Source organism: Hippocampus bargibanti, linkage group LG03, assembly GCF_051943395.1.
Source record: "Hippocampus bargibanti isolate YZ-2025 linkage group LG03, ASM5194339v1, whole genome shotgun sequence".
Taxonomy (NCBI): Eukaryota; Metazoa; Chordata; class Actinopteri; order Syngnathiformes; family Syngnathidae; genus Hippocampus; species Hippocampus bargibanti.
Window position 1 is genome coordinate 10,436,252 of NC_142736.1, and position 144,179 is coordinate 10,580,430.

A 144,179-nucleotide genomic window follows, 5' to 3' on the forward strand; every position below is an offset into this window, starting at 1 on the left:
GGTACATTCAAAGTCCTCACCGCTGTTGTGAATTTGGTTAAAATATTGTTTTACTTTTTGTGGTAGGAACTTTTTACTCTCATTAACCACGCGCGCACGCGCACACACACACACACACACACACACGCACACACACAGTGAGTAAAAAGTATGTGTATCCAAGTGAAATGAAAATACACACCAAAAAAATCATTTTGGGTGAATTTGTGAGGACCTCTCTGAAACTTTAACAGATGCATATATTAACCATCTAGAAGCCTTTAGAATGAAAAACTTGTGAGGACCGGCCTAAAGGTCCTCACTTGTCAAAAATGTCCGCACTACGTATGGTATAAAATGTTAGTGGTCCTCACAAGACTAGTCATACAAACACACACACACACACACACACACACACACACACACACACACACACACACACACACACACACACACACACACACACACACACACAAACAAGGCAAGCATATGAATAGTATCGTATAGCATTTGAATGGGTTACTGATCAAACAGTAACCCACTTGATTCGACAGATTGGGTGCTGGTCGACGTCAGCGCTGGCAACCAATCAAGCTACAGCCATGTACAAAACCTGAGTCATTTGCCATTTTTTTTCTTTACATATTTTTTTACTGAGAAAAAAAAAGTGAACCACGGCGTAGTGGGGATCACTGTACTGTAGAAAACCATCATGCTGTGCGAATAAAACTTCAATCTAAAATGTTGACTAATCTCTTTATTGAATCGGAACCTTAAATGCTACAACCGAGTGGCATTGGAGGTTGATTTGTTATTTTAACATTAAAATGTGCACATTCTTCCTGCAAACATGACTTTCAAAATAAGAGTAATTCAGATGCACTTGAGCAGGTAGGAATTGCAGTTGGCCCCTCTGCCGCAGTCGCAGAGCTTCCCAATTCGCGGCCCGAACTTCATGGCACACCGGTCGCCCATTCCACACTAAAGGTAGAACATAGACGATAATAACACAGACAAAGAGATGCACAATCAACAAGTTTGTGTATTCTTGTAGCATATGAATGTGGAAACTGTATTACATGTCACCATTAGTCAATGAAACAAAAAATGTCCTCATCTGCTTGATTTGCAACCAAGTTCTGTCTGTAGTCGCATCAAGAGGATTGATATATTTTGTAGTTTTTACTTCTGTCTCAGCTAATTTAATAGCTGCAATCTAAGTTGTTCTGTATCCATGCTGAGAAAGTCTGTTTACTTTGTCTTTTAATTAGACAGGCAGTAGCTGGCTTGATTTAAATTTGCAACAATAGAATGATGAATTAAACATGGCCCTAAATGAGTGTTGACTGTCAGGCCGCTAAAATTGACTCAGGTTTTCATGACAGCAAACAAGGCTCATTAGTATAAGGGGATAATTTGCATAAAAGTGTCAATATACTACCTTACCAGAGGGATGTTGCCTCTCTTCTCTGTGGAAATCTGATTTTGTAACCTGCTGAGTAAAACATCCAATGCATCGACCTGCACAGTAAGATCAAAAGAACAGAACACAAAGGGACTTTAAGTGGAGGATGGGTCAAAAAAGGTCTGTAAATTAAAAAAAAGAGCACTTGCCATCAGTGCGACGCAATGTGTGGAATACAATTAAGATATAAAATAATTACCTCAAGTGTATTATGCAGAGCTGAAAACATTTTAAGTTTCTGAATTTCAATTAAAACTTGGCCATCACTCAATAGACCCAAATTACACATAGTGTGACCATTTGAAGGGATTAAGGGAGTCAATAAATGCAAAAATATTACCTTTACAGTAATTTGTATTTTTTTTATTTCGAAAACTATTACTGTCAGCAAAAGAAAGGTATGCACAGTACAGTTTAAGTATAATTTAAGTCCAGGTGTGTTAAGTACAGTAGTATAGAAAGTATAGAAAGGAAATATAAACAGAACATCTCCTATGTCTTGCGATTGGCTGCTAAGCAGTTCAAAACGGGGAGCACCGACATTTAAACAAACAAACGAACGAAAGAAAGAAAGAAAGAAAGAAAGAAAGAAAGAAAGAAAGAAAGAAAGAAAGAAAGAAAGAAAGAAAGAAAGAAAGAAAGAAAGAAAGAAAGAAAGAAAGAAAGAAAGAAAGAAAGAAAGAAAGAAAGAAAGAAAGAAAGAAAGAAAGAAAGAAAGAAAGAAAGAAAGAAAGAAAGAAAGAAAGAAAGAAAGAAAGAAAGAAAGAAAGAAAGAAAGAAAGAAAGAAAGAAAGAAAGAAAGAAAGAAAGAAAGAAAGAAAGAAAGAAAGAAAGAAAGAAAGAAAGAAAGAAAGAAAGAAAGAAAGAAAGAAAGAAAAAGGTGCACTGACCAAATCTCGGTCTGTTCCCGGTTCGCCTCTGTCTCCTTCAAGGTCCCCAACAGACACTTCCCGGGACATCTGTCCGCGACACAAAAGGACCAGCAGACTGACCACCAGCAGACCGCGGAAAACAGCGGAACTCGCCATGGTTGGGATGACGAAGGAATGCCAAAGTCGGAACGAGAGGGGAGGTGGGGCGAGTGGCGGAACACAAGACGTGAACCGGTCCACGTGTGAATGTCCCGCGTCGGATGATTTCTGCCTTCTTATACAGACTTTGTGGCCCCGCCCGAAAGCCCACTGCGGCAGGCTCAATGAAGTGTCCGTGCCTGGGGGGTTATCGCATTTGAAATGGCCTGGGACGGGGACGGGGGGGGGGGGGGGGGGCAATTAAGAGGAAAAACTGAATGTTTTGCATCTTATGCTGTCGTCATCATCATATTCATCGGATGTTCGTGGAAGACGAAGTTAGAATATTCGGCTCGGTAACGTTATTTACAGTACACAATATAGAGTGGGGCCTTGCCTTACGAATACAGTAATTCGAATTTACTGTAAAGGTAATATTTTTGCATTTATTGACTCCCTTAATCCCTTCAAATGGTCACACTCTGTGTAATTTGCGTCTATTGAGTGATGGCCAAGTTTTAATTGAAATTCAGAAACTTAAAAATGTTTTCAGCTCTGCATAATACACTTGAGGTAATTATTTTATATCTTAATTGTATTCCACACATTGCGTCGCACTGATGGCAAGTGGTCTTTTTTTTAATTTACAGACCTTTTTTTGACCCATCCTCCACTTAGTCCCTTTGTGTTCTGTTCTTTTGATCTTACTGTGCAGGTCGATGCATTGGATGTTTTACTCAGCAGGTTACAAAATCAGATTTCCACAGAGAAGAGAGGCAACATCCCTCTGGTAAGGTAGTATATTGACACTTTTATGCAAATTACCCCCTTATACTAACCAGCCTTGTTTTCTGTCATGAAAACCTGAGTCAATTTTAGCGGCCATGTTTAATTCATCATTCCATTGTTGCAAATTTAAATCAAGCTAGCTACTACCTGTCTAATTAAAAGACAAAGTAAACAGACTTTCTCAGCATCGATACAGACCAAATTAGATTGCTTTCCATATTAAATTAGCTGAGACAGAAGTAAAAACTACAAAATACGTATATCAATCCTCTTGATGTGAATACAGACAGAACTTGGTTGCAAATGAAGCAGACGAGGACAATTTTGGTTTCACTGACTAATGGTGAAAATTAATTGGTTCCCAGACAGAGTGTGTAAGACGAAAAGTGTGTATCCCAAAAATTAATTTCCCATAGGAAACCATTAAAATGAGATTAATCCATTCCCAGGTCTCCATAAAATATAATTTTCAACTAAATAAGCGCTAGTGCTTCACACAAGCAAAGGCACAAAACCTGCAAGCATTTAAAACACAGGAGTTAATGGCATTCCAAAGCAAAGCAGAGAATACAAAAGTAAATTAAAAATGATTAAAAAGAACATACATTGACAACATTAAAAACAATGAATAGAAACCTTAAAAACACAAACAAATAAGAGTTGTGTTAAATTCATACATACTGTCCTATATATATATATATATATATATATATATATATATATATATATATATATATATATATATATATATATATATATATAAAGTCAAACTCAAAGACAGCTTTATTGTCAAATATGCTAATATGCATGACATGCAGCACAGATGAAATTACTGTCCTCACGGACCCAGAATGCAAGGCACTTATAATGACTTTAACAAACTAAAAAAATATACTTGACCAACCACATTCCCTAATTACTTGTTTGCCAGGCCTCTGATTGGATAATTAATGGTTTACCATGTCCTAATCCACTTTCCGTCGGGTACAAAAAGAAGGGTTTTTAGGCTTAGAAATCAGTTCTTCTTCAACGAGATGGATACACACAGGACAGAAGGACATTATTGTGATGGATTGGCCTGGCAATTCACCGGACTTTAACTCGATTGAGAATTTATGGTCAATAATCAAGATTCGTCTGAATGAGAAAGATTGCACAACAAAAAAAACACAAATTTGTGCTATAATATAGACCTGGTACAGGGACCCTTTCATCATCAAAAACTGTCAAAATTTGGTCGATACCATGCCAAAATGCATGCTGAGGTAATAAAGAACAAGGGAGCACACACTTCTTACTAAAGTCAAAGTCAGCTTTATTGTCAAATATGGCAATATGCATGACATACAGCACAGATGAAATTACTGTCCTCCCGGACCCAGCATGCAAGGCACTTTAACAAACATAATAAACATGAAAACACCAATTATTATTATTATTATTATTATTATTATTATTATTATTATTATTATTATTATAACTTGTGTGACTTGAGACTTTGTGTCCAGTACTTGTAATGGACAGCAGGAGTCGCTGCGTCGTCAGGTTTGACTCGGATGAGGTCGCGGAACTCGGTTTCCTGAAACGCATACTTTTGGATTAGGAAGAACACACCCAGTGACACAAGTGAGGTTTGAAGAAAAAAAGTTTCAACTGTTAAGTGTGCGCTGGGGGAAAAAGAGGGCCGAAAGGTCCTTGTCGTTTTTTCTCGAGCTCTAACTCAGTTTTCTACCAAGAGTGTGGGAGCAAATCGAGTTTGAAGTGAAACCTCGGAGTACAGAAGGACAATTGTCAAGAGACGAGGATGTCAACTTCAGACGAGACAGACGGGCCGCGGCCGAGATATGGCTGTAAGTTGTCATTCTTGCTTTTTGGTGATGCCAGACTGGCGCCTTTTCCCCCTACGCTGCACGTTAGAAGCTCCTACTTCTAGTCTCCTTCGCTTCAAGAAACGATGACTCGAAGAACGTCTCTTTGATATATAAGAAGCGCTCACGCACAGCTCCTTGTAAATTTTGGCAACCTGGTATGAGCCACAGTCAGACTTCCGCCTTTTACCCTCTATAATCTATGCGATGAGAGACTAGCCAGAAAAAAAGACATTCACCTCCGATTTTAAACCGAAACCCAACATGTTAATTATGCTTGGCGTTGGAAAGAAGACGTTAACATTTTACCTGTAAGCATAAAACCAGCAAAAGACGTCAAGGAGGGAATTTGTGCACACGACTTTTCATCTGCTGTTTTTGAGAACAGAATCTATCTCCCGCTGTTATAGCCTGTGGCTCCATACAGGTCTACCTATGACAAGAGGATTAAAAGGGGCCTCTGTATTGCCCCCCCCCCCAACCCTCTTTTCACCACAAACTCTCCCCATAATTAGTAAACACCGCTGCGCTCTACCCTCACGAGAGTTGTTCCACAAACATTCACTGCATTGTTTTCCCCCCTTCTTTCGGATCCCCAGCGTGTTCAACAAACATAAAAGCATAGCCACAATATACAGAAAAGGCAGTCACGGATATGAGTATGTACTAAACAAGCCTTGTTTCCTTTGTGAATTCCCTCAGTCCAGGGAACTATAGAAAAGTCAAGCTATGTGGAAAATGCTTTTAGAGAATTATTCCATTCTGTATTGCAACCCAACAAACGCAATGGTTATTTTGTTTTTAATGAGCCTTTTCTTATGTTTTGCATGCCCCAGCTGTTCTGGATGGCATGGAGCGACTCACAGCGGAGGAGATGGATGAGAGGAGACAGCAGAACATGGCGTACGAGTATCTGTGTCATCTAGAAGAGGCAAAAAGGTTAGAAATAGAAGTCATATCCAGTGAGCAGCCGTGCAATTTGTCAATTAACAAATTGGGTTGATTTGGGATTGCACCATTGTCTTAATTTGAGAATTAAGTATGACTTAGAATGTCTTGTCCTATTGATCAGCTATTTTTCATAGACAGATCTGGTAGCTCCAAATTTCAGTAAAAGGTAGTGATCCACGGGGATCAACACATGAGACATTTATTACCTTAAATATTGAGTGCCAAGTACCAGGTTGGATCAGGCCGATTCATGCCATTCGGGCAGGTTGCAACTGGCTCGTAAGTTTCTTTCCATTATGAGGACAGCGCCATGAAAAATGCTTAACTTCGCTACGTGAAATGGATCCACCCAGGAAAATTGTGCCTTTCCATCCGTTTTCCTTGTCTATTCCCCATTTCTGCTAGAGTCGACACACAATTCGGTATTTCAGGTTTGTCTGTAACATGAGCCTCTTTTTTTTGTCAGATGTTCGTAACACAAGCCTCTTTTTTGGTTAGATAATAACAATATTCTCCCATATTATGAAATCAAGATGAAGACACATTTTTTTTGCTGTGTGATGAAGATATCAGAGGTATCCTTTGGATCAGGGGTTTTCAAACTTTTTTTCAGATCTGGCGAAGGGGGCCAGATTTGGTTTGTTAAAAATGTAGGGGACGGCAACCATGGCCGACGTTCTTTACATATAAGAACAATTAATTTAAAGGACAACCGCTTCTGGACAAGTTGTGTCCATAATTTACTACTGAGCGTATTTTACAAAGATTCAACGGCATATAGCTATATTTTATGTTTTAAGACTCACGCTGAATATTCAGGAAGTCTTGTTTTCGAGTTGATGACGATGCCTCACGTGACGTCACGTCTGGAACGCCCCTGACCGAGAAAGCGACACACAATGCATTTTGGGTACTTTGTTTGGTCTGAAAACTTCGTGTTGATCCGTGTTGATGGCGAAATTAGAAGGAAAACACATAAATAACGCAATGGTGTATCGTTGTGTGTTGCACCAAGACTACTATTTGATATTAGTTGACACAAATTCCCAGCAGACAAATCAGCCCATTTCCAACGGAGCTTAGGCGCCATCTTGTGCATTTTCTGGGACGCTACATTGGAGTCCTGATGGCTCGAATTGATACGGGAGTACTTCTTTAATCGACATTTATGCTTTCCTCTTCAGAACTATTTGAATCATATTCATAACTGGATGAGTAACAAGAAAGCATCTTCTCCGAATCAGAAGCCATGGTTTTGATTCTAGAGCAAGGCAAGACGTCCTGGCGTGATGTCACGAACAAGGGGGCGGGACCTTCTGAAACTCGGCATCTCCAAGGTCATTTTGAAGTAGTTTTGGGACACTCTAACTCATTTTTATTGGTGTTTTGCATTTGACTAAAAATATCATACTGCGTGTTTTGGGTATTTTAGATGCTATAAAACGTTTTTCTGATGTCAGTTAGGAAACCAAAAAATTGTGTCGGTTATCCTTTATATACATTTCAGTGAGCCATTGTGTTGTTGCATATTTCAGTGAAGAAATAGTCCAATTCCCACCCCTCCATGAGCTGTCGGCACTCACAGTCAGTTTTACTCCTTTCGTTGATTGTGGCCATTTTATAAAACTGGGGGGAGGCTCATTCAGTCAATTACTCATATACTAATTTGTTGTGCCTAATTGAGGGTCAAGGTAGCAGTACTTAGCACGCACAGATAACAGCGCTCCTGCCCAAAGTATTAATTCTACATGCGGGCCAGATGTTATTCATTTTATGACAGAGGCTGCGGGCCGGATGAAAATTGACCACGGGCCGCATTTCGCACCCGGGCCGGACTTTGGACATACCTACTGTATATTATACATCTTTGACACTGCAGGTGAGGTCTGCTCCTTTGTTGACCCACATGTATTTTCACTTGAGGGTGTTAACAGCTGAGTATGTTTTCTTTTAGTGCCGCAGGAGTAGAATATGGCCCCAACAGACTCACAGATTTATGAGGAAGGATTGTATGAAACAGGAAGTGACTAAGTCCCCCGTTGATTTTTGTATTGACCATTGTTGCCACAGAAACATGCCGTTGTCACAGCAACGGGTTCCGGTGTGAGTGCTGCAGTCTGCATAACTGCAAAAGATGAGGCTGACATTCAAAATAGTTAGACGGTAATATGTCAACATTCACTTGGCACATATCATCCAGTTTTCTTGTTCTCAAATTTTTGAGTGGTAAATACCATTGCCTTTTTATATGTGTCACATTCTCCAGAGAGGTGGCTCGTTGGTCCAGTGGTTAGTGTGTTTGGATTGGATTGGATATGCCTTTATTAGTCTCACAGTGGAGAAATTTACATTTCACAGCAGCAAACAATGAAGAGGTACCAGTTTCAATTCCAGCTCTGGCCTCCCTTTGGGGAGTTTGCATGCTTTCACTGGGACTACGTGGGTTTTCTCCGGGTACCTTGGTTTCCTCCTAAATTCCCAAAACATGCATGGGAGGTTGATTGAACATTAAAATTTTTCCCAAGGTCTGAGTATGAGCATAGATGGTTGTTTATCTCTGCGTGCCTCACGATTGGCTGCCAACTGGTTCAAGGTGTCTGAAGACAGTTGGGGTAGGCTTCAGCACCCCCCCCCCCCCCCCCCGCCCCAGCCGTTGTGAGGATAAGCAGGTTGTAAAACGGGTGGTTCGATGGATTCTGCAGAGATGAATGTTTTTAAAACGTCCTTGCAAGTTCTCCATGATATGGCTTTTCCACCACATACTTGCACGTGTCAGACCACGGTATGACACACTTTCTCCTCTGAAACTTTCCCATCACTTTGGAAGAGTTTGACTCCTCTTTAAATGTTCCCCCACTGTCTCACTGCATACAATGGAACATTTGAGTTCAAACGTCATCAGTCATACAGATTTAACCCTTTCCTGGCAGAAACGTGTATACACGTTTTCACAAAATGTTCTTTTTTTCTGCCGTCGACAAGTATACTCGTCTAAAACCTTACCTCCAAAAACCAGCTACATACGTATACACTTGTCGATTTTAAGCCTTTGTGAGCCATTCTACGTGTGAAAAGAGTATTCTCGCGACAGGATAGAGCTGTGGGAAAGGACATTGTGACGAGACTTGATCCCACAGCCGTTGTCGTAACAGTGTTGTGTTTGCATCCATATTTGCATTCATTTTTTGTAGCATTTTCAAGTGTTAGACGCCAAATATCTAGTTCAACGGATCATTGTGAATATGAACCTTCCCTCAGAAGCTTGAATACTTCTGATAAATCTGCCAGTTCATCGGACAATGACGATTTCTAGACAAGTGAGGAGGAGGAGGGGGGTGAGCAGAGAGCTTGGAGAAGCCCAGAGTTGTCAGAGGAGCGTATCCTTTCACAGGAAAACCTGGAATAACGATTGATGAAAACCCAGCAGAATTGAGGTTATTTGAATTCTTCAATCTTTTTATTGATAAAAGGATTATTGACTCTGTACTCACTCGTAGAGAGTAATCGTTTTGCTGAACAAACTGGGCAGGATTTACAAACTGTTTTCATAAGCAGCATCAATGATAACATATAGAACATAAATAAAAAAACGAGTCTAAAAATGGAAGGTTTTTCACAAAAAAAAAATATTGGGGGAGGGGTTAAAGATCAATCTTTTTTTTGGGGGGTTGCGCCCCTCACTGACATGCAATGGCATCCAAATATAAAAGTGCGTAGTTGTAATAATCAGTCAGTTTCAACAAAAAACACACAAGCCACACGAAATTCATTTCGTGCTCCATTAAAAAATATCTGATTTTATTTTTTTATTCAAGAAGAGGGAAAAAGAGAGAGAAGCCAGGTGAAGAAGAAGAAGAAGAAGAAGAAAGTTGGTTTAATCTGGAAGAGAGCGGATACATCGCGGTGTCGGCCAAGGAGGAGGCATGGAGAGGAGAGAGAGAGACGAACGCAATGGGAGAGCATTTATACGGCGCACAGTGTGTGACGCGATAGGATGTGACGTAATGTAGATGCGACATCATGTAAAGGAAGGCAGGATATGACGTATCAGGAAGTCCAAAACGTAGAAAGCAATGTTTAAACATGTTTGTATAGCGAATTACCCCAACAGGTGAATGAGCATATGAAATTGGTGGAGTTCGGTGTCTCCAACAAGATTAAGAAGCACTGCTTTAGACATTGCCCGTTTAAGGTTTTATCACCGTGACAAGTTGACTCTGACACACAGACATTTTTTTATGAAACTATTTTTTGTGCAGTTGTACATTTCAGTCTGACATTTTCTTTTGTGCATAGACTATTTTTTCGTATCTTTTTAGCCCCCAACCCCCACCCCTTTCAATTTTGCTGCTTTAGTTTGCAAATTTCCCCATTGTGGGACTATTAAAGGCTTTCTGGTTCTTCTGATTTAAATTTGGATTGGATTGGATTTGCCTTTATTAGTCTCGCAGTGGAGAAATTTACATTTTACAGCAGCAAAATTATGAAAGAAATGAAAATAGAAAGGCACAACAAGCTGCTGGAAAGCCAGCCGTCTTGAAGTCAAAAGAAAAAAAAACCTAAATAACAAATAACATGACAACACAAAGACACAAAGAGACATCCATTCTTAAGCACTGTCTGTACCCTCTTTGTTAAAGCAGGAATGGCGGTCGACATGATATTTTCAATTCCCGAATAAATTGTGCAGTCATTATTATCCATGACATGACAATGATAAATCAGGGAGCGGCAGCAAATTTACTAACTGGAATATCGCTTTTATATTGTGTTACATAACGTCCTTTTTAAAAAGAACATTCAACAGTACAGGTAAAGTAGACAGAAATTGGATTTGCCTTTATTAGTCTCACAATGGAGAAATGTACATTTCACAGCAGCAAAGTGATGAAAGGAATGAAAGTAGAAACAAGAAATACATGAGCTGCTGGAAAGGCAGCCACTCTCGCGGCGCCGTCTTGAAGTCAAAAGAACAAAAAAAAAAAAAAAAAAAAGAAAAAATAATATGACAACACAAAGACAACATGACAAAACAAAGACAGAGAGTCATTCATTCTTCAGGACTTGCTGTACCCTCTTTGTGATAACATGAAGCAGTTCTAGATGAAAGAGGAGAGGATCAAAGCGTCTTTCCACCAGTGGATCAGGGACATCATGGTGGAATGTGCACGTCGACTACAAGCTAAATGTTGAAAGCAAACACGCAGCTGTAGCATCCATTGACGAAAAGAGATTGTCTCACATCTCCTGTCCCACATAAATCTGCTTCAATTCCAAGCCGCAACACTTCCACATACGCATTGGCGCTCTGCGCTGACGCTCCTTTCTTCTTATCGCGGGCTCCTCAAGCCATGCATCCATCCAGCCGCAGACTGTCCAACAGCACCGACCTTTTCGCTGAACAAAGCGGGGCTGTGTAGATGCTGCCCATTACAGGTACAAAAAAGCACAATGGCCGCTTTGGTGTCCAGCGATGGCAGTCGAATGGCACCGATATTCCTCCCATTCAAAAACAGTACTGGCATATTCATGCTGCCGAAAAGGCGCAACCGCTCAGCACAGTCTCCTCCTTGATGAATGTCATGGTCAAAAATGCTGAAAACCAATCTGTATCCATTCCAAATGATGCACAACAACATAAAGTGACAATAGAAAAACACAAAACAAGACAAAAACAACAAAAAAAGCAAGGCTCATGCAAGGCTCATGACGGCTGCCTACTCGGGCGCCATCTTGGACTTCTGGACTTCTTGTTTTATTTGTAGGAATTATTCGAGTCAAACCGTTTTGAAATAGCGGTTTCATCTTGAATGTATAAACTTTGATTGTCATCAATTATAATGGTGGTGCTTGTTTACATATGACATGAATATGGAGCATTATTGAGAAGCTGAAGACTGATTTGAAGCCATCTTGGTGTTTACCATGTGAATATTGTATGCTTGATCTTGAAAGCCATCTTTCTCAGAAAGTAGTCTTTCCTGATTCCACAATGGCACCTTTTTTTCTCAAGTTAATACTCATTAATGTCGACGTGGTAGAAGGAACTCCTCCTATGAAGTCACACTTGATTCATTGGAATGACCTGCTCATATTGTGGCACCTGCCTGCTGTCAGCTGAATCGTGGTTGACCGCTTTTGGAATGAAGGGAATTTTTCTTGTGGCATGGCAGGGTGTGTGAGCACACTAACTTGTGCGCCCTATGGGCTGAAGGAAGTGCACCGTGGTACTTTCTTCATGCTTGCTTTCAGATATATCTCAAATTAATCTGTTTATGCTCTCTCTCTTTGCATACTTTGATTGTGTTTTTATGTCCTTCACTTCTATTCATGTTTATGACTACACCATTCCCATTTGCCTCTTTGAATTATTCAAATATTTTCACAACAAATGATTATGAAAGAAACAAATAATGATTGTTATCAAGGCCAGAGTATATAAATAATATTATGTTTGATTATGAGCAGAAGCAACAACAAGAAAAATAAGATAAGATAAAAAAACCTTTATTAGTCTCACAATGGAGAAATTCCCAATTCACAGCAGCAAAGTTATGAAATGACATAGAACAAGAACATGAACAAAATACAGGAGCTGCTCTTTTGATCGCTCTTCTCATAATTTTTCCACTCAGCTTGGTAATGTAGTTAGATGCGTCGTCAATGTTGGCTCGTGTCTGTTGCGGGTTGCACTTTTTGTATACACATAATGTAAATACTTAAAGGACAACCGCTGTCACTTTTTTGTTTCCTAACTGACATCAGAAAAACGTTTTATAGCATCTAAAATACCCAAAACACGCAGTCTGATATTTTTATTCAAATGCAAAAAATGACTTAAAGTGTCCAAAATCTGCAAAAAGTTGAGCTGCGAATTGGGCATTTTCAGAAAGTCCTGCCCCCAGTTCGTGACGTGACGCCAAGACGTCTTGCATTGCTGGAGAATCAAAACAATGGCTTCAGATTCGGAGAATATGCTTTCTTGTTACACCTCCAGTTATGAATATGATTCAAATAGTTCTGAAGAGGAAAGCATACATGTTCGCAATCAATTAAATAATTTATTCCGTGCCATTTTGAGGCAACATTGGGGGGAAATGTATCACCAAAAAAGAGGCAGAAAATGGCGACCAAGCTCCGTGTGAGGAATTAATCAGCCCGTTTCCACAGGCTGATAAATTCCTTACATGGAGCTTGGTCGCCCTCTTCTGGCTCTTTTTGGTGCAACATGACGTTTTCAGACCAAACAAGTACAGCAAAATATGTTGACTTGATGGAAGGACTGCTACAATGTGTCCTTTTTCTGTCAGGGGCGTTCCTTCAGTGACGTCACGTACGGACTCGTCACCAACTCAAAAACAAGACTTCCGGAATATTCAGCGCGAGTCTTAAAACGTAAAATATAGCTATATCCGGTGGAATCTTTGTAAAATACGCTGATTAGAAGTCATTCGAAGCCATTTTACAAATTATGGACACAACTTGTCCGGAGACGTCGGTTGTCCTTTTAGGCAAATGAGTGTTTTACCAGAATTGGTTTTACTCGTTATAGCAAAGCCATTTTCACACTGGGAGGATTAAGTATCGAATACAGTATGCTTTATAAACATTCGTTGAAACAGATAAGAAGAATTTCAACAAAAATCGCAGCGTTCCTCAAACACAAGGCAATGAATACTGTGTTTATATTTATTTTTGTTAATTTGTTTTAAGTAGTCAAACTTTCCCCTTTATTTAAAATGTTACCAATGGGTTGAAAGTGATCGTTCGTCCCTGGTCCATGGCTTCTCAGGGGGTTGATGGCAGAGGATGGTTAAATCAGCAGGAAGCCAGGTGTTGAACAGAATAAGTTCGTATAGCGAGTTACCCCAACAGTTACAAACCACACTTGTCTTCTCTTTTTCTTCATTTTTAAATGTGGCCAATTATATAGGATGCATACAATAGTGTATAGCTGCTTGGTAGTTATATGACATGGTGAACCATTATTTCATAGTGTTTCTGAAAGCTTTTTTTGTGCTATTTGCGCTTGAGAGGCGTTGTATAAATAGATGTATTGTTACAGGTTGTTTGCCATGGCAACTTCAAATGTGGGCCGCTCACGTCATTGGCACCAATGTAAATGAGAGAAATTTGTGGTTGCCAATGTTATTCATGTCGGCGTTTCGTTGTTATAGTGCTCTAGTTAAAATTCACACGGAAATATGAGTGTGGTTCAAGGCAATTTTGTTATTGGCTGGGTAAATATGCAGATAAACAACATTTTGGGCCCTCACACAAGCTAATGACAGAAAACACAAATTCGGCATGACAAAAAAGCAATACAATTACTCAATTTTTAGCATCACATACTGTCACAATCATGTAATCGAACTTGCATTATTGTGGGTGTAGTTTGCGGTGGTGTAGATAAGCACCACATCATACTACCGGTAATAGGTTTTCACATCACGCAGCCATCAAAAATTGCGCTGAAGCTTGAAATTTCCAGAGACTGGCTAGTAATCCAAGCCTTTCGTTTATTATTCAGATGGCTTTAGGTGGTGTTAAACTATACGGCATCAGACATCAAAGTGTTTTTTAATTTAATTTTCTCATTTAAGATAAGTATGGTACTGCATAATACTTTAAAACTACAAACTACAACCACTTCAACACATCCTTATCTGAATACCGAAAACACCAGCGTTTACTAATCTGAAATTTTCTAGTTTATTATTATTACCACTCTCGTATTCTTGTTTATATGTTAATTTTATGCCCAGTGCGTATGTTGCAAGAGAATGAAAATGTGGCTGAAGACTTGAAAAACAATATTTTATGCACATTGTATGCGTGGGGTTTCATCATTGATAGTTGTCAGTTACTTGTCGGTTACATTTTACACCAGATTGACTTAGTACAGTAGAAAACAGAACAACCCCCCCACCAGGAGAAAAAAAATCTAAGATGTAGGTGGAAGAGAAGACGGGATAAAAGTACTTTTCTTATCCAGCAACGGTCGTCACTGGATTTGCTTGTAATGAGGTGGCTACATTCATCGTGATATGAGGACTAATTTTGATTTAGACCAGATTTGATGATCAGACGTTCATCTCTGATGTGATGTCATTGTCTGTCAAATAGCAAGCATTTTTTCCTCTCTGTCTTAACTAAATGGAAACTAATGTGTTTTTCTGTCCATAGCCTGTTGTGCGTTGTGAGCATTTGCCATTAAAATGCAGGGCTCGAGACGAACTTGTTGCACTGGTTGCACTGGTGCAACCAACAATTTTCTTGAATGCCTCACCATAAAACCTAATTTAATCTTATTTTTTAAAAAGTGGTCTGTATTTTAGATAATTATGACTGGTAAGTGTTTACCAATCCGGTCAACAAAGTTCTTTATTTTCAGAACACTTCCACAATACATGGAATTTACTTGAATTATTTGCTGCCTTAGACTGGCATCCTTGGTGTAAAAACCGTATAACATCATTTTGTGCTAGCGTAAATCTAGTCTTGCATATTTAGGGCGGTGTTGCTCTCATCTGGGCGACTTTGGTCCATGAAGCAGCCTCGCCGACACACCCATAGTTAGATGACACAAGTTGGCCTGTGCTTGACATGAATGTGGCCGGACTGTCATTTTCATGCAGGGGTAATATTTAGTTACGGGCCTTTGTCCGTTGACACGAAGCCTCAGTGGATGATTTTTGAATATTTGAATGAGGAGCAGGCAGACAAAACGACGCTGCGTGCTGAATGGAATGTATTTCTTTAAGAAATATGATACCAATGTGTGATTTTCTCTCTGAGTCGTAGACATCAGTTGAAGGGATTTTAATCATCATAAAGTACTTTAACAGCATCCCTTCACTAGTATGAATTTTGAAAGAAAAGAAGTCACACTTTCATTCAGCACATGTATGATGTACACTTGTGTATTTCTCACGTGAACAGGTGAACAGTTGGCGGACGAGGCTGAGAGGGATGTTCTTTCAGTGTTCAATAAAGAAAAATAAATGAAGAAATAATAAATGCCAAAATATTTAGACAATGGAGAATCAGAGGAGGGCCTAAACCTTCACTTTCTCTGATTGGTTAAGGTGCATGTCGGATGATGAAACAAATTGAGGCTTTTTGAGTCGAGCCATACTCCTCCCCCCACCCTTGATCAGTTGGTTGAACAGGGAAAACTTATAACCTTTTTCAGTTACACCACAGTGACCACATTAGTCGCAGTCTAGAGCCTCGCCATGATGGCAACACCACATTTTCCAGAATGGACAAAATAATTCGAATCGAGATCTGTTTTGATGAAACGAAAGCACATTTGAAGATATTGCTTCATACTTGCCATTGCAACTTAAAGTGGAATATAAAGTTGAGGACTTGATGGATGGCCAGGAGCAAAACATAGTCAAGCAATTATTTCTAACGACTGCTTGAAGTTGGCATGGTTTCCTGAATTATAACACACCGTGGTTACTACTTATGTGAATTGTGTGCATGCATTGTGTTCATTAAAGAACAACCGACAACTTCGGACTTGCATCCATAATTTGCAAAATCACTTTAAATGATTTCTACTGAGCGCATTTTACAAAAACTCCACGGCATATAGCTATATTTTACGTTTTAAGACTCGCGATGAATATTCATGAAGTCTTGTTTTCGACTTGATGATGATGCCCCAAGTGACGTCACGAGGGAACGCCCCTGACCGAGAAAGCGAAACACAATGCATTTTGGGTACTTGTTTTCATCTGAATTGCGAAATTACAAGGAAAAATACATAAATAAAGCGCTGGTTAATCGTTGTGTGTCACAGGCAATTGCGGTAACACGCATAAAGAAGGTGTAAGTTTACACAAATTCCTAGCGGACAAATCGGCCCATTTCCAACGGACCTTGTGCGCCATGTTGTGCATTTTCTGGGCACGACATTGGACTCCAGACGGCTCTAATTGATACGGAAAGACTTCTTTAATTGATTGCAAACATTTATGCTTTCTTCTTTTGGACTATTTGAATCATATTCATAATTGGATGAGTAACAAGAAAGCATCTTCTCCAAATCCGAACTATCTGAAGCCATTGTTTTTATTCTGGAGCAAGGCAGTTTGTAAAGGAGTATCCTGGCGTGACGTCACGAACAAGGGGGCGGGACTTTCTGAATCTCCCCAGTTCCAAGGTCATTCTGTGGCAGTTTTGGGAAACTACGTCATTTTTATTGGTGTTTCGCATTTGGCTAAAAATATCAGCCTGCATGTTTTAAGTATTTTAGATGCTCTGAAACATTTTTCTGATGTCAGTTAGGAAACAGAAAAATGTTGTCGGTTGTGTGAGAGTAAGATCAAATCAAATCATTGGGGCCTTTTTTAAAATAAATTTGCTATTGTATCACACAAACCCATCTCAATGTTAGAATGAACTCAACTTTCACAGGTCACTTTGACAATAAACACAAACATTCTCTTTGATCCAACATGCAGACAGATTGTAAACGTTGTCTGGATTATACCTCTTTTCCAGGCAGACATGAATCCTAATTTACAAAAGGATATCAACTCTTAATCATCGCTCTCCAAAACATGCGATTGAATGATGATGCCATTTGGTCTGATGCAATAGCATCCTGATAGAATTTCTTTCCACATCATTTTTAAGGAAGCACCAAATTATCATTGCGAGCTTCCACTGCAATAGAAACCCAGTTCCCTCCCGTCCACAAGATCAAGTCATTTACTTGTAATTTCCTGTTTTTCAACAATGTCCAAATACTCTTGTGAATTGCTGCTGCTAAAGTGCATGTTATGAAACACCGGAGACCACCCTTTCTGCTGCTGTGAATGTGAAAGAAATAGTTTTTTTTGCTGTAATTAATGTATTTTAAATTTAAATACAGGCTACAAAGAAACTATTTACAATACAAAATAAGTAAATGAAAAACAAACAAATAAATAAACGTACAAATAAATGATCAAATACACATAAATGGATGAATAAATGAATAAACAAATACAATACAATACAATACAATACAATACAATACAATACAATACATATTGATTTATATCGGGCCTTAACAACAGCGGAAGCGGCAACAAAGGGCTTAACATAGGTAGATATCATATACAGGAAATATTCAGTCACAGAGTTAGGAGCACCTGGGAGTGAAAACAAAACCAATCTTGAGGAATCATGCTGAGTCCAATGCCAAAGAGTACAAGTAAATAATACAAGTGCAAATAAATAAATAATTAATAAACACATGAATGAATAAATGTATGAATGAATAAATAAAAAACAAATACTTGAAACAGCCCTATGCTATCGAAAATTAAAAACTGTATTTCCCAGCTTGTGAACTCAACACACTCCTGTGTATTAAAATGTGATTTCACGAATTGCAACAAAATGCTACAAAAAGTTGTCATACCAAAGATGATTCCTTTGTAATCCCAAATGCACGCTATTGTATATTTGTGTTCAACAAAATCATGTGACATCAAACACAAGCTGTAGCAAGTATCTGGCAATATTAGGTTCTGTTCACGACTGTCATTCATCCATTTTATAAAATGCTTCTCGTCAAGAGGATCACGGGCATGCTGGAGTCTATCCCAGCTGTCCTCGGGCAGTCGGCGTAATACACCTTGAACCAGTTGTCATTCAATCACAGGGCACACAACCATTCACACTCACAATCACACCAAGGGACAATTTAGACTCGTGTTCCATTAACCTGCCATGCATACTTTTGAAATGTGGGAGGAAACCGGAGTATCCGCAGAAACCCCATGCAGGTTCGGGGAGAACATGCAAACTCCCGACAGGAAGGCCGGAGCCAGAATCAAACCCTGCACCTCTGCACTGTGATGTGGACGTGCTAAAAAACATGACTGCGCCCAAGTCCGTTATGAAATCAGGCATCAGCCGCAATGTGTTAATGTACTATATAATTTTGGGCCACAATGACAGATCACCAATTGCAATGACAAATAAAAGTAAAATCAAGGAAAAAAAATCCCAATTTTAACAAGAACTAAAATAGTTCGGTTAAAGCTCATGAGAACTTTTGACTTTTGGTCTCAAGGCCTGCCAGGCTCAAAGACTGAGGATCCCTGCCCCCTTTCGTCAAGCGCAACAGTGGCCCCACTTCTTATATTTTTGGCTGTTGTGCAACCTGAGAAGGCTGAGAGTTACACTCCAGTCTTGAATGACAACTCAGGGAAAGTCATTGTGTTGGAGCCTGGTGGCGGAACTTGTCAGTCTGGTGAAACTGCTGTCTCAGCACCGTATCCCTGCTCCCCACGCACCCAGTTTTCCCCACTTCCACCCACCTGATTAGCAGGTCAACATGACTATAGCCCTCAGGCCCACTTAGGGTTCTGTTTTTACAGCTTTTCCCATTTGTTTCCTGCTGGTTGTTGTACTTAGATGGCCTTAGCAGCTAATAGAAACGGGTGAAAGACTGCTGACTCATATTTATGTGAGCAATGGCAGTGTTTGAAATAACGTCTGCCCGGATGCCCGAGGCGTGTAACTTTTACGCCAGGCGTACATCTTCCAGAACCTCTCTGCCCGGGTGGCCGACAACTTTTTCCAGGGAAAAAATCAAACATTTGCTTTATTCCGATTTCAAAGTATTCGTTCGGTTTGAAATTTCGGAATTTCGGTTCGTTTGGCAATTTTTAAATTCGCGCCCGGACTTTCCCAAGCGTTATCAGGTCGTGCATTTGCATATCATTTTCAAAAGTAGACGGACAGAAAACACAAGAAAAATGGATAAGTGGTTAGGAATCAAGCCAAAACCACAGCAAAAGTTGCCTGCCCTGGTGTCCGGCAACTCTTTGTCATGAGTTTCAGAAACTGACAATGGCACAGCAAACTTGTTTCAAAGGCAAACATCTTCAACTTGCATATTCTTTTTAATGAGGAAATACATAACACACTATGACAACTAGTGTGCCGTGATACTAGCGTGACGTAAACTAGTGTGACGTGAGAGATCGTCAGGTGTGCTTTGAGAAACTATCCAATGCCCCTTTTTCAAATTTAACGTTTTACAAAACATTTATTAATCATTTTCTGCCAATATTATGTCATTGTTCTGTGTCTGTGCTGAAAAGACTGGGAGGGTAATTTAATATTTGTCGGTGTGTCAACACGTCACTGATTGCCTCTTTCCTGCGAGATGGTTCGTGGAGTGCCGCAAAAAAATTCCAATGTAAAAAAACGTGACCTGGTTCAAAAAAGGTTGAAAAACACGGCCTTATTTTATGTATAATAAATGTGCTATGGTATTTTAATTAAAGAAATAAACTGTCATTTTATTTTCCTTTGTGATGGTCGTTGATGGCTTAATGGAATGGAGTGGCCATCTTTAGGAAGATTCCTTGTAAGCTTTGGCAGCTTTATCGTCAGAACTGGCTGCCTCACCATGACGAATGACACTATGAATCCCTGTACAACGTTTAAAGTTCTCGAACCATCCGTGGCTAGCCTTGAAATCATCAATGGATGACGAACTTCCAGGTTGCCTCTTGACGATATCCGAGTTAAGTTGCCGTGCTTTCTATACAATGATTTTACCTAGTTCCTCATTAATTGTGTTCTGTTTAGCTGGGTTGATAGCTTTTTGCATCAAGTGTACAGATGGCTTGTGCGGGTTATTTGTGGCGCCTCACTGATGGGATATTTTAACCTTGCAGTCTACACTCTGCCTTTGATCTATCAATACAATTTAAACAAGTCCAAATTTCACGATGTTTTCTATCCATTTTCTCACTCTCTCCGTTGTCTCCCTATTTATTTTTATTTGCAGTTCTGTGTTTCTGTACCCCACTGCTCACTCCTGCGTTCTTGACCAATCACGTGCAGCTTTAATCAATTTTTATTTTCAGCTCTGTTGCTGTAACCCCCCCCCCCCCCCCTCACTGCTGCATTCTTGACCAATCACATGCGGTTTTAACCGAAGACTGGGGGCGGTGAATAGAGGACAAAAAATAGTTGGCTGCCATTTCCTTGTTAGGAGAACAGGCTCGTTCGTGAACCACACATCATTGTGGCACTCCGTGTGTATCCTGAAAAATCGTTTGTATGCCAAGATTAAATTCTCGGGAATTTAAAATTCGTAAGCCGAAAAGTTCGTTAGCCAAGGCGTTTGTAAGCCGAGGTATCACTCGTGTGTGTATGTGAGAATGTGTGTGTGCGCATGTGTGTGTTCATAGTCATAATAGCCCTCTGAAGGAAACCATACATGCAATTGTGGTGCGTGAAAAAAATGACTTTGACAGCCCGCATTAAAACATGAATTATGTTTTAGGCTTAGGGCAGCATGGTTTAAGTTCTCCCTGAAAGTCTTAAATTCAGACATGAAGCCATTGTTTATCCTGAGGCTGGACAAAGGATGCTGCATAATAAGTTTTTTAACAAGCTCCTCGCTGACAGAACAGCCCAAAGAAGTACCCATGTAAAGTTAGTTGTCATCGTGTATGACAATTAAATTTAATGTAAAACATTGGTGGAATTTGCAAGTTTTAGCTTTGTGTTATATTTAAATAAATCCGATTGCAGATTCGTATGTGAAGATTTTGTTCTTGTCATTGTAATGGGGGCTTAAAATTTTAAACCATGTTACCCAGAGCAAAATGTCAGGTGTGATGTGTGATAGAAGAATGCCAGCTAAGATAAAAGTGGTGGTGTGGTGAGACCAGGCATGATGTTTGGACTGGAGACAACACCACTGAAGAAAAGACAATAAGCAGAGCTGGAGGTAGCAGATATGTTGATATATTGAGGTTGTCTTCAGGAGTGACCAGGTTGGATCAGATCAGGAATGAGCATATTTGAGGGACAACTCATATTAGAGGCTTTGGAGGGAAAGTCAGAGAGGCCACACTGAAATGGTTTGGACATGTCTAGAGGAGAGAGAGTGAATATATTGGGAGAAGGATTCTCAGCCTGGAACTGCCAGACAGGAGACCAAGAGGAAGACCAAAGAGGAGGTTAATGGATGTTGTGAAAGAGGACATGAAGGTAGCTGGTGTGAGAGAGGAGGATGCATAAAACAGGGTTAGATGGAGGACACCGATTCGCTGTGCCAACCCCCCCAAGGCAAAAGCCTTGAAGAAGAGAAGAAAGAAATTAATGAAAGTTACTAACAATGAACAAAAGAACCACTTGCTACTTAGCTGTTAATATGAAACCGTTTTTTTAGTTTTTTTAAATGAAATGTGTTGGTTGACATGTTGTGTCAGATCACGTAATGAAGTGTACTTTCATTTTTTGTTTGTTGGCCAATGCGCTCTCTGAACAATGGTGGGCCTCTTGCAACAAACAAAAGAACAGTAAACACTCAAACAGCCTTACAATAACCAATTTGCAAGGCTTGCCTGTCAATAAGGCCCTGTAAGTCGTTTAGAAAATCTAAATTATGAACCTGCCCTGTGTGTTATGTGAATAAGGCTGCCTGTATGCATGTGAAGTGCAAGGTCAATCTTGGTATCATGTCCATATAAACTGTGCTGTTGAACAGGACGCATTTCCACAGCAGTGGGTGGTGGGAGTGCTGATCTCTTCCCGGAGAGACAGTGGTCAGTCGCAGGCCTCTTCCTATGAGGTTGACCTGTGACTTCAGCACAACTCCAGTTTCCTACTGCTGGAGGGAAGGGAGACCTTTTCTTTTCTTTCCATGACGGTTATTTTGTGGATCCACTTTGTTTTAATGTTGAAGAAGATTTGGAGTATTTTGGCTCTTAAGTTTCCCCGCAGTTGTTATTTATTGAAACCTCTTCCAATACTGTTTTGACTGTATGTGTCATTTTTTATTACCCTTTGTGTATTTTGACCAAAGCATGTCAGAGACCTTTTATTAAGATACATTTTATTAAGATGTGTTCGCATTGAATGTGCAATAACAACAAATATGTCGCCGTTTATTGTCATGTGGTTTAGTTCAGTTTTAGTTTAATAGTAGATATACCAAAACAACGTTGGTCCCAGACCTGTTAAAAACTGCACTAAATACTATAGGTGCTATGCTACCTCAATTAAAACCAGTGGTGGACCGTCAGGGCCTCCAAGACCTTCTCTGCTGGCCAAGAAATATCTGAATCAAATAATTATACTTTGTCCATGAATTCTTATTAAATAATTTCAAATTGTCTTTCACCTTCCTTTCATTGCTTTCCCCCTGTTGTGCTGCTTCCAGGTGTGTGTTTTCGTATTTAAACATTTTACGAATCAGATTTCAGCCATCATTTGTTACCAGGGTCAGAAATATATCTGGACGGCTTCACAATCAGTTCTGCGGGCCCTGGATCATCAAATGTGTCAATCAAACTGTTGCTTTAACCAATCAAATTTGAAGTTGGCAAACCAAAATGTTTATGACCAACACCTGCTTGCAGGCACTGGGGAACAGTTTTCTCAAAACTATGATTGGCTAGTCACTACCCAAGTTTCTAAGTTTAGTTTGCAAACACTGCTCGTATCGCTAGCCGCTAGTGACAGTAGCATACTGGCCAGAGATAGCACACTGTATCGGTAGCGAGCTGCAGAAGCAAATATCTTTTCTCAACCCACAATGGCTGAAGGAGGAGAAGAAATGGATCTGGTTGCATATTTGCTGTTGATGTCATTTTCAAGACGGAAAAGATGTACATCATAAAGAAAGGCCGGACAGTTTTTTTTCACAGCTGTGGATTGATACAGACGTATCATGACTGATGGCCTGGGGTGCACATTTCACCGCTGTTCAAAACAGAAAAGAAAGCCATTTAACAGTACTGAAATGATACATTCTTGACAGGCAATCCTGGCAACACTTGAAAAGTTTAAATGACTGTGTTCTGTGTCTTTTTTGGGGGGGAGACATGCAAGCTACTTACAGTAATTAAAAGTTCGAACGCATTTTGGCTGCTTTCCACTTTTGTTCACAGTACCCATGAACTTTCAAAAATCCCAATTATAGCTGCTGTGTTAAATATTTTGTGGATGGGCGTGGCTGTTTTTGTGTGAGGCGGAAAGGGGTGTGTTTCCTGATAAAGAAGCCATTAGTCTTCATGGGGCGTTTCTTTGCACCACTGCATCGTGAAAGTGGTACTTTGTTCCTGTCTGGCAGGCCCAGCCCCGACACTACCGGATGGCCACCCCAACTTCAATAGAAAGTCTGTGTGGAGACCCTAAGTCCCAACATCCCAAGAGGGGAGTTGTTTCAGCTAAGAGGGTGTTGGTCTGTGCAGAGCAACAACTTGATGTGTAGGCCTGTGTATTAATAAGACCCAACTATCACAAATGATTTTCACATATCTCAGAAAAGTCATTTTGGATCACGACTAGACCAGAGGAGAGTACGTATGTCGCTATGGAGCGTGCACATTCAGCAGGTGGTAGGTGTGTCTGTCGAGAATAATTGTTACATGTCCCAGCCATGCCGTTTACTTGACAAAGACCTTTGTAATGGAAGATTGGGAATGTTTTCTTAGCTGTATGAAGGCAGCAAGACTGTGCCTATTTCCTGAAAGGCTCAGTGTGACCTCACTCTGCTTGACCTCACTCTTGAGTTTACTCACTGGCAAAGATAAGCTCAAGGATTTCCTAATCAGAGCTGAAATAAAACAGTTTTAATGTGAATAATATAAATGGAGAATCAGTCGGAAGGCCATTGTATGATTAATGAAATGCAAATTAGAAATTTATTGTTTTGATTTTTCTTAGTACTGTGATTGAGGAAAAAATTATATACAGTAAAGTCTCGTTATATAAATATTCTCGGGAGTCTGAAAAAAATATCAATATAACCGGACTATCGATATATCTGATCCTGCGCCGAACTGCATTAAAAGGGGGCAATAAATGGGGGATCTTTGATATGGCATGTAATTTTCTCCTTGAGTTCATGGATTGCGTATCTTGCATGCTTTTGTACTGAAGTGAAGTGAAAAATAAACGTATGCATTAAATAAAAACTTCATTTATTATTTTCATAACGCACTCTTGCAATCCTGACTCTGAGTAGCACTCGACATTGTTCTATACACACGAGAGAAACCACGAACGTCAGCATGTACATACTGTATGAAAAACAGTATGATTATTGCAAGCGATAAAGATACCTGAATACAACACAATTAAATACATGTATGGAAAACAAAAACTGCAACGTTGACATTAATTTCGTTGATAAAGTATTCTGCGGCACATCAAACTCTTTTGCGATGGAGCATTTGCTCCTTGTTGGATTCTCCTCGACAGCCACTATTGCCTTGTACTTCATTCCGAGGTCACAATTCTCACGTTTCCCCTCGGTTGAAATTGGTGTTGAACAATTGTATACTGTATAAGAAGACTAAAGTATGTTTCAGATGCGATTGCAACTCTGTGACACTGTGCAAGACAAAGCTGGTCACGTGACCAATGGTGTGACCAATACAGATATTGCTAATGGTGGTACTGTATAAAAACCCTGAAGCAAATATCGATTCAACTTAAGCTGCTTTTGTATCGATATAAGCAGAGCAAAATGGCTGGTGGGAGATGAAAAGGGCACCGTAGTAACCGGATTATCGTAATAACCCGGTATCGTACTCAACGGAACTAATTATACATGAAAGACGAGAAATTTGCCAGGAAATGAAAATAGTATCGTAATATGGAGTATTGGATTGTATTGGATTTGCCTTTATTTGTCTCGCAGTGGAGAAATTTACATTTCACAGCAGCAAAGTTATGAAAGAAATGAAAGTAGAAAAGCAAAACACAGGAGCTGCTGGAAAGGCAGCCACTCTCACGGCGCCGTCTTGAAGTCAAAAGAACAAAAAAAAAACTAAATAACAAATAACATGACAACACAAAGACACAGAGAGACATTCATTCTTAAGCACTTTCTGTACCCTCTTTGTTACATAAAGCAGTTCCAGATGAAAGAGGAGAGGATCAAAGCATCTCTTCACCAGTGGACATCATGGTGGAATGTGCACGTCGACTACAAGCTAAATGTTTAAAGCAAACACGCAGCTGTAGCATCCATTGACGAAAAGAGATTGTCTCACATCTCCTGTCCCCCATAAATCAGCTTCAATTCCATCCCGCGACAGTTGCATATACGCATTGGCGCTCTGCGCTGACACTCCTTCCTTCATATCGCGGACTCCTCAAGCCATGTATCCATCCAGCCGCAGACTGTCCAACAGCACTGACCTTCCACTGAACAAAGCGGGGCTGTGAAGATGCTGCCCATTACAGGCGCAAAAAAACACAATGGCCCCAGAGCTGTCCAGCGATGACAGTCGAATGGCACCGACATTCCTCCCTTTCAAAAACAGTACTGGCATATTCATGCTGCCGAAAAGGCGCAGCCGCTCAGCACAGTCTCCTCCTTGATGAATGTTGTGGTCAAAAATGCTGAAAAACAATCTGTATCCGTTCCACACGACGCACAACAACACAAAGTGACAAAAGAAAACACAAAAACAAGACAAAAAAAAAAAAAAAAAAGCAAGGCTCATCAGAGCACTTGCTGACGGCTGCCTACTCGGGCGCCATCTTGGACTCCTATGCATTACCGATATCGATATAACGAGACTTTACTGTACATTACCTTACTTTTCCTGTGCTCTATTTTAATGTCTTTTCTTCCTTGGTAATAATCTTATCTTTATAGTACATAGTATCATGCCTATATCCAGACGGCCTTTCATGCGCAGCCTACAGAGCAAACAATGGTAATCCCTCCTTGATGTCTGATAGTGGATGTGGCGTAATACTGTAGATGTCCAAGTCATCTAATTTTGCAAGTCTTTCCTTAATCATTCTTCAGATTTATTCAGACCACCATGTTCTTTTTTAGGAGAGTGCGTAGTTTGGTTCTTGAAAAAAATATTGACGAAGAATATAAATCTGAGTACATAACAAGAACAATACAGTACTTACAAGAATAAACATACTATGGACGAACAAGGCAAAACTCTCATGAATGTCAAAAAAAAATCAAGCACTTTGAGACAGTTGCTGATAGGTGTGGCTAATAATCCGACAACCAGTCATTGGTGTGGTTTGGCTTTTCAAGCAGACAGGTTACGAGCCTAGAGTCGAGACAGATGCGTGTCCTGAGGGAATGCGCAAACTCCAGCTAGAGACGGAGAAAACAAAGCAAATTAGATAGGTTCATGTTAGTTTTGCATAAGACATATAGTGTGGTAGTTTGTAAAGTAATTTCTTCCCTTTAATTTAAGATTGTTTGACATTTCAGCAACAACAAAAATAGACATTGAATTGATGAATGAAACATGCTAAATGTTTCGTCAACACTCCAGAAGGACTAGTTGACCTGAAGAGTCGCTGATAATTTTCTAAATATTTTTTTAATGATGGCCAACATGATGCATCTGCATTTTTCAAATTGATTACAGAGCTACATAACTGATTTCATCGTGCTTGTGAGAAGGAAAAATCTAGACATACAATACAAAGAAACACATTTCGTTCCATAGCTTGATCTATTAGGTGCACGGTTACCAGGTGGTTAAGACATGAGCTGCTGGAATTCAGTCCCAGCAAGGTGATCTGTGTAGCAAAGCTCAGCAGGTCTGCCCAATGGATGAAGACTGACACAGGGCAAGAATGTGGCTTCACAATATGACTCAAAAGAAATGAAATGTGACACATGAGGAATGCTGGGATCTCTAGGGAGGGTCAACTTGGTTGGGTTATTTGTGTTAAAGTGAAGGAGCCTTTTGAGTGGAATGAGCGATACATTTCAAGTAAAAGGCGTTTATTAGGTAACTTGGCTACAATAGAACAAACATGTGACACTGGCGTTCTTTTTTCCAGCTAAAATATGGCATTTAATAAAATGTGACATTTTGCTAGTTAACCATCATCGACAATCTCTCAGAAATGACCACCATTGATTTAATGTTGCTCTCCTTGCAGATGGATGGAGGCCTGTTTGGATGAGGAGTTACCGCCAACCACAGAGTTGGAGGAGGGTCTGCGGAATGGAGTTTATCTGGCCAAACTGGGCAACTTCTTCGCTCCACGCACCGTCTCTATTAAGAAGATCTATGACCGCGAGCAGACACGTTACAAGGTGCATATTGCAGAAAATTTAGTATTCATTATTATGTTTAAAAATAACAATACACGCCTGCCAGTAACGCTCTAAACACAGATAATAATCTACCGCACTGACAATTAAAGGCATCAGCTTTATTCGTATTGATCTACAAGGTAACTCAATGTGCATCACATAATTAAAAGTACCATGTTTTTTGGACCATGATGCACACTTAAAATCCTTTAGATTTTTCCAAAATTGACAATGTGCCTTGTGATTTGGTGTCCCTTATGTATGGATGTCGCCTTTTGGGTTCTCTGTCTTTAATTCAAAATCCTCCCTTGCGTGTTCTTATCTCATCACCATCAAATAATTAGAAGGTGGCCCATGTCATCAAATCAGAACTCGGACAACTTCCTGCTTTCATGTCAATGACCGACCCCACAAGAAATGTAGTTCTGCAAGCTAACACTGCGGTCAGAAACAGTACTAACTGAGCATTTCTGGTGGTGCGTTAACATTGTGACAATGTGCGAACATAAGACAAAAGACGCGGTCAGATTTCAATAGTTGCCTGGACAGAGCAACAAAAAACATTGATGAGTGCATTGGGTTGTTTACGGGCCATGACCTGCCAACTAAAATAGCGCTTAGATTAGTCAACATAATAACACAACTGAAGGTCACCAGATTAAAAAAACAAATGTGCAAACTTGTTTTTTAATTTGCCAGAGGATCCCCACCTCTTCTCCGCTTGTCCCAAGCTTGGAGTTGAACACCGAACAAAAGCATGCGAGACACGGGTCATTAACCGTGATTCCATGTCCCATTTGAACCTGGCTGAGTCGCATTAAATCTATCAAATAACCATGAAGTACAATTCCAATTGACTATTTCAAATACAATGATTAAAAAAAGTGGATATAAAAAAAAGTGCTCCTCATTACATTACCCGGAGTATCTTATCGTATGAGAGAGAGAGAGAGAGAGAGAGAGAGAGAGAGAGAGAGAGAGAGAGAGAGAGAGAGAGAGAGAGAGAGAGAGAGAGAGAGAGAGAGAGAGAGAGACAGAGAGACAGACAGACAGACAGACAGACAGACAGACAGACAGACAGACAGACAGACAGACAGATAGATAGATATCCAAATTTGGTCTATTTGAGATTCATTTCACAAGTGGGCCATCCCCAGGTTTATGTGTTCTTTTCCCGTATTGACTGATCGACAGTGATGAAAATGGCTTTCCCTCTTGGACATTGCAACAATACTGCCATTTTTGTTTTTTTTTGAAACCTGAATGTATCTGGTTCAATGGAGCCACCATTTTCTTTTCTGATAGTTGTTTTGACCCCAACTTTCCCCCCTGTCTCTCACAGGCAACAGGACTCCATTTCAGACACACCGATAATGTCATCCAGTGGCTCAATGCCATGTCAGAGAAAGGGCTACCAAAGGTCAGCTTTGCAAGATATTTTTGCTTTACCTATAACGATACTCTTTTCACCTCTATTTTATTCAAGACATATTTAGTTCATATTTAGTACATTCCAATGCACAGAGTTTTGATGGGATGTTATAATAAGTACAACAGTGAAAGCTTTGTGTTCAACATTGAAAACTGCTATGACAATCCTGTAGACAGGTGGCTTTAAGCCTTGGTAAGTGTTCCTTTGTGATTACATGATTAGTATTTTGTAGCTCCAATGACCAATAGCATACCTGCTACCGTTGAGCAAAATACCAAATCATTGTTCCTGATGTTTCAGATTTTCTACCCCGAAACGACAGACATATATGACAGGAAGAACATGCCACGCTGCATTTACTGTATCCATGCACTAAGGTACTACTCGGTTTCTGTATCCTCTCGCTGTTATTCTTTCTCAGTCATTTTTTGACACGGGCCACATTGTAATTATGGTTTCCTCTCGCAGGCCGTTATGAATTTTTGGAAGACATTAGAATGTTTAATCCCCTCCACATGTTACATATAGAGCACACAACAAATTAATGAAAAACTAGTTTTCAAATCTGAAGTCAAGAATAATGACTGTTATTGTGGTTTATATCCAAAAATATGATATTTTTGTTCGGATTTAACAAGCATCATGGAATTTCACAAGTTTGATTTGCTTTCGCGGGCCGAACAAGATGATGTGGCGGGCCGGATTTGGCCCCCGGGCCTTGACTTTGACACCTGTGTTTTACGCAATTATATGAAACATTTAGCCCACAAAGTACAATTGTGAGTTTAAACAAGAGTTTGTACTGAATGGAAACATAATTTGTTTGCATTATAACAACCTGTCTTAAATAAATACTGTATTGTTTTGTTTAGTACAACCAAAGCACACAACTCTGAACAATTACATTAGCGCTGCCACAGAAGGGTTATTCAGACTGGTCCAATACAGATAGCTAAAATACGTTGCCATGGTGAGCAGAATAAAAAACGATTCAGTCATGCAGTTGTTATTTTGATGTTCCATCTTTACTTTCTTCTTTTTCCAGCCTGTATCTGTTCAAGCTGGGCCTTGCACCGCAGATCCAGGATCTCTATGGGAAAGTAGATTTCACTGGTAAAACCTGCGAACCCGCTAACAAGTGTCTCTCTGTCTGTGATTCTGTGAACTAGGCCACATTGGCAATGTTAACACACATGTGTAGAATATATATATAGGGATGGAAAGCAGCGAGTAAGGCTTTAATGTTTTCCACTCAACTGGTGCGCAGGCGCTTCTGGAAATGTGAAAGTCATTAGTTATTGTGAGTGTGTTTTCCTGTGTGTGGAGTTACTGCTCCATTATGTCCCAAACCCAGCACGAAAGCCAGAATGCACATTATCACACAAAAGCCAGGGACAGTCTGTCTCCTTAGTGTCGTACCCCCCTATCCAGGCCCATGTGATTTTGCTTCTCTCTTAAAGGACAACCGACGTCTCTGGACAAGTTGTGTCTATAATTTGTAAAATGGCTTCAAATGACTTCTACTGAGCATATTTTACAAAGATTCCACCGCATGTAGCTATATTTTCTGTTTTAAGACTCGCGCTGAATATTGAGGAAGTCTTGTTTTTGAGTTGGTGATGAGTCCGTACGTGTCGTCACTAAAGGACCGCCCCATGACTGTAAAAAAGACGCATTGTAGCGGTCCTTCCATCACGTCAATGTATTTTGCTGTACTTGTTCGGTCTGGGGACCTCGTGTTGCACCCAAAAGCCGCCAGAAGGCCAGAAGAGGGCGTCCAAGCGCCATATAAGGAATTTATCAGCCTGAGGAAACGGAGATGGCCACAGGAGGTCGCCATTTTGTGCCTCTTTTTCATTGAGACATCTCCCCTCAATGTTGACTCATAATGGCACAGAATAAATTCTTTAATCGATTACAAACATCTATGCTTTCCTCTTCAGAACTATTTGAATCATATTCATAACTGGATGTGTAACAAGAAAGCATATTCTCCGAATTTGAAGCCATTGTTTTGATTCACTAGCAATGCAAGAAGTCTTGGCGTGACGTCACGAACTGGGGGCGGGACTTTCTGAAAATGCCCAATTCGCAGCTCAATTTTTTGCAGATTTTGGACACTTTAAGTCATTTTTATTGGTGTTTTGCATTTGACTAAAAATATCATACTGCGTGTTTTGGGTATTTTAGATTCTATAAAACGTTTTTCTGATGTCAGTGAAAGAACAAAAAAGTGACGTCGGTTGTCCTTTAACTACGCCATCATTGGTCTCTTACTTATGCTGTATCTTCGCTTCCCTAGAGGAGGAGATCAACAACATGAAGAGCGAGCTCGAAAAGTATGGGATCCAGATGCCTGCCTTTAGCAAGATTGGTGGAATCCTGGCCAATGAGCTCTCTGTGGATGAAGCTGCATGTGAGAGCTGCTCGAAAGGGAAGGGGCGGTGGGATCTTATTAACCCCATAAATGCCATCATCCACTTAGTTTCCATTGATGTTAATATTTTATTGAGATACTTTTTTCATCAAAATTGATCACCTTTTAATGACCATTTATGGAGAGATACAACATAAGCAGACAGGATGCTTGTAATAAATTTCAGTTATTGCATTCTAAAGTGTCATTAATTTTACTGGGTAACCCAAAGGAAGCTGTTTAAGACTCACAGTGATGCGAATGTGATGACAATGGAAAAAGAATTGCGCTGCTTTTTTTTAAAAAAGAAGCCATCTTGGAAGAATCAATAATATTTATATACATTTATGATCTTTCATAAAACAAATTAGATGAAACCCCTTCCTGATTCATGTGAAGCCACTTTCTCACCAGCCGTCCCTTTTCATCCTCAGTACACGCTGCTGTGATCGCCATCAATGAGGCTGTCGACCAAGGGGTCCCAGAGGGCACAATGGCCGCCATGAAAAACCCCAATGCTATGCTGGTGAACTTGGACCACAACTGTGCCCGCCAGTATCATCACACTCTATACCAGGCGAAGGGAGAGAAGGTGGCCAGTTCACGCAAACGGGTAAGCTGTTGTGTGTCCGCAGTAATGTGTGCTAAATGATGCACAGATGTTTCACTAGACTACATATAAATGGTGCCCTGAAGCTCTTTCTTTCTTGAGACAATACAATTCTTGGAACCAAGATTGAAGATCTACTTGTAATTGAATGTAAAGCAGCCTGAGACGAGACACAAACCACCTGGGCAACATGGAATGTAATATTTATGGTATTGGGGTCAATGCATAACGACCTCTTTGACTTTTTGTGTCCAACAGCAGAAATGACTGGGGTGTATAATATTTCAAAATTTTAACAATGAGCAAAACCGTATGACCCAAGAAATGTAATTCACGTAGCAATACGATAAATGCACTACTAGCCCTTGTTTATAGGTTTTGACCACGAATTAGTTATGTATGTTGCTTTGTTATTACAGCAAAGCCAATATATATGTCTGGCTATACAAATACATGGAATTTAATTTCAATGAATGATGTTGTGCTCCAACAGCAAAAAGAAAATGTTGATGCAGAGAGAGATATCTACGATGAGCTTCTCACCCAAGCTGAAATACAAGGCAACGTTAACAAAGTCAATGGTGAGTGGTTAGATTGGACACAACAAATTCATCTGGTTCTGGAGTAAAAAGCCATTGTTTCTACCCCTAACAGTGAATAATGCCTTAAGTGCTGCTGAAGAAGCGTTGCTGAACGGGGATGAGAATAAGTTATACGAGGCATTGAAGGCCATGGGCATTCAAAACCTGCTGGCCCACAACAAAGGCTGGTACCTGAAACAACTCCTGGCTGACAGAGAGAACAAAGAACTAGTAGGATTCATGTTCAGATTGTTGAAATCCTGTCTTGCTTTGATGATAATGTTATCTCATCTTGTCATCATCCTGACTAGGCATCTCCAGGCCAAGCGCTGACGAGGGATGAGCTGCAGGCCGGTGTGGATGGAGCGAATGACTTGGCAGAAAGCTACTTAAAGAGTAATTGCACCCTTCAAGCGATGACACACACCCTGAGTTTTCTTTCGATAACAGCCTTGACATTCTGGGGATTCTGGTAAAAACAGTACTACTGTATGTTCACTTACATTCAGTTTCCATGCTGTAATTCCTTCCACTCATCAAAGGACAGGCATCAACAGCAAATTTCCAATTTGTCTGGCACCTCAGCTCCCATCAAAACAACAGCAGTTCGACTCAAAAAGTCTGTCTGAGATTTCTTATTGGTGTAACCGAGGCTGCTGTTGCTCCATATTAGCTCATTACTGTATCTTATTTCAGGCCATATTATGTTAGTATCTTTTGCACAGTGTTCTCGACATTATCTCTGAAAATATTCATTTTAATAAGTGATCTTTTATTTAGATTTAAGGTGGGGGAATATTGACTTCTTTTCAGAAAATACAGTTTGTAAACCTTTCCTTTTATTTTCCTGTCTATATGCGTAGTGCTCAAAGCTGTGGAGCGCATCAACTTTGCCATTAGGGAAGGTGTTCCAGAGAACACAGTCGAAGAGCTGATGAACCCTGACGCCCAGCTTCCTGAAGTCTATCCCAGTGCTGCAAATCTTTACCAACGAGAGCTGGCCAGCTTGCAACAGCAAAGCCCAGAGGTACTAACAATGAAACACACACACACACACACACACACACACACACACACACACACACACACACACACACACACACACACACACACACACACACACACACACACACGCGCACACACACACACAACTAACACAGACCATGGTGTACATACAATAGCAATTCATTGAGGTAAGATCTGTTCTGACATTATTCCAGGCACTGAAACTGTACACAAATAGACCATAAAACTTGAATCCGGGTTTACAAATGTAATCATTGGCTGGATGATATGATGAGATGAGTGCCTTTCAAAACTCTCAAGGACATTTTACAGTCACAGGATAAGTTTTTCTGCGGGTGAGCAGCACCAGCAGAAGCACAAGCGTTCACTCAACCCAGAAGTGCGGTGGCAGCAAATGAATGGACGATCTCATCAATGACATTACAAAATCTTTTGCCTCCTTGCATAACAAGTTCAGTACAAAGAAATTGAAGTGTAAAAGCCCCTTACTCACTGCTCATCCATGCCTCATCAACAACACTGATTAAGATTAGATTCTACTGTCATTACCCTATACTTATGTATGTTTGCAGTGTGGCGAGTGGTGCTTTTTGCCAACCCTTCTTTGACAAATATACTTAATTGGGGAATAAGTTCTGTCAGCAACCTAGTCCACCCATGTCTGTTTGTTGCATCTAAATATGCATAGCATCTAAAATACACAAAACACGCATGCTGATATTTTTAGTCAAATGAAAAACACAAATAAAAATGACTTAAAGTATCCCAAAACTACTTCAAAATGACCTCAGAAAGTTTCAGTTTCAGAAGGTCCTGCCCCCTTGTTCGTGACGTCACGCCAAGACGTCTTGCCTTGCTCGAGAATCAAAACAATGGCTTCAGATTCGGAGAAGATGCTTTCTTACTCATCCAGTTATGCATATGATTTAAATAGTTCTGAATTAAATAGTTCTGAAGAGGAAAGCATAAATGTTTGCAATCAATTAAAGAAGTCCTTTCGTGTCATTTTGAGGTGTCTGACCTGCAATGTAGCGTCCCAGAAAATGCACAAGATGACACCCAAGCTCCGTTGGAAATGGGCTGATTTGTCTGCTGGGAATTTGTGTGAGCTAGTATCAAATAGTAGTCTTGGTGCAACACACAACAATTCACCATTGTGTTATTTACGTGTTTTCCTTCTAATTTCGCCATCAGCACGGATCAACACAAAAGTTTTCAGACCAAACAAAGTACCCAAAATGCATTGTGTGTCGCTTTCTCGGTCAGGGGCGTTGCAGACGTGACATCACGGTGGGTATCGTCACCAACTCAAAAACAAGACTTCCTGAATATTCAGCGCGAGTCTTAAAACGTAAAATATAGCTACATGCGGTGGAATCTTTGTAAAATACGCTTGGTAGAAGTATTTTGAAGTGATTTTACAAATTATGAACACAACTTGTCCGGAGGCGTGGGTTATTCTTTAAGGTTGTACCTATTTGGCATTGGACAGCAAATCTTTCTTTTAAACTGTCATCTCAACCATGAGAAAGTGACATAAAGTGCATGAACAATTTTCGGTGTCTACCCCACAGAGCTCTCTATCCCATCCAGAGCTGCTTGTTGCAGTTGAGATGCTGTCATCAGTGGTGCTGATTAATGAAGCCATTGACGTTGGAGATCGGGCCACCCTCTGGAAACAACTGTCGAGCTCTATCACGGGGCTTAGTAATGTGGCGCCAGAATATGCACAAAGGTGTGTACACACTGTTGGCATCCATAAAATAGTGACCTGGGCATTGTCAGATGGGATTACACTGTAGTATTTTGCCTGTTGTTCTTTAGGTACATGGATGAATTAATTCGTCTGAAGGCAGCGGCCAGGGAGGAGGGCTGTGATAATCTCACCTGGAATGACATACAAGCTTGTATTGATCAGGTCAACATGTCTGTACAGGAAGAGCATGAGCGTAAGTCACACACCCATATTGGCACAAATGTTTCCTATTAATTTAAACCAAGAGATTGTAACAAAAAAAACCCAGACCCATGCAATTGAACAGCAGCATTGAGATGTAGCTCTGTCTGTACAGGAAGAGCATGAGCGTAAGACACACACCCATATTGGCACAAATGTTTCCTATTAATTTAAACCAAGAGATTGTAACAAAAAAAACCCAGACTCATGCAATTGAACAGCAGCATTGAGATGTAGCTCTGTATAAGTTCACCGTCAGTGTTTACACAAAACATGAAAATGTGTTTGTTCTTAACGCATAGTTTTTTAACAAGAAAAGTTAAAAAAAAGATTGTTTTGTAGGTATTGCAGCTATTGGACTAATCAACGAGGCTTTGGATGAAGGGGATCCAATGAAGACTCTGGCCATGTTGCAGAACCCATCAGCTAAACTCACAGATGTAGACCCATCTGTTGCCCAGCACTACCATGACAAACTGCTGGAGGCCCGCAGGGAGAAGGCTCATGTAAGATAATTATAAACAGTTATTTATTATGCATTGAGGAGAAATAAAGTTTCCATTCAGGCAGTGTAGTGACAAATACAAAAATTAACAATCATGCCAAATCATGTCTCATGGAATCAAGCACACAGGACATATGCACTTGTTAAACATTAATGATGTGAAATCTGTACTGAGTTACAAAGACATAGAAAATGTAGATTAAACCTAATAAAGAGACTATTATAAATAATCATATGTAATCAGAAGAAGTAACATGTTGCATGGACAGGATTTGGTCCCCTTTATCAAACATTCACGTTTTCTATTCATTGCTGCTTGGACTTGGTTAACATTACTTTGTTGACCCATCATAGTTCATTGATAGAACACTAAACATCACGGATGTTGCCTACTGCGTTACTCCGCTGCAGCAAAGCGGTTGTCCGTTGTGTACTACAGACATGTGCCACTCTCAGACGCCTCTGCTTGACTCAGGCCTATGAGCAGGACATGACTCGTGCAGTCTGATGATGTCATCCTGTGATCATTTCTTCCTCTCACTTCCTGTCACTTCTTCAGCACTTGTTGTTTCCTTGACATGCCTTTCTTTGGTTTTATTTTTGCAAACCATAATCTAACAAAAATTACTGTTGATACCTGGAAAATCAGCTCTGACTCATTGTTCTTTGTTTGTTTTTTTTTTTTTGCATATGCATACCATATTTGGTTTGATCCTCTGCCACAGAAGAAAATTTGTTCACGATCGTAATGCTAAACGTGTTTCAAGCCCTCACAGCTGTTTAATACTGTTAAATACTGTTTAATACAAATTTATAATTTATGACAATATATTTTTCAGAAGCTATTTTAACTCATTCATTGCCATCCGAAAATGAATGAGCGCCATTCTTGAATTTGTTCGGGTTTTGGTTTTTCTTGCGGGGGGTGCCGATAAAGTGCTGGTGAGACCTCTGGGAACATTTTTCCCTTCCACGAAGGGGCAGCATTTGTCTTTTGTACAGCTGCCCCCACTTGCACCTCATGTTACTACAGATCCATATAACCTAGGAATTAACTCATTTTTCTGATGATAGAAGAGAGTCTAAAGTTTCGAACGCTGTACTATATTGAATGTGTATTTGAGTGACATTGACAAAAATCGTGGCGCTGGAGTAGATACATTTTTGCACGTCTGGCATTGAATTAGTTAATAAGGTTGGCCATTAATGTAATTACTCAAATTTTGCTCAATTTGTTTTCAAGCCCAACACCCTCCTCGATCACACAACGGATACAGAAATCAACTAAATTGATACAATAAATAAATCTGTGGATGCACTCCACTCATACCCAGCACCATTCACACAACCCTGAAATACATACAGTTTGTGAACACATGACAACGAAAACAAAGTGATTGAAAGAGAACTATGTTCATGCCTTGTAGACAGGAAATAACAAGCAGAACCTCCATGGCCTTACTTCCATAAAAGGGACAGAACATTTACTGGTACAGTTGATTGGCTACTACACCCATGAGTACAGCCTTCTCGTTTTTTTTTTTTTTTTTTTTTTTTTTGTGAGGCAGTTGAGGTGGATATTCTTTAAAGATAGAACATGTGGTTAGAACAATGCAAAGTGAAGCTTTCTGAGGCCTGGTGGGACTTTGCTCTGCTTCGAGTGATAATTCAAAGTTATGTTGGTGTTGTAGCTTAAGGTGATCCGAGGTCAGATGAGATGAAGCAGCACATGCTTTTTTTTGGTTCCTCGTTACATCTGCAATAATTGGGCTTTTGGGGAAGTGTTTGTGATTGTCGGTTGATCGTTGGGAGGTTCTGTACATAGCATCTTACAAGCTCTATAGAATCTGCCATCCCTCTGAAAATGTAGAGGCTGTTATGACAAACCGGCATTTATGAAACAATTCTTCTATTAGTGGTTTTGCAAGTAGACTTCTACTGATTTAAAATGTACAAAACATCTGCTTGTGTCTTCCAAGGCAGCAAGCAGGAGTAATATGTAAGTACAAGATAGGAAGATGAGCAATATTTTCTGCCCTTCCAACTTTCACTTCCTCTTTAGCTGCATGGCATGTTGGTGGTATGCAACCAACCGCACCGCCGTTATTGCACCAGTTGCCTCACTGCTCAGGCACCACACCCTTACTAGGTGCCTCCAACAGTCATTATTCACCATCTGCAAATACTGTGGATAACAGCAACTGCAAACATACAAAGGTTTAACTTTACTTACTACAAAGACAGCGTTTGCTAGACCCTCAGCTACATGCTGCTACAGATGTTAGTAGCTGCCTGCCTCTTTGGACTTCAGATCAGGGTATCAATTTGACTCACACCCCCCTTCCTCAAACGTGCACACCTCCTTTCCTTTCGTCAGCCCTGCAGCATAAAAAGAAGGGCGTGGACTGGTAGCAAAATGAGGTGGCTGTTAGATTGAGAGCAGCAATGCCTGTTGTCGAGAAGGAGTGCGCCATCTGGATACAGTCAATTGTTATTACAGTATTTAGTGTCGCTTATTGGTGTGACAGGAACTGCTTTTTTCCACCAAGGTTTCAAATGAAGTATTATATTTTATTTTGGGTACTTGATAATACATTAGCGATCCTTCTTTTTTTGGTTTGTCTGATTGGATAAAGAAGACATGCCTCAAATTGTTGGATGTACAGCGGCAAACATAAAAGAAGCGCACACTTGCTATTTTGCTTTCGCCTCATGCAAGCTGCGAGGGGGGTTCCAAATGTGAGAGTTGCTGACATCAATCAGCAAAGCAGAGCTGTATCATTAACATGAAACCCAGTGTGAAAATGACATTGTTAAAAAAAGTCCTCCCATTCCGTATGAACGTGCTACTTTTTTCTTCTTTCTTGGTTCTTCTCCCCCACACATTTTTATACTCTATTTTAAATTTAAGAGGGGAAAAAACGAGCGAAAAATTAGGATGTCACTAACGAGTAGCTTGTTAACTTTGCATCGCTCAGGGGGGATGTTTGAGCACGCACAGTGAACCGAATAATCAGATGTCATATGATTGGTTATCAGGTGTATCAATCAAGTGAAGGGATGGCTAATAGGCTGGTGTCATTTTTTTCCCAAAACAACTCAACTATTTGTATAGCATCAGTTCATAACAATATCATATCACCTTGTCATGCGATCTAACAAAAGATCACGATCAACGTATTGGTGTAGTGGTTAGTACTCGTTGCGGCAGCAACCCCGATTGGAATCCGGGTCAGAGCATTTTGAGTTCACAGCCCAAAACTGGTCTATGAAATTTTAAAAAATGCCCCTCTTCATGCTCACGGAAATCATTTTTGATGTTCACACCCTAAACCTTTTCTGTAAAATTGAAATAAAATTACCTTCTTGGTAAAAAAAAAAAAAAAAAAAAAAACATGAAACCAATATCAGCATGTCCCATAGTGTCCTCTTCATTTTAGGATGCACACATTAATAGAATTGGCAAGAACTAAACAGAGGCTCAGAGGGGATCAAGCCTTTTTCGTTGTTGGTCCTTCTCTGGAATGACCTGCCACTGAACATTTAAAACCTGCCTCAAAACTCACTTGTACTCTTTGACATTTGACTCAGCATTTCTTAGACTTGATCTTAGTTTGACTCCCTGGTGCTTTCTAGTGACTTTGTGACTGATTTATTGCTTGTACTGTCTATGATAGTTGCTGCGTGTACAGATGTGACGAAATGTTTTGGCAGTAGTGACTCCAAATTTTACAATCTTTGAAGCTTTACCATGCATATTATATACTAAAAACACGACACTTTTTGAAGCACGAAACTGTTGTTTTAGGGGGGTGGGTGAGATAAAACCAAAATCAAATTTTGTAGTTTGCTTAGGCATAACCAACTGTTGGAATTTCAAAAAATAAATTAAAAGACTGAATGGAAAAAAGAATACAGCTGCTCATTACAGAGAAACCACTGTGAAGCACAAAATGAAAAATGACGTGATTAAGCTGCTAGGGGGTTCAAAAATAAAGATTCAGTACAGTTCAAGGATGTTTTTTAAAGTGAAAATGTAAATGTGGCATTTCCTTCATGATGTATTGCGACAGTAAAATAATAATACATTTCATTTATTAGCGCCTTTCAAAACACTCAAGGACACTTCATGATTTAATACATAATTCAAAAAAATTACAAGTGGAACGATTCCATTCTGTGCACTCACATCTTTGAAATCAAAAGCCTCTTTCTGATACAAACCGCTTTTTGTTACATCTCTAGTTAGTTTTTTTGCACGTTCAGCATATTTTCAATGTCAATACAGGAGACACAAGATCCTTCTGCTGTGCTTTGGCTGGATGAGATCCAAGATGCTATTCTCAAGGCTAACCAGGACACAAAAGACGCTTTGTTGTGTAAGCACAGACATTTGTTCCTGCTGCATACGTTTGGAAGATTAGAAAAAAAATTACATTGTGCTGGCCTTGTGCTTTATTTGTATTAACAGTCTCTCAGTCTATTCACGCCATAAATGAGGCAGTGGATACTGGCGATGCAGCGCAGACTGTCACAGCTCTGCGTAACCCTGGGGGAGGACTATATGGAGTCACTTCTGAATGTGCACAGACATACCAAGATGACTTGGCCAAAGTCAAAGAAGTGAAGAAGAAAGATGGTGAGTGTACAACCAAAAACCGCGAAGAAATATATTGCTGACACTTGAGTCTCTCTCTCTCTCTCTCTCTCTCTCTCTCTCTCTCTCTCTCTCTCTCTCTCTCTCTCTCTCTCTCTCTCTCTCTCTCTCTCTCTCTCTCTCTCTGTCTGTCTCTCTATGTCTTGTCTGTGTGTGTGTGTGTGTGTGTGTGTGTGGTGTGCGTGTGTGTTTGTCTATATTATTCACACCTACAGTACATGCAGTAGAAATGTAGTCGTCAAATCACAGTTAAATGTGTACTACTAGCAGTGTACACTAACTTAACACTGTAAAGACAATTCGATCCACTCTTTACGAAGGACAATCCACAAGATTGTTTTGCGCCCGTGGGAATTTTTTCCCAATTCACTGATCAGGGAGTTGGACCGGACGGCCTTTTGTGCAATACTAGTTAAGTTCTTGCTCAACAAATTAATTCTGCTTAATAATAATAATAATAATAATAATACTAATAATAATAATAATAATACTACTAATACTACTACTACTAATAATTATAATAATGTACAAAGTTTCCCCAGCCATTTGCCAAACATGGTGTCCTTGGAGTGGTTGAGAGTTAAAGATAGAATTTAGAGACCCTTGCATTTGCGTATGGAACTGGAGAACAAGATATCATCTACTGAAAGTGGTTTGGGTCTTCAGTCAGTTAAATGGACTTGACCCCATTAGTGACATTTTGTATGAAATGCTCCAGGTCTTGATCTACTGAAAAGGACACGCTACTCACCGTGGAGCATACTGTACAACCAAGCCATTTAAGATGTTTTATTCCAAACTGTGAATTTTTATATAAGATAAAACGACATAAAGATTTTATCTTGGTTTTAAACTCTGTTATATCCAGGTGATAACGGCAGCGAGTGGGTACAACACTGGGTGAAAGGTGGACACAACTACTATTACAACCTGAATACAAAAGAGGGTACCTGGGTGCAACCAGAAGGTTTCATACAAAACAACACACAGCTCAACAAGGAGGATATTCAAGTATGTTTACCTGTACAGTGCTGCATCATCCCTGCTGTTCAGCTGTTTTCACTTTTTTTTACCCATTCACTCACCCAGTCTGTAGTGTCAGGGGTAACCACAGCCTACAATCGAGAGCAGCTGTGGTTGGCCAACGAGGCTCTGATTACAAAGCTGCAAGCTCGTTGTTATGGCTACCTGGTGAGGAAGGGCCACAGGGAACGGATGAACTTCCTCAAATCACAAGAGCCAGCTGTTACACAAATACAGGTGGGGTCAAGTCCATTTAGTATACACGCAGACAGCTCATGATACAACATCACAAAACGTTTTAGACTACTGTATTTTGTTATTGAAAACATTTCAGAAACTTCATCCCACTCTAATACATTTAGCCCTCTGACTATTTTTCCCCAGGCTCATTGGAAAGGCTACAAACAGAGAAAGGAATTCAAGGACCGCAAGAAGTATTTAGAAGACCACAGTGATGATGCTGTCAAGGTGAAATAATGCTGCAATTATCATAATGTCAATACAATCAGAAGCAAAGACTTTCCACTTAAGCAGATTTGTTCCCCTTCTTAGATCCAATCAATGGTTCGAATGCATCAAGCTCGTAAAAAGTACAGAGATCGTCTTAAGTACTTCAAAGATCACGTACGTGTTATATTTTTGTGTGTGTGTGTGTGTGTGTGTGTGTGTGTGTGTGTGTGCGTGCGTGTGTGTGCGTGTACGTGCGTCTGTGTGTGAGGTGGGGTTGGTTTACTGATGTTGTTTTTTAACGATGTGTTACATGCAGAGGAAATATGTAAGGTATAATACAGTGAGACCTCGGTTTACGAACCCCTTGGCTTACGAACTTTTCGGTTTACGAACGTTACATTTATGAAAAGTTTACCTTGGTATACGAACTATTTTTCGGGACACACACGGAGCTGCCTCAATGAGTGATGTGTCATTCGCGAACAAGCCCGTTCTTCTAACAACAAAATGGCAGCCGACTGCATTTATTTCTCTATTCCCCGCCCCCAGTCTTCGGTTAAAGCCACGTGATTGGTCAAGAACGCAACAGTGGGGGATGGGTTTACAGACAGAGAGAGAGCGAGGCGGTTCTCTAAAAGACAAAATGGCGTCTTCGGTTAAAGCCACGTGATTGGTCAAGAACCCAGCAGTGGGGGTGGGGGGTAAACATTAAAGAGACAGGCAGACAGAGAGAAAACACACACACACGAAAGGGAGATGACGTTTTAAAACCAAAAAAACAAAAACCAAAAGTGAAAAAGAAAAGAAAAAACAAAAAAAAAGGTTAGAAAATTGATAGAAAACAGTGAAATTTAGACTCTTTTCAACTTTGAAAATTCAAAAGCAGAGTATAGACTGGAAGGTTAAAATATCCCATCAATCAGGCTCCACAAATAACCCGCACAAGTTATCTGTACACTTGATGCAAAAAGCTATCAACCCAGCTAAACAGATCACAATTGATGAAGAACTAGATACAATTATCACAGAGAAAGCACCTACAAGGGATCATTCCTCAAGATGGTGAAAGAACAAGGTTACGTTCCTCATCAAGTGTTTAATGCTGAGGAAACCGGACACTCCATTCCATCAAGCCATTAACGACCATCACAAAGGTAAATAAAATGACTTTATTGTACAGTACTGTTTATTTCTTTAATCATAATACTATAGCACATTTATTTTACATAAAATAAGGTATATTTTGTATTTGTATTTTCTAAACAAAAGAATAAACACGGATCATGAGATGAGGAACATCCTGTCTGGCTACAACACTCTCTGGTCGCTATGGTAAATGTGCCTTTAAAATAAAACACGCCTGGCTCACCACATCATTTTACTCGGCCAGCGAAAAAAAATCAAGCATGTCAAGTTCCATGAAGCTTGCTAAAGTCCTAACCAAAATTTCAAATTGTCCCATGTAAACCACAAAAAAAGTCATTATTTTTTTACTTCAAATTTCAAAACTAGTTATTCATTAATTTGGTGTGCGCTCTAATGTATATGTAATATGTGGAGGGGATTAAACCCCTGGCTTCCTCAAATTCCAAGAGGAAACCGTAACTACAATGTGGCCTGAGGGAAAAAATGAGTTTGACACCCTTACTGTAGACGGATGTTACAGAGAATCTGGTAATTTTTAGAGCATATTTCAGAAAATAAATAAAATTGTAGACATGTCAGTTATTTATTCTTTCTGTGCAGCCCTGTACCAAATGACCCACAGACCAGTCCGCAGCCCGGCGGTTGGCAACCATTGATTTAATCCAAACCATATCATTTAAAACAAAAAGCATGCACAATATAATCTCTAGATGTAGTTGAATGAATTGTTAAAATCACATCCGATCTTACAGACACTTCCCTTGAACGTCCACCATTTACTTGAGGTCCTTTGGGGTTTAGGGAGCAGTGAGCTCATTTAGTATGTGTTAGCGATGTGATTTTGATTGGATTCTGTGCTGTTGGACTATTGAACGGCCGAGTGATTAATGTTTTCACCACAGATCAAAGATGTGGTGAAGATTCAGGCTTTCATTAGAGCCAACAAGGCCAGAGACGACTACAAGACACTGAGTAAGATGGAAAACCAAGTTTTACGGAAACAAATAATTTTTCATTGACTAATTGACATATTTCTGAACACAGCCAGTGCCGAAAATCCTCCTATGGCGGTGGTGAGGAAGTTTGTCCATCTGTTGGATCACAGTGACCAGGACTTCCAGGAAGAATTGGAGCTCATGCGGCTCCGTGAGGAGGTGGTGACCAACATCCGCTCCAATCAGCAGCTGGAGAATGACTTGAACCTGATGGACATCAAGATTGGTTTGTTGGTGAAGAACAAAATCACCCTGCAAGAAGTGGTGTCTCACAGCAAGAAGCTGACCAAAAAAAACAAAGGCCAACTATCAGACATGATGATGATGAACAAACACAGAGGTGGTCTCAAGGCACTAAGCAAGGAAAAGAGAGTCAAACTGGAAGCTTACCAGCATCTCTTCTATCTATTACAGGTACTGTCATAGTATAATTAACATTTTGATTGCATCATCAAACTGCCAATGTGTCTGAAGATGACAGGTTGACATATTTTGCAGGTGTTTCTGTTATAGAGTAGATATAGACAATCAGCACACCCTTGTTCAGTTGACAGAATTTCATCAAACGTTTTAATGTACAACTTGACTTCATTAAAAAATCTGCAATTTCCAGAGGGAAAGAAAAAGAAACGGGCAGTCGAGTAGTCGAGTGGTGAGAACACCGGCTTCACAGTGCAGACGTCGCCGGTTCGCATTCCGGTCCGGCCTCCCTGTGTGGAGTTTGCATGTCCTCCCCGGGCCCGCGTGGGTTTTCTCCGGGTCCTCCGGTTTCCTCCCACACTCCAAAAACATGCATGGCAGGCAGATTGACCACTCCAAATTGTCCCTAGGTGTGAGTGTGAGAGTGACTGTTGTACATCTTTGTGTGCCCTGCGATTGGCTGGAAACCAATTCAGGGTGTCCCCCGCCTCGTGCCAGAAGACAGCTGAGATAGGCTTCAGCACCCCCCGCGACCCTAATGAGGAATAAGCGGTACAGAAAATGGATGGATGAAGAAAAAGAAACAGAAATAATGTGATTGTACAAGTGTGTACTTGTTCAACCTTTTTGTAAAAATAATTAGTTACATTCAAACTAATGTTAAATAGGAGACAGCACACACTCATGTACTTCCTCTCTCAAAAGGAAAACATGTTCAATGGAGTTACCAGCATTGGAAAAAGTATTGAAATGATCCATGTTGGTTTCCTTTTTTAACATCACAAAAAAACTGTCATTTGAATTGTTTTATGAAGATTGTACCCACTTTACCTATCCAATGACATTCAGACAATGTGTTATATTACCTGGTTTCAGACCAATCCAACATATCTTGCCAAGCTGATCTTCCAGATGCCTCAGAATAAATCAACAAAGTTTATGGATTCTGTAATCTTCACCCTATACAATTATGCCTCAAATCAGAGAGAGGAGTACCTGCTGCTCAAGCTCTTTAAGACTGCCCTGCAGGAGGAAATCAAGTAAGTTATCGAAATGATCTGGGCCTTTACCATGAACTATGATTGATTAATATACTTTTAATTGAACACAAACATACACAGAATTAAAATGGACATATTCAATTTATACAGTGCGGCTCAATACATTTAAAAAAATGCTATGAAACAGATTCATGTTTTTTTTTTAAAGAACAATCAAGGACAAAAACACAATTTCAATCTGAACTGAGGAAAACCCCTAAATTTAAATTGGCTGTTTCAACGATATAAAATTTTGTTTTGCAAACTCAAGCACTTCGTCCTCAGTGAAAATCAGGTTTGCAATACATGTCCATATGTTCAACATTTTAGTGTGATTCAGGAAAGCCAATTACAAACAAACAAATAAACAACAAACTTACTGTTGTCACTAACATGAGCAAGCCTGTCGGTTCTCGTTGTGACATGCTTTGCATTCATGTGATGGCACAGGCTTGAAGTGCCTCTAATGGGCAAAGTCTTGGTTGCTCTATTTGTTGAATTATGGTCTTACAGGCATTTAAAAAAAGCTTCTTGTATTTGTCACATGAACATTTTGGCACGCAAATATCACTTATTTGAAGTCAATGTCACGGGTGTACCAGGAATTTGGGCACTTGAAAAAGTCCTTGCTTGCCTGGAGTGCTTCAAAAAACAGCTTTAATTTGAATAGAGTTTCCAACATTTATCAAAATTGAGGGACGGTTGACACTATTGAGTTGAACTGCTACTGACAAAAATGCTAACAGGGTATCAAATCAAAATAAATTTGATTTAGGTAAAATACGTTTATAATAAATCCATTATTATAAAGGTACAAAGGTAAATATGTTTTCTGTAATATTAAAGAGGAAATATTTAATCAAAAAGGTGTTGCATTACCCCATGTGTTCATTCACTGTCTGTAGGTCAAAAGTTGACCAGATGAAGGAGATTGTCACAGGAAATCCGACTGTCATAAAGATGGTAGTAAGTTTCCATCGAGGTACGAGGGGCCAAAATGCTCTGAGACAGATCTTGGCACCAGTTGTGAAGGAGATTATGGATGACAAAACGCTGAACATCAAGACCGACCCAGTAGACATCTACAAGAGCTGGGTCAACCAGATGGAAACGCAGACTGGAGAGGCCAGGTGAGATCAGGGGAGATTGTCAGCGTTGCAATTTCAATGGTAGATTTTTACCATGAAATGGACAAATTGATCCAAGTCGAAATTTAAACTGTACACGACTTGACATACAGTAAGTCAATCTGCATGAAAACAATGCACAAATGTATTTTTTCAGTACAGTATTTAAAACATGTTCCAGGTGTCTTAACTCGTTCACTGCCAGACGATGTGCAAATATATGTCCACTCCAGCGCCAGGGTTTTTGTCATTTTCACTCAAATTGCTACATAAATAGTTCAATGCAGCGTAAGAAACCTTTGAATCTCTTCTTTCATCAGAAAAATAGTTTTTTTCAAGCTTACTTGGTTGTAGAGTTATGTGCATTGAAAGTGGGGGCGGCTGGAAAAAAGGTAATGCCTCCCCCCTCATGGGAGGGAAAAATATTGTCTGAGGTCTGACCGAAGCTTCTAACGCACCCCCGACCCCAACATGAAAAAAAGGCAAACAAATTTGAGAATGGCGCTCCAATCATGCTTTTCAATTCATCGGGAATGGCAGCGAATGAGTTAACATGTCTGTCGCACAAATAGAGGATGCTTTACTCTCATTGTTTTGTGCCTTGGTCAAATTAAACTTTTTTGGTGATCTGGTCGTGTCTCCTACAAATGAGCCACTGGGCCACCTTACGTCATCTGCTGAGCCAATAGCGAGTACGGGTGTAGTTTCCATGACTACTTGAATGGATCTTAAGCTGACTCTATGTTGAGCTTTAAGCTAATGTGTTGGAAAATATGTAATTATTCATAGGGGGTATGCAGTAGTTGTATTCATATAATTATAAGGATTTAATTGGGGAAAACGATAAATGGCAAACAGACAGCAGTTTGTTCAGGCGGGTGCATTTTGTTATACATGAACAGCTAATTCGTTTGGGGGACCGCAACGATCAATTCTCTGACCTAAATTATTTCGTGAACGACTGATTCGTTCGCCAGGCTCACAATGCGGAGGAGCAGGATTCGATTTTAGTTTGTGTATGATTGTCAAGGGCTATGCAAATGTATCTTTCGCATGTTGGAATAAAAATAGAGTGATACCTTGGCTTACGAACTTAATTGGTTCCCAGAAAGTGTGTGTAAGGCGAAAAGTGTGGATTCCAAACATGAATTTCCCATACGAAACCATTGAAATGAGAATAACCCATTGTCAGGTCCCCATAAAACATAATTTTCAACTAAATAAGCCTTAAAATTACACACAATACACCTTATTTATGTATGATAAATGTGCTATGGTATTGTAATTAAAGAAATAAATTGTACTGGATAATAAAGTTGTTTTATTTAGCTTTGTAATGGTCGTTGATGGCTTGATGGAATGGATAGCTTTTTGCATAAAGTGTCTCAAGGAGTTCTGGGTTGTACATCTTAGTTGTGATATTGCAACAGCAACAGATGCAGGCAGACACACTAGAAACTTCATTAATAGCTAGTTCCCTTGGTTGTATGTTCTCTTAAAATTGTACAGATGGCTTGTGCGGGTTATTTGTGGAGCCTGACTGATGGGATATTTTAACCCTGCAGTCTACACTTTGCTTACACTTTTCTATCAATAAAGTTGAAACAAGTCCAAATTTTACTGTTTTCTCTCCATTTTCTCACCATTTCACTTTTGTTTTTTTTTGTTTCAAGCTCTGTCATCTCCCTTTCGTGTGTGTGTTTCTGTAACCTCTACCCCCCCGCACACTGCTGCGTGTGTCCCCTCCCTCTTCTACCACGGCTCTTGACCAATTACGTGCAGCTTTAACCGAAGACTGGGGACGGGGAATAGAGGGGAAAAAAGCCGGCTGCCATTTCAGGAGCTCCAACAACCGTCTCGTTCCCGAACGACACATCACTCATTGTGGCACTTTGTGTGTTTCCCGAAAAATAATTTGTATGCCAAGATTATATTCTTGCGAATTTAACGCTCGTAAGGCAAAAAGTTCGTGAGCTAAAGCGTTCGTATGCTGAGGTATCACTGTACCATATATCAGTCATGTAGTTATTTGGCTGAATTAAAGAGAAGGATAAAGAGTGTGCGGCAATTAGACACAATGCCTTATCCATAATTTTGTCTAGTTAGAGTTCCTTTTCTTGATACTGTTTAATTTTACATTTCTTCTGATTGAAATAAAACTGAGCTCAATCTAAGACAGACGTGCGAATTGTGACGTATTGCCAACCATGAGCAAAGACAACATAGATTGGGGTTTCCTGAATTTCGTCCGCACTTTTTCAGCAACATGCTGAATTACACTTTCAGGTATAGATCTGTGTGTGTGCTCCATGACTTACCTAATTTAATATCCATGGATCCATTCCCCGTGGGTGTCGTTCCTTCACTTACCAACTTCCTTAACTTAGAGCAAGATGTCCAAAGTCTGGCCCAGGGGCCAAATGCGGTCAATTTTCATCCGGCTCGCGGCCTCCATCATGAAATCAATAAACATGGGGCAGTAGCGTGTTGCATTAGTGTGCTAAGTGCTACCACCCAGAGGCTTAATTAGGAACAGCAAATTAGTATACAGTGATACCTCAGCTTACGAATGCTTTAGCTCACAAACTTTTCGCCTTACGAACATTAAATTCGCGAGAACACAATCTTGGCAGACGAACTAATTTTTGGCGGACAAACCAAACCACACAGCGCCATGGTGGCTGGCGGTCTAGTTTTCGGCGGATGAACACCAAACCACACGGTCAAACAGCGCCACGGTAGATGGCGGACTAGTTTTCATCATTTCTTTGAGTGCAGACGTGGTTTGGTATTGAGTGGAGTACTTTTGCTGTTATGGGACCGAAAAAGACCCCACCACAGGCGAGTGTTAAGAGGACACAAAAGAAATTTACGATCGAGCAGAAGAAGGAGATCATCGAAAAACACAAACGAGGTGTGTGTTTGTGTGACTTAGCGTACTAGTACCCTAATCGGCCATTGCTACGTGTGGCTAAGGGTGTTTCTGTGTTGTCTAAGCAACGGTCTCAGGCAATAGAATAGGTTGAAAAACTTCTGTTGATTTGGATTAATGAAAAGCAGCTAGCAGGGGACAGTGTGTTATCACCGAGAAATCAGAATCAGAATCAGAATACCTTTATTCGTCCCACAATGGGGAAATTTGCTGTCCACAGCAGCAATTGAAAAGGGATGGAGTTGGGGTGGGGTGAAAGGATAGAAAACAAGATATTCTAAGCATAACAAAATAAATACAATACAATGGCACATTTATTATACATAAAATAAGGTATATTTTGTGTAGTTTTAAGGCTTATTTAGTAGAAAATTATGTATTATATGTACCTGGGAATGGATTATTCTCATTTTTAATGGTTTCTTATGGGAAATAAATGTTTGGCAGACGAACGTTTCACCTTCTGGGAACTTTCTGGGAACAACTTAAGTTCCTAAGCTGAGGTATCACTGTATGAGGAATTGACTGAATGAGTCATTTTTCATTGACTTTAGTCTGAATCCGTTTTTTTTTTTAAGTTTTTACTCCAGAATAATAAACTTTTAAAAAATAACATTTATAGATCCTAATGTCATATTTTAAATGACCCCTGCACTTGTTAAATTGGATGGTTGGTGTATGCATGTCCATGCGCTGAACAATTCAGACTGTCAAAGGCAACTCATCAAAGTTCAGAATATCTCAATCAAAAACACTTGGAAAAAGATGCTAACTGAACTAAAAAGCTAAAAAAATATGAACATTTTGATGTTAAAAACTTCTTTCGGAAACTATATAAAAAATCAGCCAAAGATGATCTCAAAATGTATTTTTCTGCCCACATGTTGTCCACAGTAAGCTGCCATATGATGTCACACCTGAGCAGGCAATGGCCCATGAGGAAGTTTGTAATAGGTTGGAAGCCTCCATCAAGACCATGAAGACAGTCACCGACAAGTTCCTTACTGCGATAATTATTTCTGTTGATAAAATTCCGTAAGTATATATATTGGTTTAAGTCCGATGATTCAAACCGCACGTTCCTCACACTGTCCAATCGTGTGTCCTTTAGCTATGGGATGCGTTTCATCTCCAAAGTCCTGAAAGACTCCCTCCACGAGAAGTTCCCAGATGCTACAGAGGATGAACTGCTGAAGGTTTTTTTGACTATATTCAGCCTCACATTGTTGTACAATCCACAACCTTTAAAGCATCACTTCAAACTAATTACAAAATAGTGGAATATTCACTTTATACTTAGGATGGACATACAGTATCAGTTTAAGGGAGTTTATCCTTGTTGTTGGGGGGGCTCGGAAAACCACGTACCACCCAGCTCGTCCCAATTCAACATTTTCACCACAGCAAGTCTCGGACATGCTTTTGACTAATGAATCAACTATGTAACAGTCTCCTGCTGCTTTCCTTTGTTCGCTTTTCTTATCTGATTCCTGTTTCATAATAAGTTCTGTGTTTTTGTCTCTGGCCTTTCTGCTTTTTTCCACTTTGCCAATCCCTCGGTGTCGAAGCGTACCTCTCTCTACACACTCTAGCTGTTGTCTCAAGGTGAGCTCGCTCATTCATCTATCTGCCCTCTCCCTCTTTCTGCTTAGTAGTGATCTGATACATTCAGGAGCCGTTCCTCCTCTTGCATAACCACATACAAAATCTTCAAATTATTATTGTAGAGAATTGACTTTGTTTCACCTACTATATAGGACAGACGTTGCATTTGGAATCATACCCACTGACCTCTTGGTAACAGCATTTTGTTTTTCCAGATCGTGGGAAACCTGTTGTATTACCGTTATATGAACCCGGCAATTGTTGCCCCAGATGCTTTTGACATCATTGAGATGTCGGCAGGTGGCCAACTCACTACTGAGCAGCGCCGAAACTTGGGTTCCGTAGCCAAAATGCTGCAGCATGCTGCCTCCAACAAAATGTTTCTCGGAGATAACGCCCACCTAAATCCCATTAACGAATATCTCAGCAACTCTTATCAAAAGTTCAGGTGTGATATTTGTTCCTATCTTAAAAAAAAGTGTTGTACACCCTTTTTGATTTGTTGTTTAAATGTGTCAAATGTTACATTGATGCATATTTCCTGTCGCTTTACAGGCGATATTTTTTGACAGCTTGTGATGTCCCCTCACTTGAAGATAAATTCAATGTGGATCAGTACTCTGACCTGGTCACTGTCACCAAACCTGTCATTTACATCTCCATTGGAGAGATGATTAACACACACACAGTGAGTTTGGTTATGCCTTTGTGTTTTCGTACATATTTTAACATTGCCCGCATTATGGGCTTTCCTCCACTGTCACCAATTGTTTGATCATTTGAAAATTATTTTCTCAATTTTAGATTTTGTCATTTGTGATTATATGTTCTTTACTCTCAGCTGCTTCTGGACCATCAGGATGCCATTGCCCCAGAGCATAATGATCCGATCCATGAGCTTCTGGAAGACCTGGGGGAGGTTCCCACTGTAGAGTCTCTCATTGGTGAGTGGATATAAAACTATGCACCCAGTCAGGGTGGCTGCAGTGAAGGTCTTGCAAGTTCAATTAAGAACTTAAATTTCTCACTCGAAATCACTTGTAGATTTCATGTACCATTGGTTTTATTTAAAATCCACTGTGGGGTGTGTCATGAAGCCAAAATAACAATATACAGGAATAAAACATGCTCAAGTACCTCTGCACCAAGGTGTCTGTACTAATTACCAAAAATAAAAATACAGTGACACGGGTGCTTGGGGCTGGAGCCGTTTGGGCACAGTTCAGACAATGTCCAAGGCAAATGACAATAAACAACCAATTAGAATACACTTAACACAACACAACTGTATTTCTAGAGCACTTTCAAACAGCTGTTTCTGTAAACAAAGTGCTGGACATGGAGGAACTTTTATACACACAATAATAAAGCAATAAATTAGGAACAAAGACAATAGAGAGCAGCAAGCAGTAAAACTAAGATCATGTCTGAGTCATACTGCGTCAAATGCCGAAGAGTACAAGTTAATTTTGAGACGGGCTTTAAAGACACACAGCATGGGGGCTTTCCGAATGTTGAGTGGGAGGTCATTCTAGAGAGAGGGACTAACAACCGAAAAGGTTCCATCCCCACTTAGACTCTGTTTAGGTCTTGGTGCTTCAAATAATGGCTAGTCAGCAAACCTGAGGCGCTGGGAAGGTGTGTAAGGACAGATGAGCTCGGAGAGGTATGTGGGCGCGAGGTCATTTAAAGATTTGAAAACAAACAATAATATGATCTTAAAAAGAACTCCAAACTATATAGGGAGCCAGTGAGGGGATGCCAGAGGAGTAGTTATACGATCCCTCTTACAGTACCAGTCAAGAGGCGAGCAGAAGCATTCTGGACCAACTGGAGATGCTTCATGGAGGATTGGCTGACTCCAAAGTAAAGTGCTTTACAGTAACCGAGGAGGGATGTGATGAAGGCATGACTTACTGCCTCAAGGTGCTCATGAGAATGGAGAGGTTTTATTTTAGCCAGCTGCCTAAAATGAAAGAAGCTGGATTTAACAACGTCAAAATCACTGTCCAATTTAAGACCCAGTGAGTGTGTGTGTGTGTGTTCATGCATCTTATTATATATATAGTGTCATATCCACTATATAAAACAGCAAAACCCTACACTGAATCACCATGGTGGTGTGAGGTTTAATTTTGATCGTGCTTACAACAGATCTCTTAGATCATTACCACATAGGCATAGTCATGCTGATGAGGTGATACCAGAGCGAGTGGGGCAATCAGGCCAGTCATAGACGAAAAATAAGTCAGGACTCCCCCCAACCTTAGAGCACAGACCTATCATAGCAGAGGTCTGGCACCGCCACCCCCGGACAGTAGGGCTATATACATAGGGCCAGAGCTACCAGCAAAATTTTAGTTCGCTGACAAAGCCTCTTGGATGAGGAGCGAAACTTCCGACACCTTCAAAGAAGTACAGATGACGGCTGAAGAAACCTTTTCATCGATGTCATACCCACTGTAGTTTATGCACCCTATCAATGTCACACACTCAAAATTCCCATGCCATTAATGAGAAAAGGAAAAAGGGTCGCTTGTAGGAGGTTGGCAGCTTGAAGAAGATAGAACAAAAATGGTTGCTGAGCCCTAATATAAACTATTACAACTCTTTACTCAGTGTTGTTTTAATGGGTCAAACAGGTGAAAATCCTCTCCCACCCGGTGACCCCAACAAGGAGCAAATGGGCAAGACTGAGGTTTCCCTAACACTGAACAACAAATTTGATGTCCCTGGTGAGGCCAATAGTGAGGTGGATGCCAAGACCCTCCTTCTTAAGTAAGTTCATATTATTTGTAGAGGTGTCAAACTATCTTGTTAACGGCGATTAATTTATCACAGTCCGTTTACTGCATTAATTTTTTTATCGCGGCAATCTAAATTTTAATCCCAGCATTTATTGTTTCTGTAGGTGGGTTGCCTTTTTCTAATAGTCCTTTTTATGTGTTTACCTCTTGTGTTCAAGTTGTTGAGGGTGGGGAACAACTGTCAGTCACAGCCTGAAGCAGACATTATTTGGCTGCCGTTATGTTGGGGCTTATTTTGTCTAAATTTATATCGGCTCATGTTGGAGTTGGGCGGGATAATCAGAATCAGAATCAGAATACCTTTATTCGTCCCGCAATGGGGAAATTTGCAGTCCACAGCAGCAATTGAAGAGGGATGGGGTTGGGGTGGGAGTGAAAGGATAGAAAACAAGATATTCTAAGCATAACAAAATAAAAATGTCAACTGTATACTGTGCAAATGTAGATGTGCAAAAACCGTTCTATAAACAAGACTGTACATAGTGCAGAATCAAGAGATGCATTTAGATATATTGCAACAACCCATATTTACAAGTGTCCAGTTTTTTTTTGTTTGTTTTTTTCACATGTGATCATTGGGAATTGTGAAGCCTGACAGCAGTCGGTAGGATAAGTAAGCAGCGGTGAGCATGTGAAAGTTCTCGGCAAAATGAATGGAAAATTTACATTCCAAAATCGCCCTGATGACACAATTGATAAAGGTAGAGGATTGTGCCTATTTGGTAAGCAGGTTACTTACCACCGAAGCAGCTCAAATTTAGCCTCCCAGATCAATGCAAAGCAAACAGTCTCAAGGGCAGCCACAGCTAAGAGTGAGCGAGCCATACATCGCAAAGCTGTTCTGCAAACTAAACACGAGAAAACCCCACGTACGAGGCATAGTTGATGTGCCCTCTTTTGAATCCTCAAAGTAATTGGTGTTTATTTCAGCAATTTTAGTTTGTCATGATGAACAGTTATTCCTGAAGTACTCACTTACAGCAGTGTGATTTAAGCGTCTGTTTTATATTATTGTTTATCTGAGGCAAGTTCAGTGTTGATTGAAATTTGTTCTGACTATTTTTGTTATGTTAACCTAAGCATTTTAAGGACCTGGTGTTCTATTTCATTTTTATTTTGTAATTATTTGGAGATTTACAAAAACAAAACAGTGATATTCCCCATTTAACCAGTCTCAAATACAGCAGAAACTAAATGGCCAGGACTACATCTGTCCAAGTTTGCTGAAAATTATTAAAATATGTTTTAACGCCACGTTTTATTTTGTGTTTTGATCTGCCTCTATAATGTAATAAATGGTGTGAAATGAAAATAGTGTTTTTCTCAGTAATTTTTAGACAAGATTAAAAATGAAATTAGATTATTTGGTGAAAGACGAAATTCATTAATCACTTCACAGCACTAATTATTTGATTTATGTATTTTACATTATCATAACTGTTTCATAAATGATTTTTTTTTGCCTTGTCCTTTTAGCACCAAGCGGCTGATTGTTGATGTTATCCGGTTCCAGCCTGGGGAAACTCTGACAGAGATATTGGACTCATCAGCTGGTCCAGACCAGGTCATATTACAGACTTTTTTCCACGTTTTCTGTCAGTTTGAATGTGTTATGCCTGCAGGGAAACAATACCCATACAAAAAGACAGGCAGCATACCGACAGAGCGCTAGCTTCATCTGCATTGCATTTCATTTGAATGGGAAAATTTCCCTTCATGAATCATTTTACCAAATGCCAATTCACTATATCTCATGTTTGTGTAATATTAATTGCTTTGAGCACATCAAATCTTTAATCCAAGTGTGTCTTCAAAGTAAAAAACAAAACAAAACATGGCTTGAGTCAATAGGGAAAAAAATAAGGTGGCACTTACTGTATTTTGTTCTGTGGTTACAGGAAGCAGAATACCAACGTGCAATGCAGAGAAGGGCCATACGTGATGCGAAGACCCCAGAGAAGATAAAGCAAGTCAAACCAGTGGTGGACGATGGCCTAACGTTACAAGGGAAAAAAGAGAAGATCAGGAGTAACCTCGAGCGGCTAGCAGAGCTTGGCAAAGTGAATCCTGAGAACCGCTATCAGGACCTCATCAATGACATAGCCAAGGTGAAAAAACGTGTAATGTACTCTTTGTGTGGCAGTTCTTATACTAAAAATTGTATACAGTTGAAATGTGCCTGCGTGCATTACAGGACATCAGAAATCAGAGACGTTATCGCCAGCGTAGAAAAGCTGAACTTGTAAAACTGCAGCAAACTAACACAGCCTTGAATTCAAAGACCAAGTTTTACAATGTGCAGATTGATTCATACAATCAGTATATTAAAACGTGCATGGACAACCTGGCTAGCAAGGGCAAGTAAGTGTGGTTCACCTTTCGTTTTTATTGATCACTTCTACATATTGAGCCTGAGGATCCTTTGATGTATATGGAATGATGATTATTTTCCTTTCAGATTGTCAAAGCCTGGTGCCAACAAAGCCAAGAAGAGTAAACAAGTTGCACAGAAATACACTGCCTCGCGCCTATATGAGAAGGGAGTTCTCATTTCAATTGAGGATCTGCAACCTAACCAGTAAGTTGTGCACTCGGCAACATATCATATTTGTGACTAAAGTTTGTCTTCAAAATGCAAAGAGCGAGCACAAAATCCCATTACAATGAAGTTGGGCCTTATTTAAAATGGATTTAAAAGGGGAATACGATGATTTGCAAATCATTTTCTACTACAATTACATTACAGGGACACGATATTTACTGGCAACCATTTAACGGTGTCCCCCACCGACATCCCTTGGAAGGATAGAGCGTTGGGTGGGTGGGTGAGTGAGTTCAAGTGGGTGGGGGATTTGGATGATGGATGGATGGATGATGGATGGATGGATGGATGGGACAATATATTTAATATTTAGGCATTTTTCCTATTGCCACATTTTGAGTTTGATACCTGCAAAATGTTTGAAAAAAAAGCTGGTACATGGGGACAACAAAAGACTGACAAAGTGAATGGATGCTTGACAAAACAAAAACAAACAAAAAACAGGTGAGTGGGAAGCAGATAAGTGTTGTTATTGGGTGTTAAAACAGCATCGCCAAAAGACTCCATTTTTCACGAGGAAGGATTAGATTAGGTTCACCATTTTTTGAACAACTTTTGGATTTCATGATTTCTGGTCCATAATATCATCAACGAATTAAAATAATTTGCAGGAATATCTAAGGGCGTACCATAAAAAAGGCCAACACTGTGTTAAGGATATTGCCATGGGGGTTTAGAAACACAAAAAAAATCTAGGCAGTTAAAACTCTGACATGTGAAGTGAAAGCTATAGAAGGGGTGTCCCAAAGGTTTGTGGCCTGAACGATACAAAAGCCAAAATTCACATTTCTATTTTTCAACATAATCGTCTTGGAGTTTGATGCTTCATTTGTAAAAGTCCATCCTGGAACAAGGTTTGATCACATCCCTCATGGAATGCCTCTCCAGCAGGGGTGTCAAACACATATTTGTCGCAGGCCACAATGTAGTTGTGAATTTTGGGAAACCATATTCACGTTTAATCACCTCCATATGTTACATACACAGCGCACAACAAATTGATGAAAACTAGTTTTTGAATCTGAAATAAAGAATAATGACTGTTATTGTGGATTACATATGCCAATTTCAAACGGTGCTTCAGACTTTAGCAAGCATCATGGAATTTGTCATGGTAGATTTGCTTTTGTGGGCCACATAAAATAATGTGATGGCCCTGGTCCTTGACTTTGACACCTGTGCTAACAGCATCTATCTTACCAAGTGGATGTACTTCTTGTGCTCCACCATAATTTTCTTTTGTGTCCTCTTCGTCTTAACACAAGCCTGTGGTGAGGTATTTTTGGTCGCATAATTGCAAAAGTACTCCACTTGATAACAAACCACAGGGTGACGAAAACTAGTCCGCCATCCACCGTGATCTCCTTCTGCTCGATTGTAATTTTCTTTAATGTCTTCTTAGGCTTAACACTAGCCTATGGTGGGGTCCTACTGGGCCCTCCGCACCCTGCCCACCACCTTTTCCAGCTACTCCCCTCAGGCAGGCACTACCTATGCATGCACACCAAATCCAGAAGACATTTAAACAGCTTCTTCTCCCAAGCCATTAACTCTCTAAACAGTAACCCAAATAGAACTGTATAGTGCCTCCATTTTTCTTATGATGATAGTAGTGCAGCGTGTTCTACTGGAGGCAAATTCTTAGTTTGTTCTACATATTGGCAATAAAGATGATTCTGATTCAGATTCTGATCTCCTTCTTCTGCTCAATCATAATTTTCTTTGATGTCTTCTTAGGCTTAACACTAGCTAGTGTTAGCTACCCCATTAGTGGTGGGGTCTTTTTCGGTCCCATAATACCAAAAGTACTCCACTTGATAACAAACCACATCTGCTCTCAAAGAAAAGTGGTTACAAAAACGAGTCCGCCAGCCACTGTGGCACTTTGTGGTTTAGTCCGTCCGTCAAAAATTGGTTCAAATGCCAAGATTATATTCTCACAAATTTAATGTTCTCAAGGCGAAAAGTTCGTGAGCTCAAGCGTTTGTAAACTGAGATATCACTGTACAAGTATTTCAATTGGTGCTCTTAAGTCAAGTTGCAAATTGAATGTTTTTCTCCACGTAGGTTCAAGAATGTTATTTTTGAGATCTCTCCGGCCGAGGCTGTTGGAGTCTTTGACGTGAAGGCTAAGTTAATGGGGGTCCACTTTGACACGTTACAGTTAGAATACCAGGTATGCTCGCTAGAGGCTTTTACATACAGTACATTCGTATATTGCATAGATTGTTTGTTCTGATATTGTAAATGATTTGTTTGATTTTGATTTGTTTCCTTGCTTTCTATAATGCTCTTAGGATCTCCTCCAACTGCAGTACGAAGGTGTGGCAGTGATGAAACTCTTCGACAAGGCGACAATAAATGTCAACCTACTTATTTTCTTGCTCAACAAGAAATTTTATGGGAAATAGAGAAAACAGTTCAAAGAAGGCAACAGACTGATATGACCACAAAAAGGCTTGCTGAAAGCCTCGTCCTAAATGATTATGATTGTCTTAATCCTTTCCTGACGTACTTGCCTTATGTGCCTTTGCAAATAATTTGTCCATCATCATCATATGTGCATGGTTTCCAGTGGTACTCTCCCTTTGGGGCACTCCGACCAAAACAACAGGTATTTGTTCAATGATTTTATGTAACTGCAGCCACGGCAGATGTTAAAGAGTTGTATTTTTTCCTCTTTCAATATTAATATCTTGTGCATAGGCTTTGATTACTTATAAAAAAAATGTGTTTTATGTAACATTGCCTTTTTTTTCAACCTGACATTTTTCACTGGGTTGTGGAAAAGGTCTATTGCTTAACTTCATTATGGGTATTTGTATGGTTTGTGTGAGAGGCAGACACACATACACACAAAATCCTAGAAAACAGAAACCGTATATTTTATTTTATGTTATTTTATTTTTTAAACTATATTCACAGATTTGGATTTGATCCACCATGCCCTATGTAGGAAAATATTTTCTATAGAAACATTTTGTTAACCTGGAACGCTGGCCCATCTTCTTCCCCTCCAATAAGTTCAAACTAAATATTTTTTAGGTACATTTCCACCATCTAGTTACGCAGATTGCAAACAACCACGTGCAGCTGAAAATCAAAACGAAAGCTCCTTGCTGGAGAAGACACTTATGGCCTGACATATTCCAGAATGGCTTCTTTCTCTTCTCCCTTTCTTCATCCTGGAAAACCAACCTGGCTCTGAAAATCATCTGGGTTTCTTTGTATTGCTTCCTTTGCAGTTTTGCATTTGATTTGACAACGGATTGAATTTCTTTTCAGATCTCGAGTTGTTCATTTGTGTCATACAGTACTGTATAAGGAACATGCTCATGTTGCAAAAGTTAAAAAAAAAGTATCTGTACGACATAAAATGAAATGCAAATATGTGGACTGGACGTACATTTTATGAAAAATAATCTTGTTTACAAAGATACCCTTACTAACTAATTATTTATATTTTAGTTTTTGTCAGTGCGTTATACTGTCATTCATTTTTGGAATGCTTTTATAGATCATATAAATTGAACTGAAAGATGCGCGGTGTAATATTGGGAAGATCTAGTCGCTGTCAATTTATGATGACTCTTGTTATATCTAAATGAATATCTGAGGGATCAACTTGCCTTTCATTCCACTTTGACTTTATTTGACAGAATGTCAGTATTTAGTGTTATGTTCTGTAGTTCTGATGGCGGTATGGTTCATCATATTTAATGTGCCTTGTTTTAAAATAAGTCGTAATTATTATGTAATGACGCCCTCCCCACCAATCTGATGTTTGTTTTGCAGACTGTTCTGAATGGATTGGATTGGATGTGCCTTTATTAGTCTTGCAGTGGAGAAATTTACATTTCACAACAGCAAAGTTATGCAATGCAAGTCTATTTTAAAAAGCAATATTCTTGCGAGTTCAATATTTAATCACTTTGTACAGTGTTGTCATTTTAAATGTGGTTAGACACATTTAACGAAAATAATAATTGCACACAATTGGTGATGACGTGTTTTCAGGAAAAAAAAAACTGTATGTCATTAAGAATGAACAGTACATTATGTAATGTATTTGAATATCCCAATGCAGTTCCAAAACAGTAAGTTTAATCACTTTTATTTCATTGCATAACAGAAAATGATATGCCGAATTAACATGGTCAGAAACAAGGCCATAAATTTCGCATATCACCGTTTTACAGAACTGCCGTGTGAACGTTCTGGTGCTTAAATAGTTTTCTTACGACGGAAGGCCGTTGTCGCCTCCGTGTGGTCTTCTGGGTAATCGATGGAATTTAACAAGGCAATGTTTTTCTCGCAGCAGAGACTGAGAGATTGGGGATGACAAGACGTCGAGTCAGACCTGTTTTATTCAAGACATGTCAATTGACATATGGTGTGTTGAAACAGAAACAACCAAGCAGAAGAATTTGGCTCAAATCTGTGCGGGGGAAATGAGTTAACCTTCGGCGTCGCTTGTTTCTCTTCATGGAGTCATCGGATCGGAGTTTGAGGTCTCAAACTGCTGCCCGTGGATTAACGCCAAAATCGACTTCACTGTAATCTAGCTCTGAAAGTGAGAATTTGTGGATTATACCCCCTTCAAGTACGTACATTTACGTGCGTAAACGACTTTTTTTCTTCCTTCGTGGTCAGAGAAACTCGACACTGAGTGAGTCTGGATAAGACCAGCGGACACTTGTTGAAATACAATTTAGCGAGAAAAGCTTGGCTCCATTGCTTGGGAACTGAGCTAACGTGTTAGCAAGGTGTTTGATAACGGGGCACTTCGCTTTCTTTAGTAGAAGAATGAAAGATCTTGAGCAAGGCTTGCACAAATACATGTCTGACGATTATTTGCCGAAGTATAGTCGTCGCAAATTGGCAAAGTGTTTTGGTGCATGATGGTCCGGAAGGATTTGACACCAGTTTAGCTAACCTAGCGCCTAGCTGCAGCGCCTTTTCTATCCGTTCACCTGCATATGTTGTAAACTTTGACAGCTACGTCAACGTCAAACTCCTCCAAGTGGCTGCTGGCAATGTGTCAATATGAAGTTCTGTTGTATCATTAACTTTACTTCATCGAAATATCACTGTCATAATATTATTTTTCAGTGAAAGTCATCGACATTTACTTGCAAACACTTGGTATTTGCGAATACGCCATACAGAAAATTATTTAACAACTTCTCCATTATTCAAACGTTGATTCAGTAATGCGTGATCTTTTTATATGCAGATATACAACTATTTTTTTACTTTCTCGAATGGAGTGGACACCGACAAACCTTGAAAAATAGATTCGAAGGACCGCAGCCAACTTCCCTCCCCAAGAATTAGAAGTTGTAGAACAATGTCCGGCTCTCCGGGCACTGGGGGTTCGAACCCCAGGAAATTCAGTGAAAAGATTGCCCTGCATAACCAGAAGCAAGCAGAGGAGACGCGAGCCTTTGAACAGTTGATGACGGACCTCACGGTGTCAAGGGTAAATATTCTCGTTATTCTGTTGTCTTGTTGAATGAGACAGGCTGCTAACAAAACGACGAGGCTCCTAAGTGTGTCTGTTTAATTAGTACACAATGACGTTGTTGTGTTAAACTGTAGCGACTTTCGACCCCGATAACCCTCCATGCTTTTTGGAATAAAACAAGGATCATTTTAAATTATACAAAGTCCAGACTATAAAATTGCACCTATCCGTAAAACAGGAAACGGGAAAGTGGTTCAAGTGTCGCTTGCGGTTGGTCACCAGTTCCCCATGCTGTGCATCTGAAGTACTCCAGAGGGAGTGGAATTGTGGCGTCACGTGCGCAACGCGGCGCTGTTGTGTATACGCCTTTGAAGTGCGCCTTTCAACCCTTTGATGTCTTTGATGTGCGTCTCAGCCTGATGCATTTCCCACGCATGAAAATGGGTAGAAGTAGCCGTCGCGGGACATAGAGATGCGCAGAATCACTCGGACTCAGACACACAGACTCGCAGAGAGCCGCACAGTGTCGGACGGAGTTCACAGCACGACCTGCTCGACTCTACGCTGCGATCAAGCTCTGCGTGCCACTTGCCTGGGAGATCTGACAACGAACCTACTTACAAATGAAGAGAAACATTCAAACTCTTTATAATATGCTGAGCCTTGGGCTGAGTTTGCATTTGGTAATTGATTTGAATTGGCTGATTCTCTTCAGTTTCAACTCATTGATGCTCCATTGAGACATTGGAAATTCCAAATAACTGTTCTTAATTTTGGAATGATAATTATATCTAAATTGGAGCATGAGTTGCGATTTTACCATATACAGGTAACATCCGATTTATGACCGGGTTCCGTTCCGACCAAATGGTCGTAAGTCAAAATGGTTGTAAATCAAAACCCATTCAAACTGTTTAATAGAGACTCAATGCTAAATAACTTGCACATGACCTGATTTGGACGCCACGGGGGCGGGTGTGCATACGTCTGGGTCGGCGGTGTTCTACCGGTTGTTCTCTCCCCGGCGATATCCCGCTCTCCGCGCGGCCCGACCCCACGGCTGTCTGCGGCGCCGACCTGCCACCTCGCCCCAAAGCCGAACAAACTGTGTCAAAGAGGCAGCAGCGCCGGGCATGGGCCCGATGCGGCGTTCTCTTGGCGGCGAGTGCTGACGCCCACCCACATCGGCTCTCGTCCTGGCCGCACTGCGGCCGGCGTCGGTGGGCATTCCCGCCTCGATTGCTGTGCAAGAGTGAGATGCTGGCTGGCCAAAATTGTTGTACGCGTTGCTGCCAGCGCAGTGCGTTGCCAGGCGTAGAATTAAAATAAAAAAATAGGGTCTGGCGGTTGTGGTCGTAAGTACAGGTGGTCGTAAATCGGATGTTATCTATATAAACAAAAGCTTTACACTCTCATAATTACTGATGACGACTTCAGTTATAATTGCATTTGTCCAGTTACTGTTTAGTTGTCTTTTCAATAATGGAATTTGACATATCCTGTTATAATCATTGTAGCGCTAGCTCTGTACTCACTTGAACCACTGTTACTGATTTGTATATGTTTATATACAAATATATGATTTGTATATAATCTCCAGCACCAGGCGCTCAAGGACATCTGCATCGTTGTACACTTGTGTTACTACATGTCTGATCACTTTAAAATCGTTCACCTATTTTCTGCACCAACTGTACAACTGTTAGCGTACGCCTGTGTAAAATCTCAGTGTACAGGAGTGGCCGGTCCATCTATAAAAAGGTTTCTTCAGCCATCATCTGTATTTCTGTCATCTGTTCGCGTATTTTATTCTACCACTGATCACTTTGGCTCTGCTTGATACCTTGCACATTGTTTCAGTTGTTCCTAGATTAGATTAGATTAGTCCTCTAAAGCTGGAGGACACTGATTTGCTGTGGCGACCCCTTCAAGGGAAAAGCCGAAAGGAAAAGAAGAGGAGAGATTAGATTAGATTAGCCTATACTAGTGTCCATACTTATTTGTCATGTCTTTTTTTTATGATGACACAAGTGCAGCGTGTTCTACTGAAGTCAAATTCTTTGTGTGTTCTCCACACTTGGCTAATAAAGATGATTCTGATACAATTAGATCCAAAGGTATTTGGCCTGCTACGCTATTTCTATACGTAATTTTTTTTGAGACCGCCACAAAGAAAACAGCTCGGGTGTGACTGCAGACAGTTTAAAGGAGAAACAAAAATATCTGATGGAGATGTCAAATTATGTAATGGAGACCCATCTTGATTTTATGTTTTTGAAGGCAGATGAATCAAGAGCTGTAAATAATTAGCAGTTGAATGTTGCAGCATTTGGTGATGCCAATGGTTTACACCAAGGGTGTCCAAAGTCTTGTGCCCAAGGCTTTGGACACAATGGTGGGGAAGATGCCAGTCCGACCTGGCAGACCCAAACGTATTGTGAAGATATATGGTGGAATCCACTGTCAGAAGAACCTTCTACTCCCGCCTCTGGCAGAGCTTTTCCCATGTCCATTTTCATTTCCCATGCCATGGAAGCGAGGGACATTGAGTCGGAATGGACCCTGTTCCATGCTTCTATTGTTGAGACGGCCAGTCTAACTGTGGCCGTCAGGTGGTTGGTGCTTGTGGTGGCGTCAACCCCTGTCCTGGCGGGTAGACACTAGCAGTAAGGGATGCTGTCAAGCCGAAGGAGGAGTCCTCTCGGGTCTTTATGGGACATCAGAGGCAGCTGGTATAGACTGGCCAAACGGAATGCAGCTTCGGTGGTCCGCGAGGCAAAAACCGGGAGATGTTCGTTGAGGCAATGGAAGCGGACTTCAAGGTGGTGTCAAGGAAATTCTGGTCCACAATCAAACATCTCAGGAGTGGCAAGCAGTACACCATTAACTGTGTAGAGTGGGGATTGAGCACTGCTGGATTTGACTCGGGACACTGTGAGCCGGTGCGGAGTACTTTGAAGACCTCCTCAACTCCACTAACACGCCTTCCTTGGAGGAAGCAGAGTCGGGGGACTCTGAGGTGGTGTCTCTTATTTCTGTGAATGAAGTCAATCTCCGCTCCATCCTCCCTGTGTAATATTTGCAGGTTGGCGGCAGGTCTGCATAGGTTTTCTCCGGGTCTTCCGGTTTCCTTCCACATTCCAAAAACATGGATGGCAGGCTGATTGAACATTTCAAATTGACACTGGAGTCACTGGAGTGTGAGCGAAAATACATGAGTTTGTTTCTGTGTGAATGGGGCGTCCGAACACATTTGTCTGATCACCCGAAGTAAATAAAAAGGCAGAGTTGCTATCATTTTAATTCATTTGAATGTCTGTCTTTTGTTAAAAGGTGATTGATCAAAGATTATTGGTGTAATTATTTTCAGACCCCTCATTGAAATCATACAACAGCATTCATCGATTTTGAAACTCGGTACATACACAAGGCGACCCACATTATTCGGCACCCAATCTATTTTGTAGAAATTTTCAGACTTTCAAGTGCACTTTTCATCGTGAAAATACAGTCAGTGTTACCTGGTTCCATGTTTGTCAAGTCAGGAAAAAAAATACAATAAATAACAAACAGACAATGTCTGTGTTGATACAACATGGTCTTGCCGGAGAAAAATAGTGCAGTGTAGGCAGGAGAAAATGTCTTAATAATAATAATAATAATACATTTCATTTCTAAGCGCCTTTCAAAACTCTCAAGGGCACTTTACAGTCACAGGATATTTTTTTCTGCGGGTGCATGTACTCTCGCGCTCAATTGCTTTTAATCGGTCAATTTATTTTTTATGGGGGATATTAGAGGTATTCGAAGTGCTCATTCCATGGTTTTTAATGTGTTTTTTTTCCGTATAAAGTTCCACTTTTCTGCTTCAAACATGATATTTTAAAGTAGTTTTTGCATTCCTGTCCCTTTGAGGAATATGTTCTTTTTTCTTACTGACAGGTGCAGTTCCAGAAGATCCAGCAGCTTCGTTTGTCTCAATCACGACCACAGTACTACGGCGGCTCTTTGCCCAATGTTAATCAGATTGGGAATACAAGTTCAGAATTTCAGGTGGGATGTTGCTCTACTGCTCATTATGATGTTAATCATGTCAAGGTAATGTCCCAAAATGATTAAACGTTTTGTTAAACACAGTATATCTGAATATAACATATATCAGCCATGGACTCCTTAAATGATGGAAGGCGAGGTTGGGTGGGGGGCACAAGTTTTCATTTGCGCTTATTTGGGGCACATAAGACTGCACAAATCTTTATTAGTATAGAAAAGTTGTTTGTCCTCACATTTGTACATCACAAACTGAGGTGCAAACCTCAACACTGCCAGTGCAGACTAAACACATGCCTATTTGATAGGAGGCATGACTGTCAGGGATAAGTACAACCAATCTGCCTTGTGACAACTCTTTATTTTCTAGTTACAATGTTGCAGTTTTGAAAATGTGCAAGTGGTGAAGATGATTGACTGTACAAAGTTTTGAAAACGGTGTTTGTTGGGAACATAGCACGTTTTTGCTAAGCAAAAAAAAAAAAGCTAGTGTTTTTTTAATGCATCATGCAAAGGATGGGACGGCAAGAGCACTCAAGAGAAGGATCAAAGCCTGTGGCAAAAATGTGAGTGGCAAACATGTAGCATTTGGGCATAATAAATGTTTGCCTGCTAACCTAGGCTAAATTAATGTCCAAATGCCCTGCAACTTGGTGGCAACCAGTTCAGGGTGTCCTCCGCCTACTGCCCGAAGACAGCTGGGATAGGCTCCAGAACACCCTGTGACTCTTGTGAGTATGAGCGGATCAGAAAAATGGATGGATGGAAAGAGCCAAAACAAAAGCTGAAAAACAGCAAGCGAGTAACTACTGAGGACTATGTTTTTGTAGTTGGTAAGCCAGGTTGCTCCACTCAAGAGGCCCATCCACTGCCTGTCTGCTTGAGGACACACCCCAGCAGGACAGGGGAGTGACTGTAACAGAAATTATGCAACTTAGAGAGAGAGGAGTTCGTTTGTGTTTATGGTCTTCCTCAGGCTGTTTTGAATTTGTTTTGGCGTCGGCTCCGGCCAATAGTAGCATTTTTTGTGATTTATCAGAAAAGTTCAGATAAACAACAAAACATGTGTCAAAATGTGTTAGAATAGAACACTGGTGTCAAAGTCAAGGCCCGGGGGCCAAATCTGGCCCACCACATCATTTTGTTCGGCCCGCAAATTCAAATCAAGCATGTCAAGTGCTTGCAAAAGTCCGAACCAAAATTTCAAATTGTCCCATGTAAACCACAACAACAGTCATTATTCTTGACTTCAGATTTTAAAACGAGTTATTTATTAATTCGTTGTGCGCTCTATATGTTTTACCGATGACAAATTCATTGTGTTTTCTACACACTTGGCCAATAAAGATGCTACACAGTTGGCCAATAAAGATGATTCTGATCTAATATGTGGGGAGTATGAAAGATTCTAATGGTTTCCCCAAATTCATAACTGCCTTCAAGAAGAAATCATAATTAAAATGTGGCCTGCGGCAAAAAAATGAGTTTCAAACCCCCTGGAATAGATTGTTTGATCTTCCAATTAATGTCAATGGAATCCAATATTGTCACACCAGAGCAAGCAAACAATGTGGCTGAAAAGTTACTGTTTTATCATACCATCCACAGTCAAGGTTTCATGAAATAAAATAACATATTCAGAACCTCACTAAATGTTTTACAGTTCACGCAGAAACAAACCCTTTTAAAAAGCAGCATTTCGAATTGTGAAGAAGGAAGGTAATTTTGCGTCATTGTTCCATTTTAAAATTATTTGAATTAATGAGCCATGAATTGCAGAATACAAATCCATGTCAGCTCTGTTTGGCTGTGAGCTACAAAATACAAATCAATGCGTTACCTTGAAGTAGACTAAAAGCAACCCAATTGCAAATGAAATGCATTATCACGCTAAGATCAGCAAAACTGTGCTATTATTTAGACTTAGTTCACTTGTATTGAGTGTGTAGACCAAGGTTCAGGATCTTGTGTGCATTATATTCATGAAACCCAAACAATGACTTCTCAGTTACTGCGGTGGTTGCAAACTAGCGTAGGCACACACGTTTACAAGTGCTTGTACACATACATGCTCAAATTTGCATTTGCACGGGCGCATTGAAATAGTGCGCGCCAACCCGTGCGCAAGGACTATACTGAGAAAAATAATGCCAGGTTTGATTTTAACACGCTTGTCCATTCCTGAGCATATAACTTGCCGTGTTTGTTCATACCAGCAGGGAACAAACTCAAAGTGTCGTCTTTCCTCCCAGTTATAAGGGAGCATCATGATCGAACAGCGAAAAAGTCCAATTCTGCTGACATTTTCTTCCAATAAAAGTCACAAATTCAAATGTTGTCGTTGTTCACTTACAACACCTGTTTGACCTTAAGTAAGCAATTATTTTTGGTTCACTTATCCAGCTCATCCCACACATGATGTTTGGGGACTCCGACTTAAGACTGTTGAAGTCATAAGCATCTCTTTGGTAATAATTGCTGTGGCTGGAGTGCTGAGTTTTCATGTCAGTGTACTGCAGATGAACGCCCAGGCTGGCATACCACATCAGACTTCAATTTTTTTAATGGATGGCATATATGTATTTGTGACTCCATCTAAACTTCAACTAAGTCATGTGTACCTTCCCAGTTACACAGACATATTACGGCCTTTGAGCGTTGAGAAAGTGCTTACGTTGTTCCAAAAATGAATTCAGAGTTAGATTTAGGGGGAGGGAACATCCACATATAAGAATTGCTCCATCCAGGGCATATGTGGCGTCACGTACGGACTACCGGTACTTCAGGCAATGGTAAAATTTACATAACCACAGAAGTGCATGGCCTTTCCCTTTTTCTCACTTGTAGTTCATATTTTTGCTGAATACATTTACTGTTTTCATGATGGCAGAAAATCTGTTCCAGAATTGCATTTTCTTTACAATTGTTATTAGCACCAAATTCATCTTGGATACGTTCAACAACAGTTTATCTTAAAAACCGTATTTTCCATATATAATACGCACCTTCAATAAATAAAAACAGTTTTTATTTTATTATATATTTTTTAAAATGTTATATATATATATATATATATATATATATATATATATAAACATTTTTAAAAAAGGCACACCACTTTATTAGGTGCTGCAGTGTTGGCTGGAGTCGTGGCTGCTGAGAGTCGTTGCGAGACCTGTATTCAATATTATTTCACATATAATATTACTTCACATATAAGGCGCACCTGTGTATAAGGTGTAGGGTCATCTTTTGAAGAAAATCAAGGCTTTTGCGTGCGCCTATTACACCAGAAAATACGGTACCTAATACTGTATTACATTTGTCCTGCTTACATTTTGTGCACCTGAGTCCAAGTCAATTTTGAGTCCCTTCTGATACAGAGTCTTGTTCTGATACCCCAGGAAAATATTTAGGATAGGTGCATCCAAACTCTCCCAATGTTCTTTTTCAAGGATATCTCAATGAATGTTTCCCAACATTATACCTTTTTATAGAGTAATAATTCAACAGTGTTTTAAATCAAGTTACCAAACATTTTTGGTGACTTCAGAAATTAAGAACATTTCAATCTTTTAATCTTTTTTGTCACATATTTCTGATTATGTCAACAGATACACTGCATAAAATTGTAAGTAATACATTGTATAGTATTACAATTGTTCCTATGGAAGAAAACAGTTAGGTGATTTTACATTTATATTTCTTCCACAATGTCATAACAGCACTGACAACACAACTACGGTGTGGCTGATGACAATTATGAGTTTAATACTCCTCGGGTATTCAAAACAAATTGAATGTAATGATTAATTTTAAGCAATGTGTTCCTGAAGTCAGACAGTCACCACCACATATGTGTTCTTGTTACTTAAAATCAGCCATTACTGAGCTGTGTTCACATTTAGTTCCTTTTGAGTTCGAAACTTTTTCTATTGATGCCATTGTGTGCCAAATTTTAAAGGTTGTTGGATTTGGCAAAGGCCTTTTCAGTTTCCATAGATTTAACCAAAACAAGCTTACCCATAACCACTATTCACAATATTATACAAATTGTTGCAGTATGAGAGAAGCTGCGGGAAACATTTGTGTGTCTCTTAATATGTGAAGGAGTATGTTATAAAACGCTGGACTAAAGTGTATGTTGTCTTTATTTGTCAGGGAGGCTTTCCGTCAGCGTTGGATTCCGTAAGAAGTACTCGCCACCACGGATTAGTTGAGAGGGTCCACAGGGAACGCAACCGCATCAATTCTCCCCATCGAAGGCCCATTGACAAGCATGGGCGACAGATATCCTACCAAACCGAAAGTCTTTAAAAAGTCGGATAATTTCATATGATGTAGATCAGGGGTGTCAAACGGATTTTTTTTGCCGATCGCCACATTGTTGTTCCGGTTTCCTCTCGAAACGTTGTGAATTTGGGGAAACCATTAGAATGTTTCATCTTCTCCACATATTACATACAGAACACACAACAAATTAATGAATAACTAGTTTTCAAATCTGAAGTCAAGAATAAGGACCGTTAGTGGTTTGCATACAACAATTGACATTTTTGGGTTGGACTTTAGCAAGTATCATGGCACTTGACATTCTAGATTTGCTTTTGGGGCCGGATAAAATGATGTGGCGGGCCAGATTTGGCCCTGCGTCCTTGACTTTGACACCTGTGATATAGATAGTACTCTCGACATGGCACGTGAATCTGATTTTCAAAAGTTTGAACCTACCTACCTACATGTTTGGAAATTACATACGGTGAATAGTGCCGACACAATAATAATTTCTCCACTGCGAGACTAATAAAGGCAAATCCAATAATAATAATAATCATCATCATAATCATAATCATAATAATACATTTAATTCCTAAGTGCCTTTCAAAACTCTCAAGGACATTTTACAGTCACCGGATTTTGTTGTGCAGGTGAGCAACGGCAGCCATTCGTGCCAGCATTCACTCTACCCAGAAGTCAATATACAGTGAAGAAGTTGTCGTCAGTGTTCCATCTAGACTGAGCAAATGCCTAATTGTGCATTGCTCTCAATAACTATGGGCACAGGAAATGTAGACAATGCTTTAAAAAAATTGAAACCTGGGCTGTATTGTCATTTTCATATTTGTCTCATACTAAAAAAATAATAAGTTTTATTTCGCACTGAGATGGAATGTTTGACCTATCAAAATCACTGAAAAATACAATGCCATCCACTACATTCGTAATATTTTATAAATGATCTGCGCCGGGTTGCCAACAGGAAGCATCTCAAGATGGAGAGGAGGAATTGTATGGTTTTTTTTTTACTTCACACCCAATGTGTTACATTTGCATGTAACACATATTGCCTACTCAGTGACGTGCGGTGAGGTTCATGGCTGGTGAGGCACTGATGTCATCACAGTCACATTTACAAACATTTGAACTCTCCAGAGTAGCTTATTCACCATTTTATTGGCAACAGTTAACATATTTTGTTTAAAATGTCATGTCAGCATTCTTTATATATACAAACTGTAGCATAGAAAAAAAAAAAAAAAGTTATTATTGTGTTACATTTACTGTACTTATAAATGAAGTCCATGCGTCGCACCTTCTGAAGAAAGGCACCGATAACTTCTTTGTAGAAGCCTTCCTTATTTTTCTTCAGTTTTAAAAGTCTCTCTAATTCTTTCAATTTAGATATGTAATCCTCCATTCTGAAAATAAGGCCAAGCAACACGAAAAAATGACTGGATGGTTGCACTTAACTTGCTAACTGTTTACTGTAGCTTGCTGTCACTAATGCTATTATTCTGTAGCCGAGGAGTCGCAAGAAGAACCTCTAATCACCAGCGCCCCCTGTCATGAGGCAGGAGAACTGTGTGCCTCGCCTATGCAAACAGTTATGATAAAAATAAAATAAACACTGTAGTACAGTGTTTATTATGTACAGTGACTGTACATTATATACACCAGCTAAACTGTAGAAATTTAGTTCAAATCCTAAAAGTGTTTGAACACTTTAATAGTGATATGCAGAGGGACCGCAATGCGGTCTCACTGCACCGCTCGTCTCTACTTAGTATTTGAATGGGAAATGTGAAAATTCTGCGATTTTGAAAAAATATCCAAAAATTGTGACGTTAAATGGAAAAGAACTTTGAAGTACAAATCACTAAATAAATATAACGGTTTAATTTATTTTTTCATTTGATATTTTCGTGATGACAGGTGAGGCAAAGCCTCACCTGCCTCCCCTGACTGCACGTCACTGTGCCTACTGATCCAACTGTACACCCCCACTGCCATAGCATTTGAATGAGCGTGGGTGTTTTCCCCAGAGGACAGCAATGATTCAGTGGCGTGTGAAAATGAGTTCATCCTGTGTCGTGACCTCTTACCAGCATTTGTTTCCCCTTCATTTGATACATCTGTATACTTTAAGGCTAATTAAGACAAACACCTTGTTTAGGAAAATGTGCTGGCTGCTTCCTTTTCTTTCAGTGGCCACTTTGAGTATCAAATGTAGAAAAGTGCGATGTATTCTGACAGTCCATTTACCTTAAATGGTTGAGCATAGTTTGAATTTGGTTCAGATCCCTGATACTCATTTTTTGTTTTCCATCCCGGTTCTGTGAGGGGGCGCTGTCATAATGGTTTGGTTGGTTCATATTGAAGGTGTCCAAACTGCGGCCATCCATTTTATTATTAGCGGACCGCGGCATAGGCTGTGAAAAACATTTGACACGACCCGTGTCCACATTGGGTGGCAAATTCAGAGAAGACATTTGTTTTCATCTCTCACTTTGTTTTCTGTTTCTGATTCTGTTTCCATTCGAGGGTAGGAACTGCTACTGCATCGTTTCTATTTGTGTCTATTTTCTTTGAATACTATGCTTTTGTTTTGAATTACTGGTGTGCTAACAGTACTTTGTTTACACGGCACATGCAAATTCAGATCGTAGTACACATTTAGCATTACTGTATAATCTAATGGCAATAACTAACTCTAATGACTTAAAAAAATATTATCATCCAAAATTGATTGTTGATAAGAGGTCTGGGTTCAGAATTTCATACTTTTTCATGCCTTTTTTCAGTCTACAGTATGAATGGAATATAACCTTAAAAGCACAGACTGATAGTGTGACAAAACCGTTTTGTTTTAAATTTTTGAAGACTCTTTGAACATTTGCTTTGTTTCTCTTGATAAGCAAAACTGATGTACCATCAAAAGGGCACATCAACCCACACCAACCAATTTTCCTTGACCAAACTCACATCGAGAGTTCGCCATACGGAACCGTATACCTGTCCCCACCACCAGACAACAACTGGAGAAGGTGAGTGTCTCATTTGACAAGAATCTAATTTATTCTTCCAAAAATGTTTTACTACAGTAAAGTCTCGTTATATCGATATCGGATATATCGATAGTCCCGGTTATATCGATACTATTTCTATGAACGCACGGAGAAAATTACATGCAAACCGGGTCGGATATATCGATAGTCCCGGTTATATCGATATTTTTTCGGACTCCCTTGAATATCGATATAACGAGACTTTACTGTATCTTTGTTTTTCTATTTACAGTTTAAGTGTCATTCTCTGTGTATCTCATCTATGAATTATTTTTTGGTTCAGACACTTGGGTCCTTGTTCATCCTCCTATATGAAATAAAGATGAATGGTGGTTGTACAATGTGATTTAGGTTTAGCACTTGTGGCTATTACCCTCCATTGTTTTCGCAGCAATAGATTCAGTGTCAGAATGCCGCGTTTACCCGAGATGCATCTCCACTGCAAAGGTGTTGAAGTCCTTGAAAGTAATTGAAGTAATTGGCCCCTTCCCAATTTCTGTTGTTGCATATTTATTCTACACAATAATTTCAGTTCATCTTTGAATTTTAATAGAACACTGAGACAACCCAAGGAAAGCCAAAAAATGAAGTTTCTAACTGCCAATTTAAGTAATTTGGACAACAAAAAAATGAAAAACACGTTGGCTGGCAAGTGTCCAGCTCAGATAAACTGCTAGTTTTTTTGGGTGGTTATGATTCTTTGTATACCATATGATGCAAAATACACAATTCATTGTCAAATTAATCCAGTTATTTTGAGACTCGATTGTTTGGTGTGAAATGATCTGCCTTTCATTAGTATACGTATATTGTTTTTGAGATTTTTGTAATCTTGATCAAAGCAGACCAGTTTTGTGTATTACTGCTGTTTATTTGGTACTGTTCAGTGATGAAAAAATAACAATTATTAAGGAACATCAGAGGAGAGGGAGGAATGTACTACTTGCTAACCCCTATTAACCTTTTTTAAAGGATTTCATTTATTGGCTTGTTTTCTAAAGTAAAAGCAGATGTTTGAAAATGTCTTATTTGGATTAACACTCGAAATCACAGGATTTTCTTACTAATTGTATTGGCAGTGGAAATAAGACATTGAAATGGAAGATAAACTTGCATTCAATTATTTTATTAGTCAATACAATTCCAAAAACATTTGATTAGAACAGCCCGACTGCTTTCATGATGGACGACAGCAATGATTCAATTATGAGTGTTGAGACACTGAAATCAAAGGATTTGAAACATTCTAAATTATGGCTCAAATTTTTTGCTTGGCTATAAAAATAGTTGCAGACGAATCAATTAAATACACGAGCATGTAATGCTCATGTATTTAAAAAATTATGTATCACAAATCAAGCTGTCTGCATGCTTCATTTTTTTTTTTCCAACAAGTTTTGAAGACAATGTTGGAATGTTGTGCTTTGTGGGCTTGATTGATATTGCACTGGTCCAAAATCCACAGGGAGCCATAATTCTCACTGTGGCAACAATCTGCTGCAGAATGGCTGCAGGCGGCAATATCGGGTTTGCACAGACATGACAAATATTGTCTCATTCAATTAGAAGCAGCAAAAACAAAAAAAGATCAGAATGGGGTTACAGCGATAGAAGATTTTGGTTTTTAGGTATCGTACAGAAAATTATTTTGGATTATCAGTTACAATGGTTCCTCTACTTGAGAAATTAATATGTTCTGGAAGGAAATTTTGAATGATAATTTTTTTTAAGTAGACACGGTTTTCCCATGTAAATGCCCTAATCCGTTCCAAGGCCCCCAAAATTATGACATAAATGTTTCCCAAAAGCATAAAAATACATATACTACATTTTACAATTAGATTATTGTGCAATAAACGAGAGTTGTTTATCATGTAAAAAAAGAAGAATAAAGAATAACAATTATGGGAATTTAACTTGTTCAAATATTTTTTGCCCTGTTCAGGTTATGTTCTCTCTCAGAAGTTTTTTTTTGCCTGACATTTTGTAAAGAACTGATCCAAGGACATTTGCTTTTGTCAGTTTTTAACGATCATTTGAAAATGTTTACGGTAAACATCAGCATATTGAGTAATCGCCCGACTGGTGACCATTTTTTTCTGGGTCATTCACATTTACTTAAGACTATCGGAACACCACAAATCACGAGAGTCGAATGAAGAGGATGCATATCTATCTAGCTATCTATTTAGCTGTGTATTTAGCTATCTATTTAGCTATCTATTTAGATATCGAGCTATCTATTTTAGAAGTCCCACTTCGCCAAAAGGATTATGTAATGGAGCAGCTATAAATATATATGTTGCGTTCAGGAGACTTAGAGCAGAGAATAACAGCCTAAACTGTATTTTTAACTTGGGTATCTTCAAATACTTTTCGTAATAATAGGCAATATTTTCCCATTGAGGCACTTTGTAACTTGAAAATTTCGTATGAAGAATATAGTAGTTTATACATAGAGTTACCTCTGTTATCGTGCACCTTTTAAAAATATACATATATATTTGGTTGTAAATACACAAGGACAGCAACTGGACCAAAGCTCTAGTGTGCAGTCATTTACCTCTGTAAAACTCTCTTTGTTCCAACTGCTCTCGCTATCTTGCTTGCAACTGCGGAAGGAGCCACCGTAAAAACGCTGGCAACTGGCAGGCTACAACGGAATCCAGCCTTTTTATTGTGCACCCTTACTCAGTGATTTGGGTTTGATTAACCAAGATTGAAAGTCCGCCAAGGTGAAACAAGCACAGCATACAAAGCATACAATAACCCAACAACGAATGGTCGTGCCGGGAGTCCTTTTGACTGCCACTGATTGTAACGACCAGCACCTGCGAGGCTTCAGGCAGGGCCGACTGCGCCACCCAAATCACTGAGTAAGGGTACTCAGTGATTTTTTTTTTTTTTTTTTTTTTTTTTTTTTTTTTCAATGTCAGTAGGATATGAACGAGTCAATTAAGATGTTATGCGTGAAATATAATAAAAGGCATTAATGTCTGTATAAGTGGTGTGCTAAGATATTTATTTTTAATTAGCTTTATTGCGTTAGTGGTATCCTACTGCCACAAATTGCATGAAAGTTGTTGCTCGGGTTAGTTTAGCGACTTTTCTCCTGACAATGTACAGTACTTATAAATAACCTCGTATCCGAATCAAGAAAAATACCTCATGCATTTTTTATAATCATGATCCCGGAAGCACTTAATGGCACCATGTCAGCCGTGGGTTAGAGTAAATAATGAAAGTTGTAAGTCGCTTTGCTGCAATTAATGATTTTTTTTTCTGGGGTTATGCAACCGATTTTCAGAAAATATATTAATACTCTCCTTCATCGAGCCCAAGATCCGTATTTGTTCAGATCTTGATAGATGTGAAAGGAGACGGCGAGCTGATCAAGCCCACTAGCCATAGAGTCTTTCTGAAGGCTGGAAAGAAATCCCAGGGTCATAGAAATTTTCGTTGCACTTCTCTCAAAGAAACAATTGTGTTTTTGAAGAATGAATTTACTTTGTACATTCCATCTGCCTGTTTCGAAAGAATAGATCCTGCATTTTCTTTAATAGCCATCCAGGGAAATTATCAAGGGTTTGTTTTGGTGCAGGAATAATTGCCTGGTTCTATGTCTCTTGGGATAGTGGTGTGGAAAGTGTTTACAACACCAACCACATCTGTATTGGGTTATAGCCAGTGCAATCTAGAGAGATCAAATTCAATTGAATTAAAAACAACAAATGATTCACGCAGTTTTGTCATTTTTTTGTCTTATTGCGCTCCAGTGGGCTTGATAGGGATTGTTGTCAGTGTTATTTATATAAAGAGTGTCCAATGGCAAAAACCTAATGATTCTGAATTTAAAAACTATAACCAACTGTTGATATATCATTAAGTGTGGCTAAACAGTCAAAAGTTTTCCACTACTCATACCTTCATCTTCTTCTTCTTTTCCTTTCGGCTTTTCCCCTCAGGGGTCGCCACAGCGAATCAGTGTCCTCCATCTATCCCGGTTTTGTGCATCCTCTTCTCTCACACCAGCTACCTTCATGTCCTCTTTGACCACATCCATAAACCTCCTCTTCTGTCTTCCTCTCGGTCTCCTGCCTGACAGTTCAAGACTCAGCATCCTTCTCCCGATATAGTCACTGTCTCTCCTCTGGACATGTCCAAACCATCTCAGTCTGGCCTCTCTGACTTTCTCTGCAAAGCCTCTAACATGAGTTGTCCCTCTAATGTACTCATTCCTGATCCTATCCAACCTGGTCACTCCCAAAGAAAACCTCAACATCTTCAGCTCTGCTACCTCCAGCTCTGCTTCCTGTCTTTTCTTCAGTGGCACTGTCTCCAGTCCAAACATCATGGCTGGTCTTACCACGGTTTTATACACTTTTCCTTTCATCCTAGCTGAAACCCTTCTAGCACACATCACACCTGACATTTTTCTCCAGCCGCTCCAGCCTGCCTGGACACGCTTCTTCACCTCTTTTCCACACTCTCCATTGCTCTGGACAGTTGACCCCAAGTACTTAAAATCCTCCACCTTCTTTATCTCTTCTCCCTCTCATTCACACACATATATTCCGGCTTGCTGCGACTGATCTTCATTCCTCTCCTTTCCAGGGCATATCTCCACATCTCTAGTTTCGCCGCCACATGTTCTCCGTTCTCGCTACAGATCACAATGTCATCTGCAAATATCATGGTCCAAGGAGATTCTTGTCTAACATTGTCTGTCAGCCTGGCCATCACCATAGCAAACAAGAAGGGGCTCAGAGCTGACCCCTGGTGGAGTCCCACCTCCACCTTGAATTCCTCAGTCATACCGACAGCACACCTCACAACTGTCTTACAGTCATGATAAATGTCTTGCACCGCTCTGACATACTTTTCCATCACTCCAGACTTCCTCATGCAATGCCACAGCTCTTCTCTGGGCACCCTGTCATACGCTTTCTCCAGATCTACAAAGACACAATGCAATTCCTTCTGACCTTCTCTGTACTTCTCTATCAGCATTCTTAAAGCAAACACTGCATCTGTCGTACTCTTTTTTTTTGGCATGAAGCCATACTGCTGCTCACAATGTTCACTTCTACTCTTAGTCTAGCTTCAACTACTCTTTCCCAGAGTTTCATTGTATGGCTCATCAACTTTATTCCTCTGTAATTAGTACAACTCTGCACATCTCCTTTGTTCTTAAAAATGGGCACGAGTACACTTCGTCTCCATTCTTCAGGCATCTGTTCACCATCTAAGATCTTGTTGAATAACCCAGTCAAGAACACCACCGCCACCTCTCCAAGACACTTCCATACCTCGATTGGTAAATCATCAGGCCCGAGTGCCTTTCCCGCCTTCATCCTCTTCAGCGCCCTCCTCACTTCATCCTTGCTAATGCTTGCTACGTCTTGGTCACTACTCATACCTTCATAGAATAAGAATATTATTCTATGAAGGTCCAGTGATTGTCTTTTCCTGGAGTGGCAGTCGGAGAGTTTCGGATCTGGGCTTCAAGTGCATATTCAAGTGACCTAGTCCACCTCTTACAACCACCATGAGCTCACAAAATAACGTACAAAAAATGCAATGTACAATGTCTATGTGTGGCATTAAAGACGAGACAGAGAAGTCACATATTTGAGGATGAATGTCAAATAATGCAAAAAAAGAAAGTAACATTTATCTTTGACCTCTAAATGACCCCACTCTTCCTGCAGTTTGTAAACAATACTTATAGATGCAGCATATTTTGTTCTCTTGCAATACTGCCTATCTACTGTATGTATTAACCATGTTTTTTGCCTGTTTTCTTTCATGGTCGATACTGTACATGGAGAAGTTCTTTTGATACATTTTCCATATTGTTAAACTATAAAATGTTTATCCCAGTATATTTCAGACTACAGGGTGTACTAAAATCCTTGAATTATCTTTTATTGTTGCATTTTGTAATCCTGTGAGTCATATTTATGGATGTGGGCCTTTCAGTATGATGTCTTCCTGGTTTCGTCTTACTGCAACAAATCCCTGCTTATGGATCTAAAAATCATGGGAAATGCTCAAGCTGTTGTTAGATTAATCGCAAGATGAGTGTTTTTGGCAATATGTTTCCATCATACTATCATGTGGGACAATATCATTGCGATGACCAAGAGAACGAGAACGCCCGCTATAAATAACTGCCAGGACTGAGCAAAGAAGGAGCACGCTTGGAAAATGGCAAGCGATGAAGTTGCGGTGTCTGAATGAATGGGTATGGATATCGAGTCTTGATATCAAACTGACTCTGGGGTAAAACTTTTCAAAACTGCAGTGTCAATAAGATCTACCTTTAACGGTTCTGTTAATGCAAATGGAGAAATAAGTCACTTGCGATTATGAAGCTCCGTAAACATCCAGTTGTCCCTCTAATGTACTCATTCCTGATCCTATCCAACCTGGTCACTCCCAAAGAAAACCTCAACATATTCAGCTCTGCTTCCTGTCTTTTCTTCAGTGGCACTGTCTCCAGTCCAAACATCATGGCTGGTCTCACCACTGTAAGTGTAAATTTGTGAAAAATGCCCTATTCAAAATCAGGGTTTTTACCTTATCTCTGCTTATTGCACCATGGAAATTCTAACAAATTAATGACATTGCACATCTTTGTTCAGGAGGTAAACACACATTTTAAATTACAAGAAAGAAAGCTATTTTTGCAATAGTTTGGAGGAAGCCATAAATAACTTAAAAGCCATGTTTAGTCTGATTGTCTCATACAAACTACTGTACATGGCAATTAGCTGTATGGTTGTATCCTTTCATTTAAAATAAGAATTAAGAATTCAGAACAGCACACCAGCAAGCAGATTTTTTTTTGCACCTTTTGCACTCGTGCGCCTGCCATTTTACATTTCAGAAGCATTTTTGAAAGATGCGAAATGGACCATCACAATTTGATGAATCCTATTGTTCTCTCTCACGTTAATCCATTTGCAGCGTCCTCTTCCCAGAATGTGCAAAATGAACTGTGCTGCAATTGGGAGGCACAATCCTGGGTGCTCCCAGTTCATTAGTTCAGAATCATGTTTACATACACACACTCACACGCATGCACGCACGCACACACAGTCACACACACACACAGTTGATACCCTTTTTACACGTGCGCAGTAAATGTGAACCCGAGAGCTCACTGATATGGACAAATCCGCATTAAAGCGCTTAATCTTCTGAATTGCTGTCTTTCTCCTCAACACGTTTGTTCTATTAAGTAAAGTTTGATCACCGCTGTATGTGTCACTTTGCTATTGGTAGATGAGTTGGGTACAGGAAATTCACCCGTATTTTTCTATTGTATTGAAAATCAGTAAATATCCGATCAATGAGTGCAGTATCCATCCAATATTTAGCAGCACATCTTCTGCTTAAGAGTTTCTTTCAGAAGAGCTTCGAATAACTTTGTGATGCTTGTGATTATGAATGTTGCTAAATTATTGAATTGTAAATCATGCAGTGGGCTGACCAAGTATTTGCCCTAACCTACCTCTGCTATCTGTTGTTAGAACACAATTGTGTGAAAATTTCCTTGTATGTTTGTCACGCTTAAATGTTTCAGATCATCAAATTAATTAAAATATGAGTCAAAGCGCACACATATAAATAAGAAAATGCAATTATTCTATCCCTGTTATTTTTTGATTTAACAAGGTTGCGGGTGGGGGGGGGGTAATTGCTTTGTCACAGAAAGGTTTTGATTTGTGCTTTGAATTTTTATTTGAAAACTGCATGTTGTATTTCTTTGGGTTGTCTCTGAGTGATATTAAAATTAGAGTTGTCAAATTATCACTTGAATTGCGATTGATTAATTAATTACAGCCATTTCAGTGCATTATTTTTTTTAATCGTATTTTTTATCCCCAATTGCCCTTTTTATGTGTTTGCTATCTGCATTCAAGTTGTTGAGTGTGAGGAAACTACTGTCAGTCACAGCCTGAAGCGGACATTGATTGGCTGCTATTTGGTGAGGCTTGTTTAGCCAAAGCTGATAGAGGCTCCCATTGGAGTTGGGTGGGTTTAGTAAGCGGCGGTGAGCATGTGAAAGTTCTCGGCACCCTGAATATAAAATTTACATTCCGAAAATGCCCTGTTGAATGTTGTGCCCAATTTGGAACTGTCACGGTTTGCAAGGTGGTGATGGAGGTTGTGGATTCCAAAAAGCAGGCAGGAGGGAGCAGGAGGTTGTGTTTGACAAATTGTATTAAAATTAAGTCATCAGGAACAAAATCTAAAACATCAAAATCATCTGAACAGAAAAAATACAAAGTATCAAAAGAAAACCAAGATTAAAAGTCCGCCAAGGTGAAACAAACACAAGCACAGCATACAATGCATACAAAGCATACAATAATCCGGCAACGAATGGTCGTGCCGGGAGTCCTTTTGACTGCCACTGATTGTATTGACCAGCACCTGCGAAGCTGCAGCCAGGGCCGACTGCGCCACCCTTTGGTCGCCAATCCGAACGTGGCAGGCTGCCACTGATCAGGATGACCAGCACCTGTGCCGGTGCAGGCGCGGCCGACGCCGCCACCCGACTGCAGCTATAATTTAACCTCCCACGTCAATGCAAAGCACCCCACTTGGCCTTCTCAAGCAGTTCTGCGGGCCCTTTTCTATTAAATTCGGGGTTGATGACTCTGTTGATTTAACCAATCACTTTTTCAGTTGGTGATGCGCGGGGTCTGCTCTCAGGAATGTCAGAGTTTTGGCAAACTATGATTGGCTAGTCAACTGTCAATCATAGTATCACTAGCCGCGAGTGACGAGCATACTGGCCAACTGTAGCACACTTTATCTGTAGCGAGCTGCGTTAGCAAATACATTGTTGTGTTGATTTCCTTGCGGTTTTGTCAACCCAAAATAGCTGAAGGAGAAGAAATTAATTTGGTTGCAGATTTACTGTTAAAGCCATTGGACGGACTTTTCAAGAAAAAAAATGTACATTTTAAGAAAGGTCGGACAGCTCTGAATATGTCAGAAAATAGCAAATTACATTGCAATTTCATGAGGTGCTTGCCATCCTGTTGGTCAATCTTTTCTGCGGTGTGAAAGAGCGACTATTGACCCCATATCATGAATCCACATGTTCATGGTAAAAAGTCAAAGTTTATTAATAATAATAATAATACATTTCATTTATAGGCGCCTTGACAGTTTCCTGGCTAACGGGATCCCCTAGTAAATCATACCACACTTTTTACAGTCGCAGCTGTGGATTTATTCAGAGGTAGCACTACTAAAGGCCTAAGGATGATATGCACGGACGACACTGACTGTGGTGGTTTGTTTATTTGAGCACTTTTAGTCACGGTGAACAGTTATTTCCTCAGTACAAACTTACAGCAGTGTAATTTAAGGGTCTGTTTTTATTGTTTATTGGGTCTTGAGTACTTGTATTGTTGAAAAAAAAAACAGTTTTTACTGTTTTTGATATGTTAACCAAAGCACTTTCTTTCGCCCCAATGTTCTATTTCATTTTCATTTTGTAATTATTTGGAGATTTACAAAAAACAAAACTGTGATATTACCCTCGTGGTCAAAAATAAAGGTTGCTAGTCAGACGGTTTGACTAGTCTGAAATCCAGCGAAAGTAAATGGTTCGGACTGCATCTGTCCATGTTTGCTGAAAAACAAAATACTTTACGACACCACATTTTCTTTTATCATTTGTTGTTTTCAATATTGTTATGAATTCAAAGTGAAAATGGGGTTTCTCAGTAATTTTAAATTGAGACAAGAAAAGATGAATCAGATCAATTCATTATGCACCCTAATTATTTGATCACACACATTTGTTTGGCAGCACTATCTAAAATTTATTTGATTTGACAATTATGTGTCAATATATGTGCACAAAAAAACTGAAATTAGGAGCGGAGCAAATCCTTTTTCACAGCATTGTAAATTATGATAGATTGTCAATTTTATGTAGCTTGATGTCAATAGTCTTGAGTTGGGGTAAGTATTTGTGTGTTTGCTGGAAAGTCAAAACCATGATCTCGTCCCACGCTCTCCCCCTTCTTTTCACCAATCTTTGACCTTCTGTTCCTGTCCTAGCCTCTCTTGGGTTGTAATCCCAGACCAAGCTCCCTGGAGATGGAACTGTAGTGTGAAGTGGGTTTCAAAGGAGAGAGATTTAAATTTATTTATGTCTGCATTCCCTCTCTTAAGAGATGTGTCTTCGCCGTTCTTTGTGCATTTTATTGAAGTGCGAAAAGGGTTTATTGCTGCTTTTTTGAAAAAAAAAAAAAAAAATGCCAACATTATATTTTGTAAATACAAGAACAAAACACAAGATGATGCAATTTTTTAATTTACCAAATTACAGAGGGACCTTGGTTTACGCACTTAATTGGTTCCCAGACAGAGTGTGTAAGGCGAAGTGTGTATCCCAAAAATTAATTTCCCATAGAAAACTATTAAAATGAAAATAATCCGTTCCCACGTCTCCATAAAATATAATTTTCAACTAAATAAGCTTTAAAACTACAAACAATATACCTTATTCTATATATAATAAATATGCTATTGTATTGTAATGAAAGAAATACACTGCACTGTATAATAAAGTGTTTTATTTACCTTTGTGATGGTTGTTGATAGCTTGATGGAATGGTGTTCAGACTTCTCTTCCTGTGTTATGATACCGGCCTTTTTTTTTTTTTTTCAAAAAAGGCTGGTATCATCTGCAATCAATACTTGCTGAGGAACGTAGCCTTCTTCTTTCTCCATTTCGAGGAATGATCCCTTATAGGCTTCAGCAGCTTTACTGTCAGAACTGGCTGTCTCACCATGACAAGTAACGCAATGAATCCATGTACGGCGCTTAAAGTTCTCGAACTATCCGTTGCTAGCTTTAAAATCATCAATAAACGGCGAACTTCCAGGTTGCCGCATGACGATATCAGAGTGAATTTGCCCTGCTTTCTCGGATATAATTGCTTTATTCGCGCTGCCGGCTAGCTGCTTTTTGTTAATCCAAATTAACTGAAGTTTTTCAACCTCTTCTATTGCCGAGACCATTGCTTTGACAGCACGGAAACACCTTTAGCAACACACGCACCTTTAATAGCTTCTTTGTTGCGAAGGATGGTAGCAATGGTGGACTTAGCATATTGCTACTGGCCCGTTAAGTCAGATAAACGCACACCTCGTTCGTGTTTCTCAATGGTCTCCTTCTTCTCCTTGACTGTAATTTTGAACACGAGCCTATGGTGGAGTCTTTTTTGGTCCCATAACAGCAAAAGTATCTGTGATAAATCCTTGAAGACGAATGACGTGTGCACTCAGGGAAAGGGGGTGTGGAAAAGTAGGCCGGCTGTGACGCTGTTCGGTCGTGTGGTTTGGTGTTCTTCCGCCGAAGATTACTCTGCCAGCCATGGTGGGGCGGCGCTCCATGAGTATCCCTAAAAGTAGTGCATATGCCAAGGTTTTATTTTCATTAATTTAACGTTCGTAAACCGAAAAATTCGTAAGGCTAGGTGTTCGTAAACCGAGGTCTCACTGTACCGTATTTTCAGATCGATAAGGTGCACCCAATAGGCTTGATTTTCTTCAAAAAATGACCATGCGACTTAAACTGTGCCTTATATGTGAAGTAATATTGAGCCACAATAGGTCTCGCAACTCTTGTCATCAGCAACCGACTCCAGTTCCCCCTGTAGAAGGACTAGCGCGTAACCCCACCCTCTACTGTAGCGCCTTATAATGTGGTGTGCCTTATATTTGAAAACTTATATATATTTCTATATTATATTTACAAAACTTTTGTCATTAATTGAATGTGTGCCTTATACTCCGGTGCACCTTATATATTGAAAACGTTTGAAAATACACCATTCATTGGGGGTGCGCCTTATACACCGGAAAATACGGTACAATATTTGAACAACATTGCCGATTTGTTTTATTGAGCTGTAGTGTAATACATCCCACCCACTTTACATTTGTTCCTGAAAAAACATTCCTTTGTTCAGTAGCTGTGTCATACATTATTTTCATAACATCTTTGAATTCTGGTATAATGAATGCATTCATTAAAAAAACAGCAGACAGACCACAAACTGCCAACAAAGCAGCTCACAACACACACTGTCATAATTTTAGTTTGTTGACAACCTTTTGAACAAGAAACTTTGAAAGGAAAAGGAATGACAACGTTTTTATTAAGATTTTATATATGCGTGGACAACACACGTATACACACACACATATACGCACATACACAGTCAGGCGCCAGCAGGATTTGGAACAGCATTTCTACCCATGCTATCAAAGTGGAAGGAGAGCTGGGGATTATTCCACCCTACGGGAAGTGGTCTGACCTTATTTGCAAACATTTTGTTGCCAACAAATTCTGACATGCTGCTGTGATGGGCACAGAATGAGGACAGGTTTAGACCGTGTGGTGGTGTTCTACATGTGACCTTGGCGAGTTCAGCAACAAGGACACAGAGCCAGACATTTTCTTTCCCCCTCTAGCTAATAATGGACATTCAGTCACACAACCCAAGTCCATGCACATGTTTTGCAATATGTACGTTCTGTGCAAATTGTCGCCCCTGCCATCTCGGCACGTATGGTAGCTAGACCGTACTGCATCTCACTAAGAGCAGCACAAATGGAAAAATGCGCCTTCAGGTCTGCGTCCATTGATTGTGCTATAACGCACGTCAACGCGAGTTGTCATTGCTAGTACTAACAGACTTTTGGCAACCACTGTACAACGAAAATGTTTGAGTAGACTGCATACAATTTCCCAGTCCGGTTGATTCAGGATACGATAAAAACTGTTGTAAAAATTTGTGATCCTAAGAATAGGGGTTTGTGTAGTATTCCGTATGTGTGTACTACCACAGCATAAAGGACTTGGTTGTGCCCTAAATGCTACGCTTCTTCTAATGTTGCCTCTGGGTGTTTCTGTATCACAACAGAGACATTTGTGATGCTGTTTACAAAGTTTTTCTCTCCGCCCACAGGTCTCTGCTTAACTCCAAATACATTTGTTTCTTTTGAAGGGATCATCCCCCATGGAGTGAGGAAAAGCGGCCTGGCTTTAGATTAATATCACAGCTCAACAGGTGACCTTTGACCTCTCTGCCCCGCTATCATCTCTGGTGACTGCTTCATCCTATGCTCACATAACTACCAACATGTTAATTGTCTTATTTTGATCTCATTCGGTTAGTTTGTCTTACTTTTCAATTCCCAATATAACCACTGCTTCATTTCTGACGTCAGAATAATCCTCTCTTTCCACCAAAGCACTGAAATGCAACAAGTCGCGACTAATGTCTTTTATCGTAATTTATTCCATAATTTTTCTCTCCCAAATGTTTCACGTTTTGTACAGTTTCCTTCCTTGAGAAAGTAATCACTATTTTTTCTCTTACTAACACAGCTTCAGGAGTCAAGGCGCTCTACAAGTTAGCATTCTGCCTCATGATTTATATTGATGCTGTCATTTTCTTTCCATCTCTGAACAATTTTATGATTGCATTTTGATTTCTGTGAACTAGTCTATTGGTCTCCAACCACCAATCTGCAGCCCATTTGGAGTCAGGCTGCTCAGAAACAGAATCCCCACCAATTATTTTGGGGGTCTCAGCCCCAATCACATCCATCCACCTCATTGATTGCCATCCAAAGGGCAATATAAATAGGGCCGACAAAATTTACATAGCAACCGCATGTGTCAACTAGTATTTATGCCACGTCCTTATGAGAACCTCAAGTTTGAAGGATCCTTTGGAAGGCATTTTTACCTCCTACAGATGTTTAATAGGATTTAAGTCAGGCGTATCCATTAGGTAGACCGCAAGTTATCCGTCGCTCTTGAAGGGTGTGTTGGTAGCTCCCTTAACAAAAAATTCTAACTGCTCTACTTGACTTTTTTTAATTTAAAGGACAACCGACGTCTCTGGACAAGTTGTGTCCATAATTTGTAAAATGGCTTCAAATGACTTCTACTGAGCGTATTTTACAAAGATTCCACCGCATATCGCTATATTTTACGTTTTAAGACTCGCGCTGAATATTCCGGAAGTCTTGTTTTTGAGTTGGTGACGAGTCCTCACCCTACGTCACTGAAGGAACACCCCTGACCAAAAAAAGGACACATTGTAGCAGTCCTTCCGTCACGTCAATGCATTTGGCTGTACTTGGCTGGTCTGAAAACTTCGTGTAGCACCAAAAACGAGGCAGAAGAGGGCGACAAAGCTCCATGTAAGGAATTAATCAGCCTGTGGAAACGGGCTGATTAATTCCTTACAGGAGCTTTGTCGCCATTTTATGCCTCTTTTTGTGCTACATTTCCCGCCCCCAGATACGTCAAAATGGCATGGAATAAATTCTTTAACCGATTGCAAACATGTATGCTTTCCTCTTCAGAACTATTTGAATCATATTCATAATTGGACGAGTAACAAGAAAGCATATTCTCCGAATCTGAAGCCATTGTTTTGTTTCTCCAGCAAGGCAAGACGTCTTGGGGTGATGTCACGAACAAGGGGGCGGGACCTTCTGAAACTGGCCACTTCCGGGTTCATTTTTTTGCTGATTTTGGACACTTTAAGTCATTCTTATTGGTGTTTTGCATTTGACTAAAAATATCGTACTGCATGTTTTGGGTATTTTAGATGCTATAAAATGTTTTTCTGATGTCAGTTAAGAAACAAAAAAGTGATATCGGTTGTCCTTTAACTAATTCGCTCCCATTCCCAAATTTATTTGTGAATTGAAAATTGTGACATGGAGCGCCATTCCTGAATTTGTTCGGTTTTTGTTTTGTTTTTTTTCTTGCCGATAAAGCGCTCGTCAGACTTCTGGCAAGGTCTTTCTCTTCAATGCTTCTGGGACAATTCTTGTGGTGATTATGGGTTTTTCTTTCATTAATAAAAGGGCGTCAACAATTCTTTCAAGAGGAGGCGGTGTTTGCTGGCTTCAACCTGTACAGTGAATTACTAAATCTAACTATTAAAACCCAAATAGAAATGTGCTGCTTTATTAGTTAGTTGCAGTGATTGCCTGAAAAGGTGAGCAAAATATTAACTTAATATTGCTTTTTTTTGACGAGGCCAAGTGTGAGTGCAACAAAATTCAGTTACTACTTCATATACGAAACTTGAGAAAGGGTTGAGTCAAAAATTGTATTTATATAAATCAATTTACCAGGTCAAAAAAGGACTAAATGTGACTTGGGTCAATTGAAAATCCCCAATAGTCATAGAACACAGGTATTAGGTGATGGTATCAACCATACAAACCAATACGCAGTGATACTTCAACTTACCAACGTCTTTTTAAACAAAATGTTCAAGTTACGAAACATACAACAGGAAAATACAGTAAAGTCTCATTATATCGATATTCAAGGGAGTCCGAAAAAATATCGATATAACCGGGACTATCGATATATCCGACCCTGTTTGCATGTAATTTTCTCCGTGCGTGCATAGAAATAGTATCGATATAACCGGGACTATCGATATATCCGATATCGATATAACGAGACTTTACTGTATTGCCTCTTGTTACAAAAAAAAAATTCAACATACCAAAAGAAAAAAAACTTTCTTACCGGCCGCTCCGAGTTTCCTGAACACAAGCAATTTAGAGCTGCTCTGCCATTTACTATTACTGAGCATCATCCTGGCATCCCATTGGCTCAGAGGGAATTTGGCTGTATGTGTTCCTTGGATCAGTTCTTTACTAAACGGCAAGCAAACACCACCCGTGCAAGAGGACATGAATGAAAAACAATGAGGAGGCAGTTAAAAGTTCATCCATCAATCTATCCATCCATAATCCTTACCGCTTAATGCTCACGAGGGTCGCGGGGGCTGGAGCCTATCCCAGCTGTCTTTGGTCACTAGGTGGGGGACACCCTGAATTGGTTGCCAACCAATCACAGGGCACACAGAGACAAACAACCATCCACTCTCATACTTACACCTAGAGACAAATTTTAGAGTGTTCAATCAGCCTGCCATGCATGTTTTTGGAATGTGGGAGGAAACCGGAGGACCCGGAGAAAACAGACGCGGGCCCAGGGAGAACATGCAATCGCCACATAGGGAGGCCAGAGTGGGATTTGAACTGACAACCGCTGCACTGTGAAGTCAGAGTGCTAACCACTCGACTACCGGGCCACCCCAGTTAGAAGTTAATCATTTTTATTTTTCTGTTCTTTGTGCACAACTATAATTTACAGTAATCTAACTATAACAGTATTTGTTACATATTTGTATGCATGCGTTAGAAAACATGTACGTATATCTTTATTTTTTTGGCTCTGAACAAAATCGGGCATTTACATGCAAAACATGTCTCTACTTCCAAAAGAATGGAGTTCAGAAATTTCTTCCAGTTAATTTCAACAGTAGTGGTACCTCCGAGTCAAAAAATGTTACTGTTATTGGAGTGCACTTGAGGGAGCTGTGGGTACCACAAAGTGATACGCTCTTTGAGCACTCTTTGAGCATTGCAGGTGTTATACCTCCTAGAATTTTTAATGTTGTTCGACAGCATCACCGTCCAGATTCATGGTGCTGAATTAAAATGATTCACTGAATTTATGGTCATGTGAGAACACATTGAATATTTGTCCTCATCCTCCTACACAGAACCAACTCAGACTCTGCTCTTCATACAAGCGCGATGAACCCAAACCCACAGGACCCCTTCAGCATGAACCAGCAGATGGGTCGTGGTCGCAATGGTGAGTGTAGCATTCACATTGACACTCAGCAGTAGATGCTCATGAGTTTCTTCATATGCTTTCTATGTGTGATTAATTGGTAGAATCAAACTACATTATTGTATGATTGTTTTCTTTCTCATTTATCAATTGATATTTTCTACCTCTTTTTCTTCTTGTCTGCATGTGTTTCTCGTGGAGGTTGGCATGCTGTTAGTGGAAATGAGCCAGAGGTGGATGGGTCTGGAGAGAGTAAGTAATATGTTCTTGACACATTATTCGGTTCATGTAATCGACATGACTGAACAGAAAATTGTATGTCATCCCTTCTGCAGTCTTTTCTTTCCCTGTCCTACCGAATGAGGAGGGTCTCTTGGGTGTCAGTAAACCCCTCCCCAAGCAGCTGTGGGAAGCCAAGAAGGTGAGATTGGTGTCCACTTGTTACTATGTTCTTTAGTTCTTTTTTTCATGGAAAAACTCAATAGGATAACAACAAAGAGACTTGTTTCGATAGGATGTAAGCGTCCTCATTTGAATCATGAGTGAATAATATCCGAAAATTGTGCGGTGACTAATAACTTGGTTGCGGAATTTGAAAATAGTGGAATGGAAACCATGAATGGGGAAAAATAAAAATCCAAATAAAATTATTATGTTTTTTTTTACTGTAGGCCTATGAAAGTAGTTATCCCCACCCTATTAGCTCACACTGAAGTGAGGCAGAATGAAGGTGACGAAAAATGTTTTACCCTTTGCGTATTGAAACAGCTGTGAAGACTAAAACTAAGTGCAATTGCCAACATCAAATTGTGTCTATTGCCAAACATTAGTTTGGCTGATGCCCATTTTAGAAATATATTCACTCTTTTCTGAGCACAGCAGGTTCGAGAGATATTTTCATGTCCTTATTTAAAAAAAAAAAAAACATTTTTTTTTCAGGCCCAGACTCTTGCATCAAGGCCTAAATCATGTGAAGTGCCTGGGATCAAGTAAGTCTCTCTCTCTCTCTCTCTCTCTCTCTCTCTCTCTCTCTCTCTCTCTCTCTCTCTCTCTCTCTCTCTCTCTCTCTCTCTCTCTCTCTCTCTCTCTCTCTCTCTCTCTCTCTCTCTGAGCTAATACAAAGTGTGGTGGAGCCACGTTTGTTTGAAACACTCTGTGAGAAAATAAATCGTATACTATCAATCTAAAGTACTATCTTGCAACAGTACATCTCTCTCTCTCTCTCTCTCTCTCTCTCTCTCTCTCTCTCTCTCTCTCTCTCTCTCTCTCTCTCTCTCTCTCTCTCTCTCTCTCTCTCTCTCTCTCTCTCTCTCTCTCTCTCTCTCTCTCTCTCTCTCTCTCTCTCTCTCTCTCTCTCTCTCTCTCTCCCTTGCTCTCTCTCAGTGTGTCTTGTCAACAGCTGAGGTATTCCGATGTTTATTCAAACAACACACCTACCTTCTAGTTGCATCTGTGAATGCCTGATTGTGTGTGGCTGAAAGTTCACATAACTCGCATTGATTGGATTGGATTGGATATGCCTTTATTAGTCTCACAGTGGAGAAATTTACATTTCACAGCAGCAAAGTGATGAAAGGAATGAAAGTAGAAAAACGAAATACATGAGCTGCTGGAAAGGCAGCTCATGTGATGAAAGGTAATTTGAATAAAAGATATTTTAAAATTACATAACATATACTCAAGCTAGTTCTTTTGGTGACATGAACAAATCTGTGCTGTATGTCATGCATATTACCATATTTGACAATAAAGCTGACTTTGACTTTGAAAATATACCTTATTTGTGTAATGTGCTATTGTATTGTAATTAAAGAAATAAACTGTAATATATATTATAGTCGTTTTATTTACCTTTCTCATGGTTGTTGATGTAGTTACCTCTTGATGATATCCGAGTAAAGTTGCCGTGCTTTCTCTGCGATAATACCCTCACTCACACTGTCCCCTGCCAGCTGCTTTTCGTTAATCCAAATCAACAGAAGTTTTTCAACCTCTTCTATTGCCTAAGACCGTTGCTAGACAACACAGAAACACCCTTAGCCACACTTAGCATTGGTCAACCTGGGGTACTGGTACGCTAAGTCACAAAAACGCACACCTCGTTCATGTTTTTCGATGATCTCCTTCTGCTCTACCGTAATTTTCTTTTGTGTCCTCTTTGGCTTAACACTAGCCTGTGGTGGGGTCTTTTATGTCCCATAATAGCAAAAGTACTCCACACGATAAAAAACCACGTCTGCACTCAAAGAAAGGGGGTGCCAAAACTAGTCCGCCAGCCGCTGTGTGGTTTGGTTCGTCCACCAAAAACTAGTTCGTCAGCCAAGACTATATGCTCACGAATTTAATGTTCGTGAGACGAAAAGTTCGTGAGCTAAAGCATTTGTAAGCTGAGGTATCACAGTATTGTCAAAACCCAACAAAAGCAAACGTCCTTGGATCAGTTCTGTACAAAACGCCAGACAAAAAAAAACACTTCTGAGACCGAACATGAACGAAAGAGGGCAAAAAAATGAGGCATGTGCAGTTAAAAGTTCAAATGACCTTCATTTTTATTAGGGCACAGGTGCCTATTACGTTGGTCTCGATCGACCGGTAGATTGCAGACTGGTCCCAAGTCGATTGTGACATGTGTCGAGGAGGAAAAAAAAAACATTTTTCTCTTTGTGCATGTTATTCACATTTTTTTGCATGTTAATGTACATTGCACCCCAATCATCCTGTCATTCTCATTTTCACACAAAAAAGTTTTAACACAATAAAATAAGGGGAAGTACTGAGTGCTCAGCAGTCTGCAATTGGAGCTTGCGATCAGAGTGTCGCATAATATCTTCTGATAGTAAACAGCCTGCAAAATTACATTGCATGCCTTCGCGTCAAACTATGGCTCATCATGGCCTACATGTGCGGTAACGGTTCAATCGCGGGAAGTTAGTGATCTAAAAGTCGATCGTCGGTCCAAAATGTTTGGGCATCCTTGGTTTAGGGCATTTATATGAAAAACATATCTCTACTTAACAATATTTTAGTTCAGAAATGCCTTCCAGAACATATTAATTTCATAATTAGAGGCACCACTGTATGTGCAACAGCCCATAGCAATGGTGAATGTGATAAAAGCCTGACTTTACACGAGAGAAAGCAGGATGCAAGAGAAGTCAAGAGAGGAAAAAAAAGAAAATACTGACTATCATTTTTTTGTTCTCAAGACATGAAAAGTTAAAGTGATAACGGGATAGCGACAGTTTTCATTTTCATTTTTGATTAAATCTGAATTACTGGACTATGTTTGCAAAATCAGAGTTGGTCACATTTTGGCTGTTATCTTAGTGAGTGCATAAAAGGACCTAAGTTTACTTAGTTCCAGTTGCTTTTCATGATCATGTAAGCCTCACCCAAAAGCCCAAAACATTTATGTAGAATAAATCTGATATCGTTAATAAACATATTATTCAAAAAATAAAAGGACCTACAACAAATCACAATACTCATACAGGAAAAAAATAAATTACAGTGAACCCTCATTTATCGCCTATTCGTCCTGACTCCGCTGCGCTGTAGCGTCTTTTTCTACTGAAGGAGTCTTTCTCCGAGAGAAGAACATTGTTATCGGTAGTTGTTGGCACTCTTTGTTTTTTTTAGCAAGAAGATTTTTATAAACCGACATGGCCTGATTTCTAGAAGCAGAATGTTCCATGAGCTGCTCAAAGCCAGTGTGTTTGATTTTATTCTGATTTGTTTGCAGTGTTGTTTCTTTTACTTTGTTTACACATTTGCATGCCATTAATAATTTAAAAAAAAGTGTTTTTTTCCCCTGAAAAAAAAAATCTGCGATGCACTGAAGCCGCGATAAGTGAACTGCGAGTTAGCAAGGGATCACTGTATATTCCATCCATCCATTTTCCGTACTGCTTATTCCTCATTAGGGTCGCGGGGGGTGCTGGAGCCTATCTCAGCTGTCATCGGGCACGAGGCGGGGGACACCCTGAATTGGTTGCCAGCCAAATGCAGGGCACACAAAGACGTACAACAGTCACTCTCACACTCACACTCACACCTATATTATTTTTGAAACTGGTTTATTCATGTTTTCAGTCTTCGAACCGCTCCTTTTTTCTACTGCTGTTATCACGTGCTTGTAACTCTTTATTTTTACTTGCAACTCCAGACGGTCAAAAAACCTGTTCACGCAATGTCTCGCCTTTCACTCAAGTCATATTTCAGGTCACTTGGAAGTCAATGTACCTCTCTCTGTGCTGTAGTTCTTGTAATGTTGGATAAAATCGTATTTACTACTATCCTTGAGGGAAAAAAACATTATTCCTCCTATCATCCAAGTTAAGATCAGCGAGAGGTACAAGAGGTAGCCAAGTACAAGAGGTAGCCTTCATCCATCATTACATCCTCATTTTTCATATTTAAAAAAAAAAGCATTGGGAAGTTTGCTGAGTACAGACCCGGATGTGATATCATAATGATGTCAATCATTTTTAATTTCATTTCATTTTCAATTTTAATGAAGTGATTTTACAAATTATGGACACAACTTGTCCATAGCCGTCGGTTGTCCTTTAACAAACGCTGAAGCTGTAACAAATCGCTAACATGGACAAAAGAAAAATGCTGCCCCCTCATGGAATGGAAAAACATTGCCAAAGCTCTGACAAGCGCTTGACCGGCAACCCCTGCAAGAAAAACCAAAGCACAAACAAATTCGGGAATGAACGCTCCACATCACACTTTTCCATTCCCGAATAAATTCGGGAATGGCAGTGAATGAGTTGTACGAAGACAAGAGGTGTGCGCCAAATGTACATATGCACGAAATATTTCGAAGACAGTCAGCTGGAATAGGCTCTACTGCTACCATGCCCTGGATAATCTGAATGAATGAATTTAAAGGGCATTTTTGTCTTTTTTTCTTGGCAGCATTTTCCCATCTCCGGAGCCAAACCCTGGACTCTCCCACTACCAAGGATCATTAAATACAGGTGGCTCCCTACCAGATCTCACCAACCTACACTTCCCATCCCCTCTCTCAACTCCATTGGATCCAGAAGACAATGGCGGATACCCCAATCTCAGCGGAGGTAGCAGCACTGGGAATTTGCCTGCTGCTATGATGCACCTTGGCATTAACAATTCGCAGGGTAAGTGGAATCTTCGAGGTCCACCATATGCGCAGGATTTTTGAATGTATTTATTTTTTATGAGTTTAGCATCTGGACTCCAATGTAGCGCCCAGTTGGTGTCAATTGCTGTGTTTCCCACAAAGCGGCTGTTGAAGATGTCTAAAAAGGGTCCTACATTTTATCCTTCATTTTTTGCACTGATTTCTAACGTGCCCTTTCCTGTCGATGAAAAGGTTTCTTCAGCCGTCATCTGTACTTCTTTGAATGTGTCGGACGTTTCGCTTCTTATCCAAGAAACTTGGTCAGCAAACTAAAGTCTTACTGGTAGTTTAGGCCCTATATATATATATATATCCCTACTGTCCAGACATGGCGGTGCCGGACTCTGCTATGATAGGTCCCTGCTCTTAGGTTGGGGGGAGCAGAGGACTACTCCCTGCAGCTGCTCCACTGATAGTTCCTGTCATTCTAACTAACGACTGGCCTGATTGCCCCACTTCGACCGGTATCACCTCATCAGTATTACTAATCCTATGTTGCCTAAGTAGGCTGTTGTACGAACGATCCAAATTGAACCTCACCAAACCGGTTTAATGAAGGATTTAGTTGTTTTATGAAAATCGCGTCTTTTACTGCCCTTTCAACCCATCTATGTTCTTTCGCTAAAATTTTAACCTGCCCTTTCCTAGCACATAAGGTTCTCAGACTAATTATACAACAATATTATCATACAGGATATGATATTTCCAAATTACATACTGCAGCATATTAAAAGGTGCAAAGCATCAAAAAAAGTTTATACATGCATTAACTGCTTTGGACTTGGAGCCACGGGTCTCCACGTTGTTAAACGTGCTATTATTGATATTGTAAACCCACCGGTAGAGTGCAGCGAGGGTTGTATTTATTGCACTTGTTTCCTAAGCAATAAACACAGCCATTAAGTCGCCTCTGCTTATTTTGACTCTCAGGTCCTCATTGACGTTGCCACGCACACTGCAAAACACGCGCGCTTCTGCAGGCGGTTCCTCCCGCAGCTATAAAACATGTTGTTCCAGCCCCAAATAGCTGATGAGTATCCAGCTTGAAGGCGGACTCTGAGACTTTCATTTGGCCACTGTGACGTGTTCTGTCATTTCATTGGTCAAATGTGGCAATGATGGGTGATGCTCGTCAGTAAAAAAAATCCTTCAATAATCCAGGTCACAGTAAAAGCCCCTCGGGTTCAAAGTACGGGCAAAAAAAGCCAATACAAATATTTATTTGTATTTATGATTTAAAGGACAACCGACACCATTTTTTTGTTTCCTAACTGACATCAGAAAAACATTTTATAGCATCTAAAATACCCAAAACACGCAGGCTGATATTTTTAGTCAAATGCAAAACACCAATAAAAATGACTTGAAGTGGCTAAAAACTACTTCAAATTGAACCCGGAAGTGGCCAGTTTCAGAAGGTCCCGCCCCCTTATTTGTGGTGTCACACCAAGACGTCTTGTCTTGCTCGAGAATAAAAACAATGGCTTCAGATTCGGAGAAGATGCTTTCTTGTTACTCATGCAGTTATGAATATGATTCAAATAGTTCTGAAGAGGAAAGCATACATGTTTTCAATCGATTAAAGAATTTATTCCGTGTCATTTTGAGGCGCCTGGACTCCAATGTAGCATCCCAGAAAATGCACAAGATAGTGCCCAAGCTCCGTTGGAAATGGGCTGATTTGTCTGCTGGGAATTTGTGTCAACTAGTATCAAATAGTCTTGGTGCAACACACAACGATTCACCATCGCGTTATTTGTTTTTTCCTTTTAATTTCGCCATCAACACGATGTTTTCAGACCAAACAAAGTACCCAAAATGCATTGTGTGTCGCATTTCCATATATAAGGTGCACTGGTCTATCAGGCGCACCTTCAATAAATGAAAATATAATCTATAAATATATAAAAGTGTTCCAAATGCAAGGCACACCACATTATAAGGCGCCACAGCAGAGGCTGGGGCTACGCACTGCTTCTTCTACTGGGGGGGTGTAATTGGTGACAGTCGTTGCGAGACCTGTTGTGGCTCAATATGACTTCACATATACGGCGCACCTGCGTATAAGGCGCAGGGTCATCTTTGCAGAAAATAAAAGGTTTTGGGTGCGCGTTACACCAGTGTTTGACATAGCGTCTGCCCGGTGGCCCGGGGCGTACAACTTTTACGTCGGGCATACAACTTTCAAAACGTCTCGTCCCGGGTGGCCGACAACTTCTTCAAGAAGTATGCAAATGAAAATTTTGCATACTCGGCACCGGCAGCCAATCAGAAGCCTGTTTCGTGCTTTTAACTACACCGCGACTGAAAAGTGTACTTGAGAGCTTTGAAAGGCGCTTAGAAAGAGGAGTCCAATAGCTTTAGGCAGACAACGCAACGAAAACATTGCATTGTGCACCATGACGACGAACGACAACTGGAGCAAAATCTTCAGCAAGGGGTATTTACCATAAATTATGTAAGCGAGTATTTATGGGAGGTACTTCCTTAATTAAAAAAAAATCCTTTATACTTCTCAACAATGTTTTTTTTTTTTTTTTTTTTTTTTTTTGCGATTAGTCGTCTTGTTGTGTTTCAACTTGTGAAAAGTGGGGCAGGCAACTTTTCAGAGTTGTCTGCCCGGGTGTCCGCTAACTTTTTGTCATGACTTTCAGACACTGGTTACACACCGGAAAATACGGTAGCTGCTTTCAATCAGCATACAGAAAAACACATTTAAGGACATTTTATGCTGTCTCCAATTCAGTTTTGCTTTTGCAATACAGCCGTGGATGTATCAAGCGCTTAACAGAGCAGATTTGTTTTTTCAGATGAGAGTATCGCGCCACTACTCCTTTGCATTAATCTTTAGCCATGAAGTAGCTGTCACTGTCAAAAAAAATCACCTGTACTCACTATTCTAGAGGCAAAGAGAGTGAGAGAGAATTGGTCTAATTAACTAGATTATATCTGTTCTAAAATTCGATATGAAGTAAAGTGTTTCTGTATTTCATTTTGGGCGCTGCATAGATGTTCTTGTGCGACGAGTATATGCAAGCAGTGCACGATTGCGCACACGCGCAGTTTTGAGGTAACATTGCCTGCGATGTTGATAAAGTCTTTTTTGGAGAATTTCTTTAGTCTCACCAACGTATTGCTCTTCATTTTTACAATGTATTGAATAAACGACATTACTCTGTTTTTCATTTGGCATCTTTTGGATGCACTAATTATTGCCTTAAAGAGTTTATCGGTTTGAAATAAGTAGGAATTTTGTGTTGCCAAAGGACTCTTTGTAGTTTTTAATCTAGCAAGAATATATGTCTGTAACCTCCGGCGTCTCTGACTCTGAAACCGACGTGTGGTGAGATCAAATCAATCCACATCCGTTTTCAAGAAACAGAGTGCTAAGTCCTCTAAATCCATTTGTTCAGGTTAGAAGTGACTGTCAGATTGTCAACAACCCCTCATGAATGTAACCATTGACACAAGAGGGTCCGGCACTGTCCTTTCTCGTCCCATAAAACGTGCGTTTCTTTTTCTTTTTTTTTTTTTTTTTTTTTGTAGTTGGGTTCTTACACCTTCTTCGTAGCCTTCACACAACAGTAAAAACGCTGCTTCTATTTTTCAGCATTAGATGTTAAACTCTATCAGCCGACTACGTGTTATGGAAAGCTCAGTGAATGATTTCTCTGTCACTAACATTTTCTCACTTTTGTACTTCTGCTGCTCCGCCTACTCCATCTCAGTTTCTGTAGTTGGTGTCTCTGTACAGCACAACACAGTTCAGCCTGACTGAGCAGAGAGACGAAAACTCTTGACCCATTGGTCTCCACAATAAGCTCTTTTCTTCTCACTCAGTTTGCCTCTGTTTTCTCATTTTGGCTCTTACTCTGCGCCCAATCGCATAGTAATGATGCCTAATGAGACAGTATGGGCCGTAGTCTATGATGTGGGGTTGGAAAACAGGCCGGAAATGGAGTATGTAATCCATTCATCTGTTGTGTCCGCCGTTTCTCTTGGTCTCTGAACGTTATCCGTTGTCTTGGTTTCATGACTTTATGAAATCACATTTCTATCCGGCAATGCCGTTTTGTCGACTTTAGCATAATTAGTTTTATTATCTATTGTCACAATGTCCAATTTGTACCACCATTACAGCTCTGTACCACTTTTGGGTTTTCCACACAATAGTCAGTGGTGCAGTAGAAACAAAAATTGCAAGCGAGTGCAAAACGCAAGCGAGGAACGCGAGAAGACAACTTGTGGCAGTGTGGCATATGCCACATCAGGTTGAATAGACAGAAAGGATTCGCCTTTCTGGAGAGAACTGGTTCTAATTTGATAGATTCTAATTTTCAATGAAACAATAGCATCGATGAAACAGTCGAATGTCAATGGCACTATGACAATCCCCATGCTAACGTTAGCATCAATACACAACTGTGAGAGGCAGCACCCCAACCCCATATATATATATATATATATATATATATATATATATATATATATATATATATATATATATATATATATATATATATACCTCGGTTCTCGACAATAATCCGTTACAGAACCCTGTTCGAAAACCGATTTGTTCTAACACCTAAACCATTTTTCCCATTACAAATAATGTAAATCGTTTTAATCCGCTCCAACAGCCTGAATGTTTACCTTTTTAGTACAGTATTTTATACATTATTTTATGCATGAAATTTCACATTAAAATGCTGATCTCAGAAAATGTTAAGCAAAATGGCAAAGACACAAATAACATAAATGTAACCCAGGCTAATTGTACATTCAGAAAGAAAATAATTATGAATAGGATTTTTTACCATTGTGGTGGTCAGCAGAAGGCGCAGGTGGACGGAGGAAGGAAATTTATTGTTTGGAAGGAGTCCCCTTCCATAAAAACTTCGGAGAGCTCTTCTGTCTGAGGGGTGCTCACACGTTCAAATCTCTTTGCTCCTGTCACGTGCGAGTTGACAGCGGGGGGCGGGGCTGCCTCTCCCGGCCGCCCTCCACCTACTGTCAATGCTCTAATCACGGACACGGGGCATTTATACGGTTCGCGATCACCTCGCCAATGCCGGATGATTGACTCACCTCGCCACCGTACCTGGACTCTTCCTTCGATGCGCGAGTGTATCCAGTCTGAGGTATTTTCCCTGCGTCTTATAAATTTATGTCATCTTCCGGGATTGCGTAATTTTGCACCCTCGTGTGCCATTTGCTTTTTGGCGTAGTAAGCGGGTCGGATCACCCCCTGCCTTCTTACTCGCTGTGTTTTCTTTTATTTGTGAATAAACATCCTGCTTGGGTAGTACGTCTCTGCCGCCTGCTCTGGTATCCCAAACATTGCACTACTTTCCGACGAGTCAGCTGCCGTCACTCTCGCTGGGAACGCGACAGCTACGGATGACTCGGCTACAGGATGTTCTTTTCTCTTAAAATATCTATCCAATGACACTTGATCTCACTCCCACAGCCACATCACTAGATTTCACAGCCTTCTCATTCTTTAACATCGTACTGATCGTAGATTTCGCCATGCTGTATTCCCTAGCCACATCAGACACTCGCACACCTCCTTCATATTTTGCGATTATTTCTTTCTTAAATGCAATAGTTGTACACACTACTTTTCTTTTTTCACTTGTAGCAGCACTTACTTTCTTTGGAGGCATGATTAGAGGCTAAAACTCTTCGTACACCTATATTAAACGCTAGAGCAAAACGCAGCACGTCCGCAAGCGACAACAGTTGGTCACGAAGAGAGCGATACACCCGTACGCCGCTCAGCACCCCACCCTCGCATACGCACTCACGCGTCGTACCGGTGTTCAAACACCGATTGGTGTTCGAACTACAAAGCAAGAATGTGTCGAATATTTTTTTTGGACTCCGATTTGTTCGAACTGTGAGTCGTTCGAAAACCGAGGTTCCACTGTGTGTGTGTGTGTATATATATATATATATATATATATATATATATTCACACAGTGTATATGCGTACGCCCCCACCCTGCCTTTTTTTTCAGACTTATCTTCTCATTTGTCATTCTCATCCCTGCATTAGCGTTTAAACCGTGCCACCTCATAATATCTGTTAAAGTTACTTTCATCCAACTTGTTTTACAAACAAAGGCCATAACTTCAAGGAAACATGACTCAGTTTAGCCCTTTTAATCTGCCTAATCGGTGGTTTTATGTCTTGCATGTGTTTAATTTTCAGGCCTCTCCTCTTCTCTGAGTAATCCCACAATTCAAGCTTCCCTCAACAATTGCCAGCTGCAGTCTTCTCTCAGCAATCCCTCCATAAATTCCTCTCTGCGTCTTTCTGGTAACTCCCCTCGGCGGAGACCAGCACCCATCAGCCCCCTCACCTTGTCTCCTGGTGCTGAGCAGCGTAGGGGTCTGTCGAAGCAGCTGTCACCCACCATGTCCCCGTTGTTGTCTCCCATCACACAGGTACACCTACCGAGCATTTTAATCAGTGACGGGCCATGCATGTCACTCCTCGGCCTTCAGTCGTGCAACGTCTGAAGCGCCGTTCGCTGGGAAATAACTTGTGACTTGAAGAAACTTAAGAAATACTGTACTGTCATTAAACTGTTCACGTTTTTACTACGGGCGTGTGAATTCATGATAACCTCATAAAATTGCAATATTATTTGCTATTTTTTTTCGAGCTTCGGAGCTGTCTAACCTTTCTTAATGATGTCCATCTATTCTTGAAAAGTCTGTCTTGAAAATGGCTTTAACAGTATATCTGCAACCAAATCCATTTCTTCTCCTCCTTCAGCCATTGTGGGTTGACAAGACTGCTATTAAATCAACACAAAAATGCACAGTATTTGCTTATGCATCTCGCTACAGATACAGTGTGCTAGCTCTCGCCAGTATCCTCTTCACTAGCGTCAAGTGATACTATGATTGGCTAGTGACTTAATCAATCATATTTTGAGAAAACTATGCTGTGTTCAGTGCCTTCAGCAGACCCTGGGTTCCCAACTCAAATTCTGATTGGTTCAAGCAACATTGATTTTTATGGTCCAGGGGCCCGAGAACTGATTGTGAAAGCATCCAGGTATATTTCTGAACCTGATAACAAAGGATGGCTGAAATGTGATTGGTTAAATGCTTAAATACGAAAACGCACATCAAAATAGTGTTCGCAAACTATGATTGGCTTGTGGCTAGCCAATCATACTTTGCGAAAACTGATGTTCCCCAGCGCCTGCAAGCAGGTGTTGGTAATAAACCAGAACCAATCCTTAAAGCGTCCAGGTACATTTCTGACCCCGGTAACAAATGATGGCTGAAATGTGATTGGTTAAATGCTGAAAACAAAAGCACATCTGGAAGCAGCACAACAGGGGAAAAAATTGAAAGGAAGCTGAAAGACAATTTTGAATTATTTAATAAGAATTTATGGACAAAATATAATTCACATTAGTCTGTGATTCAGATATTTTGTGGACAGCAGAGAAGGCCATGCAGGCCCTGACGGCCCACCACTGATTTTAATATGTATTTTGGCAATGTACCATTTTATTTATTTGAGTGAAAATATTAGAATAAAACACCACAATTCAAGAACACAGGGGTGCAAATCTCTGCAATGGCAAAAGGTTGTGTTGAATTTTATTTGAGGATTTGCGGTTTTGAGTTTACAGAATTCTGTTCCATGGTTGCCAATCATCATTAAAGTATTTATTCTTCATAATTAAAGGAAACATTTTTTTGGGGGGAAAACATAAGGATTAAACAAAAGTCTCCAAATGTCAAAACCATTTGGGACCCCACCTCTACAGGAAGATGTCCTATTTAAGTCTCAATTAACTAGCTCCTATTTATTAGCGACTCCTGCTGGCTTGTTTTTGTGATGTAGGGAGTTGCTTTAGATACCAGCAACATGCCAAGGAAGCCACCTCCTCCCTATCCACTCTACCAGCAATCCCAAAATGCAGTGGACCAGGCACATCAGTGCCAGCAGAAGCAACAGCAGCATCAGCCTGTTTCTCCTCTGCAAAGTGCTGCACTGGACTTCAACCCAATACAAGTTGGTGCCAGGACGATGGCCAACATGCCATTATTACAATATCACACACAATATATATGTCACTCTTCATTGTACAGTGAAGAATTCATTACTTTTTTGTTTCTTACAGCACAACAATTTTGCACCGCTCTTCAGTGACTCATTCATGGAGCAACCGTTCTCCAGTCGCCACAACAAAACCCTCCCGTACCAGGTGGGCTTGAAACTATGGAAACACACTTGGACTGTGAATAAATAGCAGCATTGGGGTTGAAAAAAACTTAACTGTGAACATTAATGTCAAATGGAAATTGTGACTGTTATCCAAAAAAAGTAACTTTACTGAGTATTTGATTTAAAAATGTACTATTTTTGATTGCAGATTGCTTTATCGGTTACATTCAGGAGCTGCCAACAAAAAGTGGTTTTACTAATATTTATCCGAAGTGCGTTTGCTTTAATAGCATTTTTCTGAAATAAATTTTTTTTTTTTTTTCGTTTCACTTAAAGGACAACCGACGTTGCCAGGCAAGTTGTGTCCATAATTTGTAAAATGGCTTTAAATGACTTCTACTGAGCATATTTTACAAAGATTCCACCGCATATAGCTATATTATACGTTTTAAGACTCGCGCTGAATACTTCGGAAGTCTTGTTTTTGAGTTGGTGACGAGTCCTCACGTGACGTCACTAAAGGACTGTAAAAAAGACGCATTCTAGCGGTCCTTCCATCACGTTTTTTTTTTTGCTGTACTTGTTTGGTCTGGGGGCCAGAAGAGGGCGTCCAAGCGCCATATAAGGAATTTATCAGCCTGTGGAAACGGAGGTGGCCACAGGAGGTCGCCATTTTGTGCCTCTTTTTTTGGTTGAGAGATTTACCCCCAATGTTGCCTCAAAATGGCACAAATAAATTCTTTAATCGATTGCAAACATGTATGCTTTCCTCTTCAGAACTATTTGAATCATATTCATAACTGGATGTGTAACAAGAAAGCATATTCTCCGAATCTGAAGCAATTATTTTGATTCACTAGCAATGCTAGGCGTCTTGGCATGACGTCACGAACAGGGGGCGGGACTTTCTGAAAATGCCCAATTCGCAGCTCAATTTTTTGCAGATTTTGGACACTTTAAGTCATTTTTATTGGTGTTTTGCATTTGACTAAAAATATCATACTGCGTGTTTTTTGGTATTTTAGATGGTCTAAAACGCTTTTCTGATGTCAGTTAGGAAACAAAAAAGTGACGTCGGTTGTCCTTTAACACGTTTAAAAATATACTGACAGCCTTCCTGGATTTTGCTTCAAGAAATTAGTCTCTATAAAAATTAATTAAAATGAACACAATCGTTGATCAGGGCTTGGCAACAGACTCATGAAATCATTCTGATAAAATGAATTTAGGAATCAAAGTTCTAAGTGTTGGACTTTATATTCTATATTTCATTGATCAGGGAATGCCTGCAAACATCGTGAATTGTCGTCAGGGATTATGAGAGATGACAAACGTCTTCATCAATAATTTTACTTGTTGCAAACAGTTTTTCATGTTGCAGGGAAATTTTTAGGGAAAAAAATCCAAATAATCCATTGTCTACCTGTCAAGTATTTGCAATAGAGTCTGAACCTTTGTGTAGGCTCTCAGTTTTGCCTATGAGGTGAAACCAGAGCTAGGTATTTAACAATAGAAGTAATCAGATTGGAAAGGTAATCAGGTTGGCACAGTCCGGCACAGGGACCTATCAGAGCAGAGGTCTGGCACTGCCACCTCTGTCCATGAGTGATATAGAAAATGAATTACCAGCACAACTTTAGTTCACTGACAAAGCTCTTCGAATGAGGAGCCAAACGTCCTTCAAAGAAGTACAGATGATAGCTGAAGAAGCCTTTTCCTCAATAGAGTCTGAATCATTTGTAAATGATCGTAAGACATGGCGTCAAAGGTCTTTTTTTTCACATTGACAAGAGACCGCGCATGTGAACTTGGTTACCAATGTATAAAAATCAACCAATTTGTGTGTAGCATTCACAATACGGTTTAAAAAAATCAACACACATTCACCACACTGATCGTCATGGCAAGGAAAACAACAAAAGAGCAATGCAATGAATGCCATTTAAACCGATTCAGACAGTTGTAAAATGTAAAGTTGTCGCGTAAACAAAATGAAGCTATGTTCTTTCATCTGTAACGGCTGATTTTTAGGTATTTTATTATTTCATCTGCATATCCTGCTGGATCTCAGTTGTTGGGGACCTCTATAGGGTACCAAGCCAGGAACATTGGCCCTGTGTTGGTGTTCCGACAGAGCTACAGTTGGGCACTGACCACATTTGTTGCTGCAGTCCCGCATGCCCACACACTGTCCCCGCTGCCTTTTTTCTTTTTGTCCCACCTTCTCCTTCTGTGGTGTCTGTGCTCTTGGCGACAGAATGCGATGATGAAATGATTTTCTAAACATTTGTCATGGCACTCATGGTGTGGCTGTGAAACCGAGTTGAACAAATGGATCACACACAACTCAACCCCACAGTTGTAGTCTGACAGTATGTAGTGGCTCATGACTAATCTTAGCGGCTGTCCGTAGTGGGGCAGGAAGCGCATTTATTTGACCAACAGATCAGTGAACAGTTTTCAAAATCAAAACCAACAATTCTGTTTGGAGAAGGCCAGGAAACGGTGATGGGTGTTTCAGTGGACGGTTTCTAGTGCACCACTGTGTTAGAGAGTTGTGCTGGAAAAGTCTCACTGGATCCTTTCAAACCCTCATAAAGACACAATACAAATTCATCTGCATCCCGCGGGCAGTGTGGCTGCACTCCGACAAATGATAAAAATATTTTTCACGTATTTTGCTCTATTCTTGTTGTTGAGATTCATAATAGATGTATTTTGTAGTCGTATTTTATAGGTAGTAATACTTGGTTTTTCAACCACAATATAAGATTTTAATTTAAAACAGATTATTTTCTTACAGCCAGTGTATTTTAGGTGTTCAATGATCTGACATGTTTCGGCGTATATATATAAATATATATATATGTGTGTGTGTGTGTGTGTGTGTGTGTGTGTGTGTGTGTGTGTGTGTGTGTGTGTGTGTGTGTGTGTGTGTGTGTGTGTGTGTGTGTGTGTGTGTGTGTGTGTGCGTGTGTGTGTGCGTGTGTGTGTACAGTAAGACCTCAACTTATGAACTTAATTGGTTCCCAGACAGAGTGTGTAAGGCGAAAAGTGTGTATCTAAAAAAAAAATTCCCATAGGAAACCATTGAAATGGTAATAATCCGTTCCCGGGTTTCCATAAAATATACTTTTCAACTAAATAAGCCTTAAAACTACACACAACATACCTAATTCTATGTATAATGAATGTGCTATTGTATTGTAATGAAAGAAATACACTGAATTGTATCATAAAGTCACTTTATTTACATTTGTAATGGTCATTTATGGCTTGATGGAATGGCATTGGAGGTCGAAGGTCAAAGGGAATTGCTGTTTAGAAAGAGAGGCGCATTACATGAGGAATGTAATTGAAGAAATAAACTGAGGTGTAAAATAAATTTTATTTACCTTTTTGATGGTCGTTGATGGCTTATGGAAGGAGAGTCACCTTCCATAAGGACTGTTGGTAACTTAACCTCTGGTGCTGTTCGGTCGTGTGCTTCCGCCGAAGATCACTCCGCCAGCCGTGGTGGGTGTGTATTATGAAAATAGTGCTTATTATAAGGTTTAATGTTCATAAATTTGACGTTTGTAAGACAAAAAGTTTGTAAGTTGAGGTGTTTGTAAGTTGAGGTCTCACTGTATATGTATGTATATATATATGTGTATATGTATATAGTGTATATATAGAGAGAGATTTATATGAATCTTATAGGTGTATAGTGGTTGAAAAACCAAGTATTACTACCTATAAAATAAAGATGGGTTGTATGATATGAATACAATTGTAAATTTCACAGTTTTATATGAGAATGGTGAAAAGTCAATTGATGGCCAGGTGAACCTTGAAAATATTTGATTAAAAATGTCTGGCAGCCCGATTATCCAGTGGTTAGCATGTTGACCTCACAGTGCAATGGTACCAGGTTCAATTCCAGCTCAGGCTTTCTTGTGTGGAGTTTTCATGTTGTCACCGCACTCGTGTGGGGTTTCTCTCAGTACTCCGGTTTCCTCACACAATCCAAATAACATGCATCGCAGGCTAATTGAACACTCCAAATTGTCCCTTGGTTTGATTGTGTGCGTCAAATAAAGCCCCGCGATTGGCTGTCAACATGTTCAAGGTGTAGCCCGCCTATTGCCCGAAGACAACTAGAATAGACTCTGGCACCCCCCACCCCTGAAAATGCATGGAAAGAAAATGTCTTAAAAATAACTTTAAAGGACAACCGACGTCACTTTTTTGTTTCTTAACTGACATCAGAAAAATGTTTTATAGCATCTAAAATACCCAAAACACGCAGTATGATATTTTTATTCAAATGCAAAACACCAATAAAAATGACTTAGTGTCCAAAATCTGCAAAAAAATTTCAGAAAGTCCCGCCCCCAGTTCGTGACGTCACACCAAGATGTCTTGCATTGCTGGAGAATCAAAACAATGGCTTCCGATTCGGAGAATATGCTTGCTTGTTACACATCCAGTTATGAATATGATTCAAATAGTTCTGAAGAGGAAAGCATACGTTTGCAATCGATTAAATAATTTATTCCGTGCCATTGGGCAATTCCGTGGCAACATTGGGGGGAAATGTCTCACCCAATAAGAGGCACAAAATGGCCACCGAGCTGTTGTGAGGAATCTATCAGCCCGTTTCCTCAGGCTGATAAATTTCTTCCATGGAGCTTGGGCGCCCTCTTCTGGCGCAACACGAGGTTTTCAGACCAAACAAGTACATCAAAATACATTGATGTGATGGAAGGACTGCTACAATGTGTCTTTTTTTCGGTCAGGGGCGTTCCTTTAGTGACGTCACGTACGGACTCGTCACCAACTCAAAAACAAGACTTCCTGAATATTCAGCGCGAGTCTTAAAACGTAAAATAAAGCTATATGCGGTGGAATCTTTGTAAAACACGCTCAGTAGAAGTCATTTGAAGCCATTTTACAAATTATGGACACAACTTGTCCGGAGACGTCGGTTGTCCTTTAAGTTATAGGAAACCTGTTGAACACGACAAAAATAGGATGCGCCTTATGGATGAACATGAAATGTTTTTCATTAATATTATCATTGAAATAGGATGCATTGTTACTGAGAGACTCTTTTCTGCTTTTTGCTCTTTTCTCGACCCATCTGCTGGCTAGTCGGACCAGTTCAGTATGTTGGAAAATGCGATGAACTCCACAGCAGGTGGCTCTTGCTTCGACCCTTCCCTCTCCTCTCTGTACTCCTCCCAGTCAGCCGTCACAGGGCTCGGGGGCAGCCATGGCAACCTGCATGAATCCATGCACATGCCTTCGAGTATGCTGTACTCCAACTGCAGTGGAGGATTGCCCAACATCATTCTTACTGGTAAGTGTCGTGCGCCTGCAGAATAGAACAAAATGAAATTAACATGGCAGGGGTTGATAATTGTTTTTCATGTTACATTCAGGCATGAACCAGTGGGCATTGGTGTCAAGCCCCATGACGGTTTTGAACTTGCCCCATGCCCTTTTTTTACATATACTGTACAGTCATACCTTGGCTTATGAACTTAATTGGTTCCCAGACAGAGTGTGTAAGGCGGAAAGTGTGTATGCCAAAAATTAATTTCCCATAGGAAACCATTAAAATGAGAATAATCCGTTCCCAGGTCCCCATAAAATATAATTTTCAATTTTCTAATTTTCTAAGCCTTAAAACTACACAAAACATACCTTATTTTATGGATAATAAAGGTGCTATGGTATTATAATTAAAGAAATAAACTGTACAGTATAATAAAGTCGTTTTATTTACCTTTGTGATGGTTGTTGATGGCTTGATGGAATGGAGTGGCCGGTTTCCCCAGAATTAAACACTTGATGAGGAACGTAACCTTTCACCATCTTGATTCCTTGTAGGTGCTTTCTCTTTGATAATTTTACCTTTTTCCTCATCAATTGTGTCTGTTTAGCTGGGTTGATAGTTTTTTGTATCAAGTGTACAAATGGCTTGTGCGGGTTATTTGTGGAGCCTGATTGATGGGATATTTTAACCTTCCAGTCTACACTCTGCTTTTGAATCAAAGTTGAAAGTAGTCCAAATTTTACTGTTTTCTATCTTTTTCTCACCATTTCACTTTTGTTTTTTTTTTTCACTTTTATTTGTTTCAAGCTCTGTCGTCTTCCTTTCTTGTGTTGTGTGTGTGTGTGCGTGTGTTTTCTCACTCTCTTTCTGTCGTCTGACTGTCTCTTTAATGTTTAACCCCCCCCCCCCCCCCCTCCTCCTCACTGCTGCATTCTCGACCAATCAGGTGGCTTTAACCGAAAACTGGGGGCGGGGAATAGAGGACAAAACAGTCGGCCACCCTTTTCTTGTTAGGAGAAGGGGCTCGTTCGCGAATGACACATCACTCATTGTGGCGGCTCCATGCGTATCCCGAAAAATAGTTTGTATGCCAAGGTAAAATGTTCTTAAATGTAATGTTCGTAAACCGAAAAGTTCGTAAGCCAGAGGTTTTGTAAACCGAGGTATCACTGTATATTTTAAGGTTTACTTGGTTTTAAAATGGACAATCTTTCTTTTGCTTTGCACAATAGAGTTTTAAAGTTGTACTTGTGGATGTCGCCCAGAACATGACATTATTTTTTATTATTGTGTGGTCTTCAACCCATGTGGTGATATCCTTTACATTAAGTGTCAAAGTCAAGGCCTGGGGGTCAAATCTGGCCCGCCACATCATTTTACTTGGCCGAATCAAGCATGTCAAGTGCCATTATGTTTGCTAAAGTCAAAACCAAAATTTTAAATTGTCCCATGTAAACCACAATAACAGTCAGTATTTTTTACTTCTTCTAATTTGAAAACGAGTGATTCAGTAATATGCTATGCACTCTATATGTAATATGTGGAGAGGATGAAACATTCTAATGGCTTCCCCAAATTCATCATGACCCTCGAGAGGAAACCGTAACTACCGCAATTGATTCAAGAAGTCCTTCCGTGTCATTTTGAGGCATCTGGACTGCAATGTAGCGTCCCAGAAAAGAGGCAGAAAATGGCGACCAAGCTCCCTGTGAGGAATTAATCAGCCCGTTTCCACAGGCTGATAAATTCCTTATATGGAGCTTGGTCGCCCTCTTCTGGCTCTTTTTGGTGCAACATGACGTTTTCAGACCAAACAAGCACAGCAAAATGCATTGACGTGATGGAAGGACATCTTGATGTGTCCTTTTTTTTCGGTCAGGGGCGTTCCTTCAGTGACGTCACGTACGGACTCGTCACCAACTCAAAAACAACACTTCCGGAATATTCAGCGCGAGTCTTAAAATGTAAAATATAGCTATATGCGGTGGAATCTTTGTAAAATACGCTCAGAAGTCATTCTAAGCCATTTTACAAATTATGGACACAACTTCTCCGGAGACGTCGGTTGTCATTTAATAACAGCTAAAGCTGTAACAAAGCACTTAACATGGACACCTATCATATACAGGAAATTAAGCGGTCACAAAGCACCATTGAGTAAAACCAAGATCAAGTCGGAACCGTGCTGAGTCGAAAAAAAGAGTAGAAGTGAATTACATGTTGATGTCATTGTGGTCTGTTTTGATTTATGTGTAACACAATGTCCCAAATTACAGTGATACCTCAGCTTACAAACGCTATAGCTAACGAACTTTTCGCCTTACGAACATTAAATTCGCGAGAATATAATCTTGGCATACAAACTACTTTTCGAGAAACACACTCAGCGCCACAATGGCTGGCGGACCAGTTTTCAGCGGAAGAACACCAAACCACACGGCCGAACAGCTCCACCGTGGCTGCCCGACTACTTTTCCACACCCACTTTCTTTGAGTGCACTCAGTGCAGATGTGGTTTGTTACGAGTGGAGTACTTTTTCTTTTTTGGGACCGAAGAGGACAGAGGTTGAAAAACACTGGTCTAAGCAACGGTCTCAGGCAATAGAACAGTTTGAAAAACTTCTATTGGTTTGGATTAACGAAAAGCAGCTAGCAGGGGACAGTGTGTGTAGTGAGGGTATTATCGCTGAGAAAGCATGGCAACTTCACTCGGATATCATCAAGTGGCAACTACATCTATGACCATCATAACGGTAAATAAAACAATGTTATTATACAGTACAGTGTATTTCTTTAATTACAATACAATAGAACATTTATTATACGTAAAATAAGGTATATTTTGTGTAGTTTTAAAGGACAACCGACACAATTTTTTTGTTTCCGAACAGACACCACAAAAACGTTTTATCGCATCTCAAATACCCAAAACACGCGGGCTGATATTTTTAGTCAAATGCAAAACACCAATAAAAATGACTTAAAGTGTCCCAAAACTACTTCAAAATGACCTCGGAAATGGCGAGTTTCAGAAGGTCCCACCCCCTTGTTCGTGACGTCACACCCGGATACTCCAGACACAAAACAATGGCTTCAGAGAGTTCAGATTCAGAGAAGATGCTTTCTTGTTACTCATCCATTTATGAATATGATTTAAATAGTACTGAAGAGGAAAGCATAAATGTTTGCAATCGGTTAAAGAATTCCTTTCGTATCAATTTGAGCCGTCTGGACTGCAATGTAGGTCCCAGAAAATGCACAAGATGGTGCACAAGCTTCGTTGGAAATGGGCTGATTTGTCTGCTGAGAATTTGTGTCCACTTTTATGGTGTTACTGCAATTGGTAGTGTTGGTGTGACACACAACAATTCACCATTGCGTTATTTATGTGTTTTTCTTTCTAATTTCGCCATCAACACAGATCAACGTGATGTTTTCAGACCAAACAAAGTACCCAAAATGCATTGTGTGTCGCTCTCTCGGTCAGCAGCGTTCCTGACGTGATGTCACGTCAGGCATCGTAATCAACTCGAAAACAAGACTTCCTGAATATTCAGCGCGAGTCTAAAAACGTAAAATATAGCTATATGCCGTGGAATTTTTGTAAAATGCGCTCAGTCTAAGTCATTTGAAGTGATTTTACAAATTATGGATACAACTTGTCCGGAGGTGTCGGTTGTCCTTTAAGGCTTATTTAGTAGATTATGTTTTATGGGCACCTGGAAACTGATTAGAGTGGGGCCTTGGCTTACGAACTTAATTGGTTCCCAGACAGAGTGTGTAAGGCGAAAAGTGTGTGTCCCAAAAATTAATTTCCCATAGGAAACCATTAAAATGAAAATCTGTTCCCAGGTCTCCATAAAATATAATTTTCAACTAAATAAGCCATAAAACTACACACAACATACCTTATTCTATGTATAATGCTATTGTATTGTAATGAAAGAAATACACTGCACTGTATAATAGTCACTTTATTTACATATGTGATGGTCGTTGATGGCTCTTAATTGACACCTATTGCTTTCTGACTTGTAAGATCTTGCGAAACTGAGGCATCACATTATCATTCATCATGTTGATGATTCTCATAGCCACAGTCTTTTCTGGTTGGAACTGTTCAATAAAAGCCTGCACATCATTCCACTTAGCCAACATTGCCTTGATGCTCTCACTTGATGCTGCAGCCATCTCCTCCTCCTCGCCCTCAGATGACAACTCCTGAATGGCTTGCTTCTGCTTGTCCCCTTGAAGGCAAATCAAATCCTCTGTGTTGAGGACCTCATTATGGTCAGCAACAAGCTCCTCGATGTCATCTGCATCCATTTCGAGTCCCGTGTTCTGTCCAATGGAAACAATGTCGTCCAAAACAACAGAGTCATGAGGATCAAATCCTTGAAAGGATGCATGCGGGCCACAAATTATTCCATGCTGCTTTCAAGAATCGAAGGGTAACATCATGCCAAGCCTTTAGTCACGTGAAAGCATCGAGTAAATAAAGCCTTTGTGTAAAGCTTTGTTGCAAAGGATGGTAGGAATGGTGGACTTAGCATATCGGTACCGGGCCGCTAAATCAGACAAACGCACACCTCGTTCGTGTTTCTCAATGATCTCCTTCTTCTCCTTGACTGTAATTTTGTTTTGTGTCTTCTTCGGCTGAACACGAGCCTGTGGTGGGGTCTTTTTCGGTCCCATAACAGCAATAGTATCTGTAAAAAAACTCCTTGGAGGCAATCGACGTGTGTATTATCCCTGTTCGGTCGTGTGCTTTGGTGTTCTTCCGCCGAAGATTACTCCGCCAACCGTGGTGGGGCGGCGCTCCGTGTGTATCCCGAAAAGTAGTGCTTAATCCAATGTTTAATTTTCATAAATTTAACGTTCGTAAACTGAAAATTTCGTCAGGCAAGGTGTTCATAAACCGAGGCCCCACTGTATTCTGATTTTTAATGGTTTCCTATGGGAAATTAATGTTTGGAAGACACACTTTTCGCCTTAGACACTTTCTGGGAAGCAATTAAGTTCATAAACTGACGTATCACTGTAATTGAAATTGGATTTGTATTATGAATACAACTTGTATTTGATATACTATACACAATCATTGATTTATACTTGGTAGATAAACAAATAGCCCCAAAATAATCCTCCTCTGCTTAGAGAACTTGCTGTCAATTAGCAAAGGCATAAAAGACTATGAAGCAACATAAAATGTGATGGGGTGCAGCTTGGCAACACATTACCTACACCCCTGATTGTAGTCGAAAGAAGATGAAATTAGGAATGAGTCTTTGTGTCTGTTCTTTCTTCATTTTTGTGAACCATCAGTGGTTATTTCAGAGCGCCTTCTTTGTCAGTGGGTAAGAATTCTGTTTAAATATGAATACTAGTGAGGGCAGTTAGGCACCATGACTAAGTAGAAAATGATATTCAGAAATGAAAGTCATATTTTATTTTGTATTGTATTTTTTTCCAGAATTTTCAGCAAAGTCCACTTTCAACTGTGGATATTGAGACACCCTCATTTGTTGAACCACCCTCATTTATCATCCTCTCTCTCCCCAGATGAGTCCAACCTCAGTCTGTCAAAAGACATCAGTTGCGTTCTCTCCACGGTGCCAGAGTGTTTTGACTCGGAAGGAGTCTTCCCGCTGGAAGATGAGCTGCACATAGAGCCCCTCAGCCTGGATGGTCTGAGCATGCTCAGCGATCCCGACATGGTTCTGCCCGATCCTTCTGTGGAGGATACCTTCCGCAGTGACAGACTCTGAATGGGACATTTTTATCCCCCTTTCATCAATTCACTCACATTTGCAGTAGATAGAGGAATCTGAACATGCATGTAATTGATCAGGCGACGGTCCATGAATTGACTGCCACTAAAAATCATCAAATGTGAATGATGCGGACACGGTACACATCTCACACACTCACCCACACCCACACCTTTGGGGAAGTTGGGTGTTAAAGAAACCTGGTATATATGCTTGCTCCTCGCAAAAGCATCCTCGCACTTGCTTAAGCTCATGTTTGTCATTCGTGGTCAGGGGAGTCATCGCCTAGGCTGCCCTGCCCACTGGAATCAAAAAGTCTGGAGCCAAACAGATGAGTTTATCACTATTGAAGAGTGTGAGCCATCCTTCACAGCCAACCCTTGTCGCCACGGCAGTGCCGCTGCCAAGGTGACATACCATGGCAATCCCATAAGCGATGCCAACACCCAATTGACTTTTTTTCCCCCGCTTCTCCAGTCAGTGAGTGAATGTCAAATGAGAAGTTGTATGCTAAAAGTGTGATTGAGGCAAATACCCGATTCCCTCTAACTGAGGTATCAAACTGCTTCACGCTTTCGAACAATATCATCGAAGAAAAAAGAAAAAGAGCATCGGAGGTGTTAGTCGGAATCGAGAACAGATTCTTTTGGAGGTGTTTGCCACAGAGATCTACTAATATACAAAGTTGCAATTTTTGTATGATTCGAATGTACTACAAAACAAAAAGGGCAAACTGTTTACAAAGATATTATTTTGTGTTACGAAAGAATCTACATGTTTGGATTCATAACTCAGAGCTCAAATTCTCATTTGCTGCAAAAAATATAGATAAATAAATAGATATAGTAATAAATAAATAAATATATACAATACGCTATTGTGTTCCTTCAGTGGGAGCATATTTTATGCATCAATTTTAAAAGCTGAAAATAACGTTTTGACATGTTTTTCTATCATCATTACTACATCTGTGTATTGTGTTTGAAGTTTTGTATCAACTTGTACTGGCGCTTGCACTGTGCTTCGATGTTGCGAGAAAGGACATGTGTTGTGTACAGCTGCGTATGTATCGCTTGGGTGCAGTACGTTCAACCACCACCAACCTGTGTGGGGCTGAAAAGACGAAGTGGATGAGTGCAGATGACGCACGTGGACACGGGACGACATGGAACATTGCACTTCATGTCTTTTGCACTGATTGGCACACGGAGTCTTAATCCACACGAATGTTTGTTGTTGTTTTTTTCCACATGACAACCCAAAGAAGTTTAATGAAACCATAAAGATGACACTCGTGTGAATTAATTTAATGAGAATTTTGTGCACCACTTTTGCGGAAATTTCTTTCTCTTTCTCTCTACCTCCCTCGTGCACTCTCTCTGGTGGTCTCTGACTCTCTTCTCTGTCTATCTGTGTCTCTATATCTGTCTGTTTCTCTCTGTATTTTTCTTGCTCTCTGTCTCTATCTCTCTTACCCGCACACACGCATACCCCCACGATGGACAGATACATACGTACTACTTAAAATCATCGAGCCTTTTTTATTAGCAGCTAATTTAGAGAACTCATTTCGGCATTGAGTGCCCGTTGCCTGTTTCACTGAACGTCAGGGACTGCAAATCAGAGCTATGTTTTGAATATCGTTAATGAAAGGATGAAGAGCATGATTCTAGTTTTGCTCTTTTAGCTATGCAATTGTTTTCCGTCCCAACCCTTCGCCACCACCTGTTGAACAGGTGCGTTGAGTACGCTATGCAGTGTAGCTAACCCTGCTGTTTTTTCCTGTTTTTTTTTTTTTTTTTTTTTTTTTTTTTTTTTTTTTAACGTGGGCCGAATGTATTTGTGAAGTCACAATATTACCTGTGTCCAGTGTCCACAGCGTTTCTCGTTTCTTCTGCTCTTGTGGGATGTTTCCAGTGCCATTTAGGAAAGGCACTTAATCAAGACCTCCCTCTTTATGGCACTGTATGCATTTTACTTTTCATGTCCGGGTACAGGAAAGCCTCACTTTATGACATGTCATCAAAAATGAAGGGGGTGTTGAAATTTGTTTATCAGAGTTTCTATTTAGTTTTGAGTTTATAGACATTTGTGCTGGCTATGTTGTAAACGCCGTTACATAGTGGGGTCACTGCGAGTGACGGAACCACTTTTGTGTTTATTTTTCCTCGTGTCGAAATGCATCAAAAGTGAATTTCTGTCTGCCTCCCTCCCCCTCACCCCTGTTTCCGGGGTTCTTGCTGTCTCTCAATGCCTTCCTTCTGCTGCCTTAAATGTGGATTTGTACTTTTTATATTCCAACTAGCCATCGCTTCTCTATACTGTAGTTGTATCGGCTGCCTGTGTTTTTTTCTGTCAACCTAGTATCATTTTTGGGAGTATGTCTTATTTTTTAGCCACATATGTACAGTTCTGTTATTTAAAGAAATGTCCACTCGTGTTACTACTTCTTTTGTCATTTGATCTGCGTCTTTATGGTTCCTCATCTAAAAGTAAACTGACTCTCTTGTTTTTAATATACGTTTAGTGCTTACCCTTTTAGTTTATAAACAATAAAAGTAATAACTACATTAAATGTGATACATTGTGAAGTTCCATATTTAACCTATAGATGGCAGCAGAGGCGCGCGTGTCAATGACCATTTGTCCATTTCGTCCTTTCATCAAGGATCTGCCTTCCAATCTACAGTATTCTAGTTCCTTCCGAAGTTGTTGAAAGGGATTGGCGTCAACGATTCGAAGCAACCCTTGATTCACATTACTTTATTTTTATGCTGGGTCACAGTCATGTGACAGAAAAGGACATTTGGAAGCTTGTAATTGTCCTTTAAGCTCTGATGGGAAACTGACTTAGAATAAAGCACGACAGACTTTGCGATACTTTAATAATTAATTGAATTTTGGGGATTGTATTTGTGGAAAAGCAAACTGAAAATTGTATCGTTTTGTGCTGGAGCCTAATCCAGCTGTCTTCGGGCAGTAGGTGGGGGACACCCTGAACCAGTTGACAGCCAATCGCGGGGTACACAGAGACAAACAACCATCTGTACTCACACTCACACCCTGAGGGACAATTTAGATGTTTCAATCAGCCTGTCATGCATGTTTTTGGAATGTGGGAGGACACCGGAGGACCCAGAGAAAACCCACACTGGCCCGGGAAGAACACGCAAACTCCACACAGGGAGGCTGGAGCAGGGATTGAACCTACAACCTCTGCACTGTGAGATCCACCACTTGATTGAACATCATTTAACCACTTGTCCCATCTCGCATCTCAAAAGTGTTAGTGAAAAATCATCCACCTCAATTAAAATGTCACATCAATGCTACCAACTGTTGAAATGGATTTTACTGAGTCCAATGTATATAACGCAAAACAGTACCAGGACTGAAACAGAAGAAAAGGGGCATTTTCAGGGAGAGGTTGCAGTTCCAGGGGACGGTTGAGATGGAGAAACCATCACTGCACTCTGAGATCTATAGATTCAACCTAGTCCAGTAATGGTAAACTTTTCAAAATACAAGGCATAAGTGCAAAATTCTTAAAATACTCCAACATAGATATTGAGGAGAACTTCATAGATGCTGTGCACCAAAAGGAAAAAAAAGTGACATAGGAGACATTGCCTCCATGTAGGAACTACGATGTTTACATTTTAAAGGACAACCGATGTCACTTTTTTGTTTCTTAACTAACATCAGAAAAACGTTTTATAGCATCTCAAATACCCAAAACACGCAGTATGATATTTTTAATGACTTAGTGTGTCCAAAATCTGCAAAAAATTGAGCTGCGAATTGGGCATTTTCAGAAAGTCCCGCCCCCAATTCGTGACATCACGCCACGATGTCTTGCATTGCTTGAGAATCAAAACAATGGCCTCTGATTCGAAGAATATGCTTTCTTGTCACACCTCCAGTTATGAATATGATTCAAATAGTTCTGAAGAGGAAAGCATACATGTTTGCAATCGATTAAAGAATGTATTCCATGCCATTTTGAGGCAACATTGGGGAGAAACGATCACCAGAAAAGAGGCACAAAATGGCGACCTCCTGTGGCCACCTCCGTTTCCACAGTCTGATAAATTCCTTATATGGAGCTTGGACACCCTCTTCTGACGGCTTTTGGGTGCAACACAAGGTTTTCAGACCAAACAAGTTCATCAAAATAGATTGATGTGATGGAAGGACTGCTACAATGTGTCTTTTTTTTTTCAGTCAGGGGCGTTCCTTTAGTGACGTCACGTACGGACTCGTCACCAACTCAAAAACAAGACTTCCTGAATATTCAGTGCAAGTCTTAAAACGTAAAATATAGCTAGCTATATGTGGTGGAATCCTTGTAAAATACGCTCAGTATAAGTCATTTGAAGCCATTTTACAAATTATGGACACAACTTGTCCGGAGACGTCGGTTGTCCCTTAAGGTATCTTCATTATGCCTGAGCGATCAATATTTATTATATGACTGTGTTCTTTTAGACTGTTCTCCGTGTATTTTGTGATTTGTGGATGATGTGCAGTGCTACTTTTATGCAAAATTTAAAGTTTTGCAATGTGTCCACAGCAAAGTGTAAGTTGGGTTGCGGTGGTCAGATACTCACCATTTCATCTCATGAACCAGTGCTCCATGAGATGTTTAAAGCGAAATGTGATTTTTTTTATTCCATTGGCCAATGCAGCTATTACCTCCACTTCTCAGTTGTTGAGATGAACTTTGGATCGTGACCAAACAATCAGGGAGCTTTTTATATGTATGAATCCTGAAATGTGGCATAAGGTCAAAGAGCTCAAGGAGGCCAAATTATTTTGTAAGGCGGTGTAGACAGATAGATTTCTTGCACGAACCAAATGCATTGCATTACGTATAGAGACACAAACGTCTTGTTTTATATATTCAAGGTGACCAATGAGTCGAGGTGGTCCACACAACAAGTGTGAATGAGAAACATCTGCTGCCTCAGTCCGCAATACAGCAAAGTTACCTCAGGCTCTTTCCTTTGCATGTGAATTTGTAATAAACCCCCAAAGTCTGCACAGTGTCAGGGATGTGCCAGCAAGCGCATAAATCACACGCATAAGTGAATGGCTCAAAGTAGTCCAAATGTACTGTTTTATGTCAGGTGCGAGGTAGTTTGACAAGTCAAAAGTCAACGTCAAAGTCAGCTTTATTGTCAAATATTCTATACAGAGGGTTGTGTCAGGAAGGGCATCCGACGTAAAAGCTTGGCCAAAACAAACATGCGTATCATACCTCGGAAGATGGAGGTTACTGATTCGCTGTGGCGACCCCTTGAAAGGAAAAGCCGAAAGGAAAAGAAAAAGAAGATGCTAATATGCATGACATACAGCACAGATTAAATTACTGTCCTCTCGAACCCACCGTGCAAGGCACTTATAATGACTTTAAAGGACAACTGACGTCTCCGGACAAGTTGTGTCCATAATTTGTAAAATGGCTTCAAATGACTTCTACTGAGCGTATTTTCATAAGATTCCACCGCATATAGCTATATTTTACGTTTTAAGACTCGCGCTGAATATTCCGGAAGTCTTGTTTTTGAGTTGGTGACGAGTCCGTACGTGACGTCACTAAAGGAACGCCCCACACCGAAAAAAAAAGACACATTGTAGCAGTCCTTCCATCACGTCAATGTATTTTGCTGTCCATGTTTGGTCTGAAAACCATGTGTTGCACCCAAAAGCCGCTAGAAGAGGGTGTCCAAGGTCCATATAAGGAAACGGAGGTGGCCACTGGAGGTCGCCACTGGAGGTCGCCATTTTGTGCCTCTTTTTCGTTGAGACATCTCCCTTCAATGTTGCCTCATAATGAATCTGAAGCCATTGTTTTGATTCTGCAGCAATGCAAGACGTCTTGCGTGATGTCACGAACTGAGGGCGGGACTTTCTGAAAATGCCCAATTTGCAGCTCAATTTTTTGCAGGTTTGGACACTAAGTCATTTTTATTGGTGTTTTGCATTTGACTAAAAATACCATACTGCATGTTTTGGGTATTTTAGATGCTATAAAACGTTTTTCTGATGTCAGTTAAGAAACAAAAAAGTGACGTCGGTTGTCCTTTAACAAACATAAGAAACACGAAAACGCAACGACAGTTGCAGCAAGTGATCATGCGTGCATGTAAAAAAATAACTCCTTATCTAGACAATCCATTCAAAATTGTTATTTGCTTGTGGGTTATTGTAAGCAGATGTTTCCGTGGTGCAATGATGCAATTCGATTGGCCGAGCAGAACACGCGTGTCATGTGAACAAAGGCCACAAGCCAAACCAGAACATCAAGGCTTCCTATTTACATATCACATGCTGCCTCCTTCCCTTCGGGATCGAGTTTGCTGGCCTGAGCGACATGTTGTTATTTGAGGCCTTCACAACAGCAGCTGCATGACTCTTGCAGCATCTGCATCCTGACACCCTAAAAATAAACACGCCATACCTTTTCACAGTTTTTTTTTCATTTGGCAAGTCTTGTCGCATCCAAAAATAATGTATAAATTATACATATATTTCATTTTGAATACACAAATATGCTACAATAACGTCAGAACATAAAGTGTTGATGCCTTAGAAAAAGAATTAATATCATGTATGGCTCCCATGAGCTTGGAGGACGGCATCCATGCAATGAACATCAAGAGCTTGCGACAAGACTTTTGTCAGGGACTGTAGTGATAATTCCTACACGTTGTGAAAAATAATGAAAAGGGGCAATGAGTTTTGAAAAAAAGAAAAAGAGACGGAAAAGAAAGCCGGACAGTGTAAGTGGGGCTGGCGGATAAATACAATACAAATAGGATGATGAGATGAGATATCCTTTATTTGTCTCACATTGGAGAAATTCACAATTTACAGCAGTAACGTTATGAAAGACAGAGGAATGCGAAGAAGAAGAACAAATATAGGAGCGGCTGTAACAGCAGCCATTTTTGTGGCGCCATCTTGAAGTCAAAATAATATAATATGACACAACACAATGCGTAAATTATGCTAACAATAGCCAGGAAGCGGCGCTCGGGGGATTTAATAGCTGCTTGAGGTCCCAACAACCGTTGAATGGCCTGTAACTGAGGGCTGCTCGCTTTCTATAGAACAATATATTGAATACAAAGCAGTTATTCCGCAGCAAAATGATTGAAATTTCAATAAAGGACAACCGACGTCACTTTTTTGTTTTTTTAACTGACACCAGAAAAACGTTTTATAGCATCTAAAATACCCAAAACATGCAGTATGATATTTTTAGTCAAATGCAAAACACCAATAAAAATGACTTAAAGTGTCCAAAATCTGCAAAAAAATTGAGCTGCGAATTGGGCATTTTCAGAAAGTCCCGCCCCCCTTACGTGACGTCACGCCAAGACGTCTTGCATTGCTTGTGAATCAAAACAATGGCTTCAGATTGGGAGAATATGCTTTCTTGTTAGACATCCAGTTATGAATATGATTCAAATAGTCCTGATGAGCAAAGCATACATGTTTTCAATCGATTAAAGAATTTATTTGGGCCATTTTGAGGCAAACGGGCGAGGGGTAATGTCTCACCCAAGAAGAGGCAGAAAAATGGCGACCAGCTCCCGTGAGAAATGAATCAGCTCGTTTCCACAGGCTGATACTATCTTTCCATGGAGTTTGCCTCCCTCTGCTGGCGGCTTTTGGGTGTAAGACATGGTTAAAAAAAAACAGTACAGCAAAATACATTGACGTGATGGAAAGAGGCTCCAATGCAATGTCTTTTTTACGGTGAGGAGGCGGTCCTTTTCTGACGTCACGTACGGACTCGTCACCAACTCAAAAACAAGACTTCCTGACTGTTCAGCACGAGTCTTAAAGCGTAAAATATAGCTATATGCGGTGGAATCTTATTAAAATACGCCCAGTATAAGTCATTTGAAGCCATTTTACAAATTATGGACACAACTTGTCCGGAGACGTCGGTTGTCCTTTAAAGTTTCCTGTTTTATATTGGCACTGTTTGCAATGGGACTGTTTGCTCGGTGAAAGTTTGCATGTGGGCCACAATATTCAATATTGGGGTGATTTCGCCTGTGTTTCTGTCATTAACTGAGAAACTCACCTATTTGCTGTTTGTGTGTGTGCGTGTATGCGTGTGTGCATGTGTATGTACTCCAGAGTTATTCTTCAAATATTGCTTTGGCTTCATGTGGTGTCAAATTTCCCCCAAGCAATTGTGATGGATTGGAGAGAACTTTATAGAATTGCGTTGTGGAATCATATTTGGTGCAGTGTGGTTGATTCTTTTCCAGCGTCATTCAATATGGCAGCTGTGCAGGGTACACAAGTATAGAGTTTTTGTCTTAAATAAACTTTTTTTATAATAATAATAATAATAATAATAATAATAATAATAATAATAATAATAATAATAATAATAATAATAATAAATAAATAAATAAATAATTTAATAATAATAAAATCAAGAAATTAATCAGCAGGCATGCCAAAAAAGTACAACAAATGCAGTGTTTGTTTTAAGAATGCTGATAGAGAAGTACAGAGAAGGTCAGAAGGACTTGCATTGTCTTTGTAGATCTGGAGAAAGCGTAAGACAGGGGGCCCACAGAAGAGCTGTGGTTTTGTCTGGAGTGACAGAAAAGTATGTCAGAGCGGTGCAAGACATGTATCGTGACTGTAAGACAGTTGTGAGGTGTGCTGTCAGCGTGACGGAGGAATTCAAGGTGGAGCTGGGACTCCACCAGGGGTCAGCTCTGAGCCCCTCCTTATTTGAGATGGTGATGACAGACGATGTTAGACAAGAATCTCCTTAGACGATGATGATTGAAGATGACATTATGATCTGTAGCGAAAGCAGGGAACAAGTGGCGGACATACTACAGATTTGGAGATATGCCCTGGAAAGGAGAGGAATGAAAATCAGTCGCAGCAAGATGGAATATATGTGTGTGAATGAGAGGGATTCAAGTACAAGAGTAATGCTACAGGGAGAGGAGATAAAGAAGGTGGAAGATTTTAAGTACTTGGGGTCAACTGCCCAGAGCAATGGAGAGTGTGGAAAAGAGGTGAAGAAGCGTGTCCAGGCAGGGTGGAGCGGCTGGAGAAAAATGTCAGGTGTGATGTGTGATAGAAGGGTTTCAGCTAGGATGAAAGGAAATGTGTATAAAACGGCGGTGAGACCAGCCATGATGTTTGGACTGGAGACAGTGGAGACAGACAACTCATATTCGAGGCTTTGGAGAGAAAGTCAGAGAGGCCAGACTGAGATGGTTTGGACATGTCCACAGGAGAGAGAGTGACTATATCGGCAGAAGGATGCTGAGCCAAAGAGGAGGTTTATGGATGTTGTCAACAGTGACGTGCAGTCAGGCGAGGCAGGTGAGACTGTGCCTCATCATGGAAATATGAAATGAAAAAATAAATTAAACAGTTATATTTATTTAGTGATTTATACTTTAAAGTTCTTTTCCATTTAACTTCACAATTTTTAGATTTTTTTTTTTTTTACAAAATCGCTGAATTTTCACATTTACCGTTCAAATACTAAGTAGAGACAAGCGGTGAGGCAGCAGCCGACTGAGCCTCACCATGGATTGCGCAATGACTATGCTAACTGTGCTGGCTTGCGCTGCAGTGAGACCGCATTGCTTTCCCTCTGCATATCGCTATTAAAGTGTTCAAACACTTTTAGTATATGAACTCAATTTTTACAGTTTAGCTGGTGTATATAATGTACAGTCACTGTACATAATAAACACTGTACTACAGTCTTTATTTTATTTTTATCAAAACAGTGTGCATAGGTGAGGCACACAGTTCTCCTGCCTCATGACAGGGGGCGTTGGTGATTATACAGATTCTACGTGCGCCTCCTCGGCTGCAGAATAATAGCATTCGTGAGAGCAAGCTACAGTATACATATATAGCCTATACCACACCATTCCTCATAATGTATGATTTTTAATTGTAGGAACAATGTCATCAAACTTTACAAAATACCAAAGTATACAACATATTAGATGTAACAAAAAATATGACGCTTCACCTGTAAAATCAGAACTCAAATGTATGTCAAAAACTGGTGAGTGAGCAGTACGTTACCTGCGTTACCCTGCTTGTTGCTAAATGTTAACATAACATTAGAGTGACATGAAAGAGCACTTCACCTGCCAGTGGTGATGATACTATCTTTAGAAGCTGAACACCAAAGCTGAACGTTCACAAGGAATCCAAATGTCATAAATCTTCATTCTTTTGAGGTCCCCTCGAGTGGTCAGCAGACTCTAGCCGCCACTGAGCTAGCTTATGTCTCCAACTGTGCCTGTCAAACTACAGACAACAACAGAAAGAAATAGATAATGCATTCATGACACAGGCGCCATCTTTTTTTTTAATTTCCAGATATCAAAATCCCACTTTTGAGCATATTTCTTCTTCATTGGATATGATTCTTTACATGGACAGTATTTTGTCAGTGTACGAAACCTGGTCCAGCCGCCAACATTGCACTTATACTGGCAGACTGCCAGTTCAGTAAAAACCTTAAAGAGAAGGGAAGGGGGATGAAGAACCCCCCTTTTTGAGTCTTGTTAGAACACCAAAGTGTCTCCTTGGGCTCTCTGATTACAGAGCAGCACACTGCGACCAAATGTGCACTATGAAAAAGATACTACACAAAAGTGTATGAATGCAATGATTACTGTAAACACACGTCCGACTGTTGCTGCCTCTCAGCAAATACGCAGGACTTAAAGGACAACCGACGTCACTTTTTTTTTTTTTTACTGACATCAGAAAAACGTTTGATAGCACCTAAAATACCCAAAACACGCAGTATGATATTTTTAGTCAAATGCAAAACACCAATAAAAATGACTTAAAGTGTCCAAAACCTGCAAAAAAAATTAGCTGCGAACTGGGCATTTTCAGAAAGTCCCGCCCCCAGTTTGTGATGTCACGCCAAGACGTCTTGCATTGCTGGAGAATCAAAACAATGGCTTCAGATTCGGAGAAGATGCTTTCTTGTTACTCATCCAGTTATGAATATGATTCAAATAGTTCTGAAGAGGAAAGCATAGATGTTTGCAATCGATTAAATAATTTATTCCATGCCATTTTGAGGCAACATTGGGGCAACAATGGATCATCAGAAAAGAGGCACAAAATGGCGACCTCCAGTGGCCACCTCCGCTTCCACAGGCTGATAAATTCCTTATATGGAGCTTGGACTCCCTCTTCTGGCGGCTTTTGGGTGCAACACGGTTCTCAGACCATACATGTACAGCAAAATACATTGACGTGATGGAAGGACACTACAATACGTCTTTTTTTCGGTCAGGGGCGTTCCTTTAGTGACGTCACGTACGGACTCGTCACCAACTCAAAAACAAGACTTCCTGAATGTTCAGCGCGAGTCTTAAAACGTAAAATATAGCTATATGCGGTGGAATCTTATTGAAATACGCCCAGTAGAAGTCATTTGAAGCCATTTTACAAATTATGGACACAACTTGTCCGGAGACGTCAGTTGTCCTTTAAGAATATTCAGCAAGTCTTGTTTTCGAGTTGCCTGACGTGACGTCACGTCTGGAACGCCCCTGACCAAGAAAGCGACACACAATGCATTTTGGGTGCTTTGTTTGGTCTGAAAACTTCGTGTTGATCCGCAAAATTAGAAGTAAAACACATAAATAACGCCATGGTGAATCGTTGTGTGTTGCACCAAGACTACTATTTGATATTCGCTGACACAAATTCCCACAAGACAAGTCAGCCCATTTCCAACGGAGCTTGGGCGCCATCTTTTCTGGGACGCTACATTGGAGTCTTGACGGAATTGATATGGGAGGACTCATTTAATTGATTGCAAACATTTATGCTTTCCTCTTCGGAACTATTTGAATCATATTCATAACTGGATGAGTAACAAGAAAGCATCTTCTCCAAATCTGAAGCCATTGTTTTGATTCTCGAGTAAAGCAAGACGTCTTGGTGTGACATCATGAACAAGGGGGCGGGACCTTCTGAAAATGAAACTTTCTCCGATCATTTTGAAGTAGTTTTGGGAGACTTTAAGTCATTTTTATTGGTGTTTTTCATTTGACTAAAAATATCCGCCTGCGTGTTTTGGTTATTTTAGATGCTATCAAACGTTTTTCTGATGTCAGTTAGGAAACAAAAAAATTGTCGGTTGTCCTTTAAGAAACACACCTCCAACACCGTCTTGTTATGTCTGCATGTGAGGTCAAGGTCAAGGCTTAAAACTGTTGCATGGCTCTGATAAGATATCCCCACTGTGAGGGGTTTTAAAGAGCTTATGACATACGAAGGTTGGGACTGACTGTTCTTTGAGTTTAGATAGGGGCATCCAGGATCTGTCGCCATTACCAGGTCTTCCCATTGTTATTCCTCTTTACGGTTCTGTAAAAGAATGAAGTCACGGAGCGCAGACCAAGACCACCTGAACATACACTGTACATACATTTATTGCAATTTGTGTGTCACAAAGGAGTTTGGAGCAAAACAACTACTTTTTGATGGCACACAGGTGATGGTGTAAGCATTAAGTAACTGTAGTGCCTTAAGTAGTGTGATTACTTTGAGGAAAATGCAAATAAATACATTTGCCACTGCTGATGAGAATCTATATTAATTATTGACACAGCCAAGAGAAAGAAGTATGACTGGCAAGAACTGAGCTTTGATTGGAGGGCAGAGTCAGGAATGTAGCTCAGGTAAAGAAAGAGAGTGAGAGAGAGACAGGGAGTGAGAGAGAGACAGAGAGAGAGAGAGAGAGAGAGAGAGACAGAGAGAGAGACAGTGACAGAGAGAGAGCGAGAGAGAGAGACACAGAGAGAGAGAGAGAGAGAGAGAGAGAGAGAAACAGAGAGAGAGAGACAGAGAGACAGAGAGAGAGAGAGAGAGAGAGAGAGAGAGAGAGAGAGAGAGAGAGAGAGAGAGAGAGAGAGAGAGAGAGAGAGAGAGAGAGAGAGAGAGAGAGAGAGAGAGAGAGAGAGAGAGAGAGAGAGAGAGAGAGAGAGAGAGAGAGAGAGAGAGAGAGAGAGAGAGAGAACTCTTACAAGCATTACGCTGACGAGGGTCTCCTGGCGAAGTTGTTGCTTTCGGATTGTCCGTCTACACTTTGCTTTTGGATTTATGAATGAAGAAAAGGAACTCAGTAGTTGAGCGTAGTAGTACTAAGTCCACTTTGCGTCGATTTCGGAGCTGACTTGGAAGCGAAAGTCACAAATGAAAGTCTCTTGAGCGTGCGCGCCTCGTTTATTATTCAATTGTAGAATGATATTGTCTTGCCCCTTCTTAACAAGGCCGTTTCGATGTGATTTTGGCACCCAAAAGTAGCGGGTGAGGTTTCAGAATTTTCAAGCGTTCTGAGTGAATCTGGTATAGAGAGGAGGCTGCCATGGAAAGCTCTGAAATCCGACTGCGGACGCTGTCAGCTGTGATGCAGAGTGCACCTGAGCCGTGCCGTTTGACACCATGAGAAGACAACTGAAGGGCACGTGACTGCTTGAGTATCTACCAACATGTCATCCTCCTCCTTTGCAAGGTAAGAAACGACAACTGGACTTTTAGAACTGGTTATAACGTAGCGAAATACAGGAATTGCGTCAAAATGATCTTCCAGCCACCCAGTAATTGTCTTTTTTCACATATATGCTAAATGGTCACTAATTGGGTATTTTCAAATGAAACGACGAGCTGCCTCAATTTCAAATATTTGCCTTGAGTTCTTCTTGCAAGTGGCTGCAAAGCAGTTAACGTCTGATGGACGGGAGGTGATAAATTCCTGGGAAATTTGATTGCTCGCTCCCAACCACTCCCCTTTGTGGAAAGTGTTGTTTTGATGTCTCGTAATAATAATAATAATAATAATAATAATAATAATAATAATAATAATAATAATAATAATAATAATAATAATAATAATAATAATAATAATAATAATAATAATAACAATACATTTCATTTATCAGTGCCTTTCAAAACTCTCAAGGACACTTTACAGTCACAGGATATCTATCTATCTATCTATCTATCTATCTATCTATCTATCTATCTATCTATCTATCTATCTATCTATCTATCTATCTATCTATCTATCTATCTATCTATCTATCTATCTATCTATCTATCTATCTGTCTGTCTGTCTGTCTGTCTGTCTGTCTGTCTGTCAGAGCTGTTATTTATTTGTATGCCACTTTTATACCATTTTTAATTTAAGCGCTTTATTCTGTTTCCTCATTTACTTACTGATGCTGCGTCATCAGGAACAACTGAGAGTATTTCGTTCTTTCATGATTTCACCTATCCCAATCTATACGTTGCTGGAATAGATAGATGAACAAAGTTATTATTTGTATTACAGGCAAATAATGCCAATGATGTTTCTCGAAATTCCGCGAAACTGAACAATTTCCTGTGGCACTGCATGTCTCATAGCATAATATATACCTAAAAGAAACTTGAGAGTGAGATATGTCTGCATTTACCCATGCCGCAGTCATGTGTAGTTCCTCTAGGTATTATTCAGTCTGCGTGCTGTAAACGTACTGCTGCTGCCACTTTTGGGATATTTCAGCTTGCTTCTCTGAGTTCATTTATCTCTTCCATGCCACCAGCTATAAATACTATAAAGGATATAAGCCCTGCCACAGTGGACCCACTCACCAAGTCAAATCCTCTGGTCCAACTGTGTACACAAAGTCTATTTATCTTTAATCTATCTTTGAATGTGATGACCTTCAATTCACCTCTTCTCCACTGTTAATGAAACAAAACAGGAATATACATGTGCTTTAAGCCTTTACGGTGCTACATTTGATGTGATATGTCAAGAGGAATTATTGGGGCTGTCTGTCCGATGAACGACAGTCTGTCAGGGTGATTGTTCTGCAAGTCGATGAGCTGATAAGGTAGGATTTGGCTCAGTGCAACTTTTCCATCTGTGATATCGCAGTGAAGGAATGCTTGTTTGGGAGACAGCCACCATGCCTCTGAGCACATTTAATGAACACAGGATGGAACAACAAGCACAAATGCAGCTTCAAATGAAGACCGATCTACATGCATTTATGTCATTTTCATGTCCTATTACCACTAACATAATTCCTCCACTTGTCACAGTTTTTCACAGTAAGAGGAAAAAAGTACAGTATTGCATTTTATATTTACATGGAATCTTTAACGTATTCTTGAGTGTCGTAATTCGAGGCTCCAAAATCCTGAACAATAAAGTCCTTCTCCCTGTTGTTGGTTCGTCGCTGCGTCACTATAACACATCTTACCTGCCACCTACATACGTTCTTGTACCAACATATGTGCTCAACTGTCTGTAATGTTAGCCAGGGGCTAAATAGCGTAAGCCGCTCTACTTTATCAACTGCGGAAGCGTGGAACTGCCAATATGGAGTAAATACGTATTGCCTTTTTAACAAGGAAATACATTCAAATGTATTTGAGAGTACATTCCAGGATAATTGCAAGCATGTTTGAATGTACTTGTAGGCTTGATGTAAAAGTCTTGGCTGTTTTTTTCATGACTGTTTATATTCTTGGGCATGCAGATTAAAAACGTGTTTGTTTGTTTTTCTGCTTTTTTCCACTTTATTCTTCCGATACATTTAAAATTACGTAAATAATATTTTGTAGTTGAGTGATTAGGACACCGACTTCACAGTGAAAAGGTTCAATTGTAGCTCTGGCCTTCCTGTGTGGATTTTGCATATTCTCCTCAGACCGCATGGGTTTTTTTCTGGGTACTCATGGTTTCCTCCCACATTCCAAAAACATGCATGGCAGGCTGAGTGAACAGTCAAAATTGTCCGTAGGCGTGATTGTGAGGGGATGGTTGTTTGTTTATATGTGCCGTGCGATTTGCTGACAACCGTTTCAGGGTATCCTCCGCTGACTGCCCGAAGAGAGCTAGGATAGGCTCCAGCACCCCTGACGACATTAAAGCAGTTCAGAAAAAGAATGAAGAGAATGAATGAATGAATGAATTAATGTTTTGTTAAGTGTCTGATGTGTGGCTGTATATTTATTTTTAATGTTAAGTAAAGAAGTACGGATAGTTGAGTGGTTAGCACGGCGGCTTCACGGTGCAGAAGTCGCCGGTTTGCGTCCCACTGCGGCCTCCTTGTGTCGAGTTTACATGTTCTCCCCGAGCCCGCGTGGGTTTTCTCCAGGTCCTCCGGTTTCCTTCCACATTCCAAAAACATGCATGGCAGGCAGATTGAACACTCCGAATTCTCCCTAGGTGTGAGTGTGAGAGTGACTGTTGTTTGTCATTGCTATTGGCTGGCAACCAATTCAGGGTGTCCCCTGCCGGAAAATGGATGGATGGATGAATGGATGGATAAAGAAGTACATCATGTATCCATCTCGGTTTGGCTGAATGTACATTACCAGTAGTATACGAAACTTACGTGATGAAAGCTATTTCTGTCACGGTTTGTGTAACGGATGTGAATCCCAAAAAGAAGGCAGGAGGGAGCGGCAGGTTGTGTTTGACAAATTGTATTAAAATAAAGTCAACAGGAAAAAAAATCTAAAACGTTAAAAGGTTAAACAAACACATGCACGGCATACAATGCATACAATTGCATACAAAGCATACAACATACAATTGCATTAAACAATTACCCGACAGCGAATGGTCGTGCCGGGAGTGCTTTTGAGTGTCACTGATTGGGAACGACCAGCACCTGCGAGGCAGCAGGCAGGGCTGACAGCGCTACCCGTTGCTCGCCAACCAGATCATGACAATTTTGAATTTCGAATTAAAACCACATTAACATTAAAGAAATAACACATGTACACATGTACAGTAGATTTTTTTTGTTTTTGTGTAAATACTACTACTACTACTACTACTACTAGGCTAAAAATAGATTTACTTTCAGGCTCACATTTACAGATGGTTTGCTGTGATGTCTGATTTTTCATATACCGCGCTGGTATGGTGGTGTGGTGGTGTAGTGTCAGGTTCCTCCTCCAACTATGTCCCTTACTACTGTATATAATTTATCCTCCGATATTATGCCCGGTTGACAATGTTAGTCCGGTTTCCTTCCACATTCCAAAAACATGCATGGCAGGTTGATTGAATATTCTAAATTGTCCCTCGGTATGAGTGTGAACTCAGATGTTTGTTTGTCTCTGTTTGCAATTAGCTGGCAACTGGTTCAAAGTGTCCCCCACCGACTGCTCGAAGACAGCTGGGATAGGCTCCAGCACCCTCCGCAACCCATGATAAAGCAGTTCAGGAAATGGATGAATAGATACAGACACACTTCGATCATATTTCAGGTGTATTATCGTAATTGTCAGCGTAAACCAAATGTTACACTGCACATTCGATGGATTTGCCTCATCGTCTTTGATCACATGTGAATGTTTCATGAAGAAGCTTGGACCCTGACTTAAAGGACAACCGACGCCTTCGGACAAGTTGTGTGCATAATTTGTAAAATCACTTTAAATGACTTCTACTGAGCGTATTTTACAAAGATTCCACGGCATATAGCTATATTTTACGTTTTAAGACTTAGGAAGTCTTGTTTTCGAGTTCATGACGATGCCTGACGTGACGTCACGTCTGGAACGCCCCTGACCGAGAAAACGACACACAATGCATTATGGGTACTTTGTTTGGTCTGAAAACTTCGCGTTGATCTGTGTTGATGGCGAAATTAGAAGGAAAACACATAAATAACGCGATGGTGAATTGTTGTGTGTTGCACTAAGAATACTATTTCACCTAGTCAGCCCATTTCCAATGGAGATTGGTCGCCATCTTGTGCATTTTCTGGGACACTACATTGGAGTCCAGACGCCTCAAAATGATACAGAAAGGCTTCTTTAATCAATTACAAACATTGATGCTTTCCTCTTCAGAACTATTTCAATCATATTCATAACTGGATGAGTAACCAGAAAGCATCTTCTCCGAATCTGAAGCCATTGTTTTGATTCTAGAGCAAGACAAAGATGTCCTGGCATGACGTCACGAACAAGGGGGCGGGACCTACTGAAACTCGCCATCCTTAGGTCATTTTGAAGTACTAGTTTTGGGACGCTTTAACTCATTTTTATTGGTGTTTTGCATTTGACTAAAAAATCAGCCTGCATGCTTTGGGTATTTTAGATGCTATCAAACGTTTTTCTGATGTCAGTTAGGAAACAATAAAATAGTGTCGGTTGTCCTTTAACCCTTAACCAAATCAAAATGCTGCTGCCTCTTTAATTTACCCCTCGTGGTGTCATTGAATGACAATTTTTACAAAAGTTAATTTGCTGCTAACGTGCTGTGCTTGTTGCCACAAAACGACTTCTCACAATTTAGAAGCAGTTAACATCTGAAGCAATTTCTTTCACAATTTAAAATAATTTCTTGATTTCATAAAAAATGTAAATACTCCAGCAGGATCGCGTTTGACTGGTACCACGAGGTTGTATGATGCAGTATGCATCATGTCTTGACATCTCTTTCACATTTTGGAGAGATCCCAATCCTCTGAGGTTCAGTCATCCATTTGAAAGCAAAACAATAAGGTCTTCAATTTCACAGGTCAAATTGAAAGAAAAATGTCTTCTGAACTTGTGAGCCTCTCTCTTGAGACACCTTGATCGCTTCCTTCTGCCATGCTTGTATCCACCCTTTTTTGAATGAGGGAGTGTACTTGGCTCAAATATGTACATTGATCGCTGTTTGCTCGCAGGGAAAATAGATTGATTCCCACCTGTTACAAGGTTCAGTCAGATAAGTGTTTACTGCTTTGGCCTTGTGGGTTTGTGGGTTTCCTTCTCAGCATGTTATTGTTATGTTTCAGGATAGTATCGTGTGTCTTTTTTCATATTTCTAAACTTGGTAAACTTTAGTCCATTGTTTTTGATAGAGACATTGGCTTTAACGTTATTTCTGTTTTGATTCAAATATGGATAGTCAGGGTTATTATCATGCCTGGAAATGGAAAAAAAGACATAATGACCTAATGAAATATCACTAAAAACTTTTTTTATTTTTTTTTTACTAAAAGTTCTGGTAACCAGGATTATTTGTAACTATTGTGAAAATGTCCTTTGTTTTCCTGTTTGCCAATTAATATCACACATCGGATTTCAGGGTTCATTTTAAACATACTAATGTATTTATTTGTTTTATTATTGTGAATCCAAAACAAGGAAGGGTCGAGAATTCTTGCCTACTTCATTACACTGTGATCTTTTTTTTAGTCTTGCACTTGGCTAATGGTCCATATATTTTAAAGTATCCTCGCTCTAAACCTGAATTAAAATGCTCTAAAAATAAATTAAAAAACAAACAAAATCAAATTAACGACTGTATCATAAAAAATCCCATAATGTTATAACTCCCGTAAAAAGATTAGCTTGTGCATACTAACACAATCAAACACTTTTGGATGCATATGTGCCGTGCACGCAAACGAGTTGTTACAGCTTCGTTGTTCACCAACTCCGAACCGCTCAGCATTTGCATAGCACAGGCAAGTCAAAAAAATGTTCTGTGACATACTGAGCTAGAATAATAATGTATTTTTAATCAATGTCATTTTTTTCTTATCTTTAATAGGTATAAAAATGAGTACCGTATTTTCCGGTGTATAAGGCGGTGTATAAGGTTTTCTTCAAAAGATGGCCCTGCGCCTTTTACGCAGGTGCGCCTTATATGTGAAGTAATATTAAGCCACAACAAGTTTCACAACGACTGTCAGCATCCACCAATGCCATTTCCCCTCTGTAGAAGGAGTTCCTAATCTAACCTCAGTGTATACTGTAGCGCCTCATAATGCAGTGTGCCCTGTATTTGGGAAGCTTTGGAAACTATATTTCTGTATTATATTTGGAAAACATTTTTCATTCATTGAAGGTGCGGCTCATACTGCGGTGCACCTTATATATGGAAAAAGCTTGTAAATACACCATTCATTGGGGTCGTGCCTTATAATCTGGTGCGCTTTATACACTGGAAAATACGGTAATTATCAATATTGTCTGAGGCGAAATAGGTGCATTGTGAATCATCCAGCCATTAGAGGTACAGACAGAGTGTGTAAGGCGAAAAGTGTGTATCTCAAAAAAGAAATTCCCATAGGAAACCATTAAAATGGGAATAATCCGTTCCCGGGTTTCCATAAAATATACTTTTCAACTAAATAAGCCTTAAGACTACACACAAAATACCTTATTCTATGTATAATAAATGTGCTATTGTATTGTATTGAAAGAAATACACTGCATTGTATAATAAAGTCACTTTATTTGCATTTGTGATGGTCATTGATGGCTTGATGGAATGGTGTTGGAGGTCAAAGGTCAAATGGAATTGCTGTTTGGAAAGAGAGGCACATTACATGAGAACTGTAATTAAAGAAATAAACTGTGCTGTAAAATAAAGTTTTATTTACCTTTTTGATGGTCATTGATGGCTTATGGAAGGAAAGTCACCTTCCATAGGACTTGTTGGAAGCACACGACCTGTTCGGTCCTGTGCTTCCGCCGAAGATCACTCTGCCAGCCGTGGTGGGTGTGTATTATGAAAATACTGCTTATTATAAGGTTTAATTTGCAGAAATTTGAAGTTTGTAAGATGAAAAGTTTGTAAGATAAGGTGTTTGTATGTTGAGGTCTCACTGTACTTAAATAGGACTTTCATTGATTATTGAATCAACTGGAGTTAAATTTTAATATGTTTTAATATAAAATCGCCAAAATTTAGACTTTTTCCCCCTCCAGGTCCTTATTTTTTTCGAGTAAAAATTGCATTGTGACATCAAAATGAACCTTCCATGACGTGATATCATTCACTTCGACACCTTAAACCTGTCTCTGTGCCGTCTACGCGTTCTCTCCCATAATTGTGGGGGTTGATCTCCCACATTTCAAAAGCATGCATGTTTTTAAGGGTTTTTTATTATTTTCTATTGTGCGTATGGTTGTTGGTTTTCTATTTCTGCCTGTGCTTGACCAGCGACCATTCTGAGGTTGACCCTAATTGTTGCCTAAAATCCGATAAAATAAGATAAGAAAACCTTTGTTCATCTCGCAATGGAGAAATTCCCAATTCACAGCAGCAAGGTTATGAAAGGAAGAAGTAGAAGAACAAAATATTGGCCAAGAGTTAAACAATTTTCTTTCCCCCTCCAAGGAATTGTGATTGAAACGTTTAGTCTCTGAAGACATTCATGTTCCGTCTCTGTGACTGCAGATGATTCTTGGTGCTCTGTCTCAGTCCAAGAGCTGTAAAAAGATAATCTTCTAATCCCTGAGGTATGACGGTGTACCAACTTGTCATGGAAGAAGCAAGGGAAGTGAAGTGAAGCAAAACATGAAAGCATGTGAATGTCATCGAGCAAGAGTTTGAGTCTAAACCAGCAATTCTTAACCTTGTTAGAGGTACTGAACCCAACCAGTTCAAATGCACCAAACCCTTCATTAGTGAAAAATAAGCTTTTTTTCAACAAATTCAAGCCATAAAAACATTTATATAAAACCAGAAAAAAAACTAACAATTGAAGACCTTAATATAGTTTTTTGTGCACAAAATGAACCTTCCATGACGTGCTATCACAACAGACACACGTTGACTACGGAGGAAGCAACATTTCCAGCATGCATAATGAAGCTAATTGAAGTGTTGAGTCGGATGTGTCTTAACCTCCATGGTAGAAGCTCCCTCCAACTTCTGAGACCGATTGATCGAACCCCTGTGGTTCCATCGAAGCCAGTTTAGAACCACTGCTCTCGACACTCAAGCACCACCAAAAACAAAGGTGTGATTTTTACTCTCAATGTTCAGAACTCTAACAAGATTAAACGGGATATGGAGATTAGTTTGTGTGATCTGCAATGAAAGGTCTCGTTCAGCATATGCCGATCATGTACTTTTCCAACTATATGAACCGATTGTGGTCCGTACCAGATCAGTCACATTAACATGATTTGGTTTATCTCACTGAGATGGTACCTACATTTTCACCTTTGAAAGGTTCCCCAAGGGGAGCAGCTGCTGAAACACAAAGAGCTGCCATTAACACTCAAAGTACCTCATTTCATGAATGCATGCAGAGTTGGACCACAGAGCGCTCGATTGTTATTGCTTCATTCATAGTCGCCACACATTCAGAGGTCAGAGTTGACCATAGGCTCTCAGACTGAACATCTGTTAAAGGTTGTGTCAGTCTATTCAGTGGCATGCTCCTTATAATGATCAGACCCTCCAGCCGGCAATCCTGAAACGCTGCTTGTGTCTTTGCTCCATTTCAAGTGGGTGTGTATGGGGGGTAGGGGTGATGAGGGGATCAAAGGTTAAAATCAGCCCAAGAGTTGGAAGACATACTGCTTTCTAACTTAGCGGGTGAGCTGCCTCAGAAACACCAAAGGGGCTTCAGTCAGGTGTTGGATTTATTCAGTAGATAGGATTACATTTCTGTTTTGTTTTGATCTGGCTGTTATTCATTCACAGGATGAAATTAGTTGAGGATGAAAATGACTTTAATTGAAAGAGCAAAGCACCTTCTATTTTTCGTCATGGATGAAATACCACATAAGTATATGTACAGTCGTGACTGTTACATTGATGAACTTCTATCACTATTCAAATACTTTTGGGCTGATCAACTACGTGCTTCATACGCTATCTCCAGGAAATCACTCAAATGGTGGAAATACTTGTTCTGGTTTCTTGTGGATATTTGTATTTGCAATGGATTTATACTGATGAAACTCTCCAAACCGTCAAGTGAAACCAGAACAGGTCGCCTCCGAAAAAGGACTAAGTTAGAATTCAGGACAAATGTAGCTCATCAGTTGTTTGGCAATTACAGAAGGAAAAGAAAAAGAGAATGCATGAAGGAGAATGACACTGTTGCCTTCCTTCATTGGCCAGTAGAATTGGATAAAAAGAGAACATGTAAAGAGTGTGCAAAGAAGAAAATTCGTCGCGAGCCAAGAACAGGTTGTGAGCAATGCAAGGTGAACCTATGCATTCCATGTTTTAAACCATACCACAAATGAAAACATCCTGAATTATTTTAAAGGCATTCTAGGTTTATTTCATGCATATGTGACTTGTTGTGAATGCATTTTGTTGTAATTTGCAGGTTTTGGAAAGAAAAATCTTCATTAACATTGCAATAATTTTCTAAAACTTCAATCAATTTCACAAAAACTTGTTATCTTATTCTATTATATGTTATGAAAGTGTACTGAAAGTTTCATAAAGATTGAACAACAAATAAAGAAGTTACAACAGTTTATTTGAACACACATGTTAGTTATGAATTTCCTGCTGAAGCCTCTCAGGGAGCACACCTCAAAGCTAGGCTGCAGGCTCTGTTGGCTGTGGGGTAAGAAATGCAAAATGCCTGCTAGGGAGGAAAGAGTTAAGGAACGTTTTCTATTCAATACTATTATATACCAAAATGTTGACTGTTCATCATTATAAATCATAACTTTGAGTGTCATTTTAATTTATTCGTTCATGTCATTTTATATTTTGTATTATCAGATTCTTTACTTACAGACAGTGTAGGTGTTCAAATACCTGACATGTTTCGGCGTCTACGTCCGCTTTCGTCAGAGTGACACTGGCCCTCGAATGGACTCATTCCTTATATCCTATCCAACCTGGTCACTCCCAAAGAAAACCTCAACATCTTCAGCTCTGCTACCTCCAGCTCTGCTTCCTGTCTTTTCTTCAGTGGCACTGTCCCCAGTCCAACCATCATGGCTGGTCTCACCACTGTTTTATACACTTTTCCTTTCATCCTAGCTGAAACCCTTCTATCACACATCACACCTGACATTTTTCTCCAGCCGCTCCACCCTGCCTGGACACGCTTCTTCACCTCTTTTCCACACTCTCCATTGCTCTGGACAGTTGACCCCAAGTAATCCTCCACATTCTTCATCTCTTCTCCCTGTAGCATCACTCTTGCACTTGGATCCCTCACATTCACACACATATATTCCGTCTTGCTGCGACTGATCTTCATTCCTCTCCTTTCCAGGCCATATCTCCACATCTCTAGTTTCACCCCCACCTGTTCCCTGTTCTCGCTACAGATCACAATGTCATCTGCAAACATCATGGTCCAAGGAGATTCTTGTCTAACATCGTCTGTCAGCCTGTCCATCACCATAGCAAACAAGAAGGGGCTCAGAGCTGACCCCTGGTGGAGTCCCACCTTCACCTTGAATTCCTCAGTCACACCAACAGCACACCTAACAACTGTCTTACAGTCATGATACATGTCTTGCACCACTCTGACATACTTTTCCGTCACTCCAGACTTCCTCATGCAATGCCACAGCTCTTCTCTGGGCACCCTGTCATACGCTTTCTCCAGATCTACAAAGACACAATGCAAATGCTTCTGACATTCTCTGTACTTCTCTATCAGCATTCGTAAAGCAAACACTGCATCTGTCGTACTCTTTTTTTGGCATGAAGCCATACTGCTGCTCACAAATGTTCACTTCTGCTCTTAGTCTAGCTTCAACTACTCTTTCCCAGAGTTTCATTGTATGGCTCATCAGCTTTATTCCTCTGTAGTTAGTACAACTCTGCACATCTCCTTTGTTCTTAAAAATGGGCACGAGTACACTTCGTCTCCGTTCTTCAGGCATCTGTTCACCATCTAAGATCTTGTTGAATAACCCAGTCAGGAACACCACCGCCACCTTTCCAAGACACTTCCATAGCTCGATTGGTAAATCATCAGGCCCGAGTGCCTTTCCCCCCTTCATCCTCTTCAGCGCCCTCCTCACTTCATCCTTGCTAAGGTTTGCTACGTCTTGGTCCACAACAGTCACGTCTTCTACTCTTTGTTCCTTCTCATTTTCCTCATTCATCAATTCTTCAAAGTACTCTTTCCATCTTGCCATCACACTACTGGCACCTGTTAATACATTTCCATCTCTATCCTTAATCACCCGAACCTGCTGCAGGTCCTTACCATCTTTGTCTCTCTGTCTCGCCAGCCTGTAAAGATCAGTCTCACCTTCCTTGCTGTCCAGCCGAGCATACAAGTCATCATAGGCGTCGTGTTTGGCCTTTGCCACCTTTACTTTAACCGTGCACTGCATCTCCTTGTACTGCTGTCTATTCTCGTCTGTCCTCTCAGTGTCCCACTTTTTCTTTGCTAACTCTTTCTCTGTATACACTCCTGCACCTCCCCATTCCACTACCAAGTCTCCTAATCTACCTTTCTCCCACTCAATACACCAAGTACTTTCCGACCTGTGTCTCGACCTGATCTGAGCGGGTATGAAAACGGGACGCCGTCAACTTGTATTTGTGCTTTGGATTACCCTGGACTTTCTGTATCTTCGGTGTTCGGTCCGAGGCCCCCTCCCTACATCCCGTAAGTAGTATTATCTTTCGGGATTGTTCCTTCTCGGCACCACCGTGTAAGAGTTGCTTTTCGCCATTGGCGTATTATGCGGATTGGGTTATTATGCGGATTCGGGACCAGCGCTTTGTGTTGTCTCTTAATAAATCATCCTGCACGGACCTCTGTCTCAGTCGCTTGCTTGGGGATCCAGACATTCAATTTTGCTCCGCCGAGTCGGCTGCTCTCTGCCTCGTTTGGAACGTGATCTAAACAAGAAGGACCATCTCGAGTCTTTATTCTACGAAATGCATCGCAAACACACTGCGGAGTTCGGGTTCACACGGCTGTTCGAGTTCACACTGCGTTGCCGGGTGTAGCGGTGGCAGCTGTAGAATTTAAAATAAAAAAGGTCTAGCGGTCATGGTCATAAGTACGGGTGGTCGTAACTCACGGCGAATGTAAATCGGATGTTATCTGTAGTAGATTATGTTAAACCAAACAGTCAATAATACCCTCCCCATTCCCACCCTTCTACCCCGGCATCTACTTCTGTTGATTATGTCGTACCATCACTCCATATTTCTTTTTTTTTATATCAAAATTACTTATGGGCAAATTACAATGATTGTCCATGATCGTACAATTTCTTCATTGTATGGTGGCTCATATGGAAACAATAAAACTTGGTTCTTGGTTTGTTAAGTGGTAAAATAAAAATGAGGAAAGTAACCAATACAAACAACCAGTAATTGCAGTGTTTACCATTGCCCACGTTTAAGTGTAATCGGCCGTCATTTGGGTCGGGTGTGTCCATCTCCCACCCTTGTCATATGCGCAACAAATGTCAGCTAAAATAAACAACTCGTCTCGCATTGATTAAAGCCACTTCCCTCTGCCTGGCCTGGAGCTATGCACTAATGCGCTGCTATAGGCTTAATGAGAGCAGGAGGGGGCACGCTGACCCCTCTCACCTCTTCAAGGGCCCCTGCAGTTAGGGGGGCAATCAGTCAGTGTCTGCCATTGCTGTCTTTTCATGTTTGACCGAATGTACGACCAAAGAGAAAGTCAAACCTTGGAAAAAGGTCGGCTTTAAAATGAACGCGTCTCAAAGTGGGTGCTATTCGGACCAACTGTCTTCATTGGAATCATTTTACTTTCAGAACCAAGTTTTGAAGGTAGATGGATGAACCACTTGGAGCAAAATGTCCCCCCATTTTGCCCCCATATGCCCCCACGCGTACCAATGCATTTTAATGGTCTTTAATTGTGCACTAATAATTTATTACACATACATTCATATTAGAAAGACAATAAAATTATGCCCACCACCTTTTCCAGCTACTCCCCTCAGGCACGCACTACAGATCCATGCGCACCAAATTCAGCAGACATTTAAACAACTTCTTCCCCCAAGCCATTAACTCTCTAAACAGTAACCCAAATGGAAGTGTATAGTGCCTCAAATTTTCTTATGATGATACTAGTGCAGCGTGTTCTACCAGAGACAAATTCCTTGTGTGTCCTACATACTTGGCAATAAAGATGATTCTGATTCTGAGTCTGATTACAATTAGGTGATGTTCTGTTTCTGAACTGAAATCACCGGAGAGAAACGCGCAATACAGTATTCATACAGAATGAGATTCAATGGCACCCTCCCATGACATTTAAATATGGTGGATACAATTAAAGCACACATAAAGCATCATTCATTTGGAGGCTTGTGCTATGCAAGCCAGCAAGTGAGCCCAATGCCTTCACTGACATCTGGCTCATGAGTTGATACATGCTAACATAAGGTCCCAACGACTCCCAGAGTTTATTCACAACAGCTCATGATAAAGTGTGTTGAATTGCTACCCGACAGAGGAGGCGTAGAACTCATTATACGTTTATTTTTCCTTAATCAATGGATTCCATTCATGTTACTGGAGAGCAGTTGGAATATCGTTCAACAGACTCTTCCGAGTGAAGGCATAAAGGTCTACGTTGACTTGTCAGCAGGCGGATTTGTTGTTCTATGTGATGGTTAAATTACTCCAGCCGGTTTTAAGATTGCAGGAAATTAATCTCATACATTGTCGTGAAAATATCCAGCGGAGATTCCAAACCAGACATTTGCTGCAACGGGATAATGTCTATTCAGTGATGTGAAACTTAGAAACCATGATAATTAGTTCCTTGCTTTTGATTTGGTTAATGTGACCTTCTTCTGATATGAATTCCCATGCTAGTCTAGTCTAAGATAGGAGCTAAAGGGAGTGCCTCCGCAGCGAACTGTGTGAGCGAGATGTGTATCGTTTAATTGGACAGGCCAACCACTCACCTGGGATAAAGCCAAAAACAAAAGCTCTGGGCATGCACCGTGTTTATGGTGCAAGGAGAGATAAAAGAGTCTGAGTGATGGATAACTGACTTGATACAGGATAAAAATAAATACATGTGGTGCGAAAAGAAGATCAAACGGGTGGCTTTCAAAACATGTTAGATCTTACACTTTGTCCAAAGAGTGTGATCATGACATGGCAGAGAGGAGACACTATGTCTGACAGCAGAGCGTTGCCAGGAAGTGTGTAAAAAGGGGACGGGGGGTGGCGCAGGGGGACTGGTCTTTTCAGTTCACTGTATCACTTCTCAGAAAATACACTTGTCTTTTGGTTAGTCACAGGGAGGTGTGTTTGCCCGCCGGTAAAGTGCAGTTTAACGACGACTACATTGTAACGCACACATGACCAAAAGGAATGTTAAAATGGAACATGCAGTAGTGCATGCAAACAGAACATGCATGCAAAATGTTATCAGGTATAATGGTTAGCATGGATATCTAGACCTTCTTCCATTTCACTCTGCCTCTCTGAAATTAAATCCTGGTTTACCCATAACTTCCTCAAATTTAACAGCAAAAAAACTGAAATTCTGAAGTTTATCTCTCACTATTGACAATTCGACCGTTTCTCCCTCCCATCAGGTGAAAAGCCGAGGTGTCGTTCTTAACAGCACACTATCTTTCCCATATAAATAACTTAACTCGGTTAATTCTTCTTTATACATTTAAAGCTATCCAAAACCTTTCCCCCTCCATATCCCTATCTGGCCTTCTTCAAATTTCTATTCCCTCTCATTCGCTCAGCTCCTCTTCCTAACCCACCTATTTAAAATTGCATTTACTGTGTAGCTCTCTCTCTCTTGTTTCTATTTATAATTGTATTTTATTTATTGCATTCTATTTGTGATTGTATTTTATTTATTATAGTACCTATGCTTGTCTG

At 40.1% G+C, this 144,179-nt stretch overlaps 4 protein-coding genes across 6 annotated transcripts in view; 3 read left to right on the forward strand and 1 right to left on the reverse strand.

The window, feature by feature from the left end:
• Window positions 1-721: 721 nt before the first annotated feature.
• cartl (cocaine- and amphetamine-regulated transcript-like) lies at window positions 722-2,540 on the reverse strand. The gene is made up of 3 exons (XM_088993201.1): window positions 2,335-2,540; window positions 1,426-1,500; window positions 722-960 (listed from the first exon to the last, which is right to left on the reverse strand). Exons 1-3 carry the CDS (start codon window positions 2,470-2,472, stop codon window positions 853-855), a joined length of 321 nt encoding a protein of 106 aa, XP_088849327.1. The 5' UTR covers window positions 2,473-2,540; the 3' UTR covers window positions 722-852.
• A 2,312-nt stretch (window positions 2,541-4,852) lies between these two features.
• iqgap1 (IQ motif containing GTPase activating protein 1) lies at window positions 4,853-61,098 on the forward strand. Its single transcript, XM_088991904.1, has 37 exons — window positions 4,853-5,093; window positions 5,948-6,050; window positions 27,987-28,143; window positions 29,486-29,563; window positions 29,876-29,952; window positions 30,621-30,688; window positions 31,878-31,991; window positions 32,426-32,604; window positions 33,095-33,182; window positions 33,256-33,413; window positions 33,494-33,578; window positions 34,046-34,209; window positions 35,783-35,943; window positions 36,033-36,157; window positions 36,508-36,671; window positions 40,959-41,049; window positions 41,142-41,309; window positions 42,196-42,338; window positions 42,417-42,587; window positions 42,735-42,818; window positions 42,903-42,974; window positions 44,849-44,918; window positions 44,991-45,355; window positions 46,238-46,401; window positions 47,307-47,531; window positions 51,355-51,495; window positions 51,572-51,656; window positions 52,281-52,513; window positions 52,621-52,753; window positions 52,907-53,009; window positions 54,708-54,843; window positions 56,349-56,436; window positions 56,771-56,980; window positions 57,067-57,233; window positions 57,331-57,450; window positions 59,542-59,650; window positions 59,772-61,098. The coding sequence occupies exons 1-37, from the start codon at window positions 5,048-5,050 to the stop codon at window positions 59,883-59,885; spliced, it is 4,959 nt and encodes a 1,652-aa protein (XP_088848030.1). The 5' UTR covers window positions 4,853-5,047; the 3' UTR covers window positions 59,886-61,098.
• Window positions 61,099-61,638: 540 nt separating this feature from the next.
• crtc3 (CREB regulated transcription coactivator 3) lies at window positions 61,639-117,335 on the forward strand. Of its 3 annotated transcripts, none has more exons than XM_088991906.1 (16): window positions 61,644-62,143; window positions 62,711-62,956; window positions 66,884-66,994; window positions 71,153-71,281; window positions 74,255-74,316; window positions 87,390-87,452; window positions 90,996-91,090; window positions 91,271-91,321; window positions 91,405-91,490; window positions 92,009-92,058; window positions 95,996-96,216; window positions 102,457-102,692; window positions 104,116-104,286; window positions 104,396-104,479; window positions 109,576-109,783; window positions 115,325-117,335. In XM_088991906.1, exons 2-16 carry the CDS (start codon window positions 62,825-62,827, stop codon window positions 115,528-115,530), a joined length of 1,905 nt encoding a protein of 634 aa, XP_088848032.1. In that variant the 5' UTR covers window positions 61,644-62,143; window positions 62,711-62,824; the 3' UTR covers window positions 115,531-117,335. The 3 variants fall into 3 exon arrangements, with proteins under 3 accessions (XP_088848033.1, XP_088848032.1, XP_088848031.1); XM_088991905.1 differs by having other exon boundaries at window positions 61,647-62,077; XM_088991907.1 differs by lacking the exon at window positions 87,390-87,452 and having other exon boundaries at window positions 61,639-62,077.
• Window positions 117,336-128,632: 11,297 nt separating this feature from the next.
• The window catches only part of adamtsl5 (ADAMTS like 5), a 55,902-nt gene continuing 40,355 nt past the window's right edge, over window positions 128,633-144,179 (forward strand). The window contains exon 1 of the mRNA XM_088991909.1: window positions 128,633-129,100. Coding sequence (XP_088848035.1) covers window positions 129,078-129,100 — 23 coding nt within the window. The 5' untranslated portion in view covers window positions 128,633-129,077. The remainder of the gene's footprint in view (window positions 129,101-144,179) is intronic.

Coding starts and splice junctions, on each gene's coding strand:
- cartl (XM_088993201.1), bottom strand. CDS start 2,472: ATGGCGAGTTCCGCTGTTTTCCGCGGTCTGCTGGTGGTCAGTCTGCTG. Junction 1,501..2,334: donor CGGGAACAGACCGAGATTTG/GTCAGTGCACCT, acceptor CTTACTGTGCAG/GTCGATGCATTGGATGTTTT. Junction 961..1,425: donor AGAGAGGCAACATCCCTCTG/GTAAGGTAGTAT, acceptor TTCTACCTTTAG/TGTGGAATGGGCGACCGGTG.
- iqgap1 (XM_088991904.1), top strand. CDS start 5,048: ATGTCAACTTCAGACGAGACAGACGGGCCGCGGCCGAGATATGGCT. Junction 33,183..33,255: donor CAACGTTAACAAAGTCAATG/GTGAGTGGTTAG, acceptor TACCCCTAACAG/TGAATAATGCCTTAAGTGCT. Junction 46,402..47,306: donor GCCCTGCAGGAGGAAATCAA/GTAAGTTATCGA, acceptor CACTGTCTGTAG/GTCAAAAGTTGACCAGATGA.
- crtc3 (XM_088991906.1), top strand. CDS start 62,825: ATGTCCGGCTCTCCGGGCACTGGGGGTTCGAACCCCAGGAAATTCAGT. Junction 66,995..71,152: donor ATACAAGTTCAGAATTTCAG/GTGGGATGTTGC, acceptor TTTATTTGTCAG/GGAGGCTTTCCGTCAGCGTT. Junction 104,287..104,395: donor TGGACTTCAACCCAATACAA/GTTGGTGCCAGG, acceptor TGTTTCTTACAG/CACAACAATTTTGCACCGCT.